This window comes from Heterodontus francisci, unplaced genomic scaffold (genome assembly GCF_036365525.1).
Source record: "Heterodontus francisci isolate sHetFra1 unplaced genomic scaffold, sHetFra1.hap1 HAP1_SCAFFOLD_93, whole genome shotgun sequence".
NCBI lineage: Eukaryota > Metazoa > Chordata > Chondrichthyes > Heterodontiformes > Heterodontidae > Heterodontus > Heterodontus francisci.
In genome coordinates, this window is record NW_027140438.1 from 3,336,859 (window position 1) to 3,481,037 (window position 144,179).

Here is a 144,179-nt window from a genome sequence, read left to right on the forward strand (position 1 = left end):
TATCACTCTCGATCACTCTCTGACACTCTCTATCACTCTCTGACACTCTCTATCACTCTCTGACACTCTCTGACTCTCTATATCACTCTCTGTGGCTCTCTGACACTCTCTGACACTCTCTATCACTCAATGACACTCTCTATCACTCTCCATCACTCTCTGACACTCTCTGACACACACTATTACTCAATGACACTCTGTGACACTCTCTATCCCTCTCGATCACTCCATGACACTCTCTGACTCTATCTATCATACTCTATCACTCTCTGACACTCTCTGACACACTCTGACACTCCCTATCACTCTCTATCACTCTCTATCACTCTCTGACACTCTGTGACACTCTCTGACACTCTCTATCACTCTCTGACACTATCTGACACTCTCAGAGGGTCTCTATCACTCTCTATCACTCACTGACACTCTCAGACACTCTCTATCAGTCTCTGACACTCACTGACACTCTCAGACACTCTCTTTCACTCTCTGTCACTCGCAGACACTCTCAGACACTCTCTATCAGTCTCTGACACTCACTGACACTCTCAGACACTCTCTTTCACTCTCTGTCACTCGCAGACACTCTCAGACACTCTCTATCACTCTCTGACACTCTCTATCACTCTCTGACACTCTCTATCGCTCTCTGACACTCTCTGACACACTCAATCACTCTCTGTCACTCTCTGAAACACTCTGACACTCTCTATCACTCCATGACATTCTCGGACACTCTCTATCACTCTCTATCACTCTCTGACACACTCTGACAACACTCTGACACTCTCTGACACTCTCTGACAGTCTCTATCACTCTCTGACGTTCTCTATCACTCTCTATCACTCTCTATCACTCTCTATCACTCTCTGACACTCTCTGACACTCTCTGACACTCTCTGACACTCTCTGACACACACTGACACTCTCAGACACTCTCTGACAGTCTCTATCACTCTCTGACGTTCTCTATCACTCTCTATCACTCTCTATCACTCTCTATCACTCTCTGACACTCTCTGACACACACTGACACTCTCAGACACTCTCTGACAATCTCAGACTCTCTCTATCACTGTTTATCTCTCCCTGACACTCTCTGACACTCTCAATCACTCTCTATCACTCTCTATCATTCTCTGACACTCTCTGACACTCTCTGACACTCTCTGACACACTCTGACACTCTCAGACACTCTCTGACACACTCTGACACTCTCAGACTCTCTCTATCACTCTTTATCACTCCCTGACACTCTCTGACACTCTCTATCACTCTCTGACATTCTCTATCACTCTCTATCACTCTCTGACACTCTCTGACACTCTCTGACACTCTCTATCACTCTATATCACTCTCTGACACTCTCTGACACTCTCTATCACTCAATATCATGCTCTGACACTCTCTATCACTCTCTGACACACTCTATCACTCTCTATCACTCTCTGACACTCTCTGAAACTCTATATCACTCTCTATCACTTTCTGACACACTCTGACACTCTCTATCACTCAATGACACTCTGTGACACTCTCTATCACTCTCCATCACTCTCTGACACTCTCTGACACACTCAGATACTCTGTGACGCACTCTGAAACTCTCTATCACTCTATGACACTCTCTGACGCTCTCTATCACTCTCTATCACTCTCTGACACTCTCTATCACTCTCTGACACTCTCTATCACTCTCTGACACTCTCTGATACTCTCTATCACTCTATGACACTTTCTGACACTCTCTGACACTCTCTTTCACTCTCTGAAACTCTCTGACACTCTCTGACACTCAATGACACTCTCTGACACTCCCTATCGCTCTCTATCAGTCTCTGACACTCTCTGACACTCTCTGACACTCTCAGACTCTCTCTATCTCTCTCTATCACTCTCTGACACTCTCTATCACTGTCTGACACTCACTATCACGCTCAGACACTCTCTATCACTCTCTGACACTCTCTGACACTCTCCATCACTAAAAGACACTCTCTGACACTCTCTATCACTCTCTGTCACTCTCTGACACTATCTGATGCTCTCTGACACTCTCAGACACTCTCTATCACTCTTTCTCACTCACTGACACTCACTGACACTCTCTGTCACTCTCTGACACTCTGTATCACTCTCTATCACTCTCTGACACTCCCTGACACTCTCTACCTCTCTCTATCACTCTCTGACACTCTCTGAAGCACTCTATCACTCTCGATCACTCTCGATCACTCTCTGACACTCTCTATAACTCTCTGACACTCTCTATCACTCTCTATCACTCTCTGACACTCTCTGACACGCTCTATCACTCTCTGTGGCTCTCTGACACTCTCTGACACTCTCTATCACTCAATGACACTCTCTATCACTCTCCATCACTCTCTGACACTCTCTGACACACTCTATTACTCAATGACACTCTGTGACACTGTCTAAACCTCTCTATCACTCTATGACACTCTCTGACGCTATCTATCACTCTCTATCACTCTCTGACACTCTCTGACACTCTCTGACACACTCTGACACTGTCTATCACTCTCTATCACTCTCTATCACTCTCTGACACTCTCTGACACTCTCTGACACTCTGTGACACTCTCTGACACTCTCCATCACTCTCTGACACTCTCTGAAACTCTCTATCACTCTCTATCACTCTCTATCACTCTCTATCACTCTCTGACACTCTCTGACACCCTCTGACACACTCTGACACTCTCTGACACTCTCATAGGCTCTCCATCACTCTCTATCACTCTCTGACACTCTCTGACACTCTCTGACACACTCTGACACTGTCTATCACTCTCTATCACTCTCTATCACTCACTGACACTCTCAGACACTCTCTATCAGTCTCTGACACTCACTGACACTCTCAGACACTCTCTTTCACTCTCTGTCACTCTCAGACACTCTCAGACACTCTCTATCACTCTCTGACACTCTCTATCACTCTCTGACACTCTCTAATGCTCTCTGACACGCTCAATCACTCTCTATCACTCTCTGAAACACTCTGACACTCTCTATCACTCTATAGCACTCTCTGACACTCTCTGACACTCTCTATCACTCTCTATCACTCTCTGACACACTCTGACACTCCCTGACACTCTCTATCAATCTCTGACACTCTCTATCACTCTCTGACTCTCTCTGACACTCTCTATCACACTCTGACACTCTCTGGCACTCTCAGACACTCGCTGTCACTCTCAGACACTCGCTGTCACTCTCAGACACTCTCTTACACTCTCTGACACTCGCTGTCACTCTCAGACACTCTCTGTCACTCTCTGACACTCTCTATCACTCTCTGACACTCTCTATCACTCACTGACACTCTCTTTCGCTCTCTGACACTCTGTGACACTCTCAGAGACTCTCTATCACTCTCTATCACTCTCTGACACTCTCTATCACACTCTGACACTCTCTATCACTCAATGACACACTCTGAAACTGACTATCACTCCCTATCACTCTCTATCAATCTCTGACACTCACTGACACTCTCAGACACTCTCTGTCACTCTCTGACACTCTCTATCACTCTCTGACACTCTCTATCACTCCCTATCACTCTCTGACACTCTCTGACACTCTCCATCACTCTCTGACACTCTCCATCACTCAATGACCCTCTGTGACACTCTCTATCACTCTCCATCACTCTCTGTCACTCTCTATCACTCTCTGACACTCTCTGACATTCTCAGACTCTCTCTATCTCTCTCTATCACTCTCTGACACTCTCTCTCACTCTCTATCACTGTCTGACACTCTCTATCACTCTCAGACACTCTCTATCACTCTCTGACACTCTCTGACACTCTCCATCACTCAATGACATACTCTGACACACTCTGACACACTCTGACACTCTCTATCACTCTCTATCACTCTCTGACACTATTTGACACTCTCTGACACTCTCTGACACTCTCAGACACTCTCTGTCACTCTTTCTCACTCTCTGACACTCACTGACACTCTCAGACACTCTCTGTCACACTCAGACACTCTCTGACGATCTCTATCACTGTCTATCACTCTCTGACACTCTCTATCACTCTCTGACACTCTCTATCACTCTCTATCACTCTCTGACACTCTCTGATACTCTCTATCACGCTCTATGACTCTATGACACTTTCTGACACTCTCTATCACTCTCTGACACTCTCTATCACTCTCTATCACTCTCTGACACTCTCTGACGCTCTCTGACGCTCTCTGACACTCTCTGACGCTCTCTGACGCTCTCTGACACTCTCTGACGCTCTCTGACACTGACAGACACTCTCAGATACTCTCTATCACTGTGTATCACTTTCTAACACTCTCTGACACTCTGAATCACTCTGTGACACACTCTATCACTCTCTGACACTCTCTATCACTCTCTGACGCTCTCTGACACTCACAGACACTCTCAGATACTCTCTATCGCTGTGTATCACTCTCTAACACTCTCTGACACTCTTAATCACTCTGTGACACTCTCTATCACCCTCTATCACTCTCTGACACTCTCTAACACTCTCTGACACTCTTAATCACTCTGTGACACTCTCTATCACTCTCTATCACTCTCTGACACTCTCTAACACTCTCTGACACTCTTAATCACTCTGTGACACTCTCTATCACTCTCTATCACTCTCTGACACTCTCTATCACTCTATGACACTCACTGACACACTCTGACACTCTCTGTCTCTCTCTATCAATCTCTGACACTCTCTATCACTCTCTATCTCTCTCTTACACTCTCTATCACTCTCTGACACTCTCTGACACTCTCTATCACACTCTGACACTCTCTGACACTCTCTATCACTCAATGACACACTCTGAAACTGTCTATCACGCCCTATCACTCTCTATCACTCTCTGACTCTCTCTGACACTCTCAGACACTCGCTGTCACTCTCAGACACTCTCTGTCACTCTCTGACACTCTCTGACACTCTCTATCACTATCTGACACTCTCTATCACTCACTGACACTCTCTTTCGCTCTCTGACACTCTCTGACACTCTCTGACACTCTCTGACACTCTCAGAGACTCTCTATCACTCTCTATCACTCTCTGACACTCTCTGACACTCTCTATCACACTCTGACACTCTCTGACACTCTCTATCAATCAATGACACACTCTGAAACTGACTATCACTCCCTATCACTCCCTATCACTCTCTATCACTCTCTATCACTCTCTGACACTCACTGACACTCTCAGACACTCGCTGTCACTCTCAGACACTCTCTGTCACTCTCTGACACTCTCTATCACTCTCTGACACTCTCTGACACTCTCCATCACTCTCTGACACTCTCTATCACTCAATGACCCTCTGTGACACTCTCTATCACTCTCCATCACTCTCTGTCACTCTCTATCACTCTCTGACACTCTCTGACACTCTCTATCACTCTCTGACACTCTCTGAAACACTCTGACACTCTCTATCACTCTCTGACACTCTCTGACACTCTCTGACACTCTCAGACACTCTCTGTCACTCTCTGTCACTCTCTATCAATCTCTGACACTCTCTATCACTCTCTATCACTCTCTTACACTCACTATCACTCTCTGACACTCTATGACACTTTCTATCACACTTTGACACTCTCTGACACTCTCTATCACTCAATGACACACTCTGAAACTGTCTATCACTCCCTATCACTCTCTGACACTCACTGACACTCTCAGACACTCTCAGATACTCGCTGTCACTCGCTGTCACTCGCTGTCACTCTCCGTCACTCGCTGTCACTCTCTGTCACTCTCTGTCACTCTCTGTCACTCTCTGACACTCTGACACTCTCTGACACTCTCTGACACTCTCAGAGACTCTCTATGACACTCTATCACTCTCTGACACTCTCTGACACTCTCTGACACTCTCTATCACACTCTGACACTCTCTGACACTCTCAGAGACTCTCTATGACACTCTATCACTCTCTGACACTCTCTGACACTCTCTGACACTCTCTATCACACTCTGACACTCTCTGACACTCTCCATCACTCAATGACACACTCTGAAACTGTCTATCACTCCCTATCACTCTCTATCACTCTCTGACACTCACTGACACTCTCAGACACTCGCTGTCACTCTCTGACACTCTCTGTCACACTCTGACACTCTCTGACACTCTCTATCACTCTCTGACACTCTCTATCACTCCCTATCACTCTCTATCACTCTCTGACACTCTCTTTCACTCTCTGACATTCTCTATCACTCTCTGACATTCTCAGACTCTCTCTGTCACTCTCTGACACTCCCTATCACTCTCTGACACTCTCTGACACTCTCTATCACTCTCTTACACTCTCTGACACTCTCTATCACTCAATGACCCTCTGTGACAATCTCTATCACACTCCATCACTCTCTGACACTCTCTGACACACTCTGACACTCTCAGACACTCTCTATCACACTCCGTATCACTCTCTGACACTCTCTGAAACTCTCTATCACTCTCTGACACTCTCTGACACTCTCAGACACTCGCTGTCACTCTCAGACACTCTCTGACACTCTCTGACACTCTCTATCACTATCTGACACTCTCTATCACTCACTGACACTCTCTTTCGCTCTCTGACACTCTCTGACACTCTCAGAGACTCTCTATCACTCTCTATCACTCTCTGACACTCTCTGACACTCTCTATCACACTCTGACACTCTCTGACACTCTCTATCACTCAATGACACACTCTGAAACTGACTATCACTCCCTATCACTCCCTATCACTCTCTATCACTCTCTATCACTCTCTGACACTCACTGACACTCTCAGACACTCGCTGTCACTCTCAGACACTCTCTGTCACTCTCTGACACTCTCCATCACTCTCTGACACTCTCTATAACTCAATGACCCTCTGTGACACTCTCTATCACTCTCCATCACTCTCTGTCACTCTCTATCACTCTCTGACACTCTCTGACACTCTCTATCACTCTCTGACACTCTCTGAAACACTCTGACACTCTGTATCACTCTATGACACTCTATGACACTCTCTGACACTCTCTGACACTCTCTGTCACTCTCTATCAATCTCTGACACTCTCTATCACTCTCTATCACTCTCTATCACTCTCTGACACTCACTATCACTCTCTGACACTCTCTGACACTTTCTATCACACTTTGACACTCTCTGACACTCTCTATCACTCAATGACACACTCTGAAACTGTCTATCACTCCCTATCACTCTCTGACACTCACTGACACTCTCAGACACTCGCTGTCACTCTCAGACACTCTCAGACACTCTCAGACGCTCTCTGTCACTCTCTGTCACTCTCTGACACTCTCTGACACTCTCTATCACTCTCTGACACTCTCTATCACTCACTGACACTCTCTTTCGCTCTCTGACACTCTCTGTCACTCTCAGAAACTCTCTATGACACTCTATCACTCTCTGACACTCTCTGACACTCTCTGACAATCTCTGACACTCTCTATCACACTCTGACACTCTCTGACACTCTCCATCACTCAATGACACACTCTGAAACTGTCTATCACTCCCTATCACTCTCTGACACTCACTGACACTCTCAGACACTCGCTGTCACTCTCTGACACTCTCTGTCACACTCTGACACTCTCTGACACTCTCTATCACTCCCTATCACTCTCTATCACTCTCTGACACTCTCTTTCACTCTCTGACATTCTCTATCACTCTCTGACATTCTCAGACTCTCTCTGTCACTCTCTGACACTCCCTATCACTCTCTGACACTCTCTGACACTCTCTATCACTCTCTTACACTCTCTGACACTCTCTATCACTCAATGACCCTCTGTGACAATCTCTATCACACTCCATCACTCTCTGACACTCTCTGACACACTCTGACACTCTCAGACACTCTCTATCACACTCCGTATCACTCTCTGACACTCTCTGAAACTCTCTATCACTCTCTGACACTCTTTATCACTCTCTGACACTCTCTGTAACTCTCTATCACTCTCTATGAATCTCTGACACACTCTGACATTCTCTATCACTCTCTTTCACTCTCTGACACTCTCTGACACTCACTATCACTCTCTTTCAATCTCTGACACTCTCTATCACTCAATGACCCTCTGTGACACTCTCTATCACTCTCCATCACTCTCCATCACTCTCTGACACTCTCTGACACACTCTGACACTCTCAGACACTCTCTATCACACTCCGTATCACTCTCTATCACTCTCTATCAATCTCTGACACTCTCTGACACTCTCCATCACTCTGACACTCTCTGACACGCTATATCACTCTCTATCACTCTCTGACACTCTCTATCACTCTCTGACACTCACTGACACTCTCAGACACTCTCTGCCACTCTCTTTCACTCTCTGTCACTCTCAGACAATCTCAGACACTCTCTGTCACTCTCTGAAACTGTCTATCGCTCTCTGACACACTCTGACACACTCAATCACACTCTATCACTCTCTGACACACTCTGACTCTCTCTATCACTCTATGACACTCTCTGACACTCTCTATCACTCTCTGTCACTCTCTGACACACTCTGACACTCTCTGACACTCTCAGACCCTCTTTGTCACTCTCTATCACTCTCTGACATTCTCTATCACTCTCTGACACTCTCTATCACTCTCTATCACTCTCAGACACTCTCTGTCACTCTCCACCACTCTCTGACACTCTCTATCACTCTCTGACACTCTCTGACACTCTCAGAGGCTCTCTATCACTCACTGACACTCTCAGACACTCTCTATCACTCTCTGACACTCACTGACACTCTCAGACACTCTCTATCACTCTCTGACAATGCCTATCTCTCTCTGACACTCTCTAACGCTCTCTGACACTCTCTGACACACTCAATCACTCTCTATCACTCTCTGACACACTCTGACACTCTCTATCACTCTATGACACTCTCTGACACTCTCTGACACTCTCAGACACTCTCTATCACTCTCTATAACTCTCTGACACTCTCTATCACTCAGTGACACTCTCTGCCCCTCTCTATCACTCTCTGACACTCTCTGACACTCTCAGATGGTCTCTATCACTCTCTATCACTCACTGACACTCTCAGACACCCTCTATCAGTCTCTGACACTCACTGACACTCTCAGACACTCTATTTCACTCTATTTCACTCTATTTCACTCTATTTCACTCTATTTCACTCTCTGTCACTCTCTGTCACTCTCAGACACTCTCTGACACTCTCAGACACTCTCTATCGCTCTCTGACACTCTCTGACACACTCAATCACTCTCTATCACTCTCTGACACTCACTTTCACTCTCTGACAGTCTCTGACACTCTCTATCACACTCTGATACTCTCTGACACTCTCTATCACTCAATGACACACTCTGAAACTGTCTATCACTCCCTGTCACTCTCAGACACTCGCTGTCACTCTCAGACACACTCTGTCACTCGCTGTCACTCTCAGACACTCTCTGTCACTCTCTGACACTCTCTGACACTCTGTATCACTCTCTGACACTCTGTATCACTCTCTGACACTCTCTATCAATCACTGACACTCTATTTCGCTCTCTGACACTCTCTGACACTCTCAGAGACTCTCTATGACTCTCCATCACTCTCTGACACTCTCTGACACTCTCTATCACTCTCTGACACTCTCTTTCACTCTCTGACATTCTCTATCACTCTCTGACATTCTCAGACTCTCTCTGTCACTCTCTGACACTCCCTATCACTCTCTGACACTCTCTGACACTCTCTATCACTCTCTTACACTCTCTGACACTCTCTATCACTCTCTGACATTCTCTATCACTCTCTGACATTCTCAGACTCTCTCTGTCACTCTCTGACACTCCCTATCACTCTCTGTAACTCTCTATCACTCTCTGACACTCTCTATCACTCTCTGACACACTCTGACACTCACTATCTCTCTCTTTCACTCTCTGACACTCACTATCAATCTCTGACTCTCTCTCACACTCTCTGACACTCTCTATCACTCAATGACCCTCTGTGACACTCTCTATCACTCTCTGAAACTCTCTATCACTCTCTGACACTCTCTGTAACTCTCTATCACTCTCTGACACTCTCTATCACTCTCTATCACTCTCAGACAGACTCTGACATTCTCTATCACTCTCTTTCACTCTCTGACACTCTCTGACACTCACTATCACTCTCTATCAATCTCTGACACTCTCTGACACTCTCTATCACTCTTTGACCCTCTGTGACACTCTCTATCACTCTCCATCACTCTCCATCACTCTCCATCACTCTCTGACACTCTCTGACACACTCTGACACTCTCTATCACTCTCTATCACTCTCTGATACTCTCCATCACTCTCTTACACTCTCTGACACTCTCTGACACTCTCTATCACTCTCTATCACTCTCTGACACTCTCTATCACTCTCTTACACTCTCTGACACTCTCTGAGGCTCTCTATCACTCAATATCACGCTCTGACACTCTCTATCACTCTCTGACACTCTCTATCACTCTCAGACACTCTCTATCACTCTCTATCACTCTCTGACACTCTCTGAAACTCTATATCACTCTCTTTCACTTTCTGACGCACTCTGACACTCTCTATCACTCCATGACACTCTCTGACGCTCTCTATCACTCTCTATCACTCTCTATCACTCTCTGTCACTCTCTGACACTCTCTATCCCTCTCTATCACTCTCTATCACTCTCTATCACTCTCTGACACTCTCTGATACTCTCTATCACTCTCTATCGCTCTCTGACACTTTCTGTCACTCTCTATCACTCTCTGACACTCTCTGACACTCTCTTTCACTCTCTGAAACTCTCTGACACTCTCTGACACTCAATGACACTCTCTGACACTCCCTATCGCTCTCTATCACTCTCTGACACTCTCTGACACTCTCAGACTCTCTCAGAATCTCTCTATCTCTCTCTATCACTCTCTGACACTGTCTATCACTCTCTATCACAGTCTGACACTCTCTATCACTCTCAGACATTCTCTATCACTCTCTGACACTCTCTGACACTCTCCATCACTCAATGACACTCTCTGACACTCTCTATCACTCTCTATCACTCTCTATCACTCTCTGACACTCTCTGACACTCTCTGACACTCTCTGACACTCTCAGACACTCTCTGTCACTCTTTCTCACTCTCTGACACTCACTGACACTCTCAGACACTCTCTGTTACACTCAGACACTCTCTGACGCTCTCTATCACTGTCTATCACTCTCTGACACTCTCTATCACTCTCTGACACTCTCTGATACTCTATATCACTCTCTGACACTCTCTAACACTCTCTATCACTCAATGACACACTCTGAAACACTCTCCATCACTCAATGACACTCTCTGACATCTCTATCACTCTCTATCACTCTCAATCACTCTCTGACACTCTCTGACGCTCGCTGACACTCTCTGACGCTTTATGACACTCTCTGACACTCTCTGACGCTCTCTGACTCTCACAGACACTCTCAGATACTCTCTATCACTCTGTGTCACTCTCTAACACTCTCTGACACTCTTAATCACTTTGTGACACTCTATATCACTCTCTGACACTCTCGATCACTCTGTGACACTCTCTGACACAATCTGACACTCTCTGTCACTCTCTATCACTCTCTGACACTCTCTGACACTCTCTGACTCTCTCTGTCACTCTATGACACTCGCTGATACGCTCTATCACTCTCTATCACTCTCTATCACTCTCTGACACTCTCTGTCACTCTCCATCACTCTCTGTCACTCTCTATCAATCTCTGACACTCTCTCTCACTCTCTATCACTCTCTTACACTCTCTATCACTCTCTGACACTCTCTGACACTCTCTATCACACTCTGACACTCTCTGACACTCTCTATCACTCAATGACACACTCTGAAACTGTCTATCACGCCCTATCACTCTCTATCACTCTCTGACACTCTCAGACACTCACTGTCACTCTCAGACACTCGCTGTCACTCTCAGACACTCTCTTACACTCTCTGACACTCTCTGTCACTCTCTGTCACTCTCAGACTCTCTCTGTCACTCTCTGACACTCTCTGACACTCTCTACCACTATCTGACACTCTCTATCACTCACTGACACTCTGTTTGGCTCTCTGACACTCTCTATCACTCTCTGACACTCTCAGAGCCTCTCTATCACTCTCTGACACTCTCTGACACTCTCTATCACACTCTGACACTCTCTGACACTCTCTATCACTCAATGACACACTCTGAAACTGTCTATCACTCCCTATCACTCTCTATCACTCTCTATCACTCTCTGACACTCTCTTACACTCTCTGACACTCTATATCACTCAATGACCCTCTGTGACAATCTCTATCACACTCCATCACTCTCTGACACTCTCTGACACACTCTGACACTCTCAGACACTCTCTATCACACTCCGTATCACTCTCTGACACTCTCTGAAACTCTCTATCACTCTCTGACACTCTCTGTAACTCTCTATCACTCTCAGACACTCTCTATCACTCTCTTTCACTCTCTGACACTCACTATCACTCTCTATCAATCTCTGACACTCTCTGACACTCTCTATCACTCAATGACCCTCTGTGACACTCTCTATCACTCTCCATCACTCTCTGACACTCTCTGACACACTCTGTCACTCTCAGACACTCTCTATCACACTCCGTATCACTCTCTATCACTCATGGAAACTCTCTATCACTCTCAGACACACTCTGACATTCTCTATCACTCTCTTTCACTCTCTGACACTCTCTGACACTCACTATTACTCTCTTTCAATCTCTGACACTCTCTGACACTCTCTATCACTCAATGACCCTCTGTGACACTCTCTATCACTCTCCATTACTCTTCATCACTCTCTGACACTCTCTGACACACTCTGACACTCTCAGACACTCTCCATCACTCCATGACACACTCTGACACTCTCTATCACTCTCTATCACTCTCTGACACCTCTATCACTCTCTGACACTCACTGAAACTCTCAGATTCTCTCTGCCACTCACTATCACTCTCTGACACTCTCTATCACTCTCTGTATCTCTCTGACACTCTCAGAGGCTCTCTATCTCTCTCTATCACTCACTGACACTCACTGACACTCTCAGACACTCTCAGACACTCTCTATCACTCTCTGAAACTGTCTATCGCTCTCTGACACTCTCTGACACACTCAATCACACTCTATCACTCTCTGACACACTCTGAATCTCTCTATCACTCTATGACACTCTCTGACACTCTCTATCACTCTCTGTCACTCTCTGACACTCTCTGACACTCTCTGACACTCTCTGACACTCTCAGACCCTCTCTGTCAATCTCTATCACTCTCTGACATTCTCTATCACTCTCTGACACTCTCTATCACTCTCAGACACACTCTGTCACTCTCCACCACTCTCTGACACTCTCTATCACTCTCTGACACTCTCTATCACTCTCTGACACTCTCTATCACTCTCTGTCACTCTCTATCACTCACTGACACTCTCAGACACTCTCTGTCACTCTCTGACAATGCCTATCTCTCTCTGACACTCTCTATCACTCTCTATCACTCTCTATCACTCTCTATCACTCTCTATCACTCTCTATCACTCTCTGACACACTCTGACACTCTCTATCACTCTATGACACTCTATGACACTCTCTGACACTCTCTGACACTCTCTATCACTCTCTATCACTCTCTATCACTCTCTGACACTCTCTATCACTCTCTATCACTCTCTATCACTCTCTGACACACTCTGACACTCTCTGATACTCTCAGACACTCTCCATCACTCTCTATAACTCTCTGACACTCTCGATCACTCAGTGACACTCTCAACATATCTCTATCACTCTCTATCATTCTCTGACACTCTCTGACACTCTCTGAAACTCTCTGACACACTCTGACACACTCTGACACTCTCAGACACTCTCTGACAATCTCAGACACTCTCTATCACTCTTTATCACTCCCTGACACTCTCTGACACTCTCCGAGGCTCTCGATCACTCAATATCACGCTCTGACACTCTCTATCACTCTCTGACACTCTCTATCACTCTCTGACACTCTCTATCACTCTCTATCACTCTCTGACACTCTCTGAAACTCTATATCACTCTCTTTCACTTTCTGACGCTCTCTGTCACTCAATGACACTCTGTGACACTCTCTATCATTCTCCATCAATCTCTGACACTCTCTGACACACTCAGATACTCTGTGACGCACTCTGACACTCTCTATCACTCCATGACACTCTCTGACGCTCTCTATCACTCTCTATCACTCTCTGACACTCTCTATCACTCTCTGACACTCTCTATCACTCTCTATCACTCTCTGACACTCTCTGATACTCTCTATCACTCTCTATCGCTCTCTGACACTTTCTGTCACTCTCTATCACTCTCTATCACTCTCTGACACACTCTGACACTCTCTGACACTCAATGACACTCTCTGACACTCCCTATCGCTCTCTATCACTCTCTGACACTCTCTGACACTCTCAGACTCTCTCTATCGCTCTCTATCACTCTCTGACACTCTCTATCACTCTCAGACTCTCTCTATCACTCTCTGACACTCTCTGACACTCTCCATCACTCAATGACACTCTCTGACACTCTCTATCACTCTCTATCACTCTCTATCACTCTCTGACACTATCTGACACTCTCTGACACTCTCAGACACTCTCTGTCACTCTTTCTCACTCTCTGACACTCACTGACACTCTCAGACACTCTCTGTCACACTCAGACACTCTCTGACGCTCTCTATCACTGTCTATCACTCTCTGACACTCTCTGATACTCTCTATCACTCTCTATGACTCTATGACACTTTCTGACACTCTCTATCACTCTCTGACACTCTCTAACACTCTCAGACTCTCTCTATCTCTCTCTATCACTCTCTGACACTCTCTATCACTCTCTGAAACTCTCTGACACTCTCCATCACTCAATGACACTCTCTGACATCTCTATCACTCTCTATCACTCTCTGACACTCTCTGACACTCTCTGACGCTCTCTGACGCTCTCTGACGCTCTCTGACGCTCTCTGACACTCTATATCACTGTCTGACACTCTCTATCACTCTCAGACACTCTCTATCACTCTCTATCACTCTCTAACACTCTATGACACTCTCTGACTCTCTCTATCACTCTATGACACTCGCTGATACGCTCTATCACTCTCTATCACTCTCTGTCACTCTCTGTCACTCTCTGACACTCTCTGACACTCTCTATCACTCTCTGACACTCTCTGACACTCTCAGATACTCTCTATCACTCTCTATCACTCTCTAACACTCTATGACACTCTTAATCACTCTGTGACACTCTCTATCACTCTCTATCACTCTCTGACACTCTCTATCACTCTCTGACACTCTCTATCACTCTCTGACACACTCTATCACTCTCTGACACTCTCGATCACTCTGTGACACTCTCTGACACTCTCAGACTTTCTGTGACACACTCAGACACTCTCTATCACTCTATGACACTCACTGACACACTCTGACACTCTCTGACACTCTCTATCACTCTCTGACACTCTCTGACACTCTCTGACTCTCTCTATCACTCTATGACACTCGCTGATACGCTCTATCACTCTCTATCACTCTCTGTCACTCTCTGTCACTCTCTGTCACTCTCTGACACTCTCTGACACTCTCTATCACTCTCTGACACTCTCTGACACTCTCAGGCACTCTCTATCACTCTCTATCACTCTCTGACACTCTCTGACACTCTCTGACACTCTCTATCATTCTCTGACACTCACTGACACTCTGAGACACTCTTTGTCACTCTCTGTCATGCTCTGTCACTCTCAGACACGCTCAGACACTCTATATCACTCTCTGACACTCTCCATCACTCTCTGACACTTTCTGACACTCTCTGTCGCTCTCCATCACTCTATGACACTCTCTGACACTCTCTATCACTCTCTATCACTCTCTGACACTCTCTGACACTCTCTACCACTCTCTGACACTCACTGACACTCTCAGACACTCTCTGCCACTCACTATCACTCTCTGACACTCTCTATCACTCTCTGTATCTCTCTGACACTCTCAGAGGCTCTCTATCACTCTCTAGCACTCTCTATCACTCACTGACACTCTCAGACACTCTCTTTCACTCTCTGTCACTCTCAGACAATCTCAGACACTCTCTATCACTCTCTGAAACTGTCTATCGCTCTCTGACACTCTCTGACACACTCAATCACACTCTATCACTCTCTGACACACTCTGACTCTCTCTATCACTCTATGACACTCTCTGACACTCTCTATCACTCTCTATCACTCTCTGTCACTCTCTGACACACTCTGACACTCTCTATCACTCTCTGACACTCTCAGACCCTCTCTGTCACTCTCTATCACTCTCTGACATTCTCTATCACTCTCAGACACTCTCTGTCACTCTCTATCACTCACTGACACTCTCAGACACTCTCTATCACTCTCTGACACTCACTGACACTCTCAGACACTCTCTATCACTCTCTGACAATGCCTATCTCTCTCTGACACTCTCTATCGCTCTCTGACACTCTCTGACACACTCAATCGCTCTCTATAACTCTCTATCACTCTCTGACACACTCTCAGACACTCTCAGACACTCTCTATCACTCTCAGACACTCTCTATCACTCTCAGACACTCTCTTTCACTCTCTATAACTCTCTGACACTCTCTATCACTCAGTGACACTCTCTGAAAATCTCTATCACTCTCTGTCACTCTCCACCACTCTCTGACACTCTCTATCACTCTCTGACACCCTCCACCACTCTCTGACACACTCTGAAACTCTCTATCACTCTCTTTCACTTTCTGACACTCACTATCACTCAATGACACTCTGTGACACTCTCTATCATTCTCCATCACTCTCTGACACTCTCTGACACACTCAGATACTCTGTGACGCACTCTGACACTCTCTATCACTCCATGACACTCTGTGACACTCTCTATCATTCTCCATCACTCTCTGACAATCTCTGACACACTCAGATACTCTGTGACGCACTCTGACACTCTCTATCACTCCATGACACTCTCTGACGCTCTCTGTCACTCTCTATCACTCTCTGACACTCTCTATCAAAATCTGACACTCTCTATCACTCTCTATCACTCTCTGACACTCTCTATCACTCTCTATCACTCTCTGATACTCTCTATCACTCTCTATCACTCTCTGACACTCTCTGACACTCTCTTTCACTCTCTGAAACTCTCTGACACTCTCTGACACTCTCTTTCACTCTCTGAAACTCTCTGACACTCTCTGACACTCAATGACACTCTCTGACACTCCCTATCGCTCTCTATCACTTTCTGACACTCTCTGACACTCTCAGACTCTCTCTATCTCTCTCTATCACTCTCTGACACTCTCTATCACTCTCTATCAATGTCTGACACTCTCTATCACTCTCAGACACTCTCTATCACTCTCTATCACTCTCTATCACTCTCTGACACTATCTGACACTCTCTGACACTCTCAGACACTCTCTGTCACTCTTTCTCACTCTCTGACACTATCTGACACTCTCTGACACTCTCAGACACTCTCTTTTTCTCTTTCTCACTCTCTGACACTCACTGACACTCTCAGACACTCTCTGTCGCACTCAGACACTCTCTGACGCTCTCTATCACTGTCTATCACTCTGTGACACTCTCTATCACTCTCTGACACTCTCTATCACTCTCTATCACTCTCTGACACTCTCTGATACTCTCGATCACTCTCTATGACTCTATGATACTTTCTGACACTCTCTATCACTCTCTGACACTCTCTAACACTCTCAGACTCTCTCTATCTCTCTCTATCACTCTCTGACACTCTCTATCACTCTCTGAAACTCTCTGACACTCTCCATCACTCAATGACACTCTCTGACATCTCTATCACTCTCTATCACTCTCTGACGCTCTCTGACGCTCTCTGACGCTCTCTGACACTCTCTGACGCTCTCTGACACTCACAGACACTCTCAGATACTCTCTATCACTCTGTATCACTCTCTAACACTCTCTGACACTCTTAATCACTCTGTGACACTCTCTATCACTCTCTATCACTCTCTGACACTCTCGATCACTCTGTGACACTCTCTGACACTCTCAGACTTTCTGTGACACACTCTGACACTCTCTCTCACTCTATGACACTCACTGACACTCTCTGACACTGTCTGTCACTCTCTATCACTCTCTGACACTCTCTGACACTCTCTGACTCTCTCTATCACTCTATGACACTCGCTGATACGCTCTATCACTCTCTGTCACTCTCTGTCACTCTCTGACAATCTCTGACACTCACTGACACTCTCTATCACTCTGTGACACTCTCTGACACACTCTATCACTCTCTGACACGCTCGATCACTCTGTGACACTCTCTGACACTCTCAGACTTTCTGTGACACACTCTGACACTCTCTATCACTCTATGACACTCACTGACACTCTCTGACACTGTCTGTCACTCTCTATCACTCTCTGACACTCTCTGATTCTCTCTATCACTCTATGACACTCGCTGATACGCTCTATCACTCTCTGTCACTCTCTGACACTCTCTGACACTCTCTATCACTCTCTATCACTCTCTGACACTCTCTGACACTCTCAGACACTCTCTATCACTCTCTATCACTCTCTGACACTCTCAGAAACACTCTATCACTCTCTGACACTCACTGACACTCTGAGACACTCTTTGTCACTCTCTGTCATGCTCTGTCACTCTCAGACACGCTCAGACACTCTATATCACTCTCTGACACTCTCCATCACTCTCTGACACTCTCTGACACTCTCTGTCGCTCTCTGACACTCTCACACACTCTGGCACTTTCTGTCACTCTCTATCACTCTCTGACACTCTCTGACACTCTCTTTCAGTCTCTGAAATTCTCTGACACTCTCTGACACTCAATGACACTCTCAGACTCTCTCTATCTCTCTCTATCACTCTCTGACACTCTCTATCACTCTCTATCACTGTCTGACACTCTCTATCACTCTCAGACACTCTCTATCACTCTCTGACACTCTCTGACACTCTCCATCACTCAATGACACTCTCTGACACTCTCTATCACTCTCTATCACTCTCTATCACTCTCTGACACTATCTGACACTCTCTGACACTCTCAGACAATCTCTGTCACTCTTTCTCACTCTCTGACACTCACTGACACTCTCAGACACTCTCTGTCACACTCAGACACTCTCTGACGCTCTCTATCACTGTCTATCACTCTCTGACACTCTCTATCACTCTCTGACACTCTCTATCACTCTCTGACACTCTCTGATACTCTCTATCACTCTCTATGACTCTATGACACTTTCTGACACTCTCTATCACTCTCTGACACTCTCTAACACTCTCAGACTCTCTCTATCTCTCTCTATCACTCTCTGACACTCTCTATCACTCTCTGAAACTCTCTGACACTCTCCATCACTCAATGACACTCTCGATCACTCTCTATCACTCTCTATCACTCTCTATCACTCTCTGACACTCTCTGACACTCTCTGACACTCTCTATCACTCTCTATCACTCTCTGACGCTCTCTGACGCTCTCTGACACTCTCTGACGCTCTCTGACACTCTCTGACGCTCTCTGACGCTCTCTGACGCTCTCTGACACTCTCAATCACTCTCTGACACTCTCTATCACTCTCTATCACTCTCTATCACTCTCTATCACTCTCTATCACTCTCTGAAACTCTCTGACACTCTCCATCACTCAATGACACTCTCTATCACTCTCTATCACTCTCTATCACTCTCTGACACACTCTGACACTCTTTCACACTCTCAGAAAATCTCTATCACTGTCTATCACTCTCTGACACTCTCTGACACTCTCAGACACGCTCTACCACACTTTCTCGCTCTCTGACACTCTCTGACAGTCTCTGACACTCTCTATCACTCTCTGACACTCTGTATCACTCTCTATCACTCTCTGACACTCTCTGACACTCTCTGACACGCTCTGACACTCTCTACCACTCTCTATCACACTCTGACACTCTCTGACACTCCCTATCACTCTCTATCACTCTCTGACACTCTCCGAAGCTCTCTATCACTCTCGATCACTCTCTGACACTCTCCATCACTCTCTGACACTCTCTATCACTCTCGGACACTCTCTGACAGTCTCTATCACTCAATGACACTCTCTATCACTCTCCATCACTCTCTGACACACTCTGACACTCTCAGACACTCTCAATCACACTCCGTATCACTCTCTGACACTCTCTGACACTCTCTATTACTCAATGACACTCTGTGACACTCTCTATCCCTCTCTATCACTCTATGACACTCTCTGACGCTATCTATCACTCTCTATCACTCTCTGACACTCTCTGACACACTCTGACACTCTCTATCACTCTCTATCACTCTCTGAAACTCTCTATCACTCTCTATCACTCTCTATCACTCTCTGACACCCTCTGACACACTCTGACACTCTCTGACACTCTCATAGGCTCTCTATCACTCTCCATCACTCTGTGTCACTCTCTAACACTCTCTGACACTCTCTGACACTCTCTGAGACTCTCTGACACTCTCTATCAGTCTCTGACACTCACTGACATTCTCAGACACTCTCTTTCACTCTCTGTCACTCTCAGACACTCTCAGACACTCTCAGACACTCTCTATCACTCTCTGACACTCTCGATCACTCTCTGACACTCTCTATCGCTCTCTGACACTCTCTGACACACTCAATCACTCTCTATCACTCTCTGAAACACCCTGACACTCTCTATCACTCTTTACCACTCTCTGACACTCTCTATCACTCTCTGACACACTCTGACACACTCTGACACTCTCTGACACTCTCTATCACTCTCTATCACTCTCTTACACTCTATATCACTCTCTGACACTCTCTGACACTCTCAGACACTCGCTGTCGCTCTCAGACACTCTCTGTCACTCTCTGACACTCTCTGACACACTCTGATACTCTCTATCACTCTCTGACACTCTCTGTCACTCACTGACACGCTCTTTCGCTCTCTGACACTCTCTGACACTCTCAGAGACTCTCTATCACTCTCTGACACTCTCTATCACTCAATGACCCTCTGTGACACTCTCTATCACTCTCCATCACTCTCCATCACTCTCCATCACTCTCTGACACACTCTGACACTCTCTATCACTCTCTGACACTCTCTGTAAATCTCTATCACTCTCTGACACTCTCTGTAACTCTCTGACACTCTCTGACACTCTCTGACACTCTCAGACACTCTCAGACACGCTCTATCACTCTTTATCGCTCTCTGACACTCTCAGAGGCTCTCTATCACTCTCTGACACTCACTGACACTATCAGACACTCTCTTTCACTCTCTGAAACTCTCTATCACTCTCTGGCACTCTCTATCGCTCTCCGACACTCTCTGACATAATCAATCACTTTCTATCACTCTCTGACAAACTCTGACACTCTCTATCACTCTTTGACACTCTCTGACAGTCTCTATCACTCTCTATCACTCTCTATCACTCTCTGACACACTCTGACACTCTCTGACACTCTGTGAAGCTCTCTATCACTCTCTATCACTCTCTGACACTCTCTATCACTCTTTGACACTCTCGATCACTCTCGATCACTCTCTGACACTCTCTGACACTCTCTATCACTCTCTATCACTCTCTGACGCTCTCTGGCACTCTCTATCACTCAATGACACTCTCTGACACTCTCTGACACTCTCTGACACTCTCTATCACTCTCCATCACACTCCATCACTCTCCATCACTCTCCATCACCCTCTGACACTCTCTGACACTCTCTGACACTCTCTGACACAGTCTATCACTCTCTATCACTCTCTGACACGCTCTGAAACACTCTGACATTCTCTATCACTCTCTATCACTCTCTGACATTCTGTGACACTCTCTGACTCTCTCCATCACTCAATGACACTCTCTGACACACTCTGACACCCGCTGACACTCTCTATCACTCTCTGACACTCTCTTACACTCTCTGACGCTCTCCATCACTCCATGACACTCTCTGACACTCTCTATCACTCTGTATCACTGTCTGACACTCTCTGATACCCTCTGACACACTCTGACACACTCTGACACACTCTGACACACTCTGACACTCTCTGAGTCTCTCTATCACTCTCTGACACTCTCAGACACTCTCTATCAATCTCTGACGCTCTCTGACACTCTCTATCACTCAATGACACTCTGTAACACTCTCGATCACTCTCCATCACACTCTGACACTCTCTGACACTCTAAGACACTCTCTTTCACACTCCGTATCACTCTCTGACACTCTCTGACACTCTCTATCTCTCTCTGACGCTCTCTATCACTCTCTAACACTCTCTGACACTCTCTATCACTCTCTATCACTCTCCGACACTCTCTGACACTCTCTCTTACTCAATGACACTCTGTGACACTCTCTATCCCTCTCTATCACTCTATGACACTCTCTGACGCTCTCTATCAATCTCTATCACTCTCTGACACTCTCTGACACACTCTGACACTCTCTTCCATTCTCTATCAGTCTCTGACACTCTGTGACACTCTCTGACACTCTCCATCACTCTATGACACTCTCAGAGGCGCTCTATCACTCTCTATCAGTCTCTGTCACTCTCTGACACTCTCTGACACTCTCAGAGGCTCTCTATCACTCTCTATCACTCACTGACACTCTCAGACACTCACTATCACTCTCTGACACTCACTGACACTCTCAGACACTCTCTTTCACTCTCTGACACTCACTGACACTCTCAGACACTCTCAGACATAATCAATCACTTTCTATCACTCTCTGACACACTCTGACACTCTCTATCACTCTTTGACACTCTCTGACAGTCTCTATCACTCTCTATCACTCTCTGACACACTCTGACACTCTCTGACACTCTGTGAAGCTCTCTGTCACTCTCTATCACTCTCTGACACTCTCTTTCACTCTCTGACACTCTCTATCACCCTCAGTCACTCTCTGACACTCTCTGACACTCTCTATCACTCTCTGACGCTCTCTGGCTCTTCTATCACTCAATGGCACTCTCTGACACTCTCTATCACACTCCATCACTCTCCATCACTCTCTGACACTCTTTGACACACTCTGACACTCTCAGACACTCTCTTTCACACTCCGTATCACTCTCTGACACTCTGTGACTCTCTCTATCACTCTCTGACACTCTCTATCACTCTCTATCACTCTCTGACACTCTCTATCACTCTCTATCACACTCTGACACTCTCTATCACACTCTGACACTCTCTGACACTCTCTGACACTCTCTGACACTCTCTGTCACTCTCTATCACTCTCTGACACTATCTGACTCTCTCTCTTACTCAAAGACACTCTCTGTCACTCTCTATCACTCTCTGACACTATCTGACACATTCTCTTTCTCAACGACACCTTCTGACACTCTCTATCACTCTCCATCACTCTCTGACACTCTCTGACACTCTCTGACACCCTCTGACACCCTCTGACACACTCTGACACTCTCTGACACTCTCTGACACTCTCAGATGCTCTCTTTCACTCTCTATCACTCTCTGACACTCTCAGACACTCTCTATCACTCTCTGACACTCACTGACACTCTCAGACAGCCTCTGTGGCTCTCTATCACTCTCTGACAATCTATATCACTCTCTGACACTCTCTGACACTCTCAGAGGCTCTCTATCACTCTCTGACACTCACTGACATTCTGACACTCGCTTTCTCTCTCTGTCACTCTCAGACACTCTCAGACACTCTCTATCACTCTCTGACACTCTCTATCACTCTCTGACACTCTCTATCGCTCTCTGACATTCTCTGACACAGTCAATCTCTCTCCATCACTCTCTGACAGTCTCTATCACTCTATGACACTCTCTGACATTCTCTATCACTCTCTATCACTCTCTGACACACTCTGACACTCTCTGACTCTCTCAGAGGCGCTCTATCACTCTCTATCAGTCTCTGACACTCTCTATCACTCTCTGACACTCTCTATCACTCTCTGACACTCTCTATCACTCTCTGACACTCTCTGATACTCTCAGAGGCTCTCTATCACTCTCTATCACTCTCTATCACTCTCTATCACTCTCAGACACTCTCAGACACTCTCTATCACTCTCTGACACTCACTGACACTCTCAGACACTCTCTTTCACTCTCTGTCACTCTCTGTCACTCTCAGACACTCTCAGACACTCTCTATCACTCTCTGAAACTCTCTATCACTCTCTGACACTCTCAATCGCTCTCCGACACTCTCTGACATAATCAATCACTTTCTATCACTCTCTGACACACTCTGACACTCTCTATCACTCTATGACACTCTATGACAGTCTCTATCACTCTCTATCACTCTCTGACATACTCTGACACTCTCTGACACTCTGTGAAGCTCTCTGTCACTCTCTATCACTCTCTGACACTCTCTATCACTCTCTGACGCTCTCTATCACACTCTGTCACTCTCTGACACTCTCTGACACTCTCTATCACTATCTATCACTCTCTGACGCTCTCTGGCACTCTCTATCACTCAATGACACTCTCTGACAATCTCTATCACTCTCCATCACTCTCCATGACTCTCTGACACTCTCTGACACACTCTGACACACTCTGACACTCTCAGACACTCTCTTTCACGCTCCGTATCACTCTCTGACACTCTGTGACACTCACTATCACTCTCTGACACTCTCTATCACTCTCTATCACTCTCTATCACTCTCTGACACTATCTGACACTCTCTCTTACTCAACGACGCTCTCTGTCACTCTCTATCAATCTCTGACACTATCTGACACTCTCTCTTACTCAACGACACCCTCTGACACTCTCTATCGCTCTCTATCACTCTCTGACACTCTCTTACACTCTCCGACACTCTCCATCAATCCATGACACTCTCTGACACTCTCTGACACTCTCTATCACTCTGTATCACTCTCTGACACTCGCTGACACTCTCAGAGGCTCTCTTTCACTCTCTTTCACTCTCTATCACTCTCTATCACTCACTGACACTCTCAGACACTCTCAGACACTCTCTATCACTCTCTGACACTCACTGACACTCTCAGACACTCTCTGTGGCTCTCTATCACTCTCTGACAATCTATATCACTCTCTGACACTCTCTGACACTCTCAGAGGCTCTCTTTCACTCTCTTTCACTCTCTTTCACTCTCTATCACTCTCTATCACTCTCTGACACTCTCAGACACTCTCTATCACTCTCTGACACTCACTGACACTCTCAGACACTCTCTGTGGCTCTCTATCACTCTCTGACAATCTATATCACTCTCTGACACTCTCTGACACTCTCAGAGGCTCTCTATCACTCTCTATCACTCACTGACACCCTCAGACACTCTCTATCACTCTCTGACACTCACTGACACTCTGATACTCGCTTTCTCTCTCTGTCACTCTCAGACACTCTCAGACACTCTCTATCACTCTCTGACACTCTCTATCACTCTCTGACACTCGCTATCGCTCTCTGACATTCTCTGAATCACTCAATCTCTCTCCATCACTCTCTGACACTCTCTATCACTCTATGACACTCTCTGACAGTCTATATCACTCTCTATCACTCTCTGACACACTCTGACACTCTCACACTCTCAGACACTCTCTGTCACTCTCTATCACTCTCTGACACTCTCTATCACTCTCTGACACGCTCTATCAATCTCTGACACTCACTGACACTCTCTGTCACTCTCTAACTCTCTCTGACACTCTCTATCAATCTCTGACACTCTCTGACACTCTGAGAGGCTCTCTATCACTCTCTATCACTCACTGATACTCTCAGACACTCACTATCACTCTCCGACACTCACTGACACTCTCAGACACTCTCTTTCACTCGCTGTCACTCTCAGGCTGTCTCAGACGCTCTCTATCACTCTCTGACACTCTCTATCACTCTCTGACACTCTCACTCGCTCTCTGACACTCTCTTACACACTCAATCACTCTCTATCACTCTCTGACACACTCTGACACTCTCTGACAATCTCAGAGGCTCTCTATCACTCTCTGTCACCCTCTGACACTCTCAGACACTCTCTATCAATCTCTGACGCTCTCTGACACTCTCTATCACTCAATGACACTCTGTAACACTCTCTATCACTCTCCATCACACTCTGACACTCTCTGACACTCTAAGACACTCTCTTTCACACTCCATATCTCTCTCTGACACTCTCTGACACTCTCTATCTCTCTCTGAAACTCTCTATCACTCTCTATCACTCCCTATCACTCTCTGACACTCTCTGACACTCTCTGACACTCTCTATCACTCTCTATCACTCTCTATCACTCTCTATCACTCTCTGACACTCTCTGACACTCTCTGACACACTCTGACACTCTCTTTCACTCGCTATCAGTTTGTGACACTCTGTGACAGTCTCTGACACTCTCCATCACTCTATGACACTCTCTGACACTCTCTGACACTCTCTATCACTGTCTATCACTCTCTGACACTCTCTGACACCCTCTGACACACTCTGACACACTCTGAAACTCTCTGACACTATCTGACGCACTCTGACACTCTCAGAGGCGCTCTATCACTCTCTATCACTCTCTGACACTCTCTGACACTCTCTATCACTCTCTGACACTCTCTATCACTCTCTGACACTCTTTGACACTCTCAGAGGCTCTCTATCACTCTCTATCACTCACTGACACTCTCAGACACTCTCTATCACTCTCTGACACTCACTGACACTCTCAGACACTCTCTATCACTCTCTGAAACTCTCTATCACTCTCTGAAACTCTCTATCGCTCTCCGACACTCTCTGACATAATCAATCACTTTATATCACTCTCTGACACACTCTGACACTCTCTATCACTCTATGACACTCTCTGACAGTCTCTATCACTCTCTATCACTCTCTGACACACTCTGACACTCTCTGACACTCTCTATCACTCTCTATCACTCTCTATCACTCTCTATCACTCTCTGACGCTCTCTGGCACTCTCTATCACTCAATGACACTCTCTATCACTCTCCATCACTCTCCATCACTCTCCATCACTCTTTGACACTCTCTGACACACTCTGACACACTCTGACACACTCAGACACTGTCCGTATCACTCTCTGACACTCTGTGACACTCTCTATAACTCTCTATCACTCTCTATCACTCTCTATCACTCTCTATCACTCTCGGACACTCTCTGGCACTCTCTATCACTCTCTATCACTCTCTATCACTCTCTGACACTCTCTGACACTCTCTGACACTCTCTGACACTCTCTATCACTCTCTATCACTCTCTGACACTATCTGACACTCTCTCTTACTCAACGACACTCTGTGACACTCTCCATCACTCTCCATCACTCTCTGACACACTCTGACACTCTCTATCACTCTATGACACTCTTTGACAGTCTCTATCACTCTCTATCACTCTCTGACACTCTCTATCACTCTCTGACACTCTCACTCGCTCTCTGACACTCTCTGACACACTCAATCACTCTCTATCACTCTCTGACACACTCTGACACTCTCTGACAATCTCAGAGGCTCTCTATCACTCTCGATCACCCTCTGACACTCTCAGACACTCTCTATCAATCTCTGACGCTCTCTGACACTCTCTATCACTCAATGACACTCTGTAACACTCTCTATCACTCTCCATCACACTCTGACACTCTCTGACACTATAAGACAGTCTCTTTCACACTCCATATCTCTCTCTGACACTCTCTGACGCTCTCTATCTCTCTCTGAAACTCTCTATCACTCTCTATCACTCTCAGACACTCTCTGACACTCTCTGACACTCTCTGACACTCTCTGACACTCTCTATCACTCTCTATCACTCTCTATCACTCTCCGACACTCTCAGACACTCTCTTTTACTCGCTGGCACTCTGTGACACTCTCTATCCCTCTCTATCACTCTATGAAACTATCTGACGCTCTCTGTCACTCTCTGTCACTCTCTGTCACTCTCTGACACTCTCTGACACTCTCTGACACACTCTGACACACTCTGACACACTCTGACACTCTCTTTCACTCGCTATCAGTCTGTGACACTCTGTGACACTCTCTGACACTCTCCATCACTCTATGACACTCTCTGACACTCTCTATCACTGTCTATCACTCTCTGACACTCTCTGACACCCTCTGACACACTCTGAAACTCTCTGACACTATCTGACACACCCTGACACTCTCAGAGGCGCTCTATCACTCTCTATCACTCTCTGACACTCTCTATCACTCTCTGACACTCTCTGACACTCTCAGAGGCTCTCTATCACTCTCTATCACTCACTGACACTCTCAGACACTCTCTATCACTCTCTGACACTCACTGACACTCTCAGACACTCTCTTTCACGCTCTGAAACTCTCTATCACTCTCTGACACTCTCTATCGCTCTCCGACACTCTCTGACATAATCAATCACTTTATATCACTCTCTGACACACTCTGACACTCTCTATCACTCTATGACACTCTCTGACAGTCTCTATCACTCTCTATCACTCTCTGACACACTCTGACACTCTCTGACACTCTGTGAAGCTCTCTGTCACTCTCTATCACTCTCTGACACACTCTATCACTCTCTGACACTCTCTATCACTCTCTGACGCTCTCTGGCATTCTCTATCACTCAATGACACTCTCTGACACTCTCTATCACTCTCCATCACTCTCCATCACTCTCTGACACTCTCTGACACACTCTGACACACTCTGACACACTCAGACACTCTCTTTCACACTCCGTATCACTCTCTGACACTCTCTATCACTCTCTATCACTCTCTATCACTCTCTATCACTCTCTATCATTCTCTATCACTCTCTGACACTATCTCTTACTCAACGACACTCTGACACTCTCCATCACTCTCCATCACTCTCCATCACTCTCTGACACTCTCTGACACACTCTGACACTCTCAGACACTCTCTTTCACACTCCGTATCACTCTCTGACACTCTGTGACACTCTCTATCACTCACTGACACTCTGTGACACTCTCTGACTCTCTCTATCACTCTCTGACACGCTCTGAAACACTCTGACACTCTCGATCACTCTCTATCACTCACTGAAACTCTGTGACACTCTCTGACTCTCTCCATCACTCAATGACACTCTCTGACACTCTATATCACTCTATCACTCTCTGACACTCTCTGACACCCTCTGACACTCTCTATCAATCCATGACACTCTCTGACACTCTCTATCACTCTGTATCACTCTCTGACACCCTCTGTCACACTCTGTCACAGTCTGTCACACTCTGTCACACTCAGTCACACTCTGACACACTCTGACACACTCTGACACTCTCAGAGGCTCTCTATCACTCTCTATCACTCTCTGACACTCTCAGACACTCTCTATCAATCTCTGACACTCACTGACACTCTCTATCACGCTCTGACACTCTCTGATACACTCTGGCACTCTCAGACACTCTCTGACACTCTCTGATACACTCTGACACTCTCAGACAGTCTCTGACACACTCAGACACTCTCTACCACTCTCATTCACTCTCTGACACTCTCTGATACACTCTAACACTCTCAGACACTCTCTGACACTCTCTATCACTCTCTGACTCAATCTGACACTCTCAGACAGTCTCAGACACTCTCTATCAATCTCTGACACTCTCTGACACTCTCTGATACTCTCACACTCTCTCACACACTCTGTCCCTCTCTGACACTCTCTGACACTATCTGACACTCTCTGATACTCTCTGACATTCTCAGACACACTCAGACACTCTCTGACACTCTCACACTCTCTCACACACTCTGTCCCTCTCTGACACTCTCTGACACTATCTGACACTCTCTGACACTCTCACACTCTCTGACACTCTCACACTCTCTGACACTCTCTCACTCTCTCTGGCAATCTCTCACACTCTCTGACACTCTCTGACCCTCTCTGACAATGTCTGACACTTTCTGACAAACTCTATCACTCTCTGACACTCTCTGGCACTCTCTGACACACTCAGACACTCTCTATCACTCTCTGACACTTTCAGACACTCTCTGCCACTCTCTTTCACTCTGTATCACTCTCTGACACTTTCAGACACTCTCTATCAATCTCTATCACTCTCTATCACTCCCTGACACTCTCTATCACTCTCTGACACTCTCTGACACTCTCTATCACTCTCTGACACACTCTGACACTCTCTGACACTCTTAGACACTCTCTGTCACTCTCTAAATATCTCTGACACTCTCTATCACTCTCTGACACTCTCTGACACTCTCAGAGGCTCTCTATCACTCTCTATCACTCACTGACACACTCAGACACTCACTATCACTCTCTGACACTCAGTGACACTCTCAGACACTCTTTCACTCGCTGTCACTCTCAGGCTCTCTCAGACGCTCTCTATCACTCTCTGACACTCTCTATCACTCTCTGACACTCTCTGACACTCTCAGAGGCTCTCTATCACTCTCCATCGCTCACTGACACTCTCAGACACTCACTATCACTCTCTGACACTCACTGACACTCTCAGACACTCTCTTTCACTCGCTGTCACTCTCTGACACCCTTTCACACTCTCTGACACTCTCTGACACTCTCTGACCCTCTCTGACCCTCTCTGACACTCTCAGACACTCTCTGACACACTATATCACTCTCTGACACTCTCTATCACTCTCTATCACGCTCTGACACTCTCTGATACACTCTAACACTCTCAGACACTCTCTGACACTCTCTATCACTCTCTGACTCAATCTGACACTCTCAGACAGTCTCAGACACTCTCTATCAATCTCTGACACTCTCTGACACTCTCTGATACTCTCTGATACTCTCTGACATTCTCAGACACACTCAGACACTCTCTGACACTCTCACACTCTCTCACACACTCTGTCCCTCTCTGACACTCTCTGACACTATCTGACACTCTCTGATACTCTCTGACATTCTCAGACACACTCAGACACTCTCTGACACTCTCACACTCTCTCACACACTCTGTCCCTCTCTGACACTCTCTGACACTATCTGACACTCTCTGACACTCTCACACTCTCTGACACTCTCACACTCTCTGACACTCTCTCACTCTCTCTGGCAATCTCTCACACTCTCTGACACTCTCTGACCCTCTCTGACAATGTCTGAAACTTTCTGACAAACTCTATCACTCTCTGACACTCTCTGGCACTCTCAGAGGCGTCTATCACTCTCTATCACTCACTGACACACTCAGACACTCACTATCACTCTCTGACACTCACTGACACTCTCAGACACTCTCTATCACTCTCTGACACTTTCAGACACTCTCTGCCACTCTCTTTAACTCTGTATCACTCTCTGACACTTTCAGACACTCTCTATCAAACTCTATCACTCTCTATCACTCCCTGACACTCTCTATCACTCTCTGACACTCTCTATCACTCTCTATCACTCTGTTACAATCTCTATCACTCTCTGACACTCTCTATCACTCTCTGACACACTCTGACACTCTCTGACACTCTCAGACACTCTCAGACACTCTCTGTCACTCTCTAACTCTCTCTGACACTCTCTATCACTCTCCGACACTCACTGACACTCTCAGACACTCTCTTTCACTCGCTGTCACTCTCAGGCTTTCTCAGACGCTCTTTATCACTCTCTGACACTCTCTATCACTCCCTATTACTCTCTTACACTCTCTATCACTCTCTGACACTCTCTATCACTCTCTGACACACTCTGACACACTCTGACACTCTCAGACACTCTCAGACACTCTCAGACACTCTCAGACGCTCTCTGTCACTCTCTTACACTCTCTATCACTCTCGATCACTCTCTGACACTCTCGATCACTCTCTGACACACTCTGACACTCTCTGACATTCTCTAACTCTCTCTGACACTCTCTATCACTCTCTGACACTCTCTGACACTCTCAGAGGCTCTCTATCACTCTCCATCACACACTGACACTCTCAGACACTCACTATCACTCTCTGACACTCACTGACACTCTCAGACACTCTCTTTCACTCGCTGTCACTCTCTGACACTCTTTCACACTCTCTGACACTCTCTGACCCTCTCTGACACTCTCAGACACTCTCTGACACACTCTATCACTCTCTGACACTCTCTATCACTCTCTATCACGCTCTGACACTCTCTGATACACTCTGGCACTCTCAGACACTCTCTGGCACTCTCTATCACTCTCTGACACTCTCTGATACACTCTGACACTCTCAGACAGTCTTAGACTCTCTCTATCACTCTCTGACACTCTCTGACACTCTCTGATACACTCTGGCACTCTCAGACACTCTCTGACACTCTCTATCACTCTCTGACACTCTCTGATACACTCTGACACTCTCAGACACTCTCTGACACACTCAGACACTCTCTACCACTCTCATTCACTCTCTGACACTATCTGATGCACTCTAACACTCTCAGACACACTCTGACACTCGCTATCACTCTCTGACTCAATCTGACACTCTCAGACAGTCTCAGACACTCTCTATCACTCTCTGACACTCTCTGACACTCTCTGATACTCTCTGACATTCTCAGACACACTCAGACACTCTCTGACAATCTCACACTCTCTCACACACTCTGTCCCTCTCTGACACTCTCTGACACTCTCTGACACTATCTGACACTCTCTGACACTATCTGATACTCTCTGACACTCTCACACTCTCTGACACTCTCACACTCTCTGACACTCTCTGACCCTCTCTGACAATGTCTGACACTTTCCGACAAACTCTATCACTCGCTGACACTCTCTGACACTCTCTGACACACTCAGACACTCTCTATCACTCTCTGACACTTTCAGACACTCTCTGCCACTCTCTTTCTCTCTGTATCACTCTCTGACACTTTCAGACACTCTCTATCAATCTCTATCACTCTCTGTCACTCTCTGACACTCTCTGACATTCTCTATCACTTTCAGACACTCTTTGCCACTCTCTATCACTCTCTGACACTCTCTGACACTCGCACACTCTCTGCCACTCTCTGAAACTCTTTCACACTCTCTCACACTCTCTGACCCTCTCTGACACTCTCTGACACTCTCTGACACTCTCTGACCCTCTCTGACCCTCTCTGACACTCTCAGACACTCTCTGACACTCTGACACTCTCTGACACTCTCTATCACTCTCTGACACTCTCTGATACACTCTGACACTCTCAGACAGTCTTAGACTCTCTCTATCACTCTCTGACACTCTCTGACACTCTCTGATACACTCTGGCACTCTCAGACACTCTCTGACACTCTCTATCACTCTCTGACACTCTCTGATACACTCTGACACTCTCAGACACTCTCTGACACACTCAGACACTCTCTACCACTCTCATTCACTCTCTGACACTATCTGATGCACTCTAACACTCTCAGACACACTCTGACACTCGCTATCACTCTCTGACTCAATCTGACACTCTCAGACCGTCTCAGACACTCTCTATCACTCTCTGACACTCTCTGACACTCTCTGATACTCTCTGACATTCTCAGACACACTCAGACACTCTCTGACACTCTCACACTCTCTCACACACTCTGTCCCTCTCTGACACTCTCTGACACTCTCTGACACTATCTGACACTCTCTGACACTATCTGATACTCTCTGACACTCTCACACTCTCACACTCTCTCACACACTCTGTCCCTCTCTGACACTCTCTGACACTCTCTGACAATCTCAGACACACTCAGACACTCTCTGACACTTTCAGACACTCTCTGCCACTCTCTATCACTCTGTATCACTCTCTGAAACTCTCTGCCACTCTCTGACACTCTCTATGACTATCTGACACTCTCTGACACTCTCTCTGACCCTCTCTCTTACTCTCTGACACTCTCTGACTCTCCCTGACACTCTCTGAGACTCTCTGACACTCTCTGACACTTTCACACACTCTCTGCCACTCTCTATCACTCTATATGACTCGCTGACACTTTCAGACACTCTCTGCCACTCTCTATCACTCTCTGACACTCTCTATCATTCTCTGACACTCTCTGACACATTCAGACACTCTCTGCTACTCTCTATCACTCTCTGACACTCTCTGGCACTCTCAGACTCTCTCACACTCTCTGACACTCTCTGACACACTCTGTCCCTCTCTGACACTGTCTGACACTATCTGACACTCTCTGACACTATCACACTTTCTGACATTCTCACACTCTCTGACATTCTCTCACACTCTCTGACACTCTCTGACACTCTCTATCACTGTGAATCATTCTCAATCACTCTCAATTACTCTCTGACACTCTCTGACACTCTCTATCACTCTCAGCCTTCTCTGTATCACTCTCTGACACTCTCTGACACTCTCTGACACTCGCACACTCTCTGACACTCTCTGACACTCTTTCACACTCTCTGAGACTCTCTGACCCTATCTGACCCTATCTGACCCTCTCTGACCCTCTCAGACACTCTCTGGCACACTCTATCACTCTCTGACACTCTCTATCACTCTCTATCACTCTCTGACACTCTCTGACACTCTCTGATACACTCTGGCACTCTCAGACACTCTCTGACACTCTCTATCAATCTCTGACACTCTCTGATACACTCTGTCACTCTCAGACACTCTCTGACACTCTCTATCACACTCTGACACTCTCTACCACTCTCATTCACTCTCTGACACTCTGATACACTCTAAAACTCTCAGACACTCTCTGACACTCTCTATCACTCTCTGACTCAATCTGACATTCTCAGACACTCTCTGACACTCTCTGACACTCTCTGACACTCTCACACTCTCTCACACTCTCTGACACTCTCTGACACACTCTGTCCCTCTCTAACACTCTCTGACACTATCTGATACTCTCTGACACTCTCACACTCTCTGACACTCTCTGACACTCTCTCACTCTCGCTGACATTCTCTCACACTCTCTGACACTCTCTGACCCTCTCTGACAATGTCTGACACTTTCTGACAAACTCTATCACTCTCTGACACTCTCTGACACTCTCTGACACTCTCTGACACTCTCTATCACTCTCTGACACTTTCAGACACACTCTGCCACTCTCTTTCACTCTATATCACTCTCTGACACTTTCAGAAACTCTCTATCAATCTCTATCACTCTCTATCACTCTCTGACACTCTCTGACACTCACTATCACTCTCTGACACTCTCTGACACTCACTATCACTCTCTGACACTCTCCGACACATTCAGACACTCTCTGCTACTGTCTATCACTCTCTATCACTCTCTGACACTCTCTGACACTCTCTGACACTCTCTGACACTCTCTCATACTCTCTGACATTCTCTCACACTCTCTGACACTCTCTGACAATCTCTGACAAACCCTATCAATCTCTGACACTCTCTGACACACTCAGACACTCTCTATCACTCTCTGACACTTTCAGACAATCTCTGCCACTCTCTTGCACTCTATATCACTCTCTGACACTTTCAGACACTCTCTATCAATCTCTATCACTCTCTATCACTCTCTGACACTCTCTGACATTCTCTATCACTCTCTGACACTCTCTGACACTTTCAGACACTCTCTGCCACTCTCTAACACTCTCTGACACTCTCTGATACACTCTGACTCTCTCTGACACTCTCTGATACACTCTGGCACTCTCAGACACTCTCTGACACTCTCTATCACTCTCTGACACTCTCTGATACACTCTGACACTCTCAGACACTCTCTAACACTCTCTATCACTCTCTATCACTCTCTGACTCAATCTGACACTCTCAGACAGTCTCAGACACTCTGTATCACTCTCTGACACATTCTGACACTCTCTGATACTCTCTGAAATTCTCAAACACACTCAGACACTCTCTATCACTCTCTATCACTCTCTATCACTCTCTATCACTCTCTATCACTCTCTATCACTCTCTGACACTCTCTGACACTCTCAGACACTCTCAGACACTCTCGGACACACTCTGACACTCTCAGACACTCTCTGACACACTCTGACACACTCTGACACTCTCTATCACTCTCTGACTCAATCTGACACTCTCAGACAGTCTCAGACACTCTCTATCACTCTCTGACACTCTCTGACACTCTCTGATACTCTCTGAAATTCTCAGACACACTCTGTCCCTCTCTGACACTCTCTGACACTATCTGATACTCTCTGACACTATCACACCTTCGGACACTCTCACACTCTCTGACACTCTCTGACACTCTCTCATACTCTCTGACATTCTCTCACACTCTCTGACACTCTCTGACAAACTCTATCACTCTCTGACACTTTCAGACAATCTCTGCCACTCTCTTTCACTCTATATCACTCTCTGACACTTTCAGACACTCTCCATCAATCTCTATCACTCTCTATCACTCTCTGACACTCTCTGACATTCTCTATCACTCTCCGACGCTCTCTGACACTTTCAGACACTCTCTGCCACTCTCTAACACTCTCTGACACTCGCTGACACTCGCACACTCTCTGCCACTCTCTGACACTCTCTGATACACTGTGGCACTCTCAGACACTCTCTGACTCTCTCTATCACTCTCTGACACTCTCTGATACACTCTGACACTCTCAGACACTCTCTGACACACTCATAACATTCTCTACCACTCTCTATCACTCTCTGACACTCTCTGATACACTCTAACACTCTCAGACACTCTCTGACACTCTCTATCACTATCTATCACTCTCTGACTCAAGCTGACCCTCTCAGACAGTCTCAGACACTCTGTATCACTCTCTGACACTCTCTGACACTCTCTGACACTCTCTGATACTCTCTGATACACTGTGACACTCTCTGACACTCTCTGACAATCTCAGACACAATCAGACACACTCTGACACTCTCTATCACTCTCTGACACTCTCTGACACTTTCAGACACTCTCTGCCACTCTCTAACACTCTCTGACACTCTCTGACCCTCTCTATCACTCTCTGACCCTCTCTGGCACTCTCAGACCCACGCAGACACTCGCTGACACTCACTTTGACTCTCTGACACTCTCTGACACTTTCAGACATTCTCTGCCACTCTCTATTACTCTCTATCACTCGCTGACACTTTCAGACACACTCTGCCACTCTCTATCACTCTCTGACACTTTCTGACACTCTCCATCACTCTCTGACACTCCCTATCACTCTCTGACACTTTCAGACACTCTCTGTCACTCTCTATCACTCTCTATCACTCTCTGACACTCTCTGACACTCTCTGATACTCTCTGACACTCTCTGACACTCTCTATCACTCTCTGATACTCTCTGACACTCTCTGACACTTGCACACTCTCTGACCCTCTCTGACACTCTTTCACACTCTCTGACACTCTGTGAACCTCTCTGACCCTCTCTGACACTCTCAGACACTCTCTGTCACTCTCTGTCACTCTCTGACACTCTCTATCACTGTCAATCATTCTCAATCACTCTCTGAACCTCTCTGACACTCTCTGGCACTTTCAGATACTCTCAGACACATTCAGACACTCTCTCTCACTCTCTATCACTCTCTGACACTCTCTGATACACTGTGGCACTCTCAGACACTCTCTGACTCTCTCTATCACTCTCTGACACTCTGTGATACAATCTGACACTCTCAGACACTCTCTGACACACTCAGAACATTCTCTACCAATCTCTATCACTCTCTGACACTCTCTGATACACTCTAACACTCTCAGACACTCTCTGACACTCTCTATCACTCTCTGACACTCTCTGACACTCTCTGACACTCTCTGACACTCTCTGACACTCTCTGATACTCTCTGATACTCTCTGATACACTGTGACATTCTCTGACACTCTCTATCACTCTCTGACACTCTCTGACAATCTCAGACACAATCAGACACTCTCTGACAATCTCTATCACTCTCTGACACTCTCTGACACCTTCAGACACTCTCTCCCTCTCTCTATCACTCTCTGACACTCTCTAACACTCTCTGACACTCTCTGACCCTCTCTCTCACTCTCTGACCCTCTCTGGCACTCTCAGACCTATGCAGACACTCGCTGACACTCACTTTCACTCTCTGACACTCTCTGACACTCTCTGACATTCTCTATCACTCTCTGACACTCTCTGACACTTTCAGACACTCTCTGCCACTCTCGAACACTCTCTGACACTCTCTGACACTCGCACACTCTCTGCCACTGTCTGCCACTCTCTGCCACTCTCTGCCACTCTTTCACACTCTCTGACACTCTCTGACACTCTCTGACCCTCTCTGACACTCTCAGACACTCTCTGGCACACTCTATCACTCTCTGACACTCTCTATCACTGTGAATCATTCTCAATCACTCTCGATTACTCTCTGACACTCTCTGACACTCTCTATCACTCTCAGCCTTCTCTGTATCACTCTCTGACACTCTCTGACACTCTCTGACACTCTCTGATACACTCTGACACTCTCAGACAGTCTCAGACTCTCTCTATCACTCTCTGACACTCTCTGACACTCTCTGACTCTCTCTGACTCTCTCTGACACTCTCTGATACACTCTGGCACTCTCAGACACTCTCAGACACTCTCAGACACTCTCAGACACTCTCTGACACTCTCCATCACTCTCTGACACTCTCTGATACACTCTGACACTCTCAGACACTCTCTGACACACTCAGACACTCTCTACCACTCTCATTCACTCTCTGACACTCTCTGATACACTCTGACACTCTCTAACACTCTCTGACACTCTCTATCACTCTCTGACTCAATCTGACACTCTCAGACAGTCTCAGACACTCTGTATCACTCTCTGACACTCTCTGATACTCTCTGAAATTCTCAGACACACTCAGACACTCTCTGACACTCTCACACTCTCTATCACTCTCTATCACTCTCTGACACACTCAGACACTCTCTGACACTCTCACACTCTCTATCACTCTCTATCACTCTCTATCACTCTCTATCACTCTCTATCACTCTCTATCACTCTCAGACACTCTCAGACACTCTCAGACACTCTCTGACACACTCAGACACTCTCTACCACTCTCATTCACTCTCTGACACTCTCTGATACACTCTGACACTCTCTAACACTCTCTGACACTCTCTATCACTCTCTGACTCAATCTGACACTCTCAGACAGTCTCAGACACTCTCTCTCACTCTCTGACACTCTCTGACACTCTCTGACACTCTCTGAAATTCTCAGACACACTCAGACACTCTCTGACACTCTCACACTCTCTGACACTATCTGATACTCTCTGATACTCTCTGACACTCTCTGACACTCTCTGACACTCTCACAGTCTCTGACACTCTCTGACACTCTCTCACTCTCTCTGACATTCTCTCACACTCTCTGACACTCTCTGACCCTCTCTGACAATGTCTGACACTTTCTGACAAACTCTATCACTCTCTGACACTCTCTGACACTCTCTGACACTCTCTGACACACTCAGACACTCTCTATCACTCCCTGACACTTTCAGACACTCTCTGCCACTCGCTATCACTCTCTGACACTCTCTGACACTCTCTGACACTCTCTGACACTCTCTGACACTCTCTGAAATTCGCACACTCTCTGACCCTCTCTGACACTCTTTCACACTCTCTGACACTCTCTGAACCTCTCTGACCCTCTCTGACAATCTCAGACACTCTCTGGCACACTCTATCACTCTCTGACACTCTCTATCACTGTCAATCATTCTCAATCACTCTCAATCGCTCTCTGAACCTCTCTGACACTCTCTGGCACTTTCAGATACTCTCAGACACACTCAGACACTCTCTCTCACTCTCTATCACTCTCTGACACTCTCTGATACACTGTGGCACTCTCAGACACTCTCTGACTCTCTCTATCACTCTCTGACACTCTCTGATACACTCTGAAACTCTCAGACACTCTCTGACACTCAGAACATTCTCTACCACTCTCTATCACTCTCTGACACTCTCTGATACACTCTAACACTCTCAGACACTCTCTGACACTCTCTATCACTCTCTGACTCAATCTGACACCCTCAGACAGTCTCAGACACTCTCTACCACTCTCTGACACTCTCTGACACTCTCTGATACTCTCTGATACACTGTGACACTCTCTGACACTCTCTATCACTCTCTGACACTCTCTGACAATCTCAGACACAATCAGACACTCTCTGACACTCTCTATCACTCTCTGACACTCTCTGACACTTTCAGACACTCTCTGCCACTCTCTATCACTCTCTGACACTCGCTGACACTTTCAGACACACTCTGCCACTCTCTATCACTCTCTGTCACTCACTGACACTTTCTGACACTCTCACACTCTCTGACACTCTCACCCTTTCCGACACTCTCACACTCTCGGACCCTTTCTGACACTCTCTATCACTCTCTGACACTTTCTGACACTCTCCATCACTCTCTGACACTCTCTATCACTCTCTGACACTTTCAGACACTCTCTGTCACTCTCTATCCCTCTATATCACTCTTTGACACTTTCAGACACTCTCTATCACTCTCTATCACTCTCTGACACTCTCTGATACTCTCTGACACTCTCTATCACTCTCTGACACTCTCTGACACTTGCACACTCTCTGACCCTCTCTGACACTCTTTCACAATCTCTGACACTCTCTGAACCTCTCTGACCCTCTCTGACACTCTCAGACACTCTCTGGCACACTCTGTCACTCTCTGACACTCTCTATCACTGTCAATCATTCTCAATCACTCTCAATCACTCTCTGAACCTCTCTGACACTCTCTGGCACTTTCAGATACTCTCAGACACACTCAGACACTCTCTCTCACTCTCTATCACTCTCTGACACTCTCTGATACACTGTGGCACTCTCAGACACTCTCTGACTCTCTCTATCACTCTCTGACACTCTCTGATACAATCTGACACTCTCAGACACTCTCTGACACACTCAGAACATTCTCTACCAATCTCTATCACTCTCTGACACTCTCTGATACACTCTAACACTCTCAGACACTCTCTGACACTCTCTATCACTCTCTGACTCAATTTGACACTCTCAGACAGTCTCAGACAGTCTCAGACACTCTCTATCACTCTCTATCACTCTCTATCACTCTCTATCACTCTCTGACACTCTCTGACATTCTCTGACACTCTCTATCGCTCTCTGACACTCTCTGACAATCTCAGACACAATCAGACACAATCAGACACTCTCTGACACTCTCTATCACTCTCTGACACTCTCTGACCCTCTCTCTCACTCTCTGACCCTCTCTGGCACTCTCAGACCTACGCAGACACTCACTGACACTCACTTTCACTCTCTGACACTCTCTGACACTTTCAGACATTCTCTGCCACTCTCTATTACTCTCTATCAGTCGCTGACACTTTCAGACACTCTCTGCCACTCTCTATCACTCTCTGTCATTCTCTGACACTCTCTGACACTCTCTGACACTCTCACACTCTCTGACACTCTCACACTCTCTATAATTCTCTGACACTCTCTGACACTCTCTATCACTCTCTGACACTCTCTGACAATCTCAGACACACTCAGACACTCTCTGACACTCTCTGACACTCTCTGACACTCTCTGACACTCTCTGTCACTCTCTGTCACTCTCTGACACTCTCTGACACTTTCTGACACTCTCTGCCACTCTCTCTCACTCTCTATCACTCTCTGACACTCTCTGACACTCTCACACTCTCTGACACTCTCACACACTCTCACACACTCTCTGACCCACTCTGACACTCTCTGTAGCTGTCTGACACTCTCTGACACTCTCACACTCTCTGACACTCTCACACTCTCTGACACTCTCACTCTCTCTGACACTCTCTGACACTCTCTGACACTGACACTCTCTCACCCTCTCTGACCCTCTCTCACCCTCTCTGACACTCTCTATCACTCTCTGACACTCTCTGACACTCTCTTACACTTTCCAACACTCTCTGACACTCTCTGATACACTGTGACACTCTCAGACACACTCTGACACACTCAGACACTTTCTACCACACTCTATCACGCTCTCACACTGCCTGACACTCTCTGATACACTCTAACACTCTCAGACACTCTCTGACACTCTCTATCACTTTCTGACACTCGCTGACACTCTCAGACAGTCTCAGACACTCTCTATCACTATCTGACAATCTCTGACACTCTCTGATACTCTCTAATACACTCTGACACTCTCTATCTCTCTCTGACACTCTCTGACAATCTCATACACACTCAGACACTCTCTGACACTCTCTATCACTCTCTGACACTCTCAGACAGTCTCAGACACTCTCTGACACTCTCAGACACTCTCTGCCACTCTTTATCACTCTGTATCACTCTGTATCACTCTCTGAAACTCTCTGCCACTCTCTGACACTCTCTATGACAATCTGAAACTCTCTGACACTCTCTCTGACCCTCTCTCACACTCTCTGACACTCTCTGACCCTCCCTGACACTCTCTGAGACTCTCTGACACTCTCTATCACTCTCTGACACTCTCTATCACTCTCTGCCACTCTCTGACACTTTCACACACTCTCTGCCACTCTCTATCACTCTATATGACTCGCTGACACTTTCAGACACTCTCTGCCACTCTCTCTCACTCTCTATCACTCTCTGACACTCTCTGACACTCTCACACTCTCTGACACTCTCACACACTCTCTGACACTCTCTGACACTCTCTGACACTCTCTGACCCACTCTGACCCACTCTGACACTCTCTGTCACTGTCTGACACTCTCTGACACTCTCACACTCTCTGACACTCTCACTCTCTCTGACACTCTCACACTCTCTGACACTCTCTGACACTCTCTCACCCTCTCTGACACTCTCTCACCCTCTCTGACACTCTCTATCACTCTCTGACACTCTCAGACACTCTCTTACACTTTCCAACACTCTCTGACACTCTCTGATACACTGTGACACTCTCAGACACACTCTGACACACTCAGACACTTTCTACCACACTCTATCACTCTCTCACACTGCCTGACACTCTCTGATACACTCTAACACTCTCAGACACTCTCTGACACTCTCTATCACTATCTGACACTCGCTGACACTCTCAGACAGTCTCAGACACTCTCTATCACTGTCTGACAATCTCTGACACTCTCTGGCACTCTCTGATACTCTCTAATACACTCTGACACTCTCTATCTCTCTTTGACACTCTCTGACAATCTCATACACACTCAGACACTCTCTGACAGTCTCAGACAGTCTCAGACAGTCTCAGACAGTCTCAGACACTCTCTGACACTCTCTGATACTCTCTGACACTCTCTGACAATCTCAGACAAACTCAGACACTCTCTGACACTCTCTGACACTCTCTATGACTATCTGAAACTCTCTGACACTCTCTCTGACCCTCTCTCACACTCTCTGACACTCTCTGACCCTCCCTGACACTCTCTGAGACTCTCTGACACTCTCTGACACTCTCTGCCACTCTCTGACACTTTCACACACTCTCTGCCACTCTCTATCACTCTATATGACTCGCTGACACTTTCAGACACTCTCTGCCACTCTCTATCACTCTCTATCACTCTATATCACTCTCTGAAACTCTCTGACACTCTCTGACACTCTCACACTCTCTGACACTCTCTGACACACTCTGTCCCTCTCTGACACTCTCTGACACTCTCTGACACTATCACACTCGCTGACACTCTCACACTCTCTGACACTCTCTGACACTCTCTCATACTCTATGCCATTCTCTCACACTCTCTGACACTCTCTGACCCTCTCTGACAATCTCTGACACTCTATGACAAACCCTATCACTCTCTGACACTCTCTGACACACTCAGACACTCTCTATCACTCTCTATCACTCTATATCACTCTCTGACACTTTCAGACACTCTCTATCACTCTCTATCACTCTCTGACACTCTCTGACACTCTCTGACACTCTCTGCCACTCTCTGACATTCTCTATCACTCTCAGACACTTTCAGACACTCTCTATCACTCTCTATCACTCTCTGACACTCTCTGACACTCTCTGACACTCTCTGACACTCTCTGACGTTCTCTATCACTCTCAGACACTCTCTGACACTTTCAGGCACTCTCTGCCACTCTCTGAAACTCGCACACTCTCTGCCACTCTCTGACACTCTTTCACACTCTCTGACACTCTCTGACCCTCTATGACACTCTCAGACACTCTCTGGCACACTCTATCACTCTCTGGCACTCTCTGACACTCTCTGTCACTGTGAATCATTCTCAATCACTCTCAATTACTCTCTGACACTCTCTGACACTCTCTATCACTCTCAGCCTTCTCTGTATCACTCTCTGACACTCTCTGACACTCGCACACTCTCTGACACTCTTTCACACTCTCTGCCACTCTCTATCACTCTATATCACTCTCTGACACTTTCAGATACTCTCTATCACTCTCTGTCACTCTCAGAAGCTCTCTGACACTCTCTGACACTCTCTGACACTCTCTATCACTCTCAGACACTCTCTGACACTTTCAGACACTCTCTGCCACTCTCTATCACTCTCTATCACTCTCTATCACTCTCTGACACTCTCTGACACTCTCTGACACTCGCACACTCTCTGACCCTCTCTGACACTCTTTCACACTTTCTGACACTCTCTGACCCTCTCTGACCCTCTCTGACACTCTCAGACACTCTCAGACACTCTCTGGCACACTCTGTCACTCTCTGACACTCTCTATCACTGTCAATCATTCTCAATCACTCTCAATCACTCTCTGAACCTCTCTGACACTCTCTGGCACTCTCTGATACTCTCTAATACACTCTGACACTCTCTATCTCTCTCTGACACTCTCTGACAATCTCATACACACTCAGACACTCTCTGACACTCTCTGTCACTCTCTGACACTCTCAGACAGTCTCAGACAGTCTCAGACACTCTCAGACAGTCTCAGACAGTCTCAGACAGTCTCAGACACTCTCTGACACTCTCTGATACTCTCTGACACTCTCTGACAATCTCAGACAAACTCAGACACTCTCTGACACTCTCTGACACTCTCTATGACTATCTGAAACTCTCTGAAACTCTCTCTGACCCTCTCTCACACTCTCTGACACTCTCTGACCCTCCCTGACACTCTCTGAGACTCTCTGACACTCTCTATCACTCTCTGCCACTCTCTGACACTTTCACACACTCTCTGCCACTCTCTATCACTCTATATGACTCGCTGACACTTTCAGACACTCTCTGCCACTCTCTATCACTCTCTATCACTCACTGACACTCTCTGACACTCTCTATCACTCTCTGACACTCTCTGACACTTTCAGACACTCTCTGCTACTGTCTATCACTCTCTATCACTCTCTGACACTCTCTGACACTCTCTGACACTCTCACACTCTCTGACACTCTCTGACACACTCTGTCTCTCTCTGTCCCTCTCTGACACTCTCTGACACTCTCTGACACTATCACACTCGCTGACACTCTCACACTCTCTGACACTCTCTGACACTCTCTCATACTCTATGCCATTCTCTCACACTCTCTGACACTCTCTGACCATCTCTGACAATCTCTGACACACTATGACAAACCCTATCGCTCTCTGACACTCTCTGACACACTCAGACACTCTCTATCACTCTCTGACACTTTCAGACACTCTCTGCCACTCTCTATCACTCTATATCACTCTCTGACACTTTCAGACACTCTCTATCACTCTCTATCACTCTCTGACACTCTCTGACACTCTCTGACACTCTCTGACACTCTCTGACATTCTCTATCACTCTCAGACACTCTCTGACACTTTCAGACACTCTCTGCCACTCTCTATCACTCTCTGACACTCTCTGAAACTCGCACACTCTCTGCCACTCTCTGACACTCTTTCACACTCTCTGACACTCTCTGACCCTCTATGACACTCTCAGACACTCTCTGGCACACTCTATCACTCTCTGGCACTCTCTGACACTCTCTATCACTGTGAATCATTCTCAATCACTCTCAATTACTCTCTGACACTCTCTGACACTCTCTATCACTCTCAGCCTTCTCTGTATCACTCTCTGACACTCTCTGACACTCTTTCACACTCTCTGACCCTCTCTGACCCTCTCTGACCCTCTCTGACCCTCTCTGACAATCTCTGACACTCTCTGGCACTCTCTATCACTCTCAGCCTTCTCTGTATCACTCTCTGACACTCTCTGACACTCTCTGACACTCTTTCACACTCTCTGACACTCTCTGACACTCTCTGACCCTATCTGACCCTCTCTGACACTCTCAGACACTCTCTGACACACTCAGACACTCTCTACCCCTCTCATTCACTCTCTGACACTCTCTGATACACTCTAAAACTCTCAGACACTCTCTGACACTCTCCATCACTCTCTGACCCAATCTGACACTCTCAGACAGTCTCAGACACTCTCTGTCACTCTCTGACACTCTCTGATACTCTCTGACATTCTCAGACACACTCAGACACTCTCTGTCACTCTCACACTCTCTCACACTCTCTGACACTCTCTGACACTCTCTGACACTCTCTGACACTCTCTGACACACTCTGTCCCTCTCTGACACTCTCTGACACTATCTGATACTCTCTGACACTCTCACACTCTCTGACACTCTCTGACACTCTCTCACTCTCGCTGACATTCTCTCACACTCTCTGACAATCTCTGACACTCTCTGACACTCTCTGAAATTCTCAGACACACTCAGACACTCTCTGACACTCTCACACTCTCTGACACTATCTGATACTCTCTGATACTCTCTGACACTCTCTGACACTCTCTGACACTCTCACAGTCTCTGACACTCTCTGACACTCTCTCACTCTCTCTGACATTCTCTCACACTCTCTGACACTCTCTGACCCTCTCTGACAATGTCTGACACTTTCTGACAAACTCTATCACTCTCTGACACTCTCTGACACTCTCTGACACTCTCTGACACACTCAGACACTCTCTATCACTCCCTGACACTTTCAGACACTCTCTGCCACTCGCTATCACTCTCTGACACTCTCTGACACTCTCTGACACTCTCTGACACTCTCTGACACTCTCTGAAATTCGCACACTCTCTGACCCTCTCTGACACTCTTTCACACTCTCTGACACTCTCTGAACCTCTCTGACCCTCTCTGACAATCTCAGACACTCTCTGGCACACTCTATCACTCTCTGACACTCTCTATCACTGTCAATCATTCTCAATCACTCTCAATCGCTCTCTGAACCTCTCTGACACTCTCTGGCACTTTCAGATACTCTCAGACACACTCAGACACTCTCTCTCACTCTCTATCACTCTCTGACACTCTCTGATACACTGTGGCACTCTCAGACACTCTCTGACTCTCTCTATCACTCTCTGACACTCTCTGATACACTCTGAAACTCTCAGACACTCTCTGACACTCAGAACATTCTCTACCACTCTCTATCACTCTCTGACACTCTCTGATACACTCTAACACTCTCAGACACTCTCTGACACTCTCTATCACTCTCTGACTCAATCTGACACCCTCAGACAGTCTCAGACACTCTCTACCACTCTCTGACACTCTCTGACACTCTCTGATACTCTCTGATACACTGTGACACTCTCTGACACTCTCTATCACTCTCTGACACTCTCTGACAATCTCAGACACAATCAGACACTCTCTGACACTCTCTATCACTCTCTGACACTCTCTGACACTTTCAGACACTCTCTGCCACTCTCTATCACTCTCTGACACTCGCTGACACTTTCAGACACACTCTGCCACTCTCTATCACTCTCTGTCACTCACTGACACTTTCTGACACTCTCACACTCTCTGACACTCTCACCCTTTCCGACACTCTCACACTCTCGGACCCTTTCTGACACTCTCTATCACTCTCTGACACTTTCTGACACTCTCCATCACTCTCTGACACTCTCTATCACTCTCTGACACTTTCAGACACTCTCTGTCACTCTCTATCCCTCTATATCACTCTTTGACACTTTCAGACACTCTCTATCACTCTCTATCACTCTCTGACACTCTCTGATACTCTCTGACACTCTCTATCACTCTCTGACACTCTCTGACACTTGCACACTCTCTGACCCTCTCTGACACTCTTTCACAATCTCTGACACTCTCTGAACCTCTCTGACCCTCTCTGACACTCTCAGACACTCTCTGGCACACTCTGTCACTCTCTGACACTCTCTATCACTGTCAATCATTCTCAATCACTCTCAATCACTCTCTGAACCTCTCTGACACTCTCTGGCACTTTCAGATACTCTCAGACACACTCAGACACTCTCTCTCACTCTCTATCACTCTCTGACACTCTCTGATACACTGTGGCACTCTCAGACACTCTCTGACTCTCTCTATCACTCTCTGACACTCTCTGATACAATCTGACACTCTCAGACACTCTCTGACACACTCAGAACATTCTCTACCAATCTCTATCACTCTCTGACACTCTCTGATACACTCTAACACTCTCAGACACTCTCTGACACTCTCTATCACTCTCTGACTCAATTTGACACTCTCAGACAGTCTCAGACAGTCTCAGACACTCTCTATCACTCTCTATCACTCTCTATCACTCTCTATCACTCTCTGACACTCTCTGACATTCTCTGACACTCTCTATCGCTCTCTGACACTCTCTGACAATCTCAGACACAATCAGACACAATCAGACACTCTCTGACACTCTCTATCACTCTCTGACACTCTCTGACCCTCTCTCTCACTCTCTGACCCTCTCTGGCACTCTCAGACCTACGCAGACACTCACTGACACTCACTTTCACTCTCTGACACTCTCTGACACTTTCAGACATTCTCTGCCACTCTCTATTACTCTCTATCAGTCGCTGACACTTTCAGACACTCTCTGCCACTCTCTATCACTCTCTGTCATTCTCTGACACTCTCTGACACTCTCTGACACTCTCACACTCTCTGACACTCTCACACTCTCTATAATTCTCTGACACTCTCTGACACTCTCTATCACTCTCTGACACTCTCTGACAATCTCAGACACACTCAGACACTCTCTGACACTCTCTGACACTCTCTGACACTCTCTGACACTCTCTGTCACTCTCTGTCACTCTCTGACACTCTCTGACACTTTCTGACACTCTCTGCCACTCTCTCTCACTCTCTATCACTCTCTGACACTCTCTGACACTCTCACACTCTCTGACACTCTCACACACTCTCACACACTCTCTGACACTCTCTGACCCACTCTGACACTCTCTGTAGCTGTCTGACACTCTCTGACACTCTCACACTCTCTGACACTCTCACACTCTCTGACACTCTCACTCTCTCTGACACTCTCTGACACTCTCTGACACTGACACTCTCTCACCCTCTCTGACCCTCTCTCACCCTCTCTGACACTCTCTATCACTCTCTGACACTCTCTGACACTCTCTTACACTTTCCAACACTCTCTGACACTCTCTGATACACTGTGACACTCTCAGACACACTCTGACACACTCAGACACTTTCTACCACACTCTATCACGCTCTCACACTGCCTGACACTCTCTGATACACTCTAACACTCTCAGACACTCTCTGACACTCTCTATCACTTTCTGACACTCGCTGACACTCTCAGACAGTCTCAGACACTCTCTATCACTATCTGACAATCTCTGACACTCTCTGATACTCTCTAATACACTCTGACACTCTCTATCTCTCTCTGACACTCTCTGACAATCTCATACACACTCAGACACTCTCTGACACTCTCTATCACTCTCTGACACTCTCAGACAGTCTCAGACACTCTCTGACACTCTCAGACACTCTCTGCCACTCTTTATCACTCTGTATCACTCTGTATCACTCTCTGAAACTCTCTGCCACTCTCTGACACTCTCTATGACAATCTGAAACTCTCTGACACTCTCTCTGACCCTCTCTCACACTCTCTGACACTCTCTGACCCTCCCTGACACTCTCTGAGACTCTCTGACACTCTCTATCACTCTCTGACACTCTCTATCACTCTCTGCCACTCTCTGACACTTTCACACACTCTCTGCCACTCTCTATCACTCTATATGACTCGCTGACACTTTCAGACACTCTCTGCCACTCTCTCTCACTCTCTATCACTCTCTGACACTCTCTGACACTCTCACACTCTCTGACACTCTCACACACTCTCTGACACTCTCTGACACTCTCTGACACTCTCTGACCCACTCTGACCCACTCTGACACTCTCTGTCACTGTCTGACACTCTCTGACACTCTCACACTCTCTGACACTCTCACTCTCTCTGACACTCTCACACTCTCTGACACTCTCTGACACTCTCTCACCCTCTCTGACACTCTCTCACCCTCTCTGACACTCTCTATCACTCTCTGACACTCTCAGACACTCTCTTACACTTTCCAACACTCTCTGACACTCTCTGATACACTGTGACACTCTCAGACACACTCTGACACACTCAGACACTTTCTACCACACTCTATCACTCTCTCACACTGCCTGACACTCTCTGATACACTCTAACACTCTCAGACACTCTCTGACACTCTCTATCACTATCTGACACTCGCTGACACTCTCAGACAGTCTCAGACACTCTCTATCACTGTCTGACAATCTCTGACACTCTCTGGCACTCTCTGATACTCTCTAATACACTCTGACACTCTCTATCTCTCTTTGACACTCTCTGACAATCTCATACACACTCAGACACTCTCTGACAGTCTCAGACAGTCTCAGACAGTCTCAGACAGTCTCAGACACTCTCTGACACTCTCTGATACTCTCTGACACTCTCTGACAATCTCAGACAAACTCAGACACTCTCTGACACTCTCTGACACTCTCTATGACTATCTGAAACTCTCTGACACTCTCTCTGACCCTCTCTCACACTCTCTGACACTCTCTGACCCTCCCTGACACTCTCTGAGACTCTCTGACACTCTCTGACACTCTCTGCCACTCTCTGACACTTTCACACACTCTCTGCCACTCTCTATCACTCTATATGACTCGCTGACACTTTCAGACACTCTCTGCCACTCTCTATCACTCTCTATCACTCTATATCACTCTCTGAAACTCTCTGACACTCTCTGACACTCTCACACTCTCTGACACTCTCTGACACACTCTGTCCCTCTCTGACACTCTCTGACACTCTCTGACACTATCACACTCGCTGACACTCTCACACTCTCTGACACTCTCTGACACTCTCTCATACTCTATGCCATTCTCTCACACTCTCTGACACTCTCTGACCCTCTCTGACAATCTCTGACACTCTATGACAAACCCTATCACTCTCTGACACTCTCTGACACACTCAGACACGCTCTATCACTCTCTATCACTCTATATCACTCTCTGACACTTTCAGACACTCTCTATCACTCTCTATCACTCTCTGACACTCTCTGACACTCTCTGACACTCTCTGCCACTCTCTGACATTCTCTATCACTCTCAGACACTTTCAGACACTCTCTATCACTCTCTATCACTCTCTGACACTCTCTGACACTCTCTGACACTCTCTGACACTCTCTGACGTTCTCTATCACTCTCAGACACTCTCTGACACTTTCAGGCACTCTCTGCCACTCTCTGAAACTCGCACACTCTCTGCCACTCTCTGACACTCTTTCACACTCTCTGACACTCTCTGACCCTCTATGACACTCTCAGACACTCTCTGGCACACTCTATCACTCTCTGGCACTCTCTGACACTCTCTGTCACTGTGAATCATTCTCAATCACTCTCAATTACTCTCTGACACTCTCTGACACTCTCTATCACTCTCAGCCTTCTCTGTATCACTCTCTGACACTCTCTGACACTCGCACACTCTCTGACACTCTTTCACACTCTCTGCCACTCTCTATCACTCTATATCACTCTCTGACACTTTCAGATACTCTCTATCACTCTCTGTCACTCTCAGAAGCTCTCTGACACTCTCTGACACTCTCTGACACTCTCTATCACTCTCAGACACTCTCTGACACTTTCAGACACTCTCTGCCACTCTCTATCACTCTCTATCACTCTCTATCACTCTCTGACACTCTCTGACACTCTCTGACACTCGCACACTCTCTGACCCTCTCTGACACTCTTTCACACTTTCTGACACTCTCTGACCCTCTCTGACCCTCTCTGACACTCTCAGACACTCTCAGACACTCTCTGGCACACTCTGTCACTCTCTGACACTCTCTATCACTGTCAATCATTCTCAATCACTCTCAATCACTCTCTGAACCTCTCTGACACTCTCTGGCACTCTCTGATACTCTCTAATACACTCTGACACTCTCTATCTCTCTCTGACACTCTCTGACAATCTCATACACACTCAGACACTCTCTGACACTCTCTGTCACTCTCTGACACTCTCAGACAGTCTCAGACAGTCTCAGACACTCTCAGACAGTCTCAGACAGTCTCAGACAGTCTCAGACACTCTGACACTCTCTGATACTCTCTGACACTCTCTGACAATCTCAGACAAACTCAGACACTCTCTGACACTCTCTGACACTCTCTATGACTATCTGAAACTCTCTGACACTCTCTCTGACCCTCTCTCACACTCTCTGACACTCTCTGACCCTCCCTGACACTCTCTGAGACTCTCTGACACTCTCTATCACTCTCTGCCACTCTCTGACACTTTCACACACTCTCTGCCACTCTCTATCACTCTATATGACTCGCTGACACTTTCAGACACTCTCTGCCACTCTCTATCACTCTCTATCACTCACTGACACTCTCTGACACTCTCTATCACTCTCTGACACTCTCTGACACTCTCTGACACTCTCACACTCTCTGACACTCTCTGACACACTCTGTCTCTCTCTGTCCCTCTCTGACACTCTCTGACACTCTCTGACACTATCACACTCGCTGACACTCTCACACTCTCTGACACTCTCTGACACTCTCTCATACTCTATGCCATTCTCTCACACTCTCTGACACTCTCTGACCCTCTCTGACAATCTCTGACACACTATGACAAACCCTATCGCTCTCTGACACTCTCTGACACACTCAGACACTCTCTATCACTCTCTGACACTTTCAGACACTCTCTGCCACTCTCTATCACTCTCTATCACTCTCTGACACTCTCTGACACTCTCTGACACTCTCTGACACTCTCTGACATTCTCTATCACTCTCAGACACTCTCTGACACTTTCAGACACTCTCTGCCACTCTCTATCACTCTCTGACACTCTCTGAAACTCGCACACTCTCTGCCACTCTCTGACACTCTTTCACACTCTCTGACACTCTCTGACCCTCTATGACACTCTCAGACACTCTCTGGCACACTCTATCACTCTCTGGCACTCTCTGACACTCTCTATCACTGTGAATCATTCTCAATCACTCTCAATTACTCTCTGACACTCTCTGACACTCTCTATCACTCTCAGCCTTCTCTGTATCACTCTCTGACACTCTCTGACACTCTTTCACACTCTCTGACACTCTCTGACCCTCTCTGACCCTCTCTGACCCTCTCTGACACTCTCTGACACTCTCTGGCACTCTCTATCACTCTCAGCCTTCTCTGTATCACTCTCTGACACTCTCTGACACTCTCTGACACTCTTTCACACTCTCTGACACTCACTGACACTCTCTGACCCTATCTGACCCTCTCTGACACTCTCAGACACTCTCTGACACACTCAGACACTCTCTACCCCTCTCATTCACTCTCTGACACTCTCTGATACACTCTAAAACTCTCAGACACTCTCTGACACTCTCCATCACTCTCTGACCCAATCTGACACTCTCAGACAGTCTCAGACACTCTCTGTCACTCTCTGACACTCTCTGATACTCTCTGACATTCTCAGACACACTCAGACACTCTCTGTCACTCTCACACTCTCTCACACTCTCTCACACTCTCTGACACTCTCTGACACTCTCTGACACTCTCTGACACACTCTGTCCCTCTCTGACACTCTCTGACACTATCTGATACTCTCTGACACTCTCACACTCTCTGACACTCTCTGACACTCTCTCACTCTCGCTGACATTCTCTCACACTCTCTGACAATCTCTGACACTCTCTGACACTCTCTCACACTCTCTGACACTCTCTGACACACTCAGACACTTTCAGACACTCTCTGCCACTCTCTTTCACTCACTATCACTCTCTGACTCTCTCCGACACATTCAGACACTCTCTGCTACTCTCTATCACTCTCTGACACTCTCTGACACTCTCACACTCTCTCACACTCTCTGAAACTCTCTGACACACTCTGTCCCTCTCTGTCCCTCTCTGACACTCTCTGACACTCTCTGACACTCTCTGACACTCTCTCATACTCTCTGACATTCTCTCACACTCTCTGACACTCTCTGACACTCTCTGACACTCTCTGACAATCTCTGACAAACTCTATCACTCTCTGACACTCTCTGACACACTCAGACACTCTCTATCAATCTCTATCACTCTCTATCACTCTCTGACACTCTCTGACATTCTCTATCACGCTCTGACACTCTCTGAAACTCGCACACTCTCTGCCACTCTCTGACACTCTTTCACACTCTCTGACACTCTCTGACCCTCTCTGACACTCTCAGACACTCTCTGGCACACTCTATCACTCTCTGACACTCTCTGACACTCTCTATCACTGTGAATCATTCTCAATCACTCTCTGACACTCTCTGACACTCGCACACTCTCTGACACTCTCTGACAATCTTTCACACTCTCTGACACTCTCTGACACTCTTTCACACTCTCTGACACCCTCTGACCCTCTCTGACCCTCTCTGACACTCTCAGACACTCTCTGGCACACTCTATCACTCTCTGACACTCTCTATCACTCTCTGACACTCCCTGACACACTCTGGCACTCTCAGACACTCTCTGACACTCTCTTTCACTCTCTGACACTCTCTGATACACTCTGACACTCTCAGACAGTCTCAGACTCTCTCTATCACTTTCTGACACTCTCTGACACTCTCTGACTCTCTCTGATACTCTCTGAAATTCTCAGACACACTCAGACACTCTCTGACACTCTCACACTCTCTATCACTCTCTATCACTCTCTGACACTCTCAGACACTCTCTGACACACTCAGACACTCTCTACCACTCTCATTCACTCTCTGACACTCTCTGATACACTCTGACACTCTCTAACACTCTCTGACACTCTCTATCACTCTCTGACTCAATCTGACACTCTCAGACAGTCTCAGACACTCTCTATCACTCTCTGACACTCTCTGATACTCTCTGAAATTCTCAGACACACTCAGACACTCGCTGACACTCTCACACTCTCTCACACTCTCTGACACTCTCTGACACACTCTGTCCCTCTCTGACACTCTCTGACACTCTCTGACACTATCTGATACTCTCTGACACTCTCACACTCTCTGACACTCTCACACTCTCTGACACTCTCTGACACTCTCTCACTCTCTCTGACATTCTCTCACACTCTCTGACACTCTCTGACCCTCTCTGACAATGTCTGACACTTTCTGACAAACTCTATCACTCTCTGACACTCTCTGACACTCTCTGACACACTCAGATACTCCCTATCACTCTCGATCACTCTCTGAAGCTCTCTGACACTCTCTGACACTCTCTATCACTCTCAGATACTCTCTGACACTTTCAGACACTCTCTGCCACTCTCTATCACTCTATGACACTCTCTGACACTCTCTGACACTCGCACACTCTCTGACCCTCTCTGACACTCTTTCACACTCTCTGACACTCTCTGAACCTCACTGACCCTCTCTGACACTCTCAGACACTCTCTGGCACACTCTATCACTCTCTGACACTCTCTATCACTGTCAATCATTCTCAATCACTCTCAATCACTCTCTGAACCTCTCTGACACTCTCTGGCACTTTCAGATACTCTCAGATTCTCTACCACGCTCTATCACTCTCTGACACTCTCTGACACTCTCTATCACTCTCTGACTCAATCTGACACTCTCAGACAGTCTCAGACACTCTATATCACTCTCTGACACTCTCTGATACTCTCTGATACACTGTGACATTCTCTGACACTCTCTATCACTCTCTGACACTCTCTGACAATCTCAGACACAATCAGACACTCTCTGACACTCTCTATCACTCTCTGACACTCTCTGACACCTTCAGACACTCTCTGCCACTCTCTATCACTCTCTGACACTCTCTTACACTCTCTGACACTCTATGACCCTCTCTCTCACTCTCTGACCCTCTCTGGCACTCTCACACCTACGCAGACACTCGCTGACACTCACTTTCACTCTCTGACACTCTCTGACACTTTCAGACATTCTCTGCCACTCTCTATTACTCTCTATCACTCGCTGTCACTTTCAGACACTCTCTGCCACTCTCTATCACTCTCTGCCACTCTCTATCACTCTCTGTCACTCTCTGACACTCTCACACTCTCTGACACTATCACACTCTCTATAACTCTCTGACACTCTCTGACAATCTCAGACACATTCAGACACTCTCTGACACTCTCTGTCACTCTCTGACACTCTCTGACACATTCCGACACTCTCTGCCACTCTCTCTCACTCTCTATCACTCTCTGACACTCACTGACACTCTCACACTCTCTGACACTCTCACACACTCTCACACACTCTCTGACACTCTCTGACCCACTCTGACACTCTCTGTCACTGTCTGACACTCTCTGACACTCTCACACTCTCTGACACTCTCACTCTCTCTGACACTCTCTGACACTCTCTCACCCTCTCTGACCCTCTCTCACCCTCTCTCACCCTCTCTGACACTCTCTATCGCTCTCTGACACTCTCTGACACTCTCTTACACTTTCCAACACTCTCGGATACACTGTGACACTCTCAGACACACTCTGACACACTCAGACACTTTCTACCACACTCTATCACTCTCAGACACTGCCTGACACTCTCTGATGCACTCTTACACTCTCAGACACTCTCTGACACTCTCTATCACTATCTGACACTCGCTGACACTCTCAGACAGTCTCAGACACTCTCTATCACTATCTGACAATCTCTGACACTCTCTGACAATCTCATACACACTCAGACACTCTCTGACACTCTCTGTCACTCTCTGACACTCTCAGACAGTCTCAGACACTCTCTGACACTCTCAGACAGTCTCAGACACTCTCTGACACTCTCTGATACTCTCTGATACTCTCTGACACTCTCTGACACTCTTTGACAATCTCAGACACACTCAGACACACTCAGACACTCTCTGACACTTTCAGACACTTTCTGCCATTCTCTATCACACTGTATCACTCTCTGAAACTCTCTGCCACTCTCTGACACTCTCGATGACTATCTGACACTCTCTGACACTCTCTCTGATCCTCTCTCACACTGTCTGACACTCTCTATCACTCTCTGCCACTCTCTGACACTCTCTGACACTTTCACACACTCTCTGCCACTCTCTATCACTCTACATGACTCGCTGACACTTTCAGACACTCTCTGCCACTCTCTATCACTCTCTATCACTCACTGACACTCTCTGACACTCTCTATCACTCTCTGACACTCTCTGACACTTTCAGACACTCTCTGCTACTCTCTATCACTCTCTGACACTCTCTGACACTCTCACACTCTCTGACACTCTCCGATACTCTCTGACATTCTCACACTCTCTCACACTTTCTGACACTCTCTGACACACTCTGGACCCTCTCTGACACTCTCTGACACTATTTGATACTCTATGACACTCTCACACTCTCTGACACTCTCACACTCTCTGACACTCTCTGACACTCTCTCACTCTCTCTGACATTCTCTCACACTCTCTGACACTCTCTGACCCTCTCTGACAATGCCTGACACTTTCTGACAAACTCTCTCACTCTCTGACACAATCTGACACACTCAGACACTCTCTGTCACTCTCTGACACTTTCAGACACTCTCTGCCACTCTCTATCACTCGTTATCACTCTATGACACTCTCTGACACTCTCTATCACTCTCAGACACTCTCTGACACTTTCAGACACTCTCTGCCACTCTATGACACTCTCTGACACTGACACTCGCACACTCTCTGAACTCTCTGACACTCTTTCACACTCTCTGACACTCTCTGAACCTCTCTGACCCTCTCTGAAACTCTCAGACACTCTCTGGCACACTCTATCACTCTCTGACACTCTCTATCACTGTCAATCTTTCTCAATCACTCTCAATCACTCTCTGAACCTCTCTGACACTCTCTGGCACTTTCAGATAATCTCAGACGCACTCAGACACTCTCTCTCACTCTCTATCACTCTCTGACACTCTCTGATACACTATGGCACTCTCAGACACTCTCTGACTCTGTCTATCACTCTCTGACACTCTCTGATGCACTCTGACACTCTCAGACACTCTCTGACACACTCAGAACATTCTCTACCACTCTCTATCACTCTCTGACACTCTCTGATACACTCTAACACTCTCAGACACTCTCTGACACTCTCTATCACTCTCTGACTCAATCTGACACTCTCAGACAGTCTCAGACAATCTCTATTACTCTCTGACACTCTCTGATACTCTCTGATACACTGTGAAACTCTCTGACACTCTCTGTCACTCTCTGACACTCTCTGACACTCTCTGACAATCTCAGACACAATCAGACACTCTCTGACACTCTCTGACACTCTCTATCACTCTCTGACACTCTCTGACACCTTCAGACACTCTCTGCCACTCTCTATCACTCTCTGACTCTCTCTCACACTCTCTGACACTCTCTGACCCTCTCTATCACTCTCTGACCCTCTCTGGCACTCTCAGACCCATGCAGAAACTCGCTGACACTCACTTTCAATCTCTGACAATCTCTGACACTTTCAGACATTCTCTGCCACTCTCTATTACTCTCTATCACTCGCTGACACTTTCAGACACTCTCTGCCACTCTCTATCACTCTCTGTCACTCTCTGCCACTCTCTGACACTCTCACACTCTCTGACAGTCTCACACTCTCCGACACTCTCACACTCCCGGACCCTTTCTGACACTCTCAGTCACTCTCTGACACTCTCTGACACTCTCAGACACACTCAGACACTCTCTGACAATCTCTGACACTCTCTATCACTCTCTGACACTCTCTGACACTCTCTGACACTCTCACACTCTCTGACACTCTCACACACTCTCACACAGTCTGTGACACTCTCTGACCCACTCAGACACTCTCTGTCACTGTCTGACACTCTCTGACACTCTCTGACACTCTCCGACACTCTCTGACACTCTCACACTCTCTGGCACTCTCACTCTCCTTGACACTCTCTGACCCTCTCTGACCCTCTCTGACACTCTCTTACACTCTCCATCACTCTCTGACACTCTCTGATACACTGTGACACTCTCAGACACACTCTGACACACTCAGACACTCTCAACCACACTCCATCACTCTCTCACACTGTCTGACACTCTCTGATACACTCTCATACTCTCAGACACTCTCTGACACTCTCTATCACTATCTGACATTCGCTGACACTCTCTGACATTCTCTATCACTCTCAGACACTCTCTGAGACTTTCAGACACTCTCTGCCACTCTCTATCACTCTCTGACACCGACTGACACTCGCACACTCTCAGCCACTCTCTGACACTCTTTCACACTCTCTGACCCTCTCTCACCCTCTCTGACCCTCTCTGACACTCTCAGACACTCTCTGGCACACTCTATCACTCTCTGACACTCTCTGACACTCTCTATCACTGTGAATCATTCTCAATCACTCTCAATTACTCTCTGACACTCTCTGACACTCTCTATCACTCTCAGCCTTCTCTGTATCACTCTCTGACACTCTCTGACACTCGCACACTCTCTGACACTCTCTGACACTCTTTCACACTCTCTGACACTCTTTGACACTCTTTCACACTCTCTGACACTCTCTGACACTCTCTGACACTCTTTCACACTCTCTGACACTCTCTGACCCTCTCTGACACTCTCAGACACTCTCTGGCACACTCTATCACTCTCTGACACTCTCTATCACTCTCTATCACTCTCTGACACTCTCTGATACGCTCTGAAACTTTCAGACACTCTCTGACACTCTCCATCACTCTCTGACACTCTCTGATACACTCTGACACTCTCAGACACTCTCTGACACACTCAGACACTCTCTACCAAACACATTCACTCTCTGACACTCTCTGATACACTCTAACACTCTCAGACACTCTCTGACACTCTCAGACAGTCTCAGACACACTCTATCACTCTCTGACACTCTCTGACATTCTCAGACACACTAAGACACTCTCTGACACTCTCACACTCTCTCACACTCTCTGACACTCTCTGATACACTCTGACATTCTCAGACACTCTCTGACACACTCAGACACTCACTACCAAACTCATTCACTCTCTGACACTCTCTGATACACTCTAACACTCTCAGACACTCTCTGACACTCTCTGACACTCTCTATCACTCTCTGACTCAATCTGACACTCTCAGACAGTCTCAGACACACTCTATCACTCTCTGACACTCTCTGACATTCTCAGACACACTAAGACACTCTCTGACACTCTCACACTCTCTCACACTCTCTGACACTCTCTGACACTCTGACACACTCTGTCACTCTCTCACACTCTCTGACACTCTCTCACTCTCTCTGACATTCTCTCACACTCTCTGACACTCTCTGACCCTCTCTGACAATGTCTGACACTTTCTGACAAACTCTATCACTCTCTGACACACTCAGACACTCTCTATCACTCTCTGACACTTTCAGACACTCTCTGCCACTCTCTATCACTCTTTATCACTCTCAGACACTCTCTGACACTTTCAGACACTCTCTGCAACTCTCTCTCACTCTCTGACACTCTCTGACACTCTCTGACACTCGCTCACTCTCTGACCCTCTCTGACACTCTTTCACACTCTCTGACACTCTCTGAACCTCTCTGATCCTCTCTGACACTCTCAGACACTCTCTGGCACACTCTATCACTCCCTGACACTCTCTATCACTGTCAATCATTCTCAATCACTCTCTGAACCTCTCTGACACTCTCTGGCACTTTCAGATACTCTCAGACACACTCAGACACTCTCTCTCACTCTCTATCACTCTCTGACCCTCTCTGATACACTGTGGCACTCTCAGACACTCTCTGACTCTCTCCATTACACTCTGACACTCTCTGATAAACTCAGAACATTCTCTACCACTCTCTAAAACTCACTGACACTCTCTGATACACTCTAACACTCACAGACACTCTCTGACACTCTCTATCACTCTCTGACTCAATCTGACACTCTCAGACAGTCTCAGATACTCTCTGTCACTTTCTGACACTCTCTGACACTCTCTGATACTCTCTGATACACTGTGACACTCTCTGACACTCTCTATCACTCTCTGACACTCTCTGACAATTTCAGACACTCTCTGCCTCTCTCTATCACTCTCTGACACTCTCTAACACTCTCTGACACTCTCTGACCCTCTCTATCACTATCTGACCCTCTCTGGCACTCTCAGACCCACGCAGACACTCGCTGACACTCAGTTTCACTCTCTGACACTCTCTGACACTTTCAGACATTATCTGCCACTCTCTATTACTCTCTATCACTCGCTGACACTTACAGACACTCTCTGCCACTCTCTTTCACTCTCTTTCACTCTCTGTCACTCTCTGACACTCTCTGACACTCTCACACTTTCCGACACTCTCACACTCTCGGACCCTTTCTGACACTCTCTATCACTCTCTGACACTCTCTGACACTCTCTGTCACTCTCTGACACTCTCTATCACTCTCTGACACTCTCTGACAATCTCTCTCACTCTCTATCACTCTCTGACACTCTCTGACACTCTCTGACACTCTCACACTCTCTGACACTCTCACACACTCTCACACAGTCTCTGACACTCTCTGACCCACTCTGACACTCGCTGTCACTGTCTGACACTCTCTGGCACTCTCACACTCTCTGGCACTCTCACTCTCTCTGACACTCTCTGACACTCTCTGACACTCTCTCACACTCTCTCACACTCTCTGACACTCTCTGACCCTCTCTGACACTCTCTGACACTCTCTGACACTTTCTGACACTTTCTGACACTCTCTTACACTCTCCATCACTCTCTGACACTCTCTGATACACTGTGACCCTCTCAGACACACTCTGACACACTCAGACACTCTCTACCACACTCTATCACGCTCTCACACTGTCTGAACCTCTCTGATACACTCTCACACTCTCAGACACTCTCTGACACTCTCTATCACTATCTGACATTCGCTGACACTCTCAGATAGTCTCAGACATTCTCTATCACTATCTGACAATCTCTGACACTCTCTGACACTCTCTGATACTCTCTAATACACTCTGACACTCTCTATCTCTCTCTGACACTCTCTGACAATCTCATACACACTCAGACACTCTCTGACACTCTCTGACACTCTCTATCACTCTCTGACACTCTCTGATACTCTCTGACACTCTCTGACACTCTCTGACAATCTCAGACACACTCAGACACTCTCTGACACTCTCTGCCACTCTCTATCACTCTCTATCACTCTCTGAAACTCTCTGCCACTCTCTGACACTCTCTATCACTATCTGACACTCTCTGACACTCTCTCTGACCCTCTCTCACACTCTCTCACACTCTCTCACACTCTCTCACACTCTCTCACACTCTCTGACAATCTCTGACACTCTCTGACACTCTCTGACACTCTCTCACACTCTCTATCACTCTCTGACACTCTCTGACAATCTCAGACAATCTCAGACACTCTCTGACACTCTCGATCACTCTCTGACACTCTCGATCACTCTCTGACACTCTTTATCACTCTCTATCACTCGCTGACACTTTCAGACACTCTCTGCCACTCTCTATCACTCTCTGACACTCTCTGACACTTTCAGACACTCTGACACTCTCACACTCCCTGACACTCTCTCACACTCTCTGACACTCTCTGACACACTCTGTCCCTCTCTGACACTCTCTGACACTCTCACACTCTCTGACACTCTCTCACACTCTCTGACACTCTCTGACCCTCTCTGACAATCTCTGACACGCTCTGACAATCTCTGACACGCTCTGACGAACTATATCACTCTCTGACACTCTCTGACACAGTCAGACACTCTCTGTCACTCTCTGACACTTTCAGACACACTCTGCCACTCTCTATCACTCTATATCACTTTCTGACACTTTCAGACACACTCTATCACTCTGTATCACTCTCTATCACTCTCTATCACTCTCTATCACTCTCTGACACTCTCTGACACTCTCTGACAGTCTCTGACAGTCTCTGACACTCTCTATCACTCTCAGACACTCTCTGACACTTTCAGACACTCTCTGCCACTCTCTATCACTCTCTATCACTCTCTATCACTCTCTGACACTCTCTGACACTCTCTGACACTCTCTGACACTCTTACACACTCTCTGACCCTTTGTGACCCTCTCTATCACTCCATATCACTCTCTGACACTTTCAGACACCCTCTATCAATCTCTATCACTCTCTATCACTCTCCATCAATCTCTGACACTCTCTGATACTCTCTGATACTCTCTGACACTCTCGATCACTCTCTATCACTCTCTGACACTCTCTGACACTTTCAGACACTCTCTGCCACTCTCTATCACTCTCTGACACTCTCTGACACTCTCTATCACTCTCTGACACTCTCTGACAGTCTCTATCACTCTCTCTCACTCTCTATCACTCTCTGACACTCTCTGACACTCTCTGACACTCTCACACTCTCTGACACTCTCTCACACTCTCACACACTCTCACACAGTCTCTGACACTCTCTGACCCACTCTGACACTCTCTGTCACTGTCTGACGCTCTCTGACACTCTCACACTCTCTGACACTCTCACTCTCTCTGACACTCTCTGACACTCTCTGACACTCTCTCACCCTCTCTGACCCTCTCTGACCCTCTCTGACACACTCTGACACTCTCTGACACTCTCTGACACTCTCTTTCACTCTCTGACACTCTCTGACAATCTCAGACACACTCAGACAATCTCTGACACTCTCTGACACTCTCTATCACTCTCTGACACTCTCTGACACTTTCAGACACTCTCTGCCACTCTCTGCCACTCTCTCTCACTCTCTCTCACTCTCTCTCACTCTCTATCACTCTCTGACACTCTCTGACACTCTCTGACACTCTCTGACACTCTCTGACACTCTCACACTCTCTGACACTCTCACACACTCTCACACACTCTCTGACACTCTCTAACCCACTCTGACACTCTCTGTCACTGTCTGACGCTCTCTGACACTCTCACACTCTCTGACACTCTCACTCTCTCTGACACTCTCTGACACTCTCTGACACTCTCTGACACTCTCTCACCCTCTCTGACCCTCTCTGACACTCTCTGACACTCTCTTACACTTTCCATCACTCTCTGACACTCTCTGATACACTGTGACACTCTCAGACACACTCTGACACACTCTGACACACTCTGGCACTCTCAGACACTCTCTGACACTCTCTGACACTCTCTATCACTCTCTATCACTCTCTGACTCAATCTGACACTCTCAGACAGTCTCAGACACTCTCTCTCACTTTCTGACACTCTCTGACACTCTCTATCACTCTCTGACACTCTCTGACAATCTCAGACACAATCAGACACTCTCTGACACTCTCTATCACTCTCTGACACTCTCTGACACTTTCAGACACTCTCTGCCACTCTCTATCACTCTCTGACACTCTCTAACACTCTCTGCCACTCTCTGCCACTCTCTGCCACTCTCTGCCACTCTCTGCCACTCTCTATCACTCTCTGTCACTCTCTGTCACTCTCTGACACTCTCTGACACTCTCTGACACTCTCTGACACTCTCAGACCCACGCAGACACTCGCTGACACTCTCACACTCTCGGACCCTTTCTGACACTCTCTATCACTCTCTAACACTCTCTGACACTCTCTATCACTCTCTGACACTCTCTGACAATCTCAGACACACTCAGACACTCTCTGACACTCTCTGACACTCTCTCTCACTCTATATCACTCTCTGACACTCTCTGAAACTCTCGGACACTCTCACACTCTCTGACACTCTCACACACTCTCACACAGTCTCTGACACTCTCTGACCCACTCTGACACTCGCTGTCACTGTCTGACACTGTCTGACACTCTCACTCTCTCTGACACTCTCTGACACTCTCTCACACTCTCTGACACTCTCTCACACTCTCTGACACTCTCTGGCCCTCTCTGACACTCTCCATCACTCTCTATCACTCTCTGACACTTCCTGACACTCTCCATCACTCTCCATCACTCTCTATCACTCTCTATCACTCTCTATCACTCTCTGACACTCTCTGCCACTATCTATCACTCTCTGACACTCTCTGACACTCTCTGACACTTTCAGACACTCTCCATCACTCTCTATCACTCTCTATCACTCTCTATCACTCTCTGACACTCTCTGCCACTCTCTATCACTCTCTGACACTCTCTGACACTTTCAGACACTCTCTGCCACTCTCTGCCACTCTCTATCACTCTCTGACACTCTCTAACACTCTCTGACACTCTCTGACACTCTCTAACACTCTCTGACACACTCTGACACTCTCTGACCCTCTCTATCACTCTCTGACCCTCTCTGGCACTCTCTGGCACTCTCAGACCCACGCAGACACTCGCTGACACTCACTTTCACTCTCTGACACTCTCTGACACTTTCAGACATTCTCTGCCACTCTCTATTACTCTCTATCACTCCCTGACACTTACAGACACTCTCTGCCACTCTCTATCACTCTCTGTCACTCTCTGACACTCTCTGACACTCTCACACTCTCCGACACTCTCACACTCTCGGACCCTTTCTGACACTCTCTATCACTCTCTGACACTCTCTGACACTCTCTATCACTCTCTCACACTCTCTGACACTCTCTTTTACTCTCTGACACTCTCTGACAATCTCAGACACTCTCTGACACTCTCTGACACTCTCTGACACTCTCACTCTCTCTCACACTCTCTGACCCTCTCTGACACTCTCTGACACTCTCTGACACTCTCTATCACTCTCTGACACTTTCTGACACTCTCTTACACTCTCCATCACTCTCTGACACTCTCTGATACACTGTGACACTCTCAGACACACTCTGACACACTCAGACACTCTCTACCACACTCTATCACTCTCTCACACTGTCTGAACCTCTCTGATACACTCTCACACTCTCAGGCACTCTCTGACACTCTCTGTCACTATCTGACATTCGCTGACACTCTCAGACAGTCTCAGACATTCTCTATCACTATCTGACAATCTCTGACACTCTCTGACACACTCTGACAATCTCAGACACTCTCTGACACTCTCTGCCACTCTCTGCCACTCTCTGCCACTCTCTATCACTCTCTATCACTCTCTATCACTCTCTGAAACTCTCTGCCACTCTCTGACACTCTCTATCACTATCTGACACTCTCTGACACTCTCTCTGACCCTCACTCACACTCTCTGACAATCTCTGACAATCTCTGACACTCCCTGACACTCTCTGAGACTCTCTGACACTCTCTGTCACTCTCTGACACTCTCTGACAATCTCAGACACTCTCTGACACTCTCGATCACTCTCTGACACTCTTTATCACTCTATATCACTCGCTGACACTTTCAGACACTCTCTGCCACTCTCTATCACTCTCTATCACTCTCTGACACTCTCTGACACTCTCTATCACTCTCTATCACTCTCTGACACTCTCTGACACTATCAGACAACCTGACACTCTCACACTCTCTGACACTCTCACACTCTCTCACACTCTCTGACACTCTCTGACACTCTCTGACACTCTCTGACACTCTCTGACACTCTCTGGCACTTTCAGACAATCTGACACTCTCACACTCTCTGACACTCTCACACTCTCTCACACTCTCTGACACTCTCTGACACTCTCTGACACTCTCTCACACTCTCTGACATTCTCTCACACTCTCTGACACTCTCTGACCCTCTCTGACAATCTCTGACACTCTCTGACGAACTATATCACTCTCTGACACTCTCTTCACACTCAGACACTCTCTATCACTCTCTGACACTTACAGACACACTCAGACACTCTCTATCACTCTCTGACACTTTCAGACACTCTCTGCCACTCTCTATCACTCTATATCACTCTCTGACACTTTCAGACACACTCTATCACTCTCTATCACTCTCTATCACTCTCTATCACTCTCTATCACTCTCTATCACTCTCTGACACTCTCTGACACTCTCTGACAGTCTCTGACACTCTCTATCACTCTCAGACACTCTCTGACACTTTCAGACACTCTCTGCCACTCTCTATCACTCTCTGACACTCTCTGACACTCTCTGACACTCTCTGACACTCTTACACACTCTCTGACCCTCTCTGACCCTCTCTATCACTCTATATCACTCTCTGACACTTTCAGACACCCTCTATCACTCTCTATCACTCTCTATCACTCTCCATCAATCTCTGACACTCTCTGACACTCTCTGACACTCTATCACTCTCTATCACTCTCTGACACTTTTAGACACTCTCTGCCACTCTCTATCACTCTCTGACACTCTCTGACACTCGCACACTCTCTGCCACTCTCTGACACTCTTTCACACTCGCTGACACTCGCTGACCATCTCTGACACTCTCTGACACTCTCTGGCACTCTCTGACAATCTCAGACACAATCAGACACTGTCTGACACTCTCTGTCACTCTCTGACACTCTCTGACACTCTCTATCACTCTCTGACACTCTCTATCACTCTCTGACACTCTCTGACCCTCTCTGACACTCTCTGACCCTCTCTGACACTCTCTGACCCTCTCTGACCCTCTCTGACCCTCTCTGACCCTCTCTGACACTCTCTATCACTCTCAGACACTCTCTGACTCTTTCAGACACTCTCTGTCACTCTCTTTCACTCTCTATCACTCTCTGACACTCTCTGACACTCTTACACACTCTCTGACCCTCTCTATCACTCTATATCACTCTCTGACACTTTCAGACACTCTCTATCTCTCTCTGACACTCTCTGACCCTCTCTATCACTCTCGGACCCTCTCTGGCACTCTCAGACCTACGCAGACACTCGCTGACACTCACATTCACTCTCTGACACTCTCTGACACTCTCACACTCTCTATCACTCTCTCACACTCTCTGACACTCTCTGACACTCTCTGACACTCTCTCACACTCTCTGACATTCTCTCACACTCTCTGACACTCTCTGACCCTCTCTGACAATCTCTGACACTCTCTGACGAACTATATCACTCTCTGACACTCTCTTCACCCTCAGACACTCTCTATCACTCTCTGACACTTTCAGACACACTCAGACACTCTCTATCACTCTCTGACTCTTTCAGACACTCTCTGCCACTCTCTATCACTCTATATCACTCTCTGACACTTTCAGACACACTCTATCACTCTCTATCACTCTCTATCACTCTCTATCACTCTCTATCACTCTCTGACACTCTCTGACACTCTCTGACAGTCTCTGACACTCTCTATCACTCTCAGACACTCTCTGACACTTTCAGACACTCTCTGCCACTCTCTATCACTCTCTGACACTCTCTGACACTCTCTGACACTCTCTGACACTCTTACACACTCTCTGACCCTCTCTGACCCTCTCTGTCACTCTATATCACTCTCTGACACTTTCAGACACTCTCTGCCACTCTCTATCACTCTCTGACACTCTCTATCACTCTCTGACCCTCTCTGACCCTCTCTGACCCTCTCTGACCCTCTCTGACACTCTCTGACACTCTCTGACACTCTCTGACAGTCTCTGACACTCTCTATCACTCTCAGACACTCTCTGACTCTTTCAGACACTCTCTGTCACTCTCTTTCACTCTCTATCACTCTCTGACACTCTCTGACACTCTTACACACTCTCTGACCCTCTCTATCACTCTATATCACTCTCTGACACTTTCAGACACTCTCTATCTCTCTCTGACACTCTCTGACCCTCTCTATCACTCTCGGACCCTCTCTGGCACTCTCAGACCTACGCAGACACTCGCTGACACTCACTTTCACTCTCTGACACTCTCTGACACTCTCACACTCTCTATCACTCTCTGACACTCTCTGACACTCTCTGACACTCTCTGACACTCTCTGACACTCTCTATCACTCTCTGACACTCTCTGACAATCTCAGAAACACTCAGACAATCTCTGACACTCTCTGACACTCTCTATCACTCTCTGACACTCTCTGACACTTTCAGACACTCTCTGCCACTCTCTATCACTCTCTGACACTCTCTGACACTCTCTGACACTCTCTGACACTCTTACACACTCTCTGACCCTCTCTGACCCTCTCTATCACTCTATATCACTCTCTGACACTTTCAGACACCCTTTATCACTCTCTATCACTCTCCATCAATCTCTGACACTCTCTGACACTCTCTGACACTCTATCACTCTCTATCACTCTCTGACACTTTTAGACACTCTCTGCCACTCTCTATCACTCTCTGACACTCTCTGACACTCGCACACTCTCTGCCACTCTGTGACATTCTTTCACACTCGCTGACACTCGCTGTCCCTCTCTGACACTCTCTGACACTCTCTGGCACTCTCTGACAATCTCAGACACAATCAGACACTGTCTGACACTCTCTGTCACTCTCTGACACTCTCTGACACTCTCTATCACTCTCTGACACTCTCTATCACTCTCTGACACTCTCTGACCCTCTCTGACACTCTCTGACCCTCTCTGACACTCTCTGACCCTCTCTGACCCTCTCTGACCCTCTCTGACCCTCTCTGACACTCTCTGACAGTCTCTGACACTCTCTATCACTCTCAGACACTCTCTGACTCTTTCAGACACTCTCTGTCACTCTCTTTCACTCTCTATCACTCTCTGACACTCTCTGACACTCTTACACACTCTCTGACCCTCTCTATCACTCTATATCACTCTCTGACACTTTCAGACACTCTCTGACACTCTCTGACATCTCAGAAACACTCAGACAATCTCTGACACTCTCTGACACTCTCTATCACTCTCTGACACTCTCTGACACTTTCAGACACTCTCTGTCACTCTCTCTCACTCTCTATCACTCTCTGACACTCTCTGACACTCTCACACTCTCTGACACTCTCACACACTCTCACACACTCTCTGACACTCTCTGACCCACTCTGACACTCTCTGTCACTGTCTGACGCTCTCTGACACTCTCACACTCTCTGACACTCTCTGCCACTCTCTATCACTCTCTGACACTCTCTCACCCTCTCTGACCCTCTCTGACACTCTCTGACAATCTCTGACACTTTCCATCACTCTCTGACACTCTCTGATACACTGTGACACTCTCAGACACACTCTGACACACTCAGACACTCTCTACCACACTCTATCACTCTATCACTCTCTCACACTGTCTAAAACTCTCTGATACACTCTAACACTCTCAGACCCTCTCTGACACTCTCTATCACTATCTGACACTCGCTGACAGTCTCAGACACTCTCTATCACTATCTGACAATCTCTGACACTCTCTGAAACTCGCTGATACTCTCTAATACACTCTGACACTCTCTATCTCTCTCTGACAGTCTCTGACAATCTCATACACACTCAGATCATCTCTGACACTCTCTATCACTCTCCATCACTCTCCATCACTCTCTGACACTCTCTGACACTCTCTGACACTCTCTGACACACTCAGACACTCTCTGACACTTTCAGACACTCTCTGCCATTCTCTATCACTCTCTATCACTCTCTGAAACTCTCTGCCACTCTCTGACACACTCTATGACTATCTGACACTCTCTGATACTCTCTCTGACCCTCTCTCACACTCTCTGACACTCTCTGACCCTCCCTGACACGCTCTGAGACTCTCTGACACTCTCTATCACTCTCTGCCACTCTCTGACAATCTCAGACACACTCAGACACTCTCTGACACTCTCGAACACTCTCTGACACTCTCTGACACTCTCTGACTCTCTGACACTCTCTGACACTCTCTGACACTCTCTGACACTCTCTGACACAATCTGTCCCTCTCTGACACTCTCTGACACTATTTGACACTCTCTGACACTATCACACTCTCTGACACTCTCACACTCTCTGACACTCTCTGTCCCTCTCTGACACTCTCTGACACTATCTGAAACTCTCTGACACTATCATACTCTCTGACCCTCTCTGACCCTCTCTGACCCTCTCTGACCCTCTCTGACCCTCTCTGACCCTCCCTGACCCTCTCTGACAAACTCTATCACTCTCTGACACTCTCTGACACTCTCAGACACTCTCTGTCACTCTCTGTCACTCTCTGTCACTCTCTGTCACTCTCTGACACTCTCTGACACTCTCTGACAAGCTCTATCACTCTCTGACACTTTCTGACACACTCAGACACTCTCTATCACTCTCAATCTCTCTATATCACTCTATATCACTCTATATCACTCTCTGACACTCTCTATCACTCTCTATCACTCTCTGACACTATCTGACACTCTGTGACACTCTCTGACACTCTCTATCACTCTCAGACACTCTCTGACACTTTCAGACACTCTCTGCCACTCTCTATCCCTCTCTGACACTCTCTGACACTAGCACACTCTCTGCCACTCTCTGACACTCTTTCACACTCTCTGACACTCTCTGACCCTCTCTGACACTCTCAGACACGCTCTGGCACACTCTATCACTCTCTGACACTCTCTGACACAATCTGTCCCTCTCTGACACTCTCTGACACTATTTGACACTCTCTGACACTATCACACTCTCTGACACTCTCACACTCTCTGACACTCTCACACTCTCTGACACTCTCTGTCCCTCTCTGACACTCTCTGACACTATCTGACACTCTCTGACACTATCATACTCTCTGACCCTCTCTGACCCTCTCTGACCCTCTCTGACCCTCTCTGACCCTCTCTGACACTCTCTGACAAACTCTATCACTCTCTGACACTCTCTGACACTCTCAGACACTCTCAGACACTCTCTGGCACACTCTGTCACTCTCTGTCACTCTCTGACACTCTCTGACACTCTCTGACAAGCTCTATCACTCTCTGACACTTTCTGACACACCCAGACACTCTCTATCACTCTCAATCTCTCTATATCACTCTATATCACTCTCTGACACTCTCTATCACTCTCTATCACTCTCTGACACTCTCTGACACTCTGTGACACTCTCTGACACTCTCTATCACTCTCAGACACTCTCTGACACTTTCAGACACTCTCTGCCACTCTCTATCCCTCTCTGACACTCTCTGACACTAGCACACTCTCTGCCACTCTCTGACACTCTTTCACACTCTCTGACACTCTCTGACCCTCTCTGAAACTCTCAGACACTCTCTGGCACACTCTATCACTCTCTGACACTCTCTGACACTCTCTGACACTCTCTGACAAATTCTATCACTCTCTGACACTCTCTGACACACTCAGACACTCTCTATCACTCTCAATCACTCTATATCACTCTCTGACACTTTCAGACACTCTCTGCCACTCTCTATCCCTCTCTGACACTCTCTGACACTTTGTGACACTCTCTGACACTCTCTATCACTCTCAGACAATCTCTGACACTTTCAGACTCTCTCTGCCACTCTCTATCCCTCTCTGACACTCGCACACTCTCTGCCACTCTCTGACACTCTTTCACACTCTCTGACACTCTCTGACCCTCTCTGACACTCTCAGACACTGTCTGGCACACTCTATCACTCTCTGACACTCTCTATCACTGTGAATCATTCTCAATCACTCTCAATTACTCTCTGACACTCTCTGACACTCTCTATCACTCTCAGCCTTCTCTGTATCACTCTCTGACACTCTCTGACACTCGCACTCTCTCTGACGCTGTCTGACACTCTTTCACACTCTCTGACACTCTCTGACACTCTCTATCACTCTCTGAAACTCTCTATCACTCTCTATCACTCTCTGACACTCTCTGATACACTCTGGCACTCTCAGACACTCTCTGACTCTCTCTATCACTCTCTGACACTCTCTGATACACTCTGACACTCTCAGACAGTCTCAGACACTCTCTATCACTCTCTGACACTCTCTGATACACTCTGGCACTCTCTACCACACTCATTCACTCTCTGACACTTTCTGATACACTCTAACACTCTCAGACACTCTCAGACACTCTCAGACACTCTCTGACACTCTCTATCACTCTCTGACACTCTCTGACACTCTCTGACACACTCAGACACTCTCTGTCACTCTCTGAAACTTTCAGACACTCTCTGCCACTCTCTATCACTCTCTATCACTCTATATCACTCTCTGACACTCTATATCACTCTCTTTCACTCTCTATCACTCTCTGACACTCTCTGACACTCTCTGACATTCTCTGACACTCTCAGACACTCTCTGACACTTTCAGACACTCTCTGCCACTCTGTATCCCTCTCTGACACTCTCTGACACTCGCACACTCTCTGCCACTCTCTGCCACTCTCTGACACTCTTTCACACTCTCTGACACTCTCTGGCCCTCTCTGACCCTCTCTGACTCTCTCAGACACTCTCTGGCACACTCTATCACTCTCTGACACTCTCTATCACTGTGAATCATTCTCAATCACTCTCAATTACTCTCTGACACTCTCTGACACTCTCTATCACTCTCAGCCTTCTCTGTATCACTCTCTGACACTCTCTGACACTCTCTGACACTCGCATACTCTCTGACACTCTTTCACACTCTCTGACACTCTCTGACACTCTTTCACACTCTCTGACACTCTCTGACCCGCTCTGAAACTCTCTGACACTCTCAGACACTCTCTGGCACACTCTATCACTCTCTATCACTCTCTATCACTCTCTATCACTCTCTGACACTCTCTATCACTCTCTATCACTCTCTGACACTTTCTGATACACTCTGGCACTCTCAGACACTCTCTGACTCTCTCTGACACTCTCTGATACACTCTGACACTCTCAGACAGTCTCAGACACTCTCTATCACTCTCTATCACTCTCTGACACTCTCTGACACTCTCTGACACTCTCTGACACTCTCTGATACACTCTGGTACTCTCAGACACTCTCTGACACTCTCTATCACTCTCTGACACTCTCTGATACACTCTGACACTCTCAGACACTCTCTGACACACTCAGACACTCTCTACCACTCTCATTCACTCTCTGACACTCTCTGATACACTCTCTGACACTCTCAGACACTCTCTGACACTCTCTGACACTCTCTGACACTCTCTGATTCACTCTGGTACTCTCAGACACTCTCTGACACTCTCTATCACTCTCTGACACTCTCTGATACACTCTGACACTCTCAGACACACTCTGACACACTCAGACACTCTCCACCACTCTCATTCACTCTCTGACACTCTCTGATACACTCTAACACTCTCAGACACTCTCTGACACTCTCTCTCACTCTCTGACTCAATCTGACACTCTCAGACAGTCTCAGACACTCTCTATCACTCTCTGACACTCTCTGAAACTCTCTGATACTCTCTGACATTCTCAGACACACTCAGACACTCTCTGACACTCTCACACTCTCTGACAATCTCTGACACTCTCTGACACACTCTGTCCCTCTCTGACACTATCTGATACTCTCTGACACTCTCACACTCTCTGACAATCTCACACTCTCTGATACTCTCTGACACTCTCTCACTCTCTCTGACATTCTCTCACACTCTCTGACACTCTCTGACCCTCTGTGACAATGTCTGACACTTTCTGACACACTCAGACACTCTCTATCTCTCTCTGACACTTTCAGACACTCTCTGCCACTCTCTATCACTCTATATCACTCTCTGACTCTTTCAGATACTCTCTGTCACTCTCTATCACTCTCTATCACTCTCTGAAGCTCTCTGACACTCTCTGACACTCTCTATCACTCTCAGACACTCTCTGACACTTTCAGACACTCTCTGCCACTCTCTATCACTCTCTGACACTCTCTGACACTCGCACACTCTCTGACCCTCTCTGACACTCTTTCACACTCTCTGACACTCTCTGAACCTCTCTGACCTTCTCTGATACTCTCAGACACTCTTTGGCACACTCTATCACTCTCTGACACTCTCTATCACTGTCAAAAATTCGCAATCACTCTCAATCACTCTCTGAACCTCTTTGACACTCTCCGGCACTTTCAGATACACTCAGACACACTCAGACACTCTCTGACTCTCTCTATCACTCTCTGACACTCTCTGATACACTGTGGCACTCTCAGACACTCTCTGACTCTCTCTATCACTCTCTGACACTCTCTGATACACTCTGACACTCTCAGACACTCTCAGACTCTCTCTATCACTCTCTGACACTCTCTGACACTCTCACACACTCTCTGACACTCTCTGACACTCTCTGACACTCTCTGTCACTGTCTGACGCTCTCTGACACTTTCACACTCTCTGACACTCTCACTCTCTCTGACACTCTCTGACACTCTCTCACACTCTCTCACCCTCTCTGACCCTCTCTGACCCTCTCTGACCCTCTCTGACACTCTCTGACACTCTCTTACACTTTCCATCACTCTCTGACACTCTCTGATACACTGTGACACTCTCAGACACACTCTGACACACTCTGACACACTCTGGCACTCTCAGACACTCTCTGACACACTGTGACACTCTCTGACACTCTCTATCACTCTCTGACACTCTCTGACAATCTCAGACACAATCAGACACTCTCTGACACTCTCTATCATTCTCTGACACTCTCTGACACTTTCAGACACACTCTGCCACTCTCTATCACTCTCTGACACTCTCTAACACTCTCTATCACTCTCTGACACTCTCTATCACTCTCTGACACTCTCTGACAATCTCAGACACACTCAGACACTCTCTGACACTCTCTGACACTCTCTGACACTCTCTCTCACTCTATATCACTCTCTGACACTCTCTGACACTCTCTATCACTCACTGACACTCTCTTTCGCTCTCTGACACTCTCCCACAGTCTCTGACACTCTCTGACCCACTCTGACACTCGCTGTCACTGTCTGACACTGTCTGACACTCTCACTCTCTCTGACACTCTCTGACACTCTCTCACACTCTCTGACACTCTCTCACACTCTCTGACACTCTCTGACCCTCTCTGACACTCTCTGACACTCTCTGACACTCTCTATCACTCTCTGACACTTCCTGACACTCTCCATCACTCTCTGCCACTCTCTGCCACTCTTTCACACTCTCTGACCCTCTCTGACCCTCTCTGACCCTCTCTGACACTCTCTGACACTCTCTGGCACTCTCTGGCACTCTCTGGCACTCTCTGACACTCTCTGGCACTCTGACACTCTCTGACACTCTCTGACACTCTCTGACACTCTCTGACACTCTCTATCACTCTCTGACACTCTCTGACCCTCTCTATCACTCTCGGACCCTCTCTGGCACTCTCAGACCTACGCAGACACTCGCTGACACTCACTTTCACTCTCTGACACTCTCTGACACTTTCAGACATTCTCTGCCACTCTATACTACTCTCTATCACTCGCTAACACTTACAGACACTCTCTGCCAATCTCTATCACTCTCTGTCACTCTCTGACACTCTCTGACACTCTCACACTCTCTGACACACTCACACTCTCTATCACTCTCTGAAACTCTCTGACACTCTCTGACACTCTCTGACACTCTCTATCACTCTCTGAAACTCTCTGACATTCTCTGACAATCTCAGACACACTCAGACAATCTCTGACACTCTCTGACACTCTCTGTCACTCTCTGACACTCTCTGACACTTTCAGACACTGTCTGCCACTCTCTATCACTCTCTATCACTCTCTGACACTCTCTGACACTCTCACACTCTCTGACACTCTCACACTCTCTGACACTCTCACACACTCTCACACACTCTCACACACTCTCACACACTCTCTGACACTCTCTGACCCACTCTGACACTCTCTGTCACTGTCTGACGCTCTCTGACACTCTCACACTCTCTGACACTCTCACTCTCTCTGACACTCTCTGACACTCTCTGACACTCTCTCACACTCTCTCACACTCTCTCACCCTCTCTCACCCTCTCTGACCCTCTCTGACCCTCTCTGACCCTCTCTGACACTCTCTGACACTCTCTGACACTCTCTTACACTTTCCATCACTCTCTGACACTCTCTGATACACTGTGACACTCTCAGACACTCTCAGACACACTCTGACACACTCTGGCACTCTCTATCACTCTCTGACTCAATCTGACACTCTCAGACAGTCTCAGACACTCTCTATCACTCTCTGACAATCTCAGACACAATCAGACACTCTCTGACACTCTCTATCACTCTCTGACACTCTCTGACACTTTCAGACACTCTCTGCCACTCTCTGCCACTCTCTATCACTCTCTGACACTCTCTGACCCTCTCTATCACTCTCTGACCCTCTCTGGCATTCTCAGACCCACGCAGACACTCGCTGACACTCACTTTCACTCTCTGACACTCTCTGACACTTTCAGACATTCTCTGCCACTCTCTATTACTCTCTATCACTCCCTGACACTTACAGACACTCTCTGCCACTCTCTATCACTCTCTATCACTCTCTGTCACTCTCTGACACTCTCTGACACTCTCTGACACTCTCTGACACTCTCACACTCTCCGACACTCTCACACTCTCGGACCCTTTCTGACACTCTCTATCACTCTCTGACACTCTCTGACACTCTCTGACACTCTCGATCACTCTCTGATACTCTCGACCACTCTCTGACAATCTCTGACACTCTCTGACACTCGCTGTCACTGTCTGACACTCTCTGACACTCTCACTCTCTCTCACACTCTCTGACCCTCTCTGACACTCTCTGACACTCTCTGACACTCTATATCACTCTCTGACACTTTCTGACACTCTCTTACACTCTCCATCACTCTCTGACACTCTCTGATACACTGTGACACTCTCAGACACACTCTGACACACTCAGACACTCTCTACCACACTCTATCACTCTCTCACACTGTCTGAACCTCTCTGATACACTCTCACACTCTCAGGCACTCTCTGACACTCTCTGTCACTATCTGACATTCGCTGACACTCTCAGACAGTCTCAGACATTCTCTATCACTATCTGACAATCTCTGACACTCTCTGACACTCTCTGATACTCTCTCATACACTCTGACACTCTCTATCTCTCTCTGACACTCTCTGACAATCTCATACACACTCATACACACTCAGACACTCTCTGACACTCTCTGACACTTTCAGACAGTCTCAGACACTCTCAGACACTCTCAGACACTCTCTGACACTCTCTGACACTCTCTGACACTCTCTGACACACTCTGACACACTCTGACACACTCTGACAATCTCAGACACACTCAGACACTCTCTGACACTTTCAGACACTCTCTGCCACTCTCTGCCACTCTCTATCACTCTCTATCACTATCTGACACTCTCTGACACTCTCTGACCCTCACTCACACTCTCTGACAATCTCTGACACTCTCTGACACTCCCTGACACTCTCTGACACTCTCTGACACTCTCTATCACTCTCTGACACTCTCTGACAATCTCAGACACTCTCTGACACTCTCTGACACTCTATATCACTCGCTGACACTTTCAGACACTCTCTGCCACTCTCTATCACTCTCTATCACTCTCTGACACTCTCTGACACTCTCTATCACTCTCTGACACTCTCTGACACTTTCAGACAATCTGACACTCTCACACTCTCTGACACTCTCACACTCTCTGACACTCTCTGACACTCTCTGACACTCTCTCACACTCTCTGACATTCTCTCACACTCTCTGACACTCTCTGACCCTCTCTGACAATCTCTGACACTCTCTGACGAACTATATCACTCTCTGACACTCTTTTCACACTCAGACACTCTCTATCACTCTCTGACACTTTCAGACACACTCAGACACTCTCTATCACTCTCTGACACTTTCAGACACTCTCTGCCACTCTCTATCACTCTATATCACTCTCTGACATTTTCAGACACACTCTATCACTCTCTATCACTCTCTATCACTCTGTATCACTCTGTATCACTCTCTATCACTCTCTATCACTCTCTGACACTCTCTGACACTCTCTGACACTCTCTGACACTCTCTGACACTCTCTGACAGTCTCTGACACTCTCTATCACTCTCAGACACTCTCTGACACTTTCAGACAGTCTCAGACATTCTCTATCACTATCTGACAATCTCTGACACTCTCTGACACTCTCTGATACTCTCTCATACACTCTGACACTCTCTGACCCTCTCTATCACTCTATATCACTCTCTGACACTTTCAGACACCCTCTATCACTCTCTATCACTCTCTATCACTCTCCATCAATCTCTGACACTCTCTGACACTCTCTGACACTCTCTATCACTCTCTATCACTCTCTGACACTTTTAGACACTCTCTGCCACTCTCTATCACTCTCTGACACTCTCTGACACTCGCACACTCTCTGCCACTCTCTGACACTCTTTCACACTCGCTGACACTCGCTGACCCTCTCTGACACTCTCTGGCACTCTCTGACAATCTCAGACACAATCAGACACTGTCTGACACTCTCTGTCACTCTCTGACACTCTCTGACACTCTCTATCACTCTCTGACACTCTCTATCACTCTCTGACACTCTCTGACCCTCTCTGACACTCTCTGACCCTCTCTGACCCTCTCTGACACTCTCTGACACTCTTACACACTCTCTGACCCTCTCTATCACTCTATATCACTCTCTGACACTTTCAGGCACTCTCTATCTCTCTCTGACACTCTCTGACCCTCTCTATCACTCTCGGACACTCTCTGGCACTCTCAGACCTACGCAGACACTCGCTGACACTCACTTTCACTCTCTGACAGTCTCTGACACTCTCACACTCTCTATCACTCTTTGAAACTCTCTGACACTCTCTGACACTCTCTGACACTCTCTATCACTCTCTGAAACTCTCTGACAATCTCAGAAACACTCAGACAATCTCTGACACTCTCTGACACTCTCTATCACTCTCTGACACTCTCTGACACTTTCAGACACTCTCTGCCACTCTCTCTCACTCTCTATCACTCTCTGACACTCTCTGACACTCTCACACTCTCTGACACTCTCACACACTCTCACACACTCTCACACACTCTCACACACTCTCTGACACTCTCTGACCCACTCTGACACTCTCTGTCACTGTCTGACGCTCTCTGACACTCTCACACTCTCTGCCACTCTCTATCACTCTCTGACACTCTCTCACACTCTCTGACACTCTCTCACCCTCTCTGACCCTCTCTGACACTCTCTGACACTCTCTGACACTTTCCATCACTCTCTGACACTCTCTGATACACTGTGACACTCTCAGACACACTCTGACACACTCAGACACTCTCTACCACACTCTATCACTCTATCACTCTCTCACACTGTCTAAAACTCTCTGATACACTCTAACACTCTCAGACCCTCTCTGACACTCTCTATCACTATCTGACACTCGCTGACAGTCTCAGACACTCTCTATCACTATCTGACAATCTCTGACACTCTCTGAAACTCTCTGATACTCTCTAATACACTCTGACACTCTCTATCTCTCTCTGACAGTCTCTGACAATCTCATACACACTCAGATCATCTCTGACACTCTCTATCACTCTCTGACACTCTCCATCACTCTCTGACACTCTCTGACACTCTCTGACACTCTCTGACACTCTCTGACACTTTCAGACACTCTCTGCCATTCTCTATCACTCTCTATCACTCTCTGAAACTCTCTGCCACTCTCTGACACACTCTATGACTATCTGACACTCTCTGATACTCTCTCTGACCCTCTCTCACACTCTCTGACACTCTCTGACCCTCCCTGACACGCTCTGAGACTCTCTGACACTCTCTATCACTCTCTGCCACTCTCTGACAATCTCAGACACACTCAGACACTCTCTGACACTCTCGAACACTCTCTGACACTCTCTGACACTTTCACACACTCTCTGCCACTCTCTATCACTCTATATCACTCGCTGACACTTTCAGACACTCTCTGCCACTCTCTACCACTCTCTATCACTCTCTGACACTCTCTATCACTCTCTGACACTCTCTGACACTTTCAGACACTCTCTGCTACTCTCTATCACTCTCTGACACTCTCTGACACTCTCTGACTCTCTCACACTCTCTGACACTCTCTGACACTCTCTGACACAATCTGTCCCTCTCTGACACTCTCTGACACTATTTGACACTCTCTGACACTATTTGACACTCTCTGACACTATCACACTCTCTGACACTCTCACACTCTCTGACACTCTCACACTCTCTGACACTCTCTGTCCCTCTCTGACACTCTCTGACACTATCTGACACTCTCTGACACTATCATACTCTCTGACCCTCTCTGACCCTCTCTGACCCTCTCTGACCCTCTCTGACACTCTCTGACAAACTCTATCACTCTCTGACACTCTCAGACACTCTCAGACACTCTCAGACACTCTCAGACACTCTCTGGCACACTCTGTCACTCTCTGACACTCTCTGACACTCTCTGACAAACTCTATCACTCTCTGACACTTTCTGACACACTCAGACACTCTCTATCACTCTCAATCTCTCTATATCACTCTATATCACTCTCTGACACTCTCTATCACTCTCTATCACTCTCTGACACTCTCTGACACTCTCTGACACTTTCTGACACTCTCTGCCACTCTCTATCCCTCTCTGACACTCTCTGACACTAGCACACTCTCTGCCACTCTCTGACACTCTTTCACACTCTCTGACACTCTCTGATCCTCTCTGACACTCTCAGACACTCTCTGGCACACTCTATCACTCTCTGACACTCTCTGACACACTCAGACACTCTCTATCACTCTCTGACACTTTCAGACACTCTCTGCCACTCTCTTTCACTCTGTATCACTCTCTGACACTTCCAGACACTCTCTGCCACTCTCTATCCCTCTCTGACACTCTCTGACACTTTGTGACACTCTCTGACACTCTCTATCACTCTCAGACAATCTCTGACACTTTCAGACTCTCTCTGCCACTCTCTATCCCTCTCTGACACTCGCACACTCTCTGCCACTCTCTGACACTCTTTCACACTCTCTGACACTCTCTGACCCTCTCTGACACTCTCAGACACTGTCTGGCAAACTCTATCACTCTCTGACACTCTCTATCACTGTGAATCATTCTCAATCACTCTCAATTACTCTCTGACACTCTCTGACACTCTCTGACACTCTCTGACACTCTCTATCACTCTCAGCCTTCTCTGTATCACTCTCTGACACTCTCTGACACTCGCACTCTCTCTGACGCTGTCTGACACTCTTTCACACTCTCTGACACTCTCTGACACTCGCACTCTCTCTGACGCTGTCTGACACTCTTTCACACTCTCTGACACTCTCTGACACTCTCTATCACTCTCTGAAACTCTCTATCACTCTCTATCACTCTCTGACACTCTCTGATACACTCTGGCACTCTCAGACACTCTCTGACTCTCTCTATCACTCTCTGACACTCTCTGATACACTCTGACACTCTCAGACAGTCTCAGACACTCTCTATCACTCTCTGACACTCTCTGATACACTCTGGCACTCTCAGACACTCTCTGACACACTCAGACACTCTCTACCACACTCATTCACTCTCTGACACTCTCTGATACACTCTAACACTCTCAGACACTCTCTGACACTCTCTATCACTCTCTGACACTCTCTGACACACTCAGACACTCTCTGTCACTCTCTGACACTTTCAGACACTCTCTGCCACTCTCTATCACTCTATATCACACTCTGACACTCTATATCACTCTCTTTCACTCTCTATCACTCTCTGACACTCTCTGACACTCTCTGACACTTTCAGACACTCTCTGCCACTCTGTATCCCTCTCTGACACTCTCTGACACTCCCACACTCTCTGCCACTCTCTGCCACTCTCTGACACTCTTTCACACTCTCTGACACTCTCTGGCACTCTCTGACCCTCTCTGACTCTCTCAGACACTCTCTGGCACACTCTATCACTCTCTGACACTCTCTATCACTGTGAATCATTCTCAATCACTCTCAATTACTCTCTGACACTCTCTATCACTCTCAGCCTTCTCTGTATCACTCTCTGACACTCTCCGACACTCTCTGACACTCGCATACTCTCTGACACTCTTTCACACTCTCTGACACTCTCTGACACTCTTTCACACTCTCTGACACTCTCTGACCCGCTCTGAAACTCTCTGACACTCTCAGACACTCTCTGGCACACTCTATCACTCTCTATCACTCTCTGACACTCTCTATCACTCTCTATCACTCTCTGACACTTTCTGATACACTCTGGCACTCTCAGACACTCTCTGACTCTCTCTATCACGCTCTGACACTCTCTGACACTCTCTGATACACTCTGACACTCTCAGACAGTCTCAGACACTCTCATTCACTCTCTGACACTCTCTGATACACTCTAACACTCTCAGACACTCTCTGACACTCTCTCTCACTCTCTGACTCAATCTGACACTCTCAGACAGTCTCAGACATTCTCTATCACTCTCTGACACTCTCTGAAACTCTCTGATACTCTCTGACATTCTCAGACACACTCAGACACTCTCCGACACTCTCACACTCTCTGACAATCTCTGACACTCTCTGACACACTCTGTCCCTCTCTGACACTATCTGATACTCTCTGACACTCTCACACTCTCTGACACTCTCACACTCTCTGATACTCTCTGACACTCTCTCACTATCTCTGACATTCTCTCACACTCTCTGACACTCTCTGACCCTCTGTGACAATGTCTGACACTTTCTGACACACTCAGACACTCTCTATCTCTCTCTGACACTTTCAGACACTCTCTGACACTCTCTATCACTCTATATCACTCTCTGACTCTTTCAGATACTCTCTGTCACTCTCTGTCACTCTCTATCACTCTCTATCACTCTCTGAAGCTCTCTGACACTCTCTGACACTCTCTATCACTCTCAGACACTCTCTGACACTTTCAGACACTCTCTGCCACTCTCTATCACTCTCTGACACTCTCTGACACTCGCACACTCTCTGACCCTCTCTGACACTCTTTCACACTCTCTGACACTCTCTGAACCTCTCTGACCTTCTCTGATACTCTCAGACACTCTTTGGCACACTCTATCACTCTCTGACACTCTCTATCACTGTCAAAAATTCACAATCACTTTCCATCACTCTCTGAACCTCTTTGACACTCTCCGGCACTTTCAGATACACTCAGACACACTCAGACACACTCAGACACTCTCTGACTCTCTCTATCACTCTCTGACACTCCCTGATACACTGTGGCACTCTCAGACACTCTCTGACTCTCTCTATCACTCTCTGACACTCTCTGATACACTCTGACACTCTCAGACACTCTCAGACTCTCTCTATCACTCTCTGACACTCTCTGACACTCTCTGACACTCTCTGACACTCTCTGATACACTCTGACACTCTCAGACACTCTCTGACACACTCAGAACATTCTCTACCACTATCTATCGCTCTCTGACACTCTCTGATACACTCTGACACTCTCAGACACTCTCAGACACTCTCTGACACTCTCTATCACTCTCTGACTCAATCTGACACTCTCAGACAGTCTCAGACACTCTCTATCACTCTCTGACACTCTCTGACACTCTTTGACACTCTCTGACACTCTCTGACACTCTCTGATACACTGTGACACTCTCTGACACTCTCTATCACTCTCTGACACTATCTGACAATCTCAGACACAATCAGACACTCTCTGACACTCTCTATCAATCTCTGACACTCTCTGACACTTTCAGACACTCTCTGCCACTCTCTATCACTCTCTGACACTCTCTAACACTCTCTGACACTCTCTGACCCTCTCTGTCACTCTCTGACACTCTCTGACACTCTCTGACACTCTCTATCACTCTCTGACACTCTCTTACTATCTCAGACACACTCAGACACTCTCTGACAATTTCTGACACTATCTATCACTCTCTGACACTCTCTGACACTTTCAGACACTCTCTGCAACTCTCTCTCACTCTCTATCACTCTCTGACACGCTCTGACACTCTCACACTCTCTGACACTCTCACACACTCTCACTCTCTCTCACACACTCTCTGACACTCTCTGACCCTCTCTGACACTCTCTGACACTCTCTATCACTCTCTATCACTCTCTATCACTCTCTATCACTCTCTATCACTCTCTGACACTCTCTGACACTCTCAGACACTCTCTGACACTTTCAGACACTCTCTGCCACTCTCTATCCCTCTCTGACACTCTCTGACACTCGCACACTCTCTGACACTCTCTGACACTCTTTCATACTCTCTGACACTCTCTATCCCTCTCTGACACTCTCTGGCACACTCTATCACTCTCTGACACTCTCTATCACTGTGAATCATTCTCAATCACTCTCAATTACTCTCTGACACTCTCTGACACTCTCTATCACTCTCAGCCTTCTCTGTATCACTCTCTGACACTCTCTGACACTCTCTGACACTCGCACACTCTCTGACACTCTTTCACACTCTCTGACACTCTCTGACACTCTTTCACACTCTCTGCCACTCTCTGACCATCTCTGAAACTCTCTGACACTCTCAGACACTCTCTGGCACACTCTATCACTCTCTGACACTCTCTGGCACTCTCTGGCACACTCTATCACTCTCTGACACTTTCTGATACACTCTAGCACTCTCAGACACTCTCTGACTCTCTCTATCACTCTCTGACATTCTCTGATACACTCTGTCACTCTCTGACACTCTCTGACACTCTCTGATACACTCTGGCACTCTCAGACACACTCTGACACTCTCTATCACTCGCTGACACTCTCTGATACACTCTGACACTCTCAGACACTCTCTGATACACTCTGGCACTCTCAGACACTCTCTGACACTAACTATCACTCTCTGACACTCTCTATCACTCTCTGACACTCTCTGATACACTCAGACACTCTCTACCACTCTCTATCACTCTCTGACACTCTCTGATACACTCTGACACTCTCAGACACTCTCTGACACACTCAGACACTCTCTACCACTCTCATTCACTCTCTGACACTCTCTGATACACTCTAACACTCTCAGACACTCTCTGACACTCTCTCTCACTCTCTGACTCAATCTGACACTCTCAGACAGTCTCAGACACTCTCTATCACTCTCTGACACTCTCTGAAACTCTCTGATACTCTCTGACATTCTCAGACACACTCAGACACTCTCTGACACTCTCACACTCTCTGACAATCTCTGACACTCTCTCACTCTCTCTGACATTCTCTCACACTCTCTGACACTCTCTGACCCTCTGTGACAATGTCTGACACTTTCTGACTCACTCAGACACTCTCTATCTCTCTCTGACACTTTCAGACACTCTCTGCCACTCTCTATCACTCTCTATCACTCTCTGACACTCTCTGACACTCTCTGACACTCTCTGACACTCTCTGACACTCTCTGACACTCTTTTACACTCTCTGACACTCTCTGAACCTCTCTGACCTTCTCTGATACTCTCAGACACTCTTTGGCACACTCTATCACTCTCTGACACTCTCTATCACTGTCAAAAATTCGCAATCACTCTCAATCACTCTCTGAACCTCTTTGACACTCTCCGGCACTTTCAGATACACTCAGACACACTCAGACACTCTCTGACTCTCTCTATCACTCTCTGACACTCTCTGATACACTGTGGCACTCTCAGACACTCTCTGACTCTCTCTATCACTCTCTGACACTCTCTGATACACTCTGACACTCTCAGACACTCTCTGACACACTCAGAACATTCTCTACCACTCTCTATCGCTCTCTGACACTCTCTGATACACTCTGACACTCTCAGACACTCTCAGACACTCTCTGACACTCTCTATCACTCTCTGACTCAATCTGACACTCTCAGACAGTCTCAGACACTCTCTATCACTCTCTATCACTCTCTGACACTCTCTATCACTCTCTGACACTCTCTGACACTCTCTGACACTCTCTGACACTCTCTGATACACTGTGACACTCTCTGACACTCTCTATCACTCTCTGACACTATCTGACAATCTCAGACACAATCAGACACTCTCTGACACTCTCTATCATCTCTCTGACACTCTCTGACACTTTCAGACACTCTCTGCCACTCTCTTACAATCTCAGACACACTCAGACACTCTCTGACAATTTCTGACACTATCTATCACTCTCTGACACTCTCTGACACTTTCAGACACTCTCTGCCACTCTCTCTCTCACTCTCTATCACTCTCTGACACGCTCTGACACTCTCACACTCTCTGACACTCTCACACACTCTCACACTCTCTCACACACTCTCTGACACTCTCTGACCCTCTCTGACACTCTCTGACACTCTCTATCACTCTCTATCACTCTCTATCACTCTCTGACACTCTCTGACACTCTCTATAACTCTCAGACACTCTCTGACACTTTCAGACACTCTCTGCCACTCTCTATCCCTCTCTGACACTCTCTGACACTCGCACACTCTCTGCCACTCTCTGACACTCTTTCATACTCTCTGACACTCTCTGACCCTCTCTGACCCTCTCTGACCCTCTCTGACCCTCTCTGACTCTCTCTGACTCTCTCAGACACTCTCTGGCACACTCTATCACTCTCTGACACTCTCTATCACTGTGAATCATTCTCAATCACTCTCAATTACTCTCTGACACTCTCTGACACTCTCTATCACTCTCAGCCTTCACTGTATCACTCTCTGACACTCTCTGACACTCTCTGACACTCGCACACTCTCTGACACTCTTTCACACTCTCTGACACTCTCTGACACTCTTTCACACTCTCTGCCACTCTCTGACCGTCTCTGAAACTCTCTGACACTCTCAGACACTCTCTGGCACACTCTATCACTCTCTGACACTCTCTGGCACACTCTATCACTCTCTATCACTCTCTGATGCACTCCGACAGTCTCAGACAGTCTCAGACACTCTCTATCACTCTCTGAAACTCTCTGACACTCTCTGACACTCTCTGACACTCTCTGACACTCTCTGATACACTCTGGCACTCTCAGAAACTCTCTGACACTCTCTATCACTCGCTAACACTCTCTGATACACTCTGACACTCTCAGACACTCTCTGACAAACTCAGACACTCTCTACCACTCTCATTCACTCTCTGACACTCTCTGATACACTCTAACACTCTCAGACACTCTCTGACACTCTCTCTCACTCTCTGACTCAATCTGACACTCTCAGACAGTCTCAGACACTCTCTATCACTCTCTGACACTCTCTGAAACTCTCTGATACTCTCTGACATTCTCAGACACACTCAGACACTCTCTGACAATCTCTGACACTCTCTGACACACTCTGTCCCTCTCTGACACTATCTGATACTCTCTGACACTCTCACACTCTCTGAAACTCTCACACTCTCTGATACTCTCTGACACTCTCTCACTCTCTCTGACATTCTCTCACACTCTCTGACACTCTCTGACCCTCTGTGACAATGTCTGACACTTTCTGACAAACTCTATCACTCTCTGACACTCTCTGACTCTCCCTGACACACTCAGACACTCTCTATCTCTCTCTGACACTTTCAGACACTCTCTGACACTCTCTATCACTCTATATCACTCTCTGACACTTTCAGATACTCTCTGTCACTCTCTATCACTCTCTATCACTCTCTGACACTCTCTGACACTCTCTGACACTCTCTGACACTCTCTATCACTCTCAGACACTCTCTGACACTTGCAGACACTCTCTGCCACTCTCTATCACTCTCTGACACTCTCTGACACTCTCTGACACTCGCACACTCTCTGAACCTCTCTGACCTTCTCTGATACTCTCAGACACTCTTTGGCACACTCTATCACTCTCTGACACTCTCTATCACTGTCAAAAATTCGCAATCACTCTCAGTCACTCTCTGAACCTCTTTGACACTCTCCGGCACTTTCAGATACACTCAGACACACTCAGACACTCTCTCTCACTCTCTATCACTCTCTGACACTCTCTGATACACTGTGGCACTCTCAGACACTCTCTGACTCTCTCTATCACTCTCTGACACTCTCTGATACACTCAGACACTCTCAGACACTCTCAGACACTCTCAGACACTCTCAGACACTCTCAGACACTCTCTGACACACTCAGAACATTCTCTACCACTCTCTATCACTCTCTGACACTCTCTGATACACTCTGACACTCTCAGACACTCTCTGACACTCTCTATCACTTTCTGACTCAATCTGACACTCTCAGACAGTCTCTGATACTCTCTGATGCACTGTGACACTCTCTGACACTCTCTATCACTCTCTGACACTATCTGACAATCTCAGACACAATCAGACACTCTCTGACACTCTCTATCACTCTCTGACACTCTCTGACACTTTCAGACACTCTCTGTCATTCTCTATCACTCTCTGACACTCTATAACACTCTCTGACACTCTCTGTCACTCTCTGTCACTCTCTGTCACTCTCTGACCCTCTCTGACACTCTCTATCACTCTCTGACACTCTCTTACAATCTCAGACACATTCAGACACTCTCTGACAATTTCTGACACTCTCTATCACTCTCTGACACTCTCTGACACTTTCAGACACTCTCTGCCACTCTCTCTCACTCTCTCTCACTCTCTCTCACTCTCTATCACTCTCTATCACTCTCTGACACTCTCTGACACTCTCACACTCTCTGACACTCTCACACTCTCTGACACTCTCACACACTCTCACACACTCTCACACACTCTCTGACACTCTCTGACCCTCTCTGACACTCTCTGTCACTGTCTGTCACTCTCTGACACTCCCACACTCTCTGACACTCTCACTCTCTCTGACACTCTCTGACACTCTCTGACACTCTCTCACACTCTCTCACCCTCTCTGACCCTCTCTGACCCTCTCTGACCCTCTCTGACCCTCTCTGACACTCTCTGACGCTCTCTGACACTCTCTGACGCTCTCTGACACTCTCTTACACTTTCCATCACTCTCTGACACTCTCTGATACACTGTGACACTCTCAGACACACTCTGACACACTCAGACACTCTCTACCACACTCTATCACTCTCTCACACTGTCAAACACTCTCTGATACACTCCAACACTCTCAGACACTCTCTGACACTCTCTATCACTATCTGACACTCGCTGACACTCTCTGACAGTCTCAGACACTCTCTATCACTATCTGACAATCTCTGACACTCTCTGAAACTCTCTGATACTCTCTACTACACTCTGACACTCTCTATCTCTCTCTGACACTCTCTGACACTCTCATACACACTCAGATCCTCTCTGACACTCTCTATCACTCTCTGACACTCTCTATCACTCTCTGACACTCTCTGACACTCTCTGATACTCTATATCACTCTCTGACACTCTCTGACACACTCAGACACTCACTGACACTTTCAGACACTCTCTGCCACTCTCTATCACTCTCTATCACTCTCTGAAATTCTCTATCACTCTCTGACACTCTCTGATACTCTGTCTGACCCTCTCTCACACTCTCTGACACTCTCTGACCCTCCCTGACACGCTCAGAGACTCTCTGACACTCTCTATCACTCTCTGACACTCTCTGACAATCTCAGACACACTCAGACACTCTCTGACATTCTCGAACACTCTCGGACACTCTCTGACACTCTCTATCACTCTCTGACACTCTCTGACACTCTCTGACACTTTCAGACACTCTCTGCTACTCTCTATCACTCTCTGACACTATCTGACACTCTCTGACACGATCACACTCTCTGACACTCTCACACTCGCTGACACTCTCTGACACTCTCTCATACTTTCTGACATTCTCTCACACTCTCTGACACTCTCTGACACTCTCTGACCCTCTCTGACAATCTGTGACACTCTCTGACAAACTCTATCACTCTCTGACACTCTCTGACACACTCAGACACTCTCTTTCACTCTCTGACACTTTCAGACACTCTCTGCCACTCTCAATCACTCTATATCACTCTATATCACTCTCTGACACTCTCTATCACTCTCTGACACTCTCTGACACTCTCTGACACTCTCTGACACTCTCTGGCACACTCTATCACTCTCTATCACTCTCTATCACTCTCTATCACTCTCTGACACTCTCTGACACTCTCTGACACTCTCTGACACTCTCTGACACTTTCAGACACTCTCTGCCACTCTCTATCCCACTCTGACACTCTCTGACACTCGCACACTCTCTGCCACTCTCTGCCACTCTTTCACACTCTTTCACACTCTCTGACACTCTCTGACCCTCTCTGACCCTCTCTGACACTCTCAGACACTCTCAGACACTCTCAGACACTCTCTGGCACACTCTATCACTCTCTGACACTCTCTGACACTCTCTGACACTCTCTGACACTCTCTGACACTCTCTGACACTCGCACACTCTCTGACACTCTCTGACACTCTCTGACACTCTCTGACACTCTTTCACACTCTCTGACACTCTCTGACCCTCTCGGACACTCTTTGACACTCTCAGACACTCTTTCACACTCTCTGACACTCTCTGACCCTCTCGGACACTCTCGGACACTCTCTGACACTCTCAGACACTCTTTCACACTCTCAGACACTCTCTGGCACACTCTATCACTCTCTGACACTCTCTGACACTCTCTATCACTCTCTGACACTCTCTGATGCACTCTGGCACTCTCAGACACTCTCTGACTCTCTCTATCACTCTCTGACACTCTCTGATACACTCTGACACTCTCAGACAGTCTCAGACTGTCTCAGACACTCTCTGACACTCTCTGACACTCTCTGACACTCTCTGACACTCTCTGATACACTCTGGCATTCTCAGACACTCTCTGACACACTCAGACACTCTCTACCACTCTCATTCACTCTCTGACACTCTCTGATACACTCTGACACTCTCAGACACACTCAGATACTCTCTGTCACTCTCTGACACTTTCAGACACTCTCTGCCACTCTCTAACACTCTATATCGCTCTCTGACACTTTCAGACACTCTCTGCCACTCTCTCTCCCTCTCTGACACTCTCTGACACTCGCACACTCTCTGCCACTCTCTGACACTCTCTGACACTCTCTGACCCTCTCTGACACTCTGTGACACTCGCACACACTCTGACACTCTCTGACACTCTTTCAAACTCTCTGACACTCTCTGACACTCTTTCACACTCTCTGACACTCTCTGACACTCGCTCACTCTCTGCCACTCTCTGACACTCTGTGACACTCTCTGACACTCTCTGACCCTCTCTGACCCTCTCTGACACTCTCAGACACTCTCTGGCACACTCTATCACTCTCTGACACTCTCGATCACTGTGAATCATTCTCAATCACTCTCAATTACTCTCTGACACTCTCTGACACTCTCTATCACTCTCAGCCTTCTCTGTATCACTCTCTGACACTCTCTGACACTCTCTGACACTCGCACACTCTCTGACACTCTCTGACACTCTTTCACACTCTCTGACACTCTTTCACACTCTCTGACACTCTCTGACACTCGCACACTCTCTGACACTCTCTGACACTCTCTGACACTCTGTGACACTCGCACACTCTCTGACACTCTCTGACACTCTCTGACACTCTTTCACACTCTCTATCACTCTCAGACACTTTCAGACACTCTCTGCCACTCTCTATCCCTCTCTGACACTCTCTGACACTCGCACACTCTCTGCCACTCTCTGACACTCTTTCACGCTCTCTGACACTCTCTGACACTCTCTGACCCTCTCTGACCCACTCTGACACTCTCAGACACTCTCTGGCCCACTCTATCACTCTCTGACACTCTCTGGCACTGTCTATCACTGTGAATCATTCTCAATCACTCTCAATTACTCTCTGACACTCTCTATCACTCTCAGACATCTCTGTATCACTCTCTGACACTCTCTGACACTCTCTGACACTCGCACACTCTCTGACACTGTCTGACACTCTTTCACACTCTCTGACAATCTCTGATACACTCTGGCACTCTCAGACACTCTCTGACACTCTCTATCACTCTCTATCACTCTCTGACACTCTCTGACACTCTCAGACACTCTCAGACACTCTCAGACACTCTCGATCACTCTCTGACGCTCTCTGACACGCTCTGATACACTCTGGCACTCTCTGATACACTCTAACACTCTCTGACACTCTCTGACACTCTCTGACACTCTCTGACACACTCAGACACTCTCAGACACTCTCTGCCACTTTCTATCCCTCTCTGACACTCTCTGACACTCTCTATCCCTCTCTGACACTCTCTGACACTCTTTCACACTCTCTGACACTCTCTGACCCTCTCTGACCCTCTCTGACCCTCTCTGACACTCTCTGACACTCTCTATCACTCTCAGACTTCTCTGTATCACTCACTGACACTCTCTGACACTCGCACACTCTCTGACACTGTCTGACACTCTTTCACACTCTCTGACAATCTCTGACACTCTCTATCACTCTCTGACACTCTCTATCACTCTCTATCACTCTCTGACACTCTCTGATACACTCTGGCACTCTCAGGCACTCTCTGACTCTCTCTATCACTCTCTGACACTCTCTGATACACTCTGACACTCTCAGACACTCTCAGACACTCTCAGACACTCTCAGACACTCTCTGATACACTCTGGCACTCTCAGACACTCTCTGACACACTCAGACACTCTCGACCACTCTCTATCACTCTATATCACTCGCTGATACTTTCAGACACTCTCCTCCACTCTCTATCACTCTCTATCGCTCTCTGACACTCTCTATCACTCTCTGACACTCTATATCACTCTCTGACACTCTCTGACACTTTCAGACACTCTCTGCTACTCTCTATCACTCTCTGACACTCTGACACTCTCTGACACTCTCTGACACTCTCTGACACACTCTGTCCCTCTCTGACACTCTCTGACACTCTCTGACCCTATCTGACCCTCTCTGACACTCTTTCACACTCTCTGACACTCTCTGATACTCTCTGACACTCTCTGACCCTCTCTGACACTCTCTGACACTCTCTGACACTCTCTGGCACACTCTGGCACACTCTATCACTCTCTGACACTCTCTATCACTCTCTATCACTCTCTATCACTCTCTGACACTTTCTGATACACTCTGGCACTCTCAGACACTCTCTGACTCTCTCTATCACTCTCTGACACTCTCTGATACACTCTGACACTCTCTATGACTATCTGACACTCTCTGATACTCTCTCTGACCCTCTCTGACACTCTCTGACACTCTCAGACACTCTCTGGCACACTCTGGCACACTCTATCACTCTCTGACACTCTCTATCACTCTCTATCACTCTCTATCACTCTCTGACACTTTCTGATACACTCTGGCACTCTCAGACACTCTCTGACACTCTCTATCACTCTCTGCCACTCTCTGACAATCTCAGACACTCTCTGACACTCTCTGACACTCTCGAACACTCTCTGACACTCTCTGACACTTTCATACACTCTCTGCCACTCTCTATCACTCTATATCACTCGCTGACACTTTCAGACACTCTCTGCCACTCTCTATCACTCTCTGACACTCTCTATCACTCTCTGACACTCTCTGACACTTTCAGACACTCTCTGCTACTCTCTATCACTCTCTGACACTCTCTGGCACACTCTATCACTCTCTATCACTCTCTGATGCACTCCGACAGTCTCAGACAGTCTCAGACACTCTCTATCACTCTCTGAAACTCTCTGACACTCTCTGACACTCTCTGACACTCTCTGACACTCTCTGATACACTCTGGCACTCTCAGAAACTCTCTGACACTCTCTATCACTCGCTAACACTCTCTGATACACTCTGACACTCTCAGACACTCTCTGACAAACTCAGACACTCTCTACCACTCTCATTCACTCTCTGACACTCTCTGATACACTCTAACACTCTCAGACACTCTCTCTCACTCTCTGACTCAATCTGACACTCTCAGACAGTCTCAGACACTCTCTATCACTCTCTGACACTCTCTGAAACTCTCTGATACTCTCTGACATTCTCAGACACACTCAGACACTCTCTGACAATCTCTGACACTCTCTGACACACTCTGTCCCTCTCTGACACTATCTGATACTCTCTGACACTCTCACACTCTCTGAAACTCTCACACTCTCTGATACTCTCTGACACTCTCTCACTCTCTCTGACATTCTCTCACACTCTCTGACACTCTCTGACCCTCTGTGACAATGTCTGACACTTTCTGACAAACTCTATCACTCTCTGACACTCTCTGACTCTCCCTGACACACTCAGACACTCTCTATCTCTCTCTGACACTTTCAGACACTCTCTGACACTCTCTATCACTCTATATCACTCTCTGACACTTTCAGATACTCTCTGTCACTCTCTATCACTCTCTATCACTCTCTGACACTCTCTGACACTCTCTGACACTCTCTGACACTCTCTATCACTCTCAGACACTCTCTGACACTTGCAGACACTCTCTGCCACTCTCTATCACTCTCTGACACTCTCTGACACTCTCTGACACTCGCACACTCTCTGAACCTCTCTGACCTTCTCTGATACTCTCAGACACTCTTTGGCACACTCTATCACTCTCTGACACTCTCTATCACTGTCAAAAATTCGCAATCACTCTCAGTCACTCTCTGAACCTCTTTGACACTCTCCGGCACTTTCAGATACACTCAGACACACTCAGACACTCTCTCTCACTCTCTATCACTCTCTGACACTCTCTGATACACTGTGGCACTCTCAGACACTCTCTGACTCTCTCTATCACTCTCTGACACTCTCTGATACACTCAGACACTCTCAGACACTCTCAGACACTCTCAGACACTCTCAGACACTCTCAGACACTCTCTGACACACTCAGAACATTCTCTACCACTCTCTATCACTCTCTGACACTCTCTGATACACTCTGACACTCTCAGACACTCTCTGACACTCTCTATCACTTTCTGACTCAATCTGACACTCTCAGACAGTCTCTGATACTCTCTGATGCACTGTGACACTCTCTGACACTCTCTATCACTCTCTGACACTATCTGACAATCTCAGACACAATCAGACACTCTCTGACACTCTCTATCACTCTCTGACACTCTCTGACACTTTCAGACACTCTCTGTCATTCTCTATCACTCTCTGACACTCTATAACACTCTCTGACACTCTCTGTCACTCTCTGTCACTCTCTGTCACTCTCTGACCCTCTCTGACACTCTCTATCACTCTCTGACACTCTCTTACAATCTCAGACACATTCAGACACTCTCTGACAATTTCTGACACTCTCTATCACTCTCTGACACTCTCTGACACTTTCAGACACTCTCTGCCACTCTCTCTCACTCTCTCTCACTCTCTCTCACTCTCTATCACTCTCTATCACTCTCTGACACTCTCTGACACTCTCACACTCTCTGACACTCTCACACTCTCTGACACTCTCACACACTCTCACACACTCTCACACACTCTCTGACACTCTCTGACCCTCTCTGACACTCTCTGTCACTGTCTGTCACTCTCTGACACTCCCACACTCTCTGACACTCTCACTCTCTCTGACACTCTCTGACACTCTCTGACACTCTCTCACACTCTCTCACCCTCTCTGACCCTCTCTGACCCTCTCTGACCCTCTCTGACCCTCTCTGACACTCTCTGACGCTCTCTGACACTCTCTGACGCTCTCTGACACTCTCTTACACTTTCCATCACTCTCTGACACTCTCTGATACACTGTGACACTCTCAGACACACTCTGACACACTCAGACACTCTCTACCACACTCTATCACTCTCTCACACTGTCAAACACTCTCTGATACACTCCAACACTCTCAGACACTCTCTGACACTCTCTATCACTATCTGACACTCGCTGACACTCTCTGACAGTCTCAGACACTCTCTATCACTATCTGACAATCTCTGACACTCTCTGAAACTCTCTGATACTCTCTACTACACTCTGACACTCTCTATCTCTCTCTGACACTCTCTGACACTCTCATACACACTCAGATCCTCTCTGACACTCTCTATCACTCTCTGACACTCTCTATCACTCTCTGACACTCTCTGACACTCTCTGATACTCTATATCACTCTCTGACACTCTCTGACACACTCAGACACTCACTGACACTTTCAGACACTCTCTGCCACTCTCTATCACTCTCTATCACTCTCTGAAATTCTCTATCACTCTCTGACACTCTCTGATACTCTGTCTGACCCTCTCTCACACTCTCTGACACTCTCTGACCCTCCCTGACACGCTCAGAGACTCTCTGACACTCTCTATCACTCTCTGACACTCTCTGACAATCTCAGACACACTCAGACACTCTCTGACATTCTCGAACACTCTCGGACACTCTCTGACACTCTCTATCACTCTCTGACACTCTCTGACACTCTCTGACACTTTCAGACACTCTCTGCTACTCTCTATCACTCTCTGACACTATCTGACATTCTCTGACACGATCACACTCTCTGACACTCTCACACTCGCTGACACTCTCTGACACTCTCTCATACTTTCTGACATTCTCTCACACTCTCTGACACTCTCTGACACTCTCTGACCCTCTCTGACAATCTGTGACACTCTCTGACAAACTCTATCACTCTCTGACACTCTCTGACACACTCAGACACTCTCTTTCACTCTCTGACACTTTCAGACACTCTCTGCCACTCTCAATCACTCTATATCACTCTATATCACTCTCTGACACTCTCTATCACTCTCTGACACTCTCTGACACTCTCTGACACTCTCTGACACTCTCTGGCACACTCTATCACTCTCTATCACTCTCTATCACTCTCTATCACTCTCTGACACTCTCTGACACTCTCTGACACTCTCTGACACTCTCTGACACTTTCAGACACTCTCTGCCACTCTCTATCCCACTCTGACACTCTCTGACACTCGCACACTCTCTGCCACTCTCTGCCACTCTTTCACACTCTTTCACACTCTCTGACACTCTCTGACCCTCTCTGACCCTCTCTGACACTCTCAGACACTCTCAGACACTCTCAGACACTCTCTGGCACACTCTATCACTCTCTGACACTCTCTGACACTCTCTGACACTCTCTGACACTCTCTGACACTCTCTGACACTCGCACACTCTCTGACACTCTCTGACACTCTCTGACACTCTCTGACACTCTTTCACACTCTCTGACACTCTCTGACCCTCTCGGACACTCTTTGACACTCTCAGACACTCTTTCACACTCTCTGACACTCTCTGACCCTCTCGGACACTCTCGGACACTCTCTGACACTCTCAGACACTCTTTCACACTCTCAGACACTCTCTGGCACACTCTATCACTCTCTGACACTCTCTGACACTCTCTATCACTCTCTGACACTCTCTGATGCACTCTGGCACTCTCAGACACTCTCTGACTCTCTCTATCACTCTCTGACACTCTCTGATACACTCTGACACTCTCAGACAGTCTCAGACTGTCTCAGACACTCTCTGACACTCTCTGACACTCTCTGACACTCTCTGACACTCTCTGATACACTCTGGCATTCTCAGACACTCTCTGACACACTCAGACACTCTCTACCACTCTCATTCACTCTCTGACACTCTCTGATACACTCTGACACTCTCAGACACACTCAGATACTCTCTGTCACTCTCTGACACTTTCAGACACTCTCTGCCACTCTCTAACACTCTATATCGCTCTCTGACACTTTCAGACACTCTCTGCCACTCTCTCTCCCTCTCTGACACTCTCTGACACTCGCACACTCTCTGCCACTCTCTGACACTCTCTGACACTCTCTGACCCTCTCTGACACTCTGTGACACTCGCACACACTCTGACACTCTCTGACACTCTTTCAAACTCTCTGACACTCTCTGACACTCTTTCACACTCTCTGACACTCTCTGACACTCGCTCACTCTCTGCCACTCTCTGACACTCTGTGACACTCTCTGACACTCTCTGACCCTCTCTGACCCTCTCTGACACTCTCAGACACTCTCTGGCACACTCTATCACTCTCTGACACTCTCGATCACTGTGAATCATTCTCAATCACTCTCAATTACTCTCTGACACTCTCTGACACTCTCTATCACTCTCAGCCTTCTCTGTATCACTCTCTGACACTCTCTGACACTCTCTGACACTCGCACACTCTCTGACACTCTCTGACACTCTTTCACACTCTCTGACACTCTTTCACACTCTCTGACACTCTCTGACACTCGCACACTCTCTGACACTCTCTGACACTCTCTGACACTCTGTGACACTCGCACACTCTCTGACACTCTCTGACACTCTCTGACACTCTTTCACACTCTCTATCACTCTCAGACACTTTCAGACACTCTCTGCCACTCTCTATCCCTCTCTGACACTCTCTGACACTCGCACACTCTCTGCCACTCTCTGACACTCTTTCACGCTCTCTGACACTCTCTGACACTCTCTGACCCTCTCTGACCCACTCTGACACTCTCAGACACTCTCTGGCCCACTCTATCACTCTCTGACACTCTCTGGCACTGTCTATCACTGTGAATCATTCTCAATCACTCTCAATTACTCTCTGACACTCTCTATCACTCTCAGACATCTCTGTATCACTCTCTGACACTCTCTGACACTCTCTGACACTCGCACACTCTCTGACACTGTCTGACACTCTTTCACACTCTCTGACAATCTCTGATACACTCTGGCACTCTCAGACACTCTCTGACACTCTCTATCACTCTCTATCACTCTCTGACACTCTCTGACACTCTCAGACACTCTCAGACACTCTCAGACACTCTCGATCACTCTCTGACGCTCTCTGACACGCTCTGATACACTCTGGCACTCTCTGATACACTCTAACACTCTCTGACACTCTCTGACACTCTCTGACACTCTCTGACACACTCAGACACTCTCAGACACTCTCTGCCACTTTCTATCCCTCTCTGACACTCTCTGACACTCTCTATCCCTCTCTGACACTCTCTGACACTCTTTCACACTCTCTGACACTCTCTGACCCTCTCTGACCCTCTCTGACCCTCTCTGACACTCTCTGACACTCTCTATCACTCTCAGACTTCTCTGTATCACTCACTGACACTCTCTGACACTCGCACACTCTCTGACACTGTCTGACACTCTTTCACACTCTCTGACAATCTCTGACACTCTCTATCACTCTCTGACACTCTCTATCACTCTCTATCACTCTCTGACACTCTCTGATACACTCTGGCACTCTCAGGCACTCTCTGACTCTCTCTATCACTCTCTGACACTCTCTGATACACTCTGACACTCTCAGACACTCTCAGACACTCTCAGACACTCTCAGACACTCTCTGATACACTCTGGCACTCTCAGACACTCTCTGACACACTCAGACACTCTCGACCACTCTCTATCACTCTATATCACTCGCTGATACTTTCAGACACTCTCCTCCACTCTCTATCACTCTCTATCGCTCTCTGACACTCTCTATCACTCTCTGACACTCTCTATCACTCTCTGACACTCTCTGACACTTTCAGACACTCTCTGCTACTCTCTATCACTCTCTGACACTCTGACACTCTCTGACACTCTCTGACACTCTCTGACACACTCTGTCCCTCTCTGACACTCTCTGACACTCTCTGACCCTATCTGACCCTCTCTGACACTCTTTCACACTCTCTGACACTCTCTGATACTCTCTGACACTCTCTGACCCTCTCTGACACTCTCTGACACTCTCTGACACTCTCTGGCACACTCTGGCACACTCTATCACTCTCTGACACTCTCTATCACTCTCTATCACTCTCTATCACTCTCTGACACTTTCTGATACACTCTGGCACTCTCAGACACTCTCTGACTCTCTCTATCACTCTCTGACACTCTCTGATACACTCTGACACTCTCTATGACTATCTGACACTCTCTGATACTCTCTCTGACCCTCTCTGACACTCTCTGACACTCTCAGACACTCTCTGGCACACTCTGGCACACTCTATCACTCTCTGACACTCTCTATCACTCTCTATCACTCTCTATCACTCTCTGACACTTTCTGATACACTCTGGCACTCTCAGACACTCTCTGACACTCTCTATCACTCTCTGCCACTCTCTGACAATCTCAGACACTCTCTGACACTCTCTGACACTCTCGAACACTCTCTGACACTCTCTGACACTTTCATACACTCTCTGCCACTCTCTATCACTCTATATCACTCGCTGACACTTTCAGACACTCTCTGCCACTCTCTATCACTCTCTGACACTCTCTATCACTCTCTGACACTCTCTGACACTTTCAGACACTCTCTGCTACTCTCTATCACTCTCTGACACTCTCTGACACTCTCTGACACTCTCACACTCTCTCACACTCTCTGACACTCTCTGACACTCTCTGACACACTCTGTCCCTCTCTGACACTCTCTGACACTATCTGACACTCTCTGACACTATCACACTCTCTGACACTCTCTGACACACTCTGTCCCTCTCTGACACACTCTGTCCCTCTCTGACACTCTCTGACACTATCTGACACTCTCTGACACTATCATACTCTCTGACATTCTCTCACACTCTCTGACACTCTCTATAACTGTGAATCATTCTCAATCACTCTCAATTACTCTCTGACACTCTCTGACACTCTCTATCACTCTCAGACTTCTCTGTATCACTCTCTGACACTCTCTGACACTCTCTGACACTCGCACACTCTCTGACACTCGCACACTCTCTGACACTCTCTGACACTCTCTGACACTCTTTCACACTCTCTGACACTCTCTGACACTCTTTCACACTCTCTGACATTCTCTGACACTCTCTGACACTCTCTGGCACACTCTATCACTCTCTGACACTCTCTATCACTCTCTGACACTCTCTATCACTCTCTATCACTCTCTATCACTCTCTATCACTCTCTGACACTTTCTGATACACTCTGGCACTCTCAGACATTCTCTGACTCTCTCTATCACTCTGACACTCTCTGATACACTCTGACACTCTCTATGACTATCTGACACTCTCTGATACTCTCTCTGACCCTCTCTCACACTCTCTGACACTCTCTGACCCTCCCTGACACGCTCTGAGACTCTCTGACACTCTCTATCACTCTCTGCCACTCTCTGACAATCTCTGACAATCTCAGACACACTCAGACACTCTCTGACTCTCTCGAACACTCTCTGACACTCTCTGACACTTTCACACACTCTCTGCCACTCTCTATCACTCTATATCACTCGCTGACGCTTTCAGACACTCTCTGCCACTCTCTATCACTCTCTATCACTCTCTGACACTCTCTATCACTCTCTGACACTCTCTATCACTCTTTGACACTTTCAGACACTCTCTGCTACTCTCTATCACTCTCTGACACTCTCTGACACTCTCTGACACTCTCTGACACTCTCACACTCTCTCACACTCTCTGACACTCTCTGACACTCTCTGACACTCTCTGACACTCTCACACTCTCTGACACTCTCTGACCCACTCTGTCCGTCTCTGACACTCTCTGACACTATCTGACACTCTCTGACACTATCATACTCTCTGACATTATCTCACACTCTCTGACACTCTCTGACCCTCTCTGACAATCTCTGACACTCTCTGACAAACTCTATCACTCTCTTACACTCTCTGACACACTCAGACACTCTCTATCACTCTCTGACACTTTCAGACACTCTCTGCCACTCTCAATCACTCTATATCACTCTATATCACTCTCTGACACTCTCTATCACTCTCTCACTCTCTCACTCTCTGACACTCTCTGACACTCTCTGACACTCTCTGACACTCTGTGACACTCTCTGACACTCTCTGACACTCTCTGACACTCTCTATCACTCTCAGACACTCTCTGGCACACTCTATCACTCTCTGACACTCTCTGACACTCTCTGACAAACTCTATCACTCTCTGACACTCTCTGACACTCTCTGACACTCGCACACTCTCTGACACTCTCTGACCCTCTCTGACACTCTCTGACACTCTCTGACACTCTCTGGCACACTCTATCACTCTCTGACACACTCTGACACTCTCTGACACTCGCACACTCTCTGACACTCTCTGACACTCTTTCACACTCGCTGACACTCTCTGATACTCTTTCACACTCTCTGACACTCTCAGACACTCTCTGGCACACTCTGGCACACTCTATCACTCTCTGACACTCTCTATCACTCTCTATCACTCTCTGACACTTTCTGATACACTCTGGCACTCTCAGACACTCTCTGACACTCTCTATCACTCTCTGCCACTCTCTGACAATCTCAGACACTCTCTGACACTCTCTGGCACTCTCGAACACTCTCTGACACTCTCTGACACTTTCACACACTCTCTGCCACTCTCTATCACTCTATATCACTCGCTGACACTTTCAGACACTCTCTGCCAGTCTCTATCACTCTCTGACACTCTCTATCACTCTCTGACACTCTCTGACACTTTCAGACACTCTCTGCTACTCTCTATCACTCTCTGACACTCTCTGACACTCTCTGACACTCTCACACTCTCTCACACTCTCTGACACTCTCTGACACACTCTGTCCCTCTCTGACACTCTCTGACACTATCTGACACTCTCTGACACTATCACACTCTCTGACACTCTCACACTCTCTGACACTCTCTGACACACTCTGTCCCTCTCTGACACTCTCTGACACTATCTGACACTCTCTGACACTATCATACTCTCTGACATTCTCTCACACTCTCTGACACTCTCTATAACTGTGAATCATTCTCAATCACTCTCAATTACTCTCTGACACTCTCTGACACTCTCTATCACTCTCAGACACTCTCTGGCACACTCTATCACTCTCTGACACTCTCTGACACTCTCTGACAAACTCTATCACTCTCTGACACTCTCTGACACTCTCTGACACTCGCACACTCTCTGACACTCTCTGACCCTCTCTGACACTCTCTGACACTCTCTGACACTCTCTGGCACACTCTATCACTCTCTGACACTCTCTGACACTCTCTGACACTCGCACACTCTCTGACACTCTCTGACACTCTCTGACACTCTTTCACACTCGCTGACACTCTCTGATACTCTTTCACACTCTCTGACACTCTCAGACACTCTCTGGCACACTCTGGCACACTCTATCACTCTCTGACACTCTCTATCACTCTCTGCCACTCTCTGACACTCTCTATCACTCTCAGACTTCTCTGTATCACTCTCTGACACTCTCTGACACTCTCTGACACTCGCACACTCTCTGACACTCGCACACTCTCTGACACTCTCTGACACTCTCTGACACTCTTTCACACTCTCTGACACTCTCTGACACTCTTTCACAATCTCTGACACTCTCTGACACTCTTTCACACTCTCTGACACTCTCTGACACTCTTTCACACTCTGTGACACTCTCTGGTACACTCTGACACTCTCTATGACTATCTGACACTCTCTGATACTCTCTCTGACCCTCTCTCACACTCTCTGACACTCTCTGACACTCTCTGACACTCTCTGACCCTCCCTGACACGCTCTGAGACTCTCTGACACTCTCTATCACTCTCTGCCACTCTCTGACAATCTCTGACAATCTCAGACACACTCAGACACTCTCTGACTCTCTCGAACACTCTCTGACACTCTCTGACACTTTCACACACTCTCTGCCACTCTCTATCACTCTATATCACTCGCTGAGGCTTTCAGACACTCTCTGCCACTCTCTATCACTCTCTGTCACTCTCTGACACTCTCTATCACTCTCTGACACTCTCTATCACTCTTTGACACTTTCAGACACTCTCTGCTACTCTCTGACACTCTCTGACACTCTCTGACACTCTCTGACACTCTCTCACACTCTCTGACACTCTCTGACACTCTCTGACACTCTCTGACACTATCACACTCTCTGACACTCTCACACTCTCTGACACTCTCTGACCCACTCTGTCCGTCTCTGACACTCTCTGACACTATCTGACACTCTCTGACACTATCATACTCTCTGACATTATCTCACACTCTCTGACACTCTCTGACCCTCTCTGACAATCTCTGACACTCTCTGACAAACTCTATCACTCTCTTACACTCTCTGACACACTCAGACACTCTCTATCACTCTCTATCACTCTCTGACACTTTCAGACACTCTCTGCCACTCTCAATCACTCTCAGACACTCTCTGGCACACTCTATCACTCTCTGACACTCTCTGACACTCTCTGACAAACTCTATCACTCTCTGACACTCTCTGACACTCTCTGACACTCGCACACTCTCTGACACTCTCTGACCCTCTCTGACACTCTCTGACACTCTCTGACACTCTCTGGCACACTCTATCACTCTCTGACACTCTCTGACACTCTCTGACACTCGCACACTCTCTGACACTCTCTGACACTCTCTGACACTCTTTCACACTCGCTGACACTCTCTGATACTCTTTCACACTCTCTGACACTCTCAGACACTCTCTGGCACACTCTGGCACACTCTATCACTCTCTGACACTCTCTATCACTCTCTGCCACTCTCTGACACTCTCTATCACTCTCAGACTTCTCTGTATCACTCTCTGACACTCTCTGACACTCTCTGACACTCGCACACTCTCTGACACTCGCACACTCTCTGACACTCTCTGACACTCTCTGACACTCTTTCACACTCTCTGACACTCTCTGACACTCTTTCACAATCTCTGACACTCTCTGACACTCTTTCACACTCTCTGACACTCTCTGACACTCTTTCACACTCTGTGACACTCTCTGGTACACTCTGACACTCTCTATGACTATCTGACACTCTCTGATACTCTCTCTGACCCTCTCTCACACTCTCTGACACTCTCTGACACTCTCTGACACTCTCTGACCCTCCCTGACACGCTCTGAGACTCTCTGACACTCTCTATCACTCTCTGCCACTCTCTGACAATCTCTGACAATCTCAGACACACTCAGACACTCTCTGACTCTCTCGAACACTCTCTGACACTCTCTGACACTTTCACACACTCTCTGCCACTCTCTATCACTCTATATCACTCGCTGAGGCTTTCAGACACTCTCTGCCACTCTCTATCACTCTCTGTCACTCTCTGACACTCTCTATCACTCTCTGACACTCTCTATCACTCTTTGACACTTTCAGACACTCTCTGCTACTCTCTGACACTCTCTGACACTCTCTGACACTCTCTGACACTCTCTCACACTCTCTGACACTCTCTGACACTCTCTGACACTCTCTGACACTATCACACTCTCTGACACTCTCACACTCTCTGACACTCTCTGACCCACTCTGTCCGTCTCTGACACTCTCTGACACTATCTGACACTCTCTGACACTATCATACTCTCTGACATTATCTCACACTCTCTGACACTCTCTGACCCTCTCTGACAATCTCTGACACTCTCTGACAAACTCTATCACTCTCTTACACTCTCTGACACACTCAGACACTCTCTATCACTCTCTATCACTCTCTGACACTTTCAGACACTCTCTGCCACTCTCAATCACTCTATATCACTCTATATCACTCTCTGACACTCTCTATCACTCTCTCACTCTCTCACTCTCTGACACTCTCTGACACTCTCTGACACTCTGTGACACTCTCTGACACTCTCTATCACTCTCAGACACTCTCTGGCACACTCTATCACTCTCTGACACTCTCTGACACTCTCTGACAAACTCTATCACTCTCTGACACTCTCTGACACTCTCTGACACTCGCACACTCTCTGACACTCTCTGACCCTCTCTGACACTCTCTGACACTCTCTGACACTCTCTGACACTCTCTGGCACACTCTATCACTCTCTGACACTCTCTGACACTCTCTGACACTCGCACACTCTCTGACACTCAGTGACACTCTTTCACACTCGCTGACACTCTCTGATACTCTTTCACACTCTATGACACTCTCTGACCCTCTCTGACACTCTCTGACACTCTCTTTCACTCTCTGACACTCTCTGACACTTTCTGATACACTCTGGCACTCTCAGACACTCTCTGACTCTCTCTATCACTCTCTGACACTCTCTGATACACTCTGACACTCTCTATGACTATCTGACACTATCTGATACTCTCTCTGACCCTCTCTCACACTCTCTGACACTCTCTGACCCTCCCTGACACGCTCTGAGACTCTCTGACACTCTCTAACACTCTCTGCCACTCTCTGACAATCTCAGACACACTCAGACACTCTCTGACAATCTCGAACACTCTCTGACACTCTCTGACACTTTCACACACTCTCTGCCACTCTCTATCACTCCATATCACTCGCTGACACTTTCAGACACTCTCTGCCACTCTCTATCACTCTCTATCACTCTCTGACACTCTCTATCACTCTCTGACACTCTCTATCACTCTCTGACACTCTCTGACACTTTCAGACATTCTCTGCTACTCACTATCACTCTCTGACACTCTCTGACACTCTCTGACACTGTCACACTCTCTCACACTCTCTGACACTCTCTGACACTCTCTGACACTCTCTGACACACTCTGTCCCTCTCTGACACTCTCTGACACTATCTGACACTCTCTGACACTATCACACTCTGACACTCTTACACTCTCTGAAACTCTCTGACACACTCTGTCATTCTCTGACACTCTCTGACACTCTCTGACACTCTCTGACACTATCTGACACTCTCTGACACTATCATACTCTCTGACATTCTCTCACACTCTCTGACACTCTCTGACAATCTCTGAAAATCTCTGACACTCTCTGACAAACTCGATCACTCTCTGACACTCTCTGACACACTCAGACACTCTCTATCACTCTCTGACACTTTCAGACACTCTCTATCATTCTATATCACTCTATATCACTCTCTGACACTCTCTATCACTCTCTATCACTCTCTGACACTCTCTATCACTCTCTGACACTCTCTATCACTCTCTGACACTCTCTGACACTCTGTGACACTCTCTGACACTCTCTGACACACTCTGACACTCTCTATCACTCTCTATCACTCTCTATCACTCTCTGACACTCTCTGACACTCTCTGACACTCTGTGACACTCTCTGACACTCTCTGACACTCTCTATCACTCTCAGACACTCTCTGACACTTTCAGACACTCTCTGACACTCTCTAACCCTCTCTGACACTCTCTGACACTCGCACACTCTCTGCCACTCTCTGACACTCTTTCACACTCTTTCACACTCTCTGACACTCGCTGACCCTCTCTGACCCTCTCCAACACTCTCAGACATTCTCAGACACTGTCTGGCACACTCTATCTCTCTCTGACACTCTCTGACACTCTCTATCACTGTGAATCATTCTCAATCACTCTCAATTACTCTCTGACACTCTCTGACACTCTCTATCACTCTCAGCCTTCTCTGTATCACTCTCTGACACTCGCACTCTCTCTGACGCTGTCTGACACTCTTTCACACTCTCAGACACTCTCTGACACTCTCTATCACTCTCTGACACTCTCTATCACTCTATGACACTCTCTGACACTCTCTGATACACTCTGGCACTCTCAGACACTCTCTGACTCTCTCTATCACTCTCTGACACTCTCTGATACACTCTGACACTCTCAGACAGTCTCAGACACTCTCTATCACTCTCTGACACTCTCTGACACTCTCTGACACTCTCTGATACACTCTGGCACTCTCTGACACACTCAGACACTCTCTATCACTCTCTGACACTCTCTGACACACTCAGACACTCTCTGACACTCTCTGACACTCTCTGACACTCTCTGACACACTCAGACACACTCAGACACACTCTGTCACTCTCTGACACTTTCAGACACTCTCTGCCACTCTCTATCACTCTAGCTCACTCTCTGACACGCTCTATCACTCTCTATCACTCTCTATCACTCTCTATCACTCTCTATCACTCTCTGACACTCTCTGACACTCTCTGACACACTCTGACACTCTCTATCACTCTCAGACACTCTCTGACACTCGCACACTCTCTGCCACTCTCTGACACTCTTTCACAGTCTCTGACACTCTCTGACCCTATCTGACCCTCTCTGACTCTCTCAGACACTCTCTGGCACACTCTATCACTCTCTGACACTCTCTATCACTGTGAATCATACTCAATCACTCTCAATTACTCTCTGACACTCTCTGACACTCTCTATCACTCTCAGGCTTCTCTGTATCACTCTCTGACACTCTCTGACACTCTCTGACACTCGCACACTCTCTGACACTCTCTGACACTCTTTCACACTCTCTGACACACTCTGACACTCTTTCACACTCTCTGACCCTCTCTGACACTCTCTGACACTCTCAGACACTCTCTGGCACACTCTGATACACTCTGGCACTCTCAGACACTCTCTGACACTCTCTATCACTCTCTGACACTCTCTGACACTCTCTGACACTCTCTGATACACTCTGGCACTCTCAGACACTCTCTGACACTCTCTATCACTCTCTGACACTCTCTGATACACTCTGACACTCTCAGACACTCTCTGACACACTCAGACACTCTCGACCACTCTCATTCACTCTCTGACACTCTCTGATACACTCTAACACTCTCAGACACTCTCTGACACTCTCTGACACTCTCTCTCACTCTCTGACTCAATCTGACACTCTCAGACAGTCTCTGACACTCTCTGACCCTCTCTGACAATGTCTGACACTTTCTGACAAACGCTATCACTCTCTGACACTCTCTGACACTCTCTGACACTCTCTGACACTCTTTGACACTCTCTGACACACTCAGACATTCTCTATCACTCTCTGACACTTTCAGACACTCTCTGCCACTCTCTATCACTCTATATCACTCTCTGACACTTTCAGATACTCTCTGTCACTCTCTATCACTCTCTATCACTCTCTGAAGCTCTCTGACACTCTCTGACACTTTCTGACACTCTCTGACACTCGCACACTCTCTGACCCTCTCTGACATTCTTTCACACTCTCTGACACTCTCTGAACCTCTCTGACCTTCTCTGACACTCTCAGACACTCTTTGGCACACTCTATCACTCTCTGACACTCTCTATCACTGTCAATCACTCGCAACCACTCTCAGTCACTCTCTGAACCTCTTTGACACTCTCCAGCACTTTCAGATACACTCAGACACACTCAGACACTCTCTCTCACTCTCTATCACTCTCTGACACTCTCTGATACACTGTGGCATTCTCAGACACTCTCTGACTCTCTCTATCACTCTCTATCACTCTCTGACACTCTCTGATACACTCTGACACTCTCGGACACTCTCTGACACACTCAGAACATTCCCTTACACTCTGTATCACTCTCTGACACTCTCTGATACACTCTGACACTCTCAGACACTCTCTGACACTCTCTATCACTCTCTATCACTCTCTGACTCAATCTGACACTCTCAGACAGTCTCAGACACTCTCTATCACTCTCTGACACTCTCTGACACTCTCTGACACTCTCTGATACTCTCTGATACACTGTGACACTCTCTGACACTCTCTATCACTCTCTGACACTATCTGACAATCTCAGACACAATCAGACACTCTCTGACACTCTCTATCACTCTCTATCACTCTCTGACACTCTCTGACACTCTCTATCACTCTCTGACACTCTCTCACACTCTCTGACACTCTCTGACCCTCTCTGTCACTCTCTGACCCTCTCTGACACTCTCTGACACTCTCTATCACTCTCTGACCCTCTCTTACAATCTCTGACACACTCAGACACTCTCTGACACTTTCTGACACTCTCTGACACTTTCAGACACTCTCTGCCACTCTCTCTCACTCTCTATCACTCTCTGACACTCTCTGACACTCTCTAACACTCTCTGACACTCTCTGACCCTCTCTGTCACTCTCTGTCACTCTCTGACCCTCTCTGACACTCTCTGACATTCGCTATCACTCTCTGACGCTCTCTTACAATCTCAGACACACTCAGACACTCTCTGACACTTTCTGACACTCTCTATCACTCTCTGACACTCTCTGATACACTGTGGCACTCTCAGACACTCTCTGTCTCTCTCTATCACTCTCTGACGCTCTCTGATACACTCTGACACTCTCAGACACTCTCTGACACACTCAGAACATTCTCTAACACTCTCTATCACTCTCTGACACTCTCTGATACACTCTGACACACTCAGACACTCTCGACCACTCTCATTCACTCTCTGACACTCTCTGATACACTCTAACACTCTCAGACACTCTCTGACACTCTCTGACACTCTCTCTCACTCTCTGACTCAATCTGACACTCTCAGACAGTCTCTGACACTCTCTGACCCTCTCTGACAATGTCTGACACTTTCTGACAAACGCTATCACTCTCTGACACTCTCTGACACTCTCTGACACTCTCTGACACTCTTTGACACTCTCTGACACACTCATACATTCTCTATCACTCTCTGACACTTTCAGACACTCTCTGCCACTCTCTATCACTCTATATCACTCTCTGACACTTTCAGATACTCTCTGTCACTCTCTATCACTCTCTATCACTCTCTGAAGCTCTCTGACACTCTCTGACACTTTCTGACACTCTCTGACACTCGCACACTCTCTGACCCTCTCTGACATTCTTTCACACTCTCTGACACTCTCTGAACCTCTCTGACCTTCTCTGACACTCTCAGACACTCTTTGGCACACTCTATCACTCTCTGACACTCTCTATCACTGTCAATCACTCGCAACCACTCTCAGTCACTCTCTGAACCTCTTTGACACTCTCCAGCACTTTCAGATACACTCAGACACACTCAGACACTCTCTCTCACTCTCTATCACTCTCTGACACTCTCTGATACACTGTGGCATTCTCAGACACTCTCTGACTCTCTCTATCACTCTCTATCACTCTCTGACACTCTCTGATACACTCTGACACTCTCGGACACTCTCTGACACACTCAGAACATTCCCTTACACTCTGTATCACTCTCTGACACTCTCTGATACACTCTGACACTCTCAGACACTCTCTGACACTCTCTATCACTCTCTATCACTCTCTGACTCAATCTGACACTCTCAGACAGTCTCAGACACTCTCTATCACTCTCTGACACTCTCTGACACTCTCTGACACTCTCTGATACTCTCTGATACACTGTGACACTCTCTGACACTCTCTATCACTCTCTGACACTATCTGACAATCTCAGACACAATCAGACACTCTCTGACACTCTCTATCACTCTCTATCACTCTCTGACACTCTCTGACACTCTCTATCACTCTCTGACACTCTCTCACACTCTCTGACACTCTCTGACCCTCTCTGTCACTCTCTGACCCTCTCTGACACTCTCTGACACTCTCTATCACTCTCTGACCCTCTCTTACAATCTCTGACACACTCAGACACTCTCTGACACTTTCTGACACTCTCTGACACTTTCAGACACTCTCTGCCACGCTCTCTCACTCTCTATCACTCTCTGACACTCTCTGACACTCTCTAACACTCTCTGACACTCTCTGACCCTCTCTGTCACTCTCTGTCACTCTCTGACCCTCTCTGACACTCTCTGACATTCGCTATCACTCTCTGACGCTCTCTTACAATCTCAGACACACTCAGACACTCTCTGACACTTTCTGACACTCTCTATCACTCTCTGACACTCTCTGATACACTGTGGCACTCTCAGACACTCTCTGTCTCTCTCTATCACTCTCTGACGCTCTCTGATACACTCTGACACTCTCAGACACTCTCTGACACACTCAGAACATTCTCTAACACTCTCTATCACTCCCTGACACTCTCTGATACACTCTGACACTCTCAGACACTCTCAGACACTCTCTGACACTCTCTGACACTCTCTGACACACTCAGAACATTCTCTAACACTCTCTATCACTCTCTGACACTCTCTGATACACTCTGACACTTTCAGACACTCTCTGACACTCTATCACTCTCTGACACTCTCTATCACTCTCTGACACTCTCTGACACTCTCTGACACTCTCTGATACACTGTGACACTCTCTGACACTCTCTATCACACTCTGACACTCTCTGACACTTTCAGACACTCTCTGCCACTCTCTATCAATCTCTGACACTCTCTAACACTCTCTGACACTCTCTGACCCTCTCTGTCACTCTCTGACCTTCTCTGACAATCTCTGACACTCTCTCTCACTCTGACACTCTCTTACAATCTCTGACACACTCAGACACTCTCTGCCACTCTCTATCAATCTCTGACACTCTCTAACACTCTCTGACACTCTCTGACACTCTCTGACCCTCTCTGTCACTCTCTGACCCTCTCTGACAATCTCTGACCCTCTCTATCACTCTCTGACACTTTCTGATACACTCTGGCACTCTCAGACACTCTCTGACTCTCTCTATCACTCTCTGACACTCTCTGACACTATCACACTCTCTGACACTCTCGCACTCTCTGACACTCTCTGACACACTCTGTCCCTCCCTGACACTCTCTGACACTATCTGACACTCTCTGACACTATCATACTCTCTGACATTCTCTCACACTCTGACACTCTCTGACACTCTCTGACACTCTCTGACAAACTCTATCACTCTCTGACACTCTCTGACACTCTCTATCACTCTATATCACTCTATATCACTCTATATCACTCTATATCACTCTCTGACACTCTCTATCACTCTCTATCACTCTCTATCACTCTCTGACACTCTCTATCACTCTGTGACACTCTCTGACACTCTCTATCACTCTCAGACACTCTCTGCCACTTTCAGACACTCTCTGCCACTCTCGAACCCTCTCTGACACTGTCTGCCACTCGCACACTCTCTGCCACTCTCTGCCACTCGTTCACACTCTCTGACACTCTCTGACCCTCTCTGACCCACTCTGACACTCTCAGACACTCTCAGACACTCTCTGGCACACTCGATCACTCTCTGACACTCTCTGACACTCTCTGACAAACTCTATCACTCTCTGACACTCTCTGACACACTCAGACACTCTCTATCACTCTCTGACACTTTCAGACACTCTCTATCACTCTCTATCACTCTCTATCACTCTCTATCACTCTCTGACACTCTCTGACACTCTCTGACACTTTCAGACACTCTCTGCCACTCTCTATCCCTCTCTGACACTCTCTGACACTCGCACACTCTCTGCCACTCTCTGACACTCTTTCACACTCTCTGACCCTCTCTGACCCTCTCTGACACTCTCAGACACTCTTAGACACTGTCTGGCACACTCTATCACTCTCTGACACTCTCTGACACTCTCTAACACTCTCTATCACTGTGAATCATTCTCAATCACTCTCAATTACTCTCTGACACTCTCTGACAGTCTCTATCACTCTCAGCCTTCTCTGTATCACTCTCTGACACTCTCTGACACTCTCTGACACTCGCACTCTCTCTGACGCTGTCTGACACTCTTTATCACTCTCAGACACTCTCTGACACTCTCTATCACTCTCTGACACTCTCTATCACTCTCTGAAACTCTCTGACACTCTCTGACACTCTCTGACACTCTCTGATACACTCTGGCACTCTCAGACACGCTCTGACTCTCTCTATCACTCTCTATCACTCTCTGACACTCTCTGATACACTCTGACACTCTCAGACAGTCTCAGACACTCTCTATCACTCTCTGACACTCTCTGATACTCTCTGATACTCTCTGCCACTCTCTGACACTCTCTGATACACTCTGGCACTCTCAGACACACTCAGACACTCTCTCTCTCACTCTCTATCACTCTCTGACACTCTCTGATACACTGTGGCACTCTCAGACACTCTCTGACTCTCTCTATCACTCTCTGACACTCTCTGATACACTCTGACACTCTCAGACACTCTCTGACACACACAGAACATTCTCTACCACTCTCTATCACTCTCTGACACTCTCTGATACACTCTGACACTCTCAGACACACTCTGACACTCTCTATCACTCTCTGACTCAATCTGACACTCACAGACAGTCTCAGACACTCTCTATCACTCTCGGACACTCTCTGACACTCTCTGATACTCTCTGATACTCTCTGATACACTGTGACACTCTCTGACAATCTCTATCACTCTCTGACACTATCTGACAATCTCAGACACAATCAGACACTCTCTGACACTCTCCATCACTCTCTGACACTCTCTGACACTTTCAGACACTCTCTGCCACTCTCTATCACTCTCTGACACTCTCTGACACTCTCTGACACTCTCTGACACTCTCTGACCCTCTCTGTCACTCTCTGACCCTCTCTGACACTCTCTGACACTCTCTTGCAATCTCAGACACACTCAGACACTCTCTGACACTCTCTGACACTTTCTGACACTCTATGTCACTCTCTGACACTCTCTGACACTCTCTGACACTCTCTGACACTCTCACAATCTCTGACACTCTCACACACTCTCACACACTCTCACACAATCTCTGACACACTCAGACACTCTCTATCACACTCTATCACTCTCTCACACTGTCTAACACTCTCTGATACACTCTAACTCTCTCAGACACTCTCTGACACTCTCTATCACTATCTGACACTCGCTGACACTCTCTGACAGTCTCAGACACTCTCTATCACTATCTGACAATCTCTGACACTCTCTGAAACTCTCTGATACTCTCTAATACACTCTGACAATCTCTATCTCTCTCTGACACTCTCTGACACTCTCATACACACTCAGATCCTCTCTGACACTCTCGATCACTCTCTGACACTCTGTGACACTCTCCGACACTCTCTGTCACTCTATATCACTCGCTGACACTTTCAGACACTCTCTGCCACTCTCTATCACTCTCTCTCACTCTCTGACACTCTCTATCACTCTCTGACACTCTCTGACACTTTCAGACACTCTCTGCTACTCTCTATCACTCTCTGACACTCTCTGACCCTCTCTGACCCTCTCTGTCACTCTCTGACCCTCTCTGACACTCTCTGACACTCTCTTGCAATCTCAGACACACTCAGACACTCTCTGACACTCTCTGACACTTTCTGACACTCTATGTCACTCTCTGACACTCTCTGACACTCTCTGACACTCTCTGACACTCTCTGACACTCTCACACTCTCTGACACTCTCACACACTCTCACACACTCTCACACAATCTCTGACACACTCAGACACTCTCTATCACACTCTATCACTCTCTCACACTGTCTAACACTCTCTGATACACTCTAACTCTCTCCGACACTCTCTGACACTCTCTATCACTATCTGACACTCGCTGACACTCTCTGACAGTCTCAGACACTCTCTATCACTATCTGACAATCTCTGACACTCTCTGAAACTCTCTGATACTCTCTAATACACTCTGACAATCTCTATCTCTCTCTGACACTCTCTGACACACTCATACACACTCAGATCCTCTCTGACACTCTCTATCACTGTCAATCACTCGCAACCACTCTCAGTCACTCTCTGAACCTCTTTGACACTCTCCAGCACTTTCAGATACACTCAGACACACTCAGACACTCTCTCTCACTCTCTATCACTCTCTGACACTCTCTGATACACTGTGGCACTCTCAGACACTCTCTGACTCTCTCTATCACTCTCTATCACTCTCTGACACTCTCTGATACACTCTGACACTCTCGGACACTCTCTGACACACTCAGAACATTCCCTTACACTCTCTATCACTCTCTGACACTCTCTGATACACTCTGACACTCTCAGACACTCTCTGACACTCTCTATCACTCTCTGACTCAATCTGACACTCTCAGACAGTCTCAGACACTCTCTATCACTCTCTGACACTCTCTGACACTCTCTGACACTCTCTGATACTCTCTGATACACTGTGACACTCTCTGACACTCTCTATCACTCTCTGACACTATCTGACAATCTCAGACACAATCAGACACTCTCTGACACTCTCTATCACTCTCTATCACTCTCTGACACTCTCTGACACTCTCTATCACTCTCTGACACTCTCTCACACTCTCTGACACTCTCTGACCCTCTCTGTCACTCTCTGACCCTCTCTGACACTCTCTGACACTCTCTATCACTCTCTGACCCTCTCTTACAATCTCTGACACACTCAGACACTCTCTGACACTTTCTGACACTCTCTGACACTTTCAGACACTCTCTGCCACTCTCTCTCACTCTCTATCACTCTCTGACACTCTCTGACACTCTCTAACACTATCTGACACTCTCTGACCCTCTCTGTCACTCTCTGTCACTCTCTGACCCTCTCTGACACTCTCTGACATTCGCTATCACTCTCTGACGCTCTCTTACAATCTCAGACACACTCAGACACTCTCTGACACTTTCTGACACTCTCTATCACTCTCTGACACTCTCTGATACACTGTGGCACTCTCAGACACTCTCTGTCTCTCTCTATCACTCTCTGACGCTCTCTGATACACTCTGACACTCTCAGACACTCTCTGACACACTCAGAACATTCTCTAACACTCTCTATCACTCTCTGACACTCTCTGATACACTCTGACACTCTCAGACACTCTCAGACACTCTCTGACACTCTCTGACACTCTCTGACACACTCAGAACATTCTCTAACACTCTCTATCACTCTCTGACACTCTCTGATACACTCTGACACTCTCAGACACTCTCTGACACTCTCTATCACTCTCTGACACTCTCTATCACTCTCTGACACTCTCTGACACTCTCTGACACTCTCTGATACACTGTGACACTCTCTGACACTCTCTATCACACTCTGACACTCTCTGACACTTTCAGACACTCTCTGCCACTCTCTATCAATCTCTGACACTCTCTAACACTCTCTGACACTCTCTGACCCTCTCTGTCACTCTCTGACCTTCTCTGACAATCTCTGACACTCTCTCTCACTCTGACACTCTCTTACAATCTCTGACACACTCAGACACTCTCTGCCACTCTCTATCAATCTCTGACACTCTCTAACACTCTCTGACACTCTCTGACACTCTCTGACCCTCTCTGTCACTCTCTGACCCTCTCTGACAATCTCTGACCCTCTCTATCACTCTCTGACACTTTCTGATACACTCTGGCACTCTCAGACACTCTCTGACTCTCTCTATCACTCTCTGACACTCTCTGACACTCTCTGACACTATCACACTCTCTGACACTCTCGCACTCTCTGACACTCTCTGACACACTCTGTCCCTCCCTGACACTCTCTGACACTATCATACTCTCTGACATTCTCTCACACTCTGACACTCTCTGACACTCTCTGACACTCTCTGACAAACTCTATCACTCTCTGACACTCTCTGACACTCTCTATCACTCTATATCACTCTATATCACTCTATATCACTCTATATCACTCTCTGACACTCTCTATCACTCTCTATCACTCTCTATCACTCTCTGACACTCTCTATCACTCTGTGACACTCTCTGACACTCTCTATCACTCTCAGACACTCTCTGCCACTTTCAGACACTCTCTGCCACTCTCGAACCCTCTCTGACACTCTCTGCCACTCGCACACTCTCTGCCACTCTCTGCCACTCGTTCACACTCTCTGACACTCTCTGACCCACTCTGACACTCTCAGACACTCTCAGACACTCTCTGGCACACTCGATCACTCTCTGACACTCTCTGACACTCTCTGACAAACTCTATCACTCTCTGACACTCTCTGACACACTCAGACACTCTCTATCACTCTCTGACACTTTCAGACACTCTCTATCACTCTCTATCACTCTCTATCACTCTCTATCACTCTCTGACACTCTCTGACACTCTCTGACACTTTCAGACACTCTCTGCCACTCTCTATCCCTCTCTGACACTCTCTGACACTCGCACACTCTCTGCCACTCTCTGACACTCTTTCACACTCTCTGACCCTCTCTGACCCTCTCTGACCCTCTCTGACACTCTCAGACACTCTTAGACACTGTCTGGCACACTCTATCACTCTCTGACACTCTCTGACACTCTCTAACACTCTCTATCACTGTGAATCATTCTCAATCACTCTCAATTACTCTCTGACACTCTCTGACAGTCTCTATCACTCTCAGCCTTCTCTGTATCACTCTCTGACACTCTCTGACACTCTCTGACACTCGCACTCTCTCTGACGCTGTCTGACACTCTTTATCACTCTCAGACACTCTCTGACACTCTCTATCACTCTCTGACACTCTCTATCACTCTCTGAAACTCTCTGACACTCTCTGACACTCTCTGACACTCTCTGATACACTCTGGCACTCTCAGACACGCTCTGACTCTCTCTATCACTCTCTATCACTCTCTGACACTCTCTGATACACTCTGACACTCTCAGACAGTCTCAGACACTCTCTATCACTCTCTGACACTCTCTGATACTCTCTGCCACTCTCTGACACTCTCTGATACACTCTGGCACTCTCAGACACACTCAGACACTCTCTCTCTCACTCTCTATCACTCTCTGACACTCTCTGATACACTGTGGCACTCTCAGACACTCTCTGACTCTCTCTATCACTCTCTGACACTCTCTGATACACTCTGACACTCTCAGACACTCTCTGACACACACAGAACATTCTCTACCACTCTCTATCACTCTCTGACACTCTCTGATACACTCTGACACTCTCAGACACACTCTGACACTCTCTATCACTCTCTGACTCAATCTGACACTCACAGACAGTCTCAGACACTCTCTATCACTCTCGGACACTCTCTGACACTCTCTGATACTCTCTGATACTCTCTGATACACTGTGACACTCTCTGACAATCTCTATCACTCTCTGACACTATCTGACAATCTCAGACACAATCAGACACTCTCTGACACTCTCCATCACTCTCTGACACTCTCTGACACTTTCAGACACTCTCTGCCACTCTCTATCACTCTCTGACACTCTCTGACACTCTCTGACACTCTCTGACCCTCTCTGACCCTCTCTGACCCTCTCTGTCACTCTCTGACCCTCTCTGACACTCTCTGACACTCTCTTGCAATCTCAGACACACTCAGACACTCTCTGACACTCTCTGACACTTTCTGACACTCTATGTCACTCTCTGACACTCTCTGACACTCTCTGACACTCTCACAATCTCTGACACTCTCACACACTCTCACACACTCTCACACAATCTCTGACACACTCAGACACTCTCTATCACACTCTATCACTCTCTCACACTGTCTAACACTCTCTGATACACTCTAACTCTCTCAGACACTCTCTGACACTCTCTATCACTATCTGACACTCGCTGACACTCTCTGACAGTCTCAGACACTCTCTATCACTATCTGACAATCTCTGACACTCTCTGAAACTCTCTGATACTCTCTAATACACTCTGACAATCTCTATCTCTCTCTGACACTCTCTGACACTCTCATACACACTCAGATCCTCTCTGACACTCTCGATCACTCTCTGACACTCTGTGACACTCTCCGACACTCTCTGTCACTCTATATCACTCGCTGACACTTTCAGACACTCTCTGCCACTCTCTATCACTCTCTCTCACTCTCTGACACTCTCTATCACTCTCTGACACTCTCTGACACTTTCAGACACTCTCTGCTACTCTCTATCACTCTCTGACACTCTCTGACCCTCTCTGACCCTCTCTGTCACTCTCTGACCCTCTCTGACACTCTCTGACACTCTCTTGCAATCTCAGACACACTCAGACACTCTCTGACACTCTCTGACACTTTCTGACACTCTATGTCACTCTCTGACACTCTCTGACACTCTCTGACACTCTCTGACACTCTCACACTCTCTGACACTCTCACACACTCTCACACACTCTCACACAATCTCTGACACACTCAGACACTCTCTATCACACTCTATCACTCTCTCACACTGTCTAACACTCTCTGATACACTCTAACTCTCTCAGACACTCTCTGACACTCTCTATCACTATCTGACACTCGCTGACACTCTCTGACAGTCTCAGACACTCTCTATCACTATCTGACAATCTCTGACACTCTCTGAAACTCTCTGATACTCTCTAATACACTCTGACAATCTCTATCTCTCTCTGACACTCTCTGACACTCTCATACACACTCAGATCCTCTCTGACACTCTCGATCACTCTCTGACACTCTCTGACACTCTCCGACACTCTCTGTCACTCTATATCACTCGCTGACACTTTCAGACACTCTCTGCCACTCTCTATCACTCTCTCTCACTCTCTGACACTCTCTATCACTCTCTGACACTCTCTGACACTTTCAGACACTCTCTGCCACTCTCTATCACTCTAGCTCACTCTCTGACACGCTCTATCACTCTCTATCACTCTCTATCACTCTCTATCACTCTCTGACACTCTCTGACACACTCTGACACTCTCTATCACTCTCAGACACTCTCTGACACTCGCACACTCTCTGCCACTCTCTGACACTCTTTCACAATCTCTGACACTCTCTGACCCTATCTGACCCTCTCTGACTCTCTCAGACACTCTCTGGCACACTCTATCACTCTCTGACACTCTCTATCACTGTGAATCATACTCAATCACTCTCAATTACTCTCTGACACTCTCTGACACTCTCTATCACTCTCAGGCTTCTCTGTATCACTCTCTGACACTCTCTGACACTCGCACACTCTCTGACACTCTCTGACACTCTTTCACACTCTCTGACACACTCTGACACTCTTTCACACTCTCTGACCCTCTCTGACACTCTCTGACACTCTCAGACACTCTCTGGCACACTCTGATACACTCTGGCACTCTCAGACACTCTCTGACACTCTCTATCACTCTCTGACACTCTCTGACACTCTCTGACACTCTCTGATACACTCTGGCACTCTCAGACACTCTCTGACACTCTCTATCACTCTCTGACACTCTCTGATACACTCTGACACTCTCAGACACTCTCTGACACACTCAGACACTCTCGACCACTCTCATTCACTCTCTGACACTCTCTGATACACTCTAACACTCTCAGACACTCTCAGACACTCTCTGACACTCTCTCTCACTCTCTGACTCAATCTGACACTCTCAGACAGTCTCTGACACTCTCTGACCCTCTCTGACAATGTCTGACACATTCTGACAAACGCTATCACTCTCTGACACTCTCTGACACTCTCTGACACTCTCTGACACACTCAGACATTCTCTATCACTCTCTGACACTCTCTGATACACTCTGACACTCTCAGACACTCTCTGACACACTCAGACACTCTCGACCACTCTCATTCACTCTCTGACACTCTCTGATACACTCTAACACTCTCAGACACTCTCTGACACTCTCTGACACTCTCTCTCACTCTCTGACTCAATCTGACACTCTCAGACAGTCTCTGACACTCTCTGACCCTCTCTGACAATGTCTGACACTTTCTGACAAACGCTATCACTCTCTGACACTCTCTGACACTCTCTGACACTCTCTGACACACTCAGACATTCTCTATCACTCTCTGACACTTTCAGACACTCTCTGCCACTCTCTATCACTCTATATCACTCTCTGACACTTTCAGATACTCTCTGTCACTCTCTATCACTCTCTATCACTCTCTGAAGCTCTCTGACACTCTCTGACACTTTCTGACACTCTCTGACACTCGCACACTCTCTGACCCTCTCTGACATTCTTTCACACTCTCTGACACTCTCTGAACCTCTCTGACCTTCTCTGACACTCTCAGACACTCTTTGGCACACTCTATCACTCTCTGACACTCTCTATCACTGTCAATCACTCGCAACCACTCTCAGTCACTCTCTGAACCTCTTTGACACTCTCCAGCACTTTCAGATACACTCAGACACACTCAGACTCTCTATCTCACTCTCTATCACTCTCTGACACTCTCTGATACACTGTGGCACTCTCAGACACTCTCTGACTCTCTCTATCACTCTCTGACACTCTCTGATACACTCTGACACTCTCGGACACTCTCTGACACACTCAGAACATTCCCTAACACTCTCAATCACTCTCTGACACTCTCTGATACACTCTGACACTCTCAGACACTCTCTGACACTCTCTATCACTCTCTGACTCAATCTGACACTCTCAGACAGTCTCAGACACTCTCTATCACTCTCTGACACTCTCTGACACTCTCTGACACTCTCTGATACTCTCTGATACACTGTGACACTCTCTGACACTCTCTATCACTCTCTGACACTATCTGACAATCTCAGACACAATCAGACACTCTCTGACACTCTCTATCACTCTCTATCACTCTCTGACACTCTCTGACACTCTCTATCACTCTCTGACACTCTCTCACACTCTCTGACACTCTCTGACCCTCTCTGTCACTCTCTGACCCTCTCTGACACTCTCTGACACTCTCTATCACTCTCTGACCCTCTCTTACAATCTCAGACACACTCAGACACTCTCTGACACTTTCTGACACTCTCTGACACTCTCTGACCCTCTCTGACACTCTCTGACATTCGCTATCACTCTCTGACGCTCTCTTACAATCTCAGACACACTCAGACACTCTCTGACACTTTCTGACACTCTCTATCACTCTCTGACACTCTCTGATACACTGTGGCACTCTCAGACACTCTCTGTCTCTCTCTATCACTCTCTGACGCTCTCTGATACACTCTGACACTCTCAGACACTCTCTGACACACTCAGAACATTCTCTAACACTCTCTATCACTCTCTGACACTCTCTGATACACTCTGACACACTCAGACACTCTCTGACACTCTCTGACACTCTCTGACACACTCAGAACATTCTCTAACACTCTCTATCACTCTCTGACACTCTCTGATACACTCTGACACTCTCAGACACTCTCTGACACTCTCTATCACTCTCTGACACTCTCTATCACTCTCTGACACTCTCTGACACTCTCTGACACTCTCTGACACTCTCTGACACTCTCTGATACACTGTGACACTCTCTGACACTCTCTATCACACTCTGACACTCTCTGACACTTTCAGACACTCTCTGCCACTCTCTATCAATCTCTGACACTCTCTAACACTCTCTGACACTCTCTGACCCTCTCTGTCACTCTCTGACCCTCTCTGACAATCTCTGACCCTCTCTATCACTCTCTGACACTTTCTGATACACTCTGGCACTCTCAGACACTCTCTGACTCTCTCTATCACTCTCTGACACTCTCTGACACTCTCTGACACTATCACACTCTCTGACACTCTCGCACTCTCTGACACTCTCTGACACACTCTGTCCCTCCCTGACACTCTCTGACACTATCTGACACTCTCTGACACTATCATACTCTCTGACATTCTCTCACACTCTGACACTCTCTGACACTCTCTGACACTCTCTGACAAACTCTATCACTCTCTGACACTCTCTGACACTCTCTGACACTCTCTATCACTCTATATCACTCTATATCACTCTCTGACACTCTCTATCACTCTCTATCACTCTCTATCACTCTCTGACACTCTCTATCACTCTGTGACACTCTCTGACACTCTCTATCACTCTCAGACACTCTCTGCCACTTTCAGACACTCTCTGCCACTCTCGAACCCTCTCTGACACTCTCTGCCACTCGCACACTCTCTGCCACTCTCTGCCACTCGTTCACACTCTCTGACACTCTCTGACCCTCTCTGACCCACTCTGACACTCTCAGACACTCTCTGGCACACTCGATCACTCTCTGACACTCTCTGACACTCTCTGACAAACTCTATCACTCTCTGACACTCTCTGACACACTCAGACACTCTCTATCACTCTCTGACACTTCCAGACACTCTCTGCCACTCTCAATCACTCTCTATCACTCTCTATCACTCTCTATCACTCTCTATCACTCTCTGACACTCTCTGACACTCTCTGACACTCTCTGACACTTTCAGACACTCTCTGCCACTCTCTATCCCTCTCTGACACTCTCTGACACTCGCACACTCTCTGCCACTCTCTGACACTCTTTCACACTCTCTGACCCTCTCTGACCCTCTCTGACCCTCTCTGACACTCTCAGACACTCTTAGACACTGTCTGGCACACTCTATCACTCTCTGACACTCTCTGACACTCTCTGACACTCTCTAACACTCTCTATCACTGTGAATCATTCTCAATCACTCTCAAATACTCTCTGACACTCTCTGACAGTCTCTATCACTCTCAGCCTTCTCTGTATCACTCTCTGACACTCTCTGACACTCTCTGACACTCGCACTCTCTCTGACGCTGTCTGACACTCTTTATCACTCTCAGACACTCTCTGACACTCTCTATCACTCTCTGACACTCTCTATCACTCTCTGAAACTCTCTGACACTCTCTGACACTCTCTGACACTCTCTGACACTCTCTGATACACTCTGGCACTCTCAGACACGCTCTGACTCTCTCTATCACTCTCTATCACTCTCTGATACACTCTGACACTCTCAGACAGTCTCAGACACTCTCTATCACTCTTTGACACTCTCTGACACTCTCTGCCACTCTCTGACACTCTCTGATACACTCTGGCACTCTCAGACACTCTCTGACTCTCTCTATCACTCTCTGACACTCTCTGATACACTCCGACACTCTCAGACAGTCTCAGACACTCTCTATCACTCTCTGACACTCTCTGACACTCTCTGCCACTCTCTGACACTCTCTGATACACTCTGGCACTCTCAGACACTCTCTGACTCTCTCTATCACTCTCTGACACTCTCTGATACACTCTGACACTCTCAGACACTCTCTGACACACACAGAACATTCTCTACCACTCTCTATCACTCTCTGACACTCTCTGATACACTCTGACACTCTCAGACACACTCTGACACTCTCTATCACTCTCTGACTCAATCTGACACTCACAGACAGTCTCAGACACTCTCTATCACTCTCGGACACTCTCGGACACTCTCTGACAATCTCTATCACTCTCTGACACTATCTGACAATCTCAGACACAATCAGACACTCTCTGACACTCTCCATCACTCTCTGACACTCTCTGACACTTTCAGACACTCTCTGCCACTCTCTATCACTCTCTGACACTCTCTGACACTCTCTGACCCTCTCTGACCCTCTCTGTCACTCTCTGACCCTCTCTGACACTCTCTGACACTCTCTTGCAATCTCAGACACACTCAGACACTCTCTGACACTTTCTGTCACTCTATGTCACTCTCTGACACTCTCTGACATTCTCTGACACTCTCTGACACTCTCACACTCTCTGACACTCTCACACACTCTCACACACTCTCACACAATCTCTGACACACTCAGACACTCTCTATCACACTCTATCACTCTCTCACACTGTCTAACACTCTCTGATACACTCTAACTCTCTCAGACACTCTCTGACACTCTCTATCACTATCTGACACTCGCTGACACTCTCTGACAGTCTCAGACACTCTCTATCACTATCTGACAATCTCTGACACTCTCTGAAACTCTCTGATACTCTCTAATACACTCTGACAATCTCTATCTCTCTCTGACACTCTCTGACACTCTCATACACACTCAGATCCTCTCTGACACTCTCGATCACTCTCTGACACTCTCTGACACTCTCCGACACTCTCTGTCACTCTATATCACTCGCTGACACTTTCAGACACTCTCTGCCACTCTCTATCACTCTCTCTCACTCTCTGACACTCTCTATCACTCTCTGACACTCTCTGACACTTTCAGACACTCTCTGCTACTCTCTATCACTCTCTGACACTCTCTGACACTCTCTGACACTCTCTGACACTCTCACACTCTCTCACACTCTCTGACACTCTCTGACACTCTCTGACACACTCTGTCCCTCTCTGACACTCTCTGACACTCTCTGACACTCTCTGACACTCTCTCATACTCTCTGACATTCTCTGACACTCTCTGACACTCTCTGACACACTCAGACACTCTCTATCACTCTCTATCATTCTCTATCATTCTCTATCATTCTCTATCATTCTCTATCACTCTCTGACACTCTCTGACACTCTCTGACACTCTCTGACACCTTCTATCACTCTCAGACACTTTCAGAAACTCTCTGACACTCTCTGACACTCTCTCATACTCTCTGACATTCTCTGACACTCTCTGACACTCTCTGACACACTCAGACACTCTCTATCACTCTATATCATTCTCTATCATTCTCTATCATTCTCTATCATTCTCTATCACTCTCTGACACTCTCTGACACTCTCTGACACTCTCTGACACTCTCTGACACCCTCTATCACTCTCAGACACTTTCAGAAACTCTCTGACACTCTCAGACTCTCTCTGGCACACTCTATCACTCTCTGACACTCTCTGACACTCGCACACTCTCTGCCACTCTCTGCCACTCTCTGTCACTCTTTCACACTCTCTGACACTCTCTGACCCTCTCTGACCCTCTCTGACACTCTCAGACACTCTCTGGCACACTCTATCACTCTCTGACAATCTCTGACACTCTATATCACTGTGAATCATTCTCAATCACTCTCAATTACTCTCTGACACTCTCTGACACTCTCTATCACTCTCAGCCTTCTCTGTATCACTCTCTGACACTCTCTGACACTCTCTGACACTCTCTGACACTCGCACACTCTCTGACACTCTCTGACACTCTTTCACACTCTCTGATACTCTCTGACACTCTTTCACACTCTCTGACACTCTCTATCACTCTCTGACACTCTCTGACACTTTCAGACACTCTCTGCCACTCTCTATCACTCTCTATCACTCTCTGACACACTCTGACACTCTCTGACACTCTCTGACCCACTCTGACCCTCTCTGTCACTCTCTGTCACTCTCTGACCCTCTCTGACACTCTCTTACAATCTCTTACAATCTCAGACACACTCAGACACTCTCTGACACTTTCTGACACTCTCTGTCACTCTCTGACACTCTCTGACACTTTCAGACACTCTCTGCCAATCTCTCTCACTCTCTGTCACTCTCTGACACTCTCTGACACTCTCACACTCTCTGACACTCTCACACACTCTCACACACTCTCACACAATCTCTCACACTCTCTGACACACTCAGACACCATCTACCACACTCTATCACTCTCTCACACTGTCTAACACTCTCTGATACACTCTAACTCTCTCAGACACTCTCTGACACTCTCTATCACTATCTGACAATCTCTGACAGTCTCTGAAACTCTCTGATACTCTCTAATACACTCTGACACTCTCTATCTCTCTCTGACACTCTCTGACACTCTCATACACACTCAGATCCTCTCTGACACTCTCTATCACTCTCTGACACTCTCTGACACTCTCCGACACTCTCTGTCACTCTATATCACTCGCTGACACTTTCAGACACTCTCTGCCACTCTCTATCACTCTCTCTCACTCTCTGACACTCTCTATCACTCTCTGACACTTTCAGACACTCTCTGCTACTCTCTATCACTCTCAGACACTCTCAGACACTCTCTGACACTCTTTCACACTCTCTGACACTCTCTGAACCTCTCTGATCTTCTCTGACACTCTCAGACACTCTCTGGCACACTCTATCACTCTCTGACACTCTCTATCACTGCCAATCATTCTCAATCACTCTCTGAACCTCTTTGACACTCTCTGGCACTTTCAGATACACTCAGACACACTCAGACACTCTCTCTCACTCTCTATCACTCTCTGACACTCTCTGATACACTGTGGCACTCTCAGACACTCTCTGACTCTCTCTATCACTCTCTGACACGCTCTGATACACTCTGACACTCTCAGACACTCTCTGACACACACAGAACATTCTCTACCACTCTCTATCACTCTCTGACACTCTCTGATACACTCTGACACTCTCAGACACTCTCTGACTCAATCTGACACTCACAGACAGTCTCAGACACTCTCTAGCACTCTCTGACACTCTCTGACACTCTCTGACACTCTCTGACACTCTCTGATACTCTCTGATACACTGTGACACTCTCTGACAATCTCTATCACTCTCTGACACTATCTGACAATCTCAGACACAATCAGACACTCTCTGACACTCTCTATCACTCTCTGACACTCACCGACACTTTCAGACACTCTCTGCCACTCTCTACCACTCTCTGACACTCTCTGACACTCTCTGACCCTCTCTGACCCTCTCTGTCACTCTGTGACCCTCTCTGACCCTCTCTGACACTCTCTGACACTCTCTGACACTCTCTGACACTCTCTATCACTCTCTGACACTTTCATACACTCTCTGCCACTCTCAATCACTCTATATCACTCTCTGACACTCTCTGACACATTCAGACACTCTCTGCCACTCTCTATCACTCTCTATCACTCTCTATCACTCTCTATCACTCTCTATCACTCTCGATCACTCTCGATCACTCTCTGACACTCTCTGACACTCTCTGACACTCTCTGACACTCTCAGACACTCTCTATCACTCTCTATCACTCTCAGCCTTCTCTGTATCACTCTCTGACACTCTCTGACACTCTCTGACACTCTCTGACACTCTTTCACACTCTCTGACACTCTCTGACACTCTCTGACACTCTCAGACACTCTCAGACACTCTCTGGCACACTCTATCACTCTCTGACACTCTATATCACTCTCTATCACTCTCTGACACTCTCTGATACACTCTGGCACTCTCAGACACTCTCTGACACACTCAGACACTCTCTATCACTCTCTATCATTCTCTATCACTCTCTGACACTCTCTGACACTCTCTGACACTCTCTGACACTCTCTATCACTCTCAGACACTCTCTGACACTTTCAGACACTCTCTGACACACTCTCAGACTCTCTCTGGCACACTCTATCACTCTCTGACACTCTCTGACACTCGCACACTCTCTGCCACTCTCTGCCACTCTCTGCCACTCTCTGACACTCTTTCACACTTTCAGACACTCTCTGCCACTCTCTCTCCCTCTCTGACACTCTCTGACACTCGCACACTCTCTGCCACTCTCTGACACTCTCTGACACTCTCTGACCCTCTCTGACACTCTGTGACACTCGCACACACTCTGACACTCTCTGACACTCTTTCAAACTCTCTGACACTCTCTGACACTCTTTCACACTCTCTGACACTCTCTGACACTCGCTCACTCTCTGCCACTCTCTGACACTCTGTGACACTCTCTGACACTCTCTGACCCTCTCTGACCCTCTCTGACACTCTCAGACACTCTCTGGCACACTCTATCACTCTCTGACACTCTCGATCACTGTGAATCATTCTCAATCACTCTCAATTACTCTCTGACACTCTCTGACACTCGCACACTCTCTGACACTCTCTGACACTCTTTCACACTCTCTGACACTCTCTGACACTCTTTCACACTCTCTGACACTCTCTGACACTCGCACACTCTCTGACACTCTCTGACACTCTCTGACACTCTCTGACACTCTGTGACACTCGCACACTCTCTGACACTCTCTGACACTCTCTGACACTCTTTCACACTCTCTATCACTCTCAGACACTTTCAGACACTCTCTGCCACTCTCTATCCCTCTCTGACACTCTCTGACACTCGCACACTCTCTGCCACTCTCTGACACTCTTTCACGCTCTCTGACACTCTCTGACACTCTCTGACCCTCTCTGACCCACTCTGACACTCTCAGACACTCTCTGGCCCACTCTATCACTCTCTGACACTCTCTGGCACTGTCTATCACTGTGAATCATTCTCAATCACTCTCAATTACTCTCTGACACTCTCTATCACTCTCAGACATCTCTGTATCACTCTCTGACACTCTCTGACACTCTCTGACACTCGCACACTCTCTGACACTGTCTGACACTCTTTCACACTCTCTGACAATCTCTGATACACTCTGGCACTCTCAGACACTCTCTGACACTCTCTATCACTCTCTATCACTCTCTGACACTCTCTGACACTCTCAGACACTCTCAGACACTCTCAGACACTCTCGATCACTCTCTGACGCTCTCTGACACGCTCTGATACACTCTGGCACTCTCTGATACACTCTAACACTCTCTGACACTCTCTGACACTCTCTGACACTCTCTGACACACTCAGACACTCTCAGACACTCTCTGCCACTTTCTATCCCTCTCTGACACTCTCTGACACTCTCTATCCCTCTCTGACACTCTCTGACACTCTTTCACACTCTCTGACACTCTCTGACCCTCTCTGACCCTCTCTGACCCTCTCTGACACTCTCTGACACTCTCTATCACTCTCAGACTTCTCTGTATCACTCTCTGACACTCTCTGACACTCGCACACTCTCTGACACTGTCTGACACTCTTTCACACTCTCTGACAATCTCTGACACTCTCTATCACTCTCTGACACTCTCTATCACTCTCTATCACTCTCTGACACTCTCTGATACACTCTGGCACTCTCAGGCACTCTCTGACTCTCTCTATCACTCTCTGACACTCTCTGATACACTCTGACACTCTCTGACACTCTCAGACACTCTCAGACACTCTCAGACACTCTCTGATACACTCTGGCACTCTCAGACACTCTCTGACACACTCAGACACTCTCGACCACTCTCTATCACTCTATATCACTCGCTGCTACTTTCAGACACTCTCTGCCACTCTCTATCACTCTCTATCGCTCTCTGACACTCTCTATCACTCTCTGACACTCTCTATCACTCTCTGACACTCTCTGACACTTTCAGACACTCTCTGCTACTCTCTATCACTCTCTGACACTCTGACACTCTGACACTCTCTGACACTCTCTGACACTCTCTGACACACTCTGTCCCTCTCTGACACTCTCTGACACTCTCTGACCCTATCTGACCCTCTCTGACACTCTTTCACACTCTCTGACACTCTCTGACCCTCTCTGACACTCTCTGACACTCTCTGACACTCTCTGGCACACTCTGGCACACTCTATCACTCTCTGACACTCTCTATCACTCTCTATCACTCTCTATCACTCTCTGACACTTTCTGATACACTCTGGCACTCTCAGACACTCTCTGACTCTCTCTATCACTCTCTGACACTCTCTGATACACTCTGACACTCTCTATGACTATCTGACACTCTCTGATACTCTCTCTGACCCTCTCTGACACTCTCTGACACTCTCAGACACTCTCTGGCACACTCTGGCACACTCTATCACTCTCTGACACTCTCTATCACTCTCTATCACTCTCTGACACTTTCTGATACACTCTGGCACTCTCAGACACTCTCTGACACTCTCTATCACTCTCTGCCACTCTCTGACAATCTCAGACACTCTCTGACACTCTCTGACACTCTCGAACACTCTCTGACACTCTCTGACACTTTCACACACTCTCTGCCACTCTCTATCACTCTATATCACTCGCTGATACTTTCAGACACTCTCTGCCACTCTCTATCACTCTCTGACACTCTCTATCACTCTCTGACACTCTCTGACACTTTCAGACACTCTCTGCTACTCTCTATCACTCTCTGACACTCTCTGACACTCTCTGACACTCTCACACTCTCTCACACTCTCTGACACTCTCTGACACACTCTGTCCCGCTCTGACACTCTCTGACACTATCTGACACTCTCTGACACTATCACACTCTCTGACACTCTCTGACACACTCTGTCCCTCTCTGACACACTCTGTCCCTCTCTGACACTCTCTGACACTATCTGACACTCTCTGACACTATCATACTCTCTGACATTCTCTCACACTCTCTGACACTCTCTATAACTGTGAATCATTCTCAATCACTCTCAATTACTCTCTGACACTCTCTGACACTCTCTATCACTCTCAGACTTCTCTGTATCACTCTCTGACACTCTCTGACTCTCTCTGACACTCGCACACTCTCTGACACTCGCACACTCTCTGACACTCTCTGACACTCTCTGACACTCTTTCACACTCTCTGACACTCTCTGACACTCTTTCACACTCTCTGACACTCTCTGACACTCTCTGACACTCTCTGACACTCTCTGGCACACTCTATCACTCTCTGACACTCTCTATCACTCTCTGACACTCTCTATCACTCTCTATCACTCTCTATCACTCTCTATCACTCTCTGATACACTCTGGCACTCTCAGACATTCTCTGACTCTCTCTATCACTCTGACACTCTCTGATACACTCTGACACTCTCTATGACTATCTGACACTCTCTGATACTCTCTCTGACCCTCTCTCACACTCTCTGACACTCTCTGACCCTCCCTGACACGCTCTGAGACTCTCTGACACTCTCTATCACTCTCTGCCACTCTCTGACAATCTCTGACAACCTCAGACACACTCAGACACTCTCTGACTCTCTCGAACACTCTCTGACACTCTCTGACACTTTCACACACTCTCTGCCACTCTCTATCACTCTATATCACTCGCTGACGCTTTCAGACACTCTCTGCCACTCTCTATCACTCTCTATCACTCTCTGACACTCTCTATCACTCTCTGACACTCTCTATCACTCTTTGACACTTTCAGACACTCTCTGCTACTCTCTATCACTCTCTGACACTCTCTGACACTCTCTGACACTCTCACACTCTCTCACACTCTCTGACACTCTCTGACACTCTCTGACACTCTCTGACACTCTCTGACACTCTCACACTCTCTGACACTCTCTGACCCACTCTGTCCGTCTCTGACACTCTCTGACACTATCTGACACTCTCTGACACTATCATACTCTCTGACATTATCTCACACTCTCTGACACTCTCTGACCCTCTCTGACAATCTCTGACACTCTCTGACAAACTCTATCACTCTCTTACACTCTCTGACACACTCAGACACTCTCTATCACTCTCTGACACTTTCAGACACTCTCTGCCACTCTCAATCACTCTATATCACTCTATATCACTCTCTGACACTCTCTATCACTCTCTCACTCTCTCACTCTCTGACACTCTCTGACACTCTCTGACACTCTGTGACACTCTCTGACACTCTCTGACACTCTCTATCACTCTCAGACACTCTCTGGCACACTCTATCACTCTCTGACACTCTCTGACACTCTCTGACAAACTCTATCACTCTCTGACACTCTCTGACACTCTCTGACACTCGCACACTCTCTGACACTCTCTGACCCTCTCTGACACTCTCTGACACTCTCTGACACTCTCTGGCACACTCTATCACTCTCTGACACTCTCTGACACTCTCTGACACTCGCACACTCTCTGACACTCTCTGACACTCTTTCACACTCGCTGACACTCTCTGATACTCTTTCACACTCTCTGACACTCTCAGACACTCTCTGGCACACTCTGGCACACTCTATCACTCTCTGACACTCTCTATCACTCTCTATCACTCTCTGACACTTTCTGATACACTCTGGCACTCTCAGACACTCTCTGACACTCTCTATCACTCTCTGCCACTCTCTGACAATCTCAGACACTCTCTGACACTCTCTGGCACTCTCGAACACTCTCTGACACTCTCTGACACTTTCACACACTCTCTGCCACTCTCTATCACTCTATATCACTCGCTGACACTTTCAGACACTCTCTGCCAGTCTCTATCACTCTCTGACACTCTCTATCACTCTCTGACACTCTCTGACACTTTCAGACACTCTCTGCTACTCTCTATCACTCTCTGACACTCTCTGACACTCTCTGACACTCTCACACTCTCTCACACTCTCTGACACTCTCTGACACACTCTGTCCCTCTCTGACACTCTCTGACACTATCTGACACTCTCTGACACTATCACACTCTCTGACACTCTCACACTCTCTGACACTCTCTGACACACTCTGTCCCTCTCTGACACTATCTGCCACTATCTGACACTCTCTGACACTATCATACTCTCTGACATTCTCTCACACTCTCTGACACTCTCTATAACTGTGAATCATTCTCAATCACTCTCAATTACTCTCTGACACTCTCTGACACTCTCTATCACTCTCAGACACTCTCTGGCACACTCTATCACTCTCTGACACTCTCTGACACTCTCTGACAAACTCTATCACTCTCTGACACTCTCTGACACTCTCTGACACTCGCACACTCTCTGACACTCTCTGACCCTCTCTGACACTCTCTGACACTCTCTGACACTCTCTGGCACACTCTATCACTCTCTGACACTCTCTGACACTCGCACACTCTCTGACACTCTCTGACACTCTCTGACACTCTTTCACACTCGCTGACACTCTCTGATACTCTTTCACACTCTCTGACACTCTCAGACACTCTCTGGCACACTCTGGCACACTCTATCACTCTCTGACACTCTCTATCACTCTCTGACACTTTCTGATACACTCTGGCACTCTCAGACACTCTCTGACACTCTCTATCACTCTCTGCCACTCTCTGACAATCTCAGACACTCTCTGACACTCTCTGACACTCTCGAACACTCTCTGACACTCTCTGACACTTTCACACACTCTCTGCCACTCTCTATCACTCTATATCACTCGCTGACACTTTCAGACACTCTCTGCCACTCTCTATCACTCTCTGACACTCTCTATCACTCTCTGACACTCTCTGACACTTTCAGACACTCTCTGCTACTCTCTATCACTCTCTGACACTCTCTGACACTCTCTGACACTCTCACACTCTCTCACACTCTCTGACACTCTCTGACACACTCTGTCCCTCTCTGACACTCTCTGACACTATCTGACACTCTCTGACACTATCACACTCTCTGACACTCTCACACTCTCTGACACTCTCTGACACACTCTGTCCCTCTCTGACACTCTCTGACACTATCTGACACTCTCTGACACTATCATACTCTCTGACATTCTCTCACACTCTCTGACACTCTCTATAACTGTGAATCATTCTCAATCACTCTCAATTACTCTCTGACACTCTCTGACACTCTCTATCACTCTCAGACTTCTCTGTATCACTCTCTGACACTCTCTGATACTCTCTGACACTCGCACACTCTCTGACACTCTTTCACACTCTCTGACACTCTCTGACACTCTCTGACACTCTCTGACACTCTCTGGCACACTCTATCACTCTCTGACACTCTCTATCACTCTCTGACACTCTCTATCACTCTCTATCACTCTCTATCACTCTCTGACACTTTCTGATACACTCTGGCACTCTCTGACCCTCCCTGACACGCTCTGAGACTCTCTGACACTCTCTATCACTCTCTGCCACTCTCTGACACTCTCTATCACTCTCAGACTTCTCTGTATCACTCTCTGACACTCTCTGACACTCTCTGACACTCGCACACTCTCTGACACTCGCACACTCTCTGACACTCTCTGACACTCTCTGACACTCTTTCACACTCTCTGACACTCTCTGACACTCTTTCACACTCTCTGACACTCTCTGACACTCTTTCACACTCTCTGACACTCTCTGACACTCTCTATGACTATCTGACACTCTCTGATACTCTCTCTGACCCTCTCTCACACTCTCTGACACTCTCTGACACTCTCTGACACTCTCTGACCCTCCCTGACACGCTCTGAGACTCTCTGACACTCTCTATCACTCTCTGCCACTCTCTGACAATCTCTGACAATCTCAGACACACTCAGACACTCTCTGACTCTCTCGAACACTCTCTGACACTCTCTGACACTTTCACACACTCTCTGCCACTCTCTATCACTCTATATCACTCGCTGAGGCTTTCAGACACTCTCTGCCACTCTCTATCACTCTCTGTCACTCTCTGACACTCTCTATCACTCTCTGACACACTCTTTGACACTTTCAGACACTCTCTGCTACTCTCTATCACTCTCTGACACTCTCTGACACTCTGACACTCTCTGACACTCTCTGACACTCTCTGACACTCTCACACTCTCTCACACTCTCTGACAATCTCTGACACTCTCTGACACTATCACACTCTCTGACACTCTCACGCTCTCTGACACTCTCTGACCCACTCTGTCCGTCTCTGACACTCTCTGACACTATCTGACACTCTCTGACACTATCATACTCTCTGACATTATCTCACACTCTCTGACACTCTCTGACCCTCTCTGACAATCTCTGACACTCTCTGACAAACTCTATCACTCTCTTACACTCTCTGACACACTCAGACACTCTCTATCACTCTCTATCACTCTCTGACACTTTCAGACACTCTCTGCCACTCTCAATCACTCTATATCACTCTATATCACTCTCTGACACTCTCTATCACTCTCTCACTCTCTCACTCTCTGACACTCTCTGACACTCTCTGACACCCTGTGACACTCTCTGACACTCTCTGACACTCTCTATCACTCTCAGACACTCTCTGGCACACTCTATCACTCTCTGACACTCTCTGACACTCTCTGACAAACTCTATCACTCTCTGACACTCTCTGACACTCGCACACTCTCTGACACTCTCTGACCCTCTCTGACACTCTCTGACACTCTCTGACACTCTCTGACACTCTCTGGCACACTCTATCACTCTCTGGCACACTCTATCACTCTCTGACACTCTCTGACACTCTCTGACACTCGCACACTCTCTGACACTCTCTGACACTCTTTCACACTCGCTGACACTCTCTGATACTCTTTCACACTCTATGACACTCTCTGACCCTCTCTGACACTCTCTGACACTCTCTTTCACTCTCTGACACTCTCTGACACTTTCTGATACACTCTGGCACTCTCAGACACTCTCTGACTCTCTCTATCACTCTCTGACACTCTCTGATACACTCTGACACTCTCTATGACTATCTGACACTCTCTGATACTCTCTCTGACCCTCTCTCACACTCTCTGACACTCTCTGACCCTCCCTGACACGCTCTGAGACTCTCTGACACTCTCTAACACTCTCTGCCACTCTCTGACAATCTCAGACACACTCAGACACTCTCTGACAATCTCGAACACTCTCTGACACTCTCTGACACTTTCACACACTCTCTGCCACTCTCTATCACTCCATATCACTCGCTGACACTTTCAGACACTCTCTGCCACTCTCTATCACTCTCTATCACTCTCTGACACTCTCTATCACTCTCTGACACTCTCTATCACTCTCTGACACTCTCTGACACTTTCAGACATTCTCTGCTACTCACTATCACTCTCTGACACTCTATGACACTCTCTGACACTCTCACACTCTCTCACACTCTCTGACACTCTCTGACACTCTCTGACACTCTCTGACACACTCTGTCCCTCTCTGACACTCTCTGACACTATCTGACACTCTCTGACACTATCACACTCTGACACTCTTACACTCTCTGAAACTCTCTGACACACTCTGTCATTCTCTGACACTCTCTGACACTCTCTGACACTCTCTGACACTATCTGACACTCTCTGACACTATCATACTCTCTGACATTCTCTCACACTCTCTGACACTCTCTGACAATCTCTGAAAATCACTGACACTCTCTGACAAACTCGATCACTCTCTGACACTCTCTGACACACTCAGACACTCTCTATCACTCTCTGACACTTTCAGACACTCTCTATCATTCTATATCACTCTATATCACTCTCTGACACTCTCTATCACTCTCTATCACTCTCTGACACTCTCTCTCACTCTCTGACACTCTCTATCACTCTGTGACACTCTCTGACACTCTGTGACACTCTCTGACACTCTCTGACACACTCTGACACTCTCTATCACTCTCTATCACTCTCTATCACTCTCTGACACTCTCTGACACTCTCTGACACTCTGTGACACTCTCTGACACTCTCTGACACTCTCTATCACTCTCAGACACTCTCTGACACTTTCAGACACTCTCTGACACTCTCTAACCCTCTCTGACACTCTCTGACACTCGCACACTCTCTGCCACTCTCTGACACTCTTTCACACTCTTTCACACTCTCTGACACTCTCTGACCCTCTCTGACCCTCTCCAACACTCTCAGACATTCTCAGACACTGTCTGGCACACTCTATCTCTCTCTGACACTCTCTGACACTCTCTATCACTGTGAATCATTCTCAATCACTCTCAATTACTCTCTGACACTCTCTGACACTCTCTATCACTCTCAGCCTTCTCTGTATCACTCTCTGACACTCGCACTCTCTCTGACGCTGTCTGACACTCTTTCACACTCTCAGACACTCTCTGACACTCTCTATCACTCTCTGACACTCTCTATCACTCTATGACACTCTCTGACACTCTCTGATACACTCTGGCACTCTCAGACACTCTCTGACTCTCTCTATCACTCTCTGACACTCTCTGATACACTCTGACACTCTCAGACAGTCTCAGACACTCTCTATCACTCTCTGACACTCTCTGCCACTCTCTGACACTCTCTGATACACTCTGGCACTCTCTGACACACTCAGACACTCTCTACCACTCTCTGACACTCTCTGACACACTCAGACACTCTCTGACACTCTCTGACACTCTCTGACACTCTCTGACACACTCAGACACACTCTGTCACTCTCTGACACTTTCAGACACTCTCTGCCACTCTCTATCACTCTAGCTCACTCTCTGACACGCTCTATCACTCTCTATCACTCTCTATCACTCTCTATCACTCTCTGACACTCTCTGACACACTCTGACACTCTCTATCACTCTCAGACACTCTCTGACACTCGCACACTCTCTGCCACTCTCTGACACACTTTCACAGTCTCTGACACTCTCTGACCCTATCTGACCCTCTCTGACTCTCTCAGACACTCTCTGGCACACTCTATCACTCTCTGACACTCTCTATCACTGTGAATCATACTCAATCACTCTCAATTACTCTCTGACACTCTCTGACACTCTCTATCACTCTCAGGCTTCTCTGTATCACTCTCTGACACTCTCTGACACTCTCTGACACTCGCACACTCTCTGACACCCTCTGACACTCTTTCACACTCTCTGACACACTCTGACACTCTTTCACACTCTCTGACCCTCTCTGACACTCTCTGACACTCTCAGACACTCTCTGGCACACTCTGATACACTCTGGCACTCTCAGACACTCTCTGACACTCTCTATCACTCTCTGACACTCTCTGACACTCTCTGACACTCTCTGATACACTCTGGCACTCTCAGACACTCTCTGACACTCTCTATCACTCTCTGACACTCTCTGATACACTCTGACACTCTCAGACACTCTCTGACACACTCAGACACTCTCGACCACTCTCATTCACTCTCTGACACTCTCTGATACACTCTAACACTCTCAGACACTCTCTGACACTCTCTGACACTCTCTCTCACTCTCTGACTCAATCTGACACTCTCAGACAGTCTCTGACACTCTCTGACCCTCTCTGACAATGTCTGACACTTTCTGACAAACGCTATCACTCTCTGACACTCTCTGACACTCTCTGACACTCTCTGACACTCTCTGACACACTCAGACATTCTCTATCACTCTCTGACACTTTCAGACACTCTCTGCCACTCTCTATCACTCTATATCACTCTCTGACACTTTCAGATACTCTCTGTCACTCTCTATCACTCTCTATCACTCTCTGAAGCTCTCTGACACTCTCTGACACTTTCTGACACTCTCTGACACTCGCACACTCTCTGACCCTCTCTGACATTCTTTCACACTCTCTGACACTCTCTGAACCTCTCTGACCTTCTCTGACACTCTCAGACACTCTTTGGCACACTCTATCACTCTCTGACACTCTCTATCACTGTCAATCACTCGCAACCACTCTCAGTCACTCTCTGAACCTCTTTGACACTCTCCAGCACTTTCAGATACACTCAGACACACTCAGACACTCTCTCTCACTCTCTATCACTCTCTGACACTCTCTGATACACTGTGGCACTCTCAGACACTCTCTGACTCTCTCTATCACTCTCTATCACTCTCTGACACTCTCTGATACACTCTGACACTCTCAGACACTCTCTGACACTCTCTATCACTCTCTGACTCAATCTGACACTCTCAGACAGTCTCAGACACTCTCTATCACTCTCTGACACTCTCTGACACTCTCTGACACTCTCTGATACTCTCTGATACACTGTGACACTCTCTGACACTCTCTATCACTCTCTGACACTATCTGACAATCTCAGACACAATCAGACACTCTCTGACACTCTCTATCACTCTCTATCACTCTCTGACACTCTCTGACACTCTCTATCACTCTCTGACACTCTCTCACACTCTCTGACACTCTCTGACCGTCTCTGTCACTCTCTGACCCTCTCTGACACTCTCTGACACTCTCTATCACTCTCTGACCCTCTCTTACAATCTCTGACACACTCAGACACTCTCTGACACTTTCTGACACTCTCTGACACTTTCAGACACTCTCTGCCACTCTCTCTCACTCTCTATCACTCTCTGACACTCTCTGACACTCTCTAACACTCTCTGACACTCTCTGACCCTCTCTGTCACTCTCTGTCACTCTCTGACCCTCTCTGACACTCTCTGACATTCGCTATCACTCTCTGACGCTCTCTTACAATCTCAGACACACTCAGACACTCTCTGACACTTTCTGACACTCTCTATCACTCTCTGACACTCTCTGATACACTGTGGCACTCTCAGACACTCTCTGTCTCTCTCTATCACTCTCTGACGCTCTCTGATACACTCTGACACTCTCAGACACTCTCTGACACACTCAGAACATTCTCTAACACTCTCTATCACTCTCTGACACTCTCTGATACACTCTGACACTCTCAGACACTCTCAGACACTCTCTGACACTCTCTGACACTCTCTGACACACTCAGAACATTCTCTAACACTCTCTATCACTCTCTGACACTCTCTGATACACTCTGACACTCTCAGACACTCTCTGACACTCTCTATCACTCTCTGACACTCTCTATCACTCTCTGACACTCTCTGACACTCTCTGACACTCTCTGATACACTGTGACACTCTCTGACACTCTCTATCACACTCTGACACTCTCTGACACTTTCAGACACTCTCTGCCACTCTCTATCAATCTCTGACACTCTCTAACACTCTCTGACACTCTCTGACCCTCTCTGTCACTCTCTGACCTTCTCTGACAATCTCTGACACTCTCTCTCACTCTGACACTCTCTTACAATCTCTGACACACTCAGACACTCTCTGCCACTCTCTATCAATCTCTGACACTCTCTAACACTCTCTGACACTCTCTGACCCTCTCTGTCACTCTCTGACCCTCTCTGACAATCTCTGACTCTATCTATCACTCTCTGACACTTTCTGATACACTCTGGCACTCTCAGACACTCTCTGACTCTCTCTATCACTCTCTATCACTCTCTGGCACTCTCTGATACACTCTGACACTCTCGGACACTCTCTGACACACTCAGAACATTCCCTTACACTCTCTATCACTCTCTGACACTCTCTGATACACTCTGACACTCTCAGACACTCTCTGACACTCTCTATCACTCTCTGACTCAATCTGACACTCTCAGACAGTCTCAGACACTCTCTATCACTCTCTGACACTCTCTGACACTCTCTGACACTCTCTGATACTCTCTGATACACTGTGACACTCTCTGACACTCTCTATCACTCTCTGACACTATCTGACAATCTCAGACACAATCAGACAC